Here is a 144,179-nt window from a genome sequence, read left to right on the forward strand (position 1 = left end):
TTTTCTGTTAGTCTTCACAAGGTTTTCACACACTGTTGCTGGTATTTTGGCCCATTCCTCCATGCAGATTTCCTCTAGAGCAGTGATGTTTTGGGGCTGTTGCTGGGCAACACAGACTTTCAAATCCCTCCAAAGATTTTCTATGGGGTTGAAATCTGGAGACTGGCTAGGCCACTCCAGGACCTTGAAATGCTTCTTACGAAGCCCCTCCTTCGTTGCCCGGGCGGTGTGTTTGGGATCATTGTCATGCTGAAAGACCCAGCCACGTTTCATCTTCAATGCCCTTGCTGATGGAAGGAGGTTTTCACTCAAAATCTCACGATACATGGCCCCATTCATTCTTTCCTTTACACGGATCAGTCATCCTGGTCCCTTTGCAGAAAAACAGCCCCAAAGGGAGATCTTTCCATCCCCATGCTTCACAGTAGGTATGGTGTTCTTTGGATGCAACTCAGCATTCTTTGTCCTCCAAACACGACAAGTTGAGTTTTTACCAAAAAGTTCCATTTAGGTTTCATCTGACCATATGACATTCTCCCAATCTTCTTCTGGATCATCCAAACGCTCTCTAGCAAACTTCAGATGGGCCTGGACATGTACTGGCTTAAGCAGGGGGACACGTCTGGCACTGCAGGATTTGAGTACCTGGCAGCGTAGTGTGTTACTGATGGTAGGCTTTGTTACTTTGGTCCCAGCTCTCTGCAGGTCATTCACTAGGTCCCCCCGTGTGGTTCTGGGATTTTTGCTCACCGTTCTTGTGATCATTTTCACCCCACGGGGTGCGATCTTGGGTGCGATCTTGGTCTTGTATGTCTTCCATTTCCTAATAATTGCTCCCACAGTTGATTTCTTCAAACCAAGCTGCTAACCTATTGCAGATTCAGTCTTCCCAGCCTGGTGCAGGTCTACAATTTTGTTTCTGGTGTCCTTTGACAGCTCTTTGGTCTTGGCCATAGTGGAGTTTGGAGTGTGACTGTTTGAGGTTGTGGACAGGTGTATTTTATACTGATAACAAGTTCAAACAGGTGCCATTAATACAGGCAACGCGTGGAGGACAGAGGAGCCTCTTAAAGAAGAAGTTACAGGTCTATATTGCTTGTTTGTAGGTGACCAAATACTTATTTTCCACCATAATTTGCAAATCAATTCATTAAAAATCCTACAATGTGATTTTCTGGATTATTTTTCTAATTTTGTCTGTCATAGTTGAAGTGTACCTATGATGAAAATTACAGGCATCTCTCATCTTTTTAAGTGGATCAACTTGCACAATTGTGGGCTGACTAAATACTTTTTTGCCCCACTGTATCTCTCCAGACTGAGGTTTTACCACGTGTTTTATACTGTTGACTAATAGATATTCTACCTTGTGGGTGGTTAAGTGCCTTGCTCAACGACAGGACATGGTACATGGGATTAGAGTGTCCCAGTGTTGATACCACATTACGCTGACTTCTTTATATGTACACAGAGACGCCGCTAATGATTGGTCATAGGAATAGGGTTAAACGTCACGGAGAAGTCATCTGTCAAAATGTGTATGAACCCCAGTATAGGCAACAGGATGCCATTTGGAATGCACACGTCTGCATTTATTATCATTATTACCAGTGATGTCACTACATAGTAGTATATCGTGTGTCAACGAATGTGTTTTTTCCTTTGTGAGAGAGAGAGAGAGAGAGAGAGAGAGAGATCCAATCTATTATTGTTCTTATAAATAGTATTATTTTAAGGAACATTTCACTGCAATAATGAAAATTATTAAAGTAATTATTCAAGAAAAATTAAAGTAAACTTAAAGTAAACTATAAGAGCAAGTCGTCATTATAAGAGACTGGAAATTGTATTTACATTTAATATTCGGCTTAGATTCAGAATTTGCTTTGTGGGGACCAACTAGCTGATAACATCTAAGATAGGTTTGCACAAAGGGGAGAGATTGATAGGGGACAGCTGAGCCTTCTATTGCAATAAAGGGCTCAGGTCGACAGTATTTTGGGCATTCAGCCAACAAGCTGTCCCAAATTAGGGTTTGGCTCAGGTGAAATTAGTGTCCTCTGTCTTGAACAAATCTTCAGCAAGACTTTTACTACAGACACCCACTCTTTCTGTCAGTCAACAGGAAGACTGAGCTTCATTAAAGATGCGTTACAAAGGTTTTGTATAACTTCAGACAGTAGTTTTGAAAGTAGGGCTCACGAGCCAAAACGGGTCCCCGAAAATTGTGCACAATTGTGTATAACGTCATCCAGTTTGTTTGATATGCTACCCATTTCAATTCATACAATATGTTACAATTTTATGGAAGTGCTTATGACCAATCAATCTCTTAAACTATGTATGAGTATAGTTCTCAGGTAATCTATTAGATACAGAGATATCATGGGGCACGTGTCCCCTCAGATTTGTTCTGTAAAAATGTTTTTTTTAATATATATGTTGTTTTTCTGAAACACTACTAGCCACCTAGAAATGTTATGAAGTTAGCTTTAGCTAGCCCAGATAGGTTCCCAATCTCCCAACTTCGTAAGTAGCTACCAAGAATCCATTTCAGTCTATCAATCAAGTTTGAGTAGCTAGCCTGTCTAACTATCTTAGCTGGCATGCCTGCTGGCAAGGTTGATAGACTTTACAAAGCAAGCATTAACTAAATGTACTGAATATGACTCATATTCCTTTCAATATTTTACCCAGATTTTTTGCAGAGATGCAGAGAAGCATATTTAGTTTCTTTGAAAAAAGAACCACCAGTCAGGAGGATAGAAACAGACTGCTTTGGGATGCATGACTCCCCTGATTAGATACACGTGTCTTATATTCTCCAGTCTTCACCTCTTCTGACGCCCGGATACTGCACACACAGTACACATCCACTATAACCCAGTGAGTGTCTTGACTGTGGATACTGCACACACAGTACACATCCACTATAACCCAGTGAGTGTCTTGACTGTGGATACTGCACACACAGTACACATCCACTATAACCCAGTGAGTGTCTTGACTGTGGATACTGCACTGTGGATACTGCACACACGGTACACATCCACTATAACCCAGTGAGTGTCTTGACTGTGGATACTGCACACACGGGACACATCCACTATAACCCAGTGAGTGTCTTGACTGTGGATACTGCACACACGGGACACATCCACTATAACCCAGTGAGTGTCTTGACTGTGGATACTGCACACACAGTACACATCCACTATAACCCAGTGAGTGTCTTGACTGTGGATACTGCACACACGGGACACATCCACTATAACCCAGTGAGGGTCTTGACTGTGGATACTGCACACACAGTACACATCCACTATAACCCAGTGAGTGTCTTGACTGTGGATACTGCACACACGGTACACATCCACTATAACCCAGTGAGTGTCTTGACTGTGGATACTGCACACACGGGACACATCCACTATAACCCAGTGAGTGTCTTGACTGTGGATACTGCACACACGGGACACATCCACTATAACCCAGTGAGTGTCTTGACTGTGGATACTGCACACACGGGACACATCCACTATAACCCAGTGAGGGTCTTGACTGTGGATACTGCACACACAGTACACATCCACTATAACCCAGTGAGTGTCTTGACTGTGGATACTGCACACACAGTACACATCCACTATAACCCAGTGAGTGTCTTGACTGTGGATACTGCACACACAGTACACATCCACTATAACCCAGTGAGTGTCTTGACTGTGGATACTGCACACACGGTACACATCCACTATAACCCAGTGAGGGTCTTGACTGTGGATACTGCACACACGGGACACATCCACTATAACCCAGTGAGGGTCTTGACTGTGGAATGATTGTGATGGAACATCAAGAGCGTTTGTGAAGAGATATGTCCAGGGGTCTGGTAATAGTGGAATGAAAGTGCATCCTTTCATCATCATCATTTCTTCACAGCAGCAGATATTGAATTTCACACATCTATCTTGAAGTTGAATATAAATGCTGATTTCCTGGAATTGCAGGGGGCATTCAAACCAAACAGGCTTCAATAAAATATTATTTTGTCATGGGCACCCTTGGAAATAATCAGTAAAGAAGCCCCCATTGCAGATAAATGGAGTTCTCCAGTGACAATATCACCATAGTACAAACAATGACATTAATTGTCAAGGAGACCCTTGGAAATACCTGGGAAAGTCCCAGGTGCAGAAAGATGCAGGGAGAATAACTGTACATGGAAAACAAATGAGGGCACAATGTTCAGAATGTTGTAGGTAGATATAGAAATGCATTAAACATACAGACGTTCTCAAGTGTCCATTTCACAAGAGAATACCAGTCTGTTTCTACTCTCTATAACTCCTCATCCTGCTAGAGTTTTATGACTTGCATGGATTCCAGTCTGTTTCTACTCTCTATAACTCATTATAGAATCGTCATGTTTGGTGTGACAATGAGTGACAAGGAGTTGGCAAGGTAGCATAAATGGATCTGAACCAGTCTGTCGTATGACTGTGATTCCATTCCTTTTTCCTCTGCAACATAGTAAATGTTAATCCCTGCTGAGTATGGCCCAGGTTTGCAGCGCCCTGTGCCAAAACGCTGCTCCAACTCCAGCTGTAATGCCCCGGCCGGGGGAGTAGTGGTTTAACACCAGATCACAGCCAGTAGCTCTGTGTCAATGACCCATGCAGCTGGATGGCACTATTGCTAAATCTGACATGGAAATAATTCCAGTTCTTTAGGGGGCATCCCTAGTTAATGGCTAGCATGTACCATTATGTAATTGTTGTTTACTCTGTCATTGTTAGGGCCAGGATTAGTTTACTACATAGGGAATACTGTACTATTTGGGATGCAACTCTTGTAGCTGTCTGGGGTTTGAAACCATTCGGTCACACCGGGGGGGCGGTGTGTGTGTGTGTGTGTGTGTGTGTGCGTGAGATGCACCAGGGCACCCCTAGCTTAACAGCACAGCAACACAGTCTTTTGAAATCTGATATTAGATTGAACCTTGGCCTTTCATCTTTATCAAGCTTAAAGAGACCATCTGCAGTTCAAACAATAACAAAGGGGGATTTGTTAGACAGCTGAAGGATGGGGTTGGTGGAAATGTAACCACTCTCTAATTCATAGACAGAGCTATGCAAGGACTGACCATCCATGAGATCCAAATGGTTTACAATTACATTGTTTACTAACATTGGAGTAAAAAAAACGTATATTTTTGGGTTCTGATGGGGTACGACAGGTGAACTAAGCTCATTAGGCATGCGACTGGATATCACACAGCAAATATAAATGTGTTGTGTAAGGCGTTTCTTTCCACAATAGAGGAAATATGTAAGGACAGGAAAGATGAACGGAGCCGTACTGAACTGATGCTCATCTGGCTGGTTTTATCCCTTCTTCATTGATATTGCATTATGACTGTACAATACTGCTGTTCGTGTGGCTGTTGGAGGTTACATGCTATTCCCTGTGGTGTAGAGTGTATGGTTAAACCATGAGGAGCATCAGAGGACCTCTGCTACTGGAGTGTAAAGTCCAGCCAAGCATATCTAAGGGAACTTTATAGAGACAGTCCTTTTTTAAAATCTTTATTTAACTGGGCAAGTCAGTTAAGAACAAATTCTTATTTACAATGATGGCCTACCCCGGCCAAACCCAGACGACGCTGGGACAATTGTGTGCCGCACTATATGCCGCACTATAGGACTCCCAATCATGGCCGGTTGTGATTCAGACTGGAATCGAACTAGGGTCTGTAGTGATGCCTCTAACACTGAGATGCAGTGCCTTAGACCGCTGCGCCACTCTGGAGCCCAATTCAAAGTCAATAAAGCTGCAAAAAAGATTTTTAAAAACAATTGGATTGGCGTACAAACACCTGCAATCCCATTTAGAGTAATTGTGGCTAGTTTGACAGCTAGATGAAAGTTTATTTTGTATTGTTTATAGTGTTACTATCCTCAGGTTGTCAAAGGGGCCATGAAGATGTGTCGGGCTTGGGGATGACATGTGATTGGGCTTGAGTCTCAAAAGTCCTCACTAGCTTCCTTGACATGACCACCACCTTTTCCACATAAGAGAAAAGGAAATAATATCCTATCCAGCCCTTTCATGTTTGAGTTCTAATAAGCCTCATATAAGAGCATTGAGACATGACAGCCACTGGGCACACACTGGTTGAATCAACGTTGTTTCCACGTCATTTCAATTACATTTTGTTGAACCAACGTGGGATAAACTTTGAATTGGCGTTGGGGCCAGTGGGAAGCTTTGCTAAGAGACACTCACATCGAGCTAAAGGTCAAGCCTAGAGCATTTCCTGTTAGAACTCACACAGAGACGGATTGATGTCACCTGTAATACCATAAACAATAGTAAGTTTGTGTCCAAAATGACATCCTATTCCCTATGTAGTGCACAACTTTTGACCAGGGCACATAGGATTCAGGTCAAAAGTAGTGCACTGTATAGGGAATGGGGTTCCATTTGGAATAGGATGCCATTTAGGAGGCACACTTATCTCTTCAATTAAATCAAACATCAAATCAATGCTTAATGTATGTTAATCTGTTTGCTTTGACCAATTCAATTTATAATTTTGTATTTCTATAAATATTGATAGAGCATTAACTGTGTTTGAGGAATAGAGCGGCAATCCAGACAAATAAACATAAACAGAATGAATTCATCCTTTTTAATATGGAAAGGCCATGCAGACTAACTTTCACATTACATAACTGGGAACCAGCAGAGCAGCAGCCTATAGCTAGGTTGGCATTAGTCCAGCGCAATGGCTTGCTTCGGATGACAGTGGGAGATCTCCGGGCGTACATGGCGGGGAGAATTGCACTGAAATCCCGGATAAGCTGCATTTCAGGGTCTGCAGTAGACTGGGAGCTGAGTGGGCGACGACAAAACCGCATTAAAAAAAGAGCCGCACCATCTGCTGCTGCTGCTGATGTTGCTGCTGCTCCACGCTGCGCCGCGGCTGGGACAAGAGGTGCCCCAGGGACTCCGGTGCCTCAAACCCCCCAGCACCTCTAACCCCCCTGCAGATCTGAGAGCCAGGTCCCATCATGGAGCCCAGGACTCCCCTGGGAGTGGCCCTTATCTCAACGTGAGAGGAAGGAAGAATCATAGAGAGAACAGGGGTTAACCGTTGCATAGGGAAACTTTCAACTTTGTCAGTTTGCAACAAGTGATACATAATTATTATGTTTTTCTTCTAAGTACAATTGCAGTTTATCTTAACTTTATTGCGCAATAAGTTTATCTCAAAGTTGGCTCCATATAGCCCTATAATATAGCCTATAAACTACTTTTGACTACTCACACCCTCAGCATCTCATCTCCACTCAAAACCTCATCAGAACAAGATTAGTAGCTGCAACATGGTCTCGGAACATTCGTATTATTCTGTATTTAAATCCAAGACACTGAGGGAAGGCTGGTCAGGGGAGCTATAGGAGGATGGGCTCATTGTAAAGGCTAGAATGGATGAATGGAACAGTATCAAACATATGGAAACCACATGTTTGACTCCATTCCATTAATTCCATTCCAGACATTTCAATGAGCCCGTCCTCCTATAGCTCCTTCCACCAGCCTCCATCATTTAGTATGATATGTTACCTTCCATATGGAATGTATTCATTTGTGGATGTTCATCTTTCATTTCGTATGATATGTTATGAATTTCAATTTGTGGCCAGCTGTCTAACGCTAATGTTAGCTAGGGTAGGGGTTTAGGTTAAGGGTTGGGTTAGCTAACATGCTAAGTAGCTAAAAGTAGTAAGCAGTTGAAAAGTTGCTAAAGTTGTCTGTGATGAGATTTGAACACTAGAACACCTGCTAGACATTCATGTTATACGCCTACCCATCCACCCTAACCAACCACCCTACTCATCCACCCTAACCAACCACCCTTCTTTCCTTTTGGCATAAGTAACCTTCTTTCTTATGTAGCCATACCAAATTTCATATACTCCACTTACAAGCATTTCGCTACTCCCGCAATAACATCTGCTAAACAAGTGTATATGACCAATACATTTGACTTGATAGCATACTAATTTGTCTATCCCGGAATTAGATTTACTATATTACATCTAGTCTATGAGACCAGGCTGGATTAGTCGTAGGACAATCTCTGCGCCTCCTCTGTGCTCTAGGCTACTTTGGTGTTATTTTGAGGTTACACTACATACTCATACATGGTTTCATCAAGCATGTTTAACATGCCAGTGGTGTAGACACGGTGCTCCATGCCTGCATGTGTGCTTGCTGCGAGTCTGCGTCTGCTACAATGACCAACAGTGTGGTTGCGACCGACTGCTGCGCGCATCGAAACAACTGTGCAGTTGCTAACCAATGACAATCGGAGGAAATATTTCGGAGTATAGATTCCCAAGCAGCCGTATTTATACACAACCTACACATCATCATCAAACCCTTTTGCAATGCCTGTCAGAACGCTTGGTTGTCCGTGAGCGAGAAGATGCGTTGGTATTCAAAGCCGTATACCTGTAGGACAAGTCATGGACTGAACGGGCTTTTGGACTCACTTGTGGAATTTTATGCTTGCCCGTGGCACGATGCCTTATCTGACTAAACCGCTGTTTTTACTCTTCTGTTTGGTCGTTACTGGGGAATGCCGTAGGCTTGGACACCGAGTACGGAGATGGACGGAAACCGTGGAGACGGCAAAGCATGGACCAGAGACCACAAAGCATGGCCCGTAAGTGGTACCCGAATATTGATCACCCAGGTGTGAGTTTTTGGTGCGCAATGGTTCAAGATCTGTTCCATGCCTGTCTGTCAACATGGTTCATTGCTATGATGTGTCTGGTCATCTGAGGGGTACACAATATTCTTCTTCATCAGAGGTTGAATTTCACAAAACTTGATATCACTCTTTCTTGATGCAGTAGATTGGAACATCATGATAAACGCTGATGATGATGAAGTAGAAAAATAAGATGTTGATGATCATTGCGACGAAGATGATGATTATAAACATAGTGATTGTGATGATCCACGCAGACAATCAAAATGCAGTGTTAATATAGCCTAATCATTCATTGTGCACTGCAGACAGAATTGGACATGGAAAAAATATTCAATAACTACAGTCATTATAAGGGATATATGAGAAAGATCTCTATCTGGTAGCAATTGAGCCTGAGGATGAGGTTAAAGAGTGACAGAAAGCAGTACAAATGCATCATGACCCAGACAGAAGGTGGTCGTTTCAAGTTTTACACTAGACAGCCAGGGTAGAACCTAACTTGTTGTTCCTACTCATCAATGACAGGTTAGCAGCTGGCTGCCAGTGCCTCCAGTACGATCAAAGCACGACCACGTCCCTCAGGCACGTTTTGTCTATCTGTCAAAGATGGGAGCGGGCTGCAGATAACATGTTACTGCTATCATCAGGGCCAGCTCCAGGCATAAAGGACATAAGCACTGGGAAGCTTGATAAGCTAGCTCACATTGCTAATGAAACGTTAGTTAGCTTGCTTAACATTGACATATGGTCAAACTAACTACATTCTCCATATTGACAAGTTCTAATTGTCTAAAAATGATTTGTAATCATCTTTTGGTTGAAAAGGTGAAAGGTCGGTAGTTAAACATCACAACTTAGCTACTCCAGGAACATCATTTTCTCGGAGTTTCCCATTTGGAGGGTCGTTCAAGTGCAATTTCCCACTGGGAACTATGAGCTTCCAATACCACATGAAATCAGTAATGGCCAAACGTGTAGAATAGCAGGACATTTGCTTTCAAATTCATTTGAAAAACTGAAATAAATTATCTCCACCCCAAAATGAGTTCCATGAAATATGTCATAAAATTGCCACATTTTCTCTCCACCACATGGAAAAATGTGTAGAATTGAAAAGCAACATTTCCCATTCAGCTTTGATTGTGCTTGATATTTACATTTTTTATTTAACCTTTATTTACGCAGTTCTATTGTAGTTCTATTGTTCCCATAGAGGCCAAGGTCTCTTTGGCAAGGGAGCCCTTTACAAGAATAGGCACATTTGTAACCAGTGCATTTAATGGAGTCAAAGGCTTCCCAAATAGCACCATATTCCCTATATAGTGCACTACTTTTGTGCACGACCAGAGCATTATGCTCATAAGTAGTACACTAGGGAAAAGGGTCCCATTTAGGACACAGACATTCAGATTCCTAATGGCTTTCGCAATAACGCTCATTTAGAATGTCCTTTGTGTAAATCATTCCACCAGTTATCAACTCATCATTCATTAATATGGTGTTGTCTTGTTTTGTCATCTCCCAGTTCCTTGACAAAGAAACCTCCAGATGTGACCAAGAATCGCAAGCTGAAGACAGAGCAGCTTCTGAAAGTAGATGATCATGATTTCACCATGAGGCCGGCATTTGGAGGTAGGGATCACTTACACGCGCACGCACACGCATACACACACACTGGCCGAAGAGACCAGATACGCTCTTATTGGAGGGTTTTGGGGGACCCCATTTGTATGTAAGATGTCATGTAAAACACAGCATGCAGGAACTGCTGAATGTGAAATGGTGATGCCACGTATGCCATTTCCATGGTGTTAGTTCACTTCACTTAGTTACTGATTTCAATGGTTTAGCTGTTAGTTCATTCAGATTACTGTCCAGCATGACAGGTGAATTACACACCTTCAGTAAAGGGAGAGAATGTACTCAATTCCTATCCTCCAATTACATAAAATAAAACTTTATTCATACAGCACATTTCAGACATGGAATGCAACAAAATTATCTTTGCAGGGGAAAAAAAGAGAAAAAAAGAAGAAATATTTACCACAAAACAAACATAAGAGGATAAAAAACTAAAGAATAACAATAACAACTGAACGATTAAAAAGCACACTAAGGCAAAGCTAAAATGGTGTTTCAAGATTTAAAAAAAACAATGATCCACCGTTTTGCCCCGCTCAGGATCTCTTGGAAGGCTACTCCAGAGGCTGGGGGTATAGTAACTAAAGGCTGCCTCTCCATGCCTCTTGGTCTGAGGCTTTGGGAGAGTTAAAAGGCCAGTGCCAGAGGACCTGATGGACCTACTGGGTACATAACTTAAAAGCATGTCTGACATGTATTGGGGTGCACAATCGTGGGTTGATTTAAAAACTAGATTGGTTAAATATATCCTAAACCAATTTAGAACTCTACCGGAGAGTACAACCCACCTCTCCAGTCTGTCAAGAAGGACATCATGGTCAACAGTGTCGAATGCATCACCTTAAATCCAAGAGTACAAGGACAGAGAAATGTTTGGCATCTGTGTTTGTCTTGCTTGACTGACACCCAGCCTATTGTTGGTTATTTATCTCTGAAATATGGTGCAAACTCATCACATTTAGATGTGGAGGAAAGTTCACATAGGTTTGTGGGGTTAGGATTTATCAGGCCATCAATGGTCAAGAAGACAATTGTCAAATTATTCAGATTATTAGTGATCAAGTTAGAAAAATGAGCCCGTCTGGTATTTCTAATCGCCTTGTATATAGTTTTATTTTAATTTTTACATTTTATTTCACCTTTATTTAACCAGGTAGGCTAGTTGAGAACAAGTTCTCATTTGCAACTGCGACCTGGACAAGATAAAGCATAGCAGTGTGAACAGACAACACAGAGTTACACATGGAGTAAACAATTAACAAGTCAATAACACAGTAGAAAAAAAGCGAGTCTATATACATTGTGTGCAAAAGGCATGAGGAGGTAGGCGAATAATTACAATTTTGCAGATTAACACTGGAGTGATAAATGATCAGATGGTCATGTACAGGTAGAGATATTGGTGTGCAAAAGAGCAGAAAAGTAAATAATTAAAAACAGTATGAGGATGAGGTAGGTAAAATTGGGTGGGCTATTTACCGATAGACTATGTACAGCTGCAGCGATCGGTTAGCTGCTCAGATAGCAGATGTTTGAAATTGGTGAGGGAGATAAAAGTCTCCAACTTCAGCGATTTTTGCAATTCGTTCCAGTCACAGGCAGCAGAGAACTGGAACGAAAGGCGGCCAAATGAGGTGTTGACTTTAGGGATGATCAGTGAGATACACCTGCTGGAGCGCGTGCTACGGGTGGGTGTTGCCATCGTGACAAGTGAACTGAGATAAGGCGGAGCTTTACCTAGCATGGACTTGTAGATGACCTGGAGCCAGTGGGTCTGGCGACGAATATGTAGCGAGGGCCAGCCGACTAGAGCATACAGGTCACAGTGGTGGGTGGTATAAGGTGCTTTAGTAACAAAACGCATGGCACTGTGATAAACTCCATCCAGTTTGCTGAGTAGAGTGTTGGAAGCAATTTTGTAGATGACATCGCCGAAGTCGAGGATCAGTAGGATAGTCAGTTTTACTAGGGTAAGTTTGGCGGCGTGAGTGAAGGAGGCTTTGTTGCGGAATAGAAAGCCGACTCTAGATTTGATTTTCGATTGGAGATGTTTGATATGAGTCTGGAAGGAGAGGTTACAGTCTAGCCAGACACCTCGGTACTTGTAGATGTCCACATATTCTAGGTCGGAACCATCCAGGTCGGTGATGCTAGTCGGGCATGCGGGTGCAGGCAGCGAACGGTTGAAAAGCATGCATTTGGTTTTACTAGGGTTTAAGAGCAGTTGGATGCCACGGAAGGAGTGTTGTATGGCATTGAAGCTCGTTTGGAGGTTAGATAGCACAGTGTCCAAGGACGGGCCGGAAGTATACAGAAGTCGGTATATAGTATAAAGTCGGTATATAGTTGAAGTCGGAAGTTTACATACACCTTAGCCAAGTACATTTAAACTCAGTTTTTCACAATTCCTGACATTTAATCCTAGTAAAAATTCCCTGTCTTAGGTCAGTTAGAATCACCACTTTATTTTAAGAATGTGAAATGTCAGAATAATAGTAGAGAGAATGATTTATTTCAGCTTTTATTTCTTTCATCACATTCCCAGTGGGTCAGAAGTTTACATACACTCAATTAGTATTTGGTAGCATTGCCATTAAATTGATTAACTTGGGTCAAACATTTCGGGTAGCCTTCCAGAAGCTTCCCACAATAAGTTGGGTGAATTTTGGTCCATTCGTCCTGACAGAGCTGGTGTAACTGAGTCAGGTTTGTAGGCCTCCTTGCTCGCACACACTTTTTCAGTTCTGCCCACAAATTTTCTATAGGATTGAGGTCAGGCCTTTATGATGGCCACTCCAATACCTTGACTTTGTTATCCTTAAGCCATTTTTCCACAACTTTGGAAGTATGCTTGGGGTAATTGTCCATTTGGAAGACCCATTTGTGACCAAGCTTAAACTTCCTGACTGAGATGTTGCTTCAATATATCCACGTAATTTCCCTTCTCATGAAGCCATCTATTTTGTGAACATGATGCTGCCACCCCTATGCTTCACGGTTGGGATGGTGTTTTTAAGCTTGCAAGCCTCCCCCTTTTGCCTCCAAACATAACAATGGTCATTCTGGCTAAACAGTTCTATTTTTGTCTCATCAGACCAGAGGACATTTCTCCCAAAAAGTATGATCTTTGTCTCCATGTGCAGTTGCAAACCATTGTCTGGCTTTTTAATGGCAGTTTTGGAGCTGTGGCTTCTTCCTTGCTGAGCATCCTTTCAGGTTATGTCGATATAGGACTTGTTTTACTGTGGATATAGATACTTTTGTACTTGTTTCCTCCAGCATCTTCACAAGGTCCATTGCTGTTGTTGATTTGCACTTTTCACACCAAAGTACGTTAATCTCTAGGAGACAGAACGCGTCTCCTTCCTGAGCGGTATGACGGCTGCGTAGTCCCATGGTGTTTATACTTGCGTACTATTGTTTGTACAGATGAACGTGGTACCTTCAGGCATTTGGAAACGCCCAAGTATGAACCAGACTTGTGGAGGTCTACAATTTTTTTCTGAGGTCTTGGCTGATTTATTTTGTTTTTCCCATGATGTCAAGCAAAGAGGCACTGAGCTTGAAGGTAGGCCTTGAAATACATCCACAGGTACACCTCCAATTGACTCAAATGATGTCAATTAGCCTATCAGAAGCTTCTAAAGTCATGACATAATTAAGCTGTTTAAAAGCACAGTCAACTTATTGTATGTAAACTTCTGACCCACTGGAATTGTGATACAGTGAATTATAAGTGAAATAATCTGTCTGTCAACAATTGTTGGAAAAATTACTTGTGTCATGCACACAGTAGATGTCCTAACCGAATTGCCAAAACTATAGTTTGTTAACAAGAAATTTGTGGAGTGTTGAAAAACAAGTTTTATTGACTCCAACTGTGTATTTAGTGTATTTAAACTTCCGACTTCAACTGTATATGCCAAGTTACTGACTCAGAATATCCTAATGGACCTGCAACTTCTCCTGCTTGTTAGAAAAGCAAAGCACAAAGTTAGGTCCTTACTGTCTGGAACCTATAAATACTTTGCCATAAATATAATTATACAGTAGTTGCGTAATCAATTAGATTTGCTGTCTTGGACCTGAGTTTTAAGCATAGATTTAGAGTAAGTAGAGCGGACATTCCCATTCAAGTCAATGATGCCATAACGGGTGCACTGATTCTATCCTATTCTACTCTATTTTAATTCTATGGTTTTAAGCCTCTTTTTCGGTTACCTCCGAATAATTACATTTCTGACATCCAGCTACCCCACTCTAAAGCATCTGAAAAGGAATTTTTCAAGCTGTCTACTAAGTTGGCACATACTGTAAACTTTAGCTTGTTATAGCCTACAAACTTGACTCCTCGTGTTCCTTGTGCAGTAGCGTGTTGAGAACAGTTCATGAGATGCTTCATGGATTTCCTGCTCAAACTGTAAGTGAATTTAGAGAGTATTTCTTAGTGCTTTGAGTCTTTGAAATCTAAGCAGTAGACTTGTATTATTGGATGTGTTCAGATGAGACTGTTGCTCAGGGCTAGTCTTTGTGTTGAAGCACATAAAAGTTTGCTTCGTTCGTCGCAGCCGAGAAATCTACCACCCCAAACTTTAGGATTGTTTTCTTTGTGACAAAGACAGCTTTTTTAACGATGTTTGGAGATGCTGCATTTGAAAACGAGAGAAAAGAGAGGACAGAAAGAAAGAGCATGCGCAAGTCTTCTTTTCTTTTGATGTTATCTTCTCAACTTGTTTCTTGTTTGGAGCCGATCTGATGAAAGTTTCTGTTTTGGGGGTGTAGAGGGGCTTGTCTCCTCTCCTCGACTGTGACAGGGATCATTACTGCAGGGGAACGAATGTGTGGCACATCGACCAGCAGGGGGTCACACACACACACACACACACACACACACACACACACACACACACACACACACACACACACACACACACACACACACACACACACACACACACACACACACACACACACACACACACACACACACACACACACACACACACACATACACGAGAATACATGGAAACTCACCCAGGCTCAAACAGTAACAGTATCCTCCTCTCCTCTCCTCTCCTCTCCTCTCCTCTCCTCTCCTCTCCTCTCCTCTCCTCTCCTCTCCTCTCCTCTCCTCTCCTCTCCTCTCCTCTCATCTCCTCTCATCTCCTCTCCTCTCCTCTCCTTGAAGAGAAACATGCCGGTGGAGTTACACAGGACTAGTACAGAGGATCTAGTGGTTTGTAACTTTCTGCATGCAAATGACCCAGTAAAGGAGATTTTCCCTGTACATGCTTGGCTTATTTTAGCCCCTCTCCTTGCATTTTAAAAGTCTGTGGGAAGTTTAAGGCTAATGTGTGCATGTCTTGGGACCCATACAGTTATTAGGCTTACATTATGAAACTGTTGCCCTCCTACCCTTAGACTGTATAGTCATATAGTTTGACATTTCAGGTGTTTCATCCGACAAAAGTGAAAGGTCTAATATAGTGCATTGGTAGGATGGATTCATTGCTATTAATCCTGGGTAAAATAGTGCATTAATGCATTAATCTTGCTTATCCATGAAAAGGGGAGTAGTCTGGTATCATGTGATGCATGGAGATGTAGAGAGAGAGAGAGAGACAGAGAGAGAGAGCACTGTGCACCATTCACATGATAATGGGTACTGGATGTTAAGTGAAGCCACAGTATGCATGCTTTTCAGAAATGTGCTGGTTTAGTGGAATTAAGGATTTATCTCAGTTAACAAGGTCAACAGTGAGGTTCACTCTACTTTTTAACCACCACAATAAATCACACAGTGGAGAGGAGAGGAGATGAGAGGAGAGGAAGGGAGAGAAGAGAAGAGGAAGGGAGATGAAGGGAGAGAAGAGAAGAGGAAGGGAGATGAGAGGAGAGGAAGGAAGATGAGAGGAGAGGAGAGAAAGAGAAGAGGAAGGGGAGAGAGAAGAGAAGAGAAGAGAGAGGAGAAGAGGAGAGGAGAGGAGAGGAGAGGAGAGGAGAGGGAGAGGAGAGGAGAGGAGAGGAGAGGAGATGAAGGGAGTGGAGAGGAAGGGAAAGGAAAAGAGAGAGAGTGAAGAGGAGAGGAAGGGAGAGGAGAGGAAGGAGATGAGAGGAGAGGAGAGGAAGAGATAGATGAGGAGAGGAAGGGAGATGAGAGGAGAGGAAGGAGATGAGAGGAGAGGAGAGGAAGAGAGAGATGAGGAGAGGAAGGGAGATGAGAGGAGAGGAGAAGAAGGAGATGAGAGGAGAGGAGAGGAAGAGAGAGATGAGGAGAGGAAGGGAGTGGAGAGGAAGGGAGAGGAGAGAAGAGCAGAGGCCAACACATTGTAAACACTTTTGCCACTGTGTACACAGAGACATTACTTCTCTATGGCTGGAATATGGCTATGCTCTGCTGTGACATTCATGAATCTGCCAACTCAGAAGTGTCATGAACAGCAGTGGTCGCTAACATAATCCTGAACCACCCAAGTGGCGTGCTCTCCCGTGTATGTGTGTACTGTTTTATGTGTGTGTGTATTTGTATTTTTGTGTCCGTCCGTCCGTCTGTTTGTCTGTGTGTTAGAGGTCGACCGGCATGGCCGATTAATTAGGGACGATTTCAAGTTTTCATAACAATCGGTAATCAGTATTTTAGACGCCGATTACATTGCATTCCACGAGGAAAATGTGTGGCAGGCTGACCACCTGTTACGCGAGTGCAGCAAGGAGCCAAGGAAAGTTGCTAACTAGCATTAAACTTATCTTATAAAAAACAATCAATATTATTATAATTAGAATTAATAATTACATTATAATTAAGTCTATGATTTTATATTTGATAGAGCAGTCTGACTGAGCGGTGTTAGGCAGCAGCAGGCTCGTAAACATTCATTCAAACGTCACTGTGTTTGCCAGCAGCTCTTAGCAATGTTTGAGTCACAGCGCTGTTTATGACTTCAACTCCTGAGATTCCTAAGACAACAACATATCATGGCAGCAACACATGATGGTAGCGACACAACATGACAATAACATGGTAGCAACACAACATGGCAGCAGCACAATATGGTAGCAGTACAAAACATGGTGCAAACATTGTTGGGCACAGACAACAGCACAAAGGGTAAGAAGTTAGAGACAACAATACATCACGCAAAGCAGCCACAACTGTCAGTAAGAGTGTCCATGATTGAGTCTTTGAAGGAAGAAATTGAGAAAGAACTGTCCAGTAAAATAGCTCTGCAGTGGCTGCTATAGCCTTAAGGTGTTCGCATGCTTCCCAGCTGAAATAGTTCAGAAGAGTTTGTGATTATGATTACATTTTGTGACATTTTTGTTCATTTTATACTTCGATAAGTTTTTTTTTGGGGGGGGGGGGGCTGTTCGGGCACACACATTTTTTTCTCAAGGCAAGCCAAAGTCAGTAGCTGAAGTCTGTAGCCGAAGTCTACGCCTCTTCATCGGTGATTGGTCAACAGTAGGGATTCTTTAAAATAGTCTTGGTTGTCATTCAACGAAAGATTACTTGTTTTCAGTATTTCATTGAGAAATACTGCACCAAACATTATTGTTATTATTAGTATTTATTTTTTATTAACCCATCCACCACCTGCTAAACCTCTTAGTTAGATAATATAATAATAATATAATAATAATAATAGATGTCAAATTGAGCGACTAAGATCTCCTTGAGTTATTTTAGATTCATTCAGACTATTCTGTCTATGGTGTCTCAAGATGGACAAACTGTACAACTGCCGCTTTTTTCGAATTCTTCAAGCAAATGTCTTTTAAGGAAGTATGCGAGCACCAGCCGAAGTGAAGCATGCTGACGCCTTAGCCTCGCATACCCATAGCATCTAGATTGGTATTGCCCGCTGTAGCTAGCTGCTAGCCTTAGTTTAGATTAGCCTAGCCTAGCCGGAAACATGGCTGGATTAGGGGCAGAAGGAAAAATGTGCAGTTTATCATCCCATTCTACACATTTTGTTATGAGGCTAAGATAACATTTTGCAGATTCAAAGCTAATTTCCTGCAATTCTGCACATTTTGCCATGTCTAGAATTGAGACTTACAGATGGCCCTCACCCCAAAAAATTATATATATATATATATTTAGGTCGGAGCCCCGGGGCACATGCACTTCGTGCCCATTCGTAAATCCAGCTCTTGCCGGAAATGCTAACGATCATGACCAGATTAAGATGGCAGGGGTTTCTCCTGCTGACTGCGTGGATTAGCACATGATGCACCAGGGACTTCTGCCGACAGCTGTTTACCATCCATAACTCTCTTTCCCAACAAACAGACGAAATGGGCTGCAAGCCGAGCTCAGTTTAAAGGACACAGTTAAAAGTACTGAGTAGTACTGAGATTTACAGTACAGACAGTAATGAGAAGTACTAAGATTTACAGTACGGACAGTACTGAGTTGTACTAAGACATACAGTACAGACAGTAATGAGTATAAGTATTACTGTAACATACATAACCCTAGTGGTGACATCGTCCTACTGAACAACATTGTTGGGGTGATAAATATATTTAAATTGAGACTTTTTCTGAATTCCAAATGGCATCTTATTTTCTACATAGTGCACTGCTTAGGAATAGAGTATCGTATGTGATGTAGCCTCAAGACATTACCAGTTTGCAAATGTTTTCTTTTTTTCAAGTGAGACCCCATGTCTGTATGCCTATTTCACCCAAACTTTGTTCCACAAAGCACTAAAAGATGGCAACATGAGGTCCTTGGACAGAAGTGCATGGGGTTTGCATCAGTGCATTTTTTATTTAGTCACTCCAGGAGGTCTTTTTACCCTCAGTTGATGTCCTTTAAAGACATTTTATGTGCAATATGCTGCCACGTTTCTGATGTGGAGTTGGAGTGTCAATATTATGAGTTTTTCATTAATTCATCGGCCTACTATTAAATCATTCATATCATCCTTTAATGCAAATTGACTCCAGACAACTTCTGTCTGTACACAATGTAGAGCCCTGGTGTAAACAGTGTAATACTCCTGATAAGAGTGTCTAGACTGCTGCACTATTACAGTCGCCACTTAGTTCAATGAGTTGAGATGTCACCAACACAGTAAATGTTTTTAACTTTCACTACCAAAGGAGTGCTTTTGCTATTTCAACTAAGGCTCCATACATACTTAAAGGGGAATGGTAACACTCTCCCTAAAATTACCCCTTTTTGCAATTATTATTTATAGTAAAATAATGCATAAAGATGAATCAAATAAATACATTTGACTATAGAGTTTTATTATAATGTAACTCTAAACAACAATGAAATGGAGTGTTCAAATCCTTTTGAACTTTTGACATTTTGAAATCCCACACATCCCAGTCAAGTCATGGTATCGATATTAGCATTATTTTTTACATACTGTAACTCTAAATCAACATGTTTGTTTTGAAATAGATATTCAATGTACCAGCCATCACCATGCTGTTAATGTATTTATCTCAAGTTGTAAAAAGAGAACATTGTATTGATGACAACTATGCAGAAACAGTCAGAAACTATTGATCTCCTGGGTCTCTTTTAGTCCAAATGTCAGAACTGGGACAAATTTAGGGCAAATCGAACCAAGGTCAGAGTGAAAGGATGCAGATTGGCTAACTGTGTGTGTGTGTGTGTGTGTGTGTGTGTGTGTGTGTGTGTGTGTGTGTGTGTGTGTGTGTGTGTGTGTGTGTGTGTGTGTGTGTGTGTGTGTTGTGTGTGTGTGTGTGTGTGTGTGTGTGTGTGTGTGTGTGTGTGTGTGTGTGTGTGTGTGTGTGTGTGTGTGTGTGTGTGTGTGTGTGTGTGTGTGTGTGTGTGTGTGTGTGTGTGTGGGGGGGGGGGATTATCTGATATCCATAAGCCTGATATACACACATGCACACACACACTGAGTTAAAAACCATAGGGAAATGAAAAGGTTTGCCCAGTGGGGAGTGGGGGGGTTTATTCCAACATTGTACCAGCATGTTTTACCCAACACAGTCATATGAATGTGTGTCTAACCCGATCACAGATTCCCCAGGAGAGATATGTACATACATTGTACCAGCATGGTTTACCCAACACAGAGTCATATGAATGTGGGTCTAACCCGATCACAGATTCCCCAGGAGAGATATGTACATACATTGTACCAGCATGGTTTACCCAACACAGAGTCATATGAATGTGTGTCTAACCCGATCACAGATTCCCCAGGAGAGATATGTACATACATTGTACCAGCATGGTTTACCCAACACAGAGTCATATGAATGTGTGTCTAACTCGACCACAGATTCCCCAGGAGAGATATGTACATACATTGTACCATCATGGTTTATCCAACACAGAGTCATATGAATGTGGGTCTAACCCGATCACAGATTCCCCAGGAGAGATATGTACATACATTGTACCAGCATGGTTTACCCAACACAGAGTCATATGAAAGTGGGTCTAACCCGATCACAGATTCCCCAGGAGAGATATGTACATACATGTAAACAAATAACCAACAGGTTGTAGGATGTGTTGCTGCGTAATATACAGTACTATCTATGGCAGAGTGAAACAACCATGCAACTCCAGTTCTAGATCTTTCCTCTGGCTATAGTTATGTGTCCACATGATGTTAATAGATGTCATTTAGAGTGAGGATGTAGCACTTAGGTTAGTTACAGTATTGTCTGTGCTAGTTATCCCAATTAACGAAAGCCTTTATTTCACCCAGTGATGCAAACACAAATAGGAAGTTGCATCATGTACATCATATCACATGTAGTGGCAAAGCTGGTTTGTTCTATAATTGCTTCCACAGACAAGCTAATAACCATGCATCTTATTAGGGGAAAGAGAGGCACTTCTCCTTAATTCCCAAATGGCACCCTATTCCCTAAATAGTACACTACTTTTGACCAGAGTCCTATGAGCCCTGGTCAAAAGTAGTGCACTATAAAGGGAATAGGGTGCCATTTGGGATGGTCTTTCTCAGCCCATATACTCTGATAGATGAAGAAGACGGATTCAGAAGCAAAACACTTGGAATACGTTCCTCATTAAGAACTTGGAATACGTTCCTCATTAAGTGATTTTGAACCACATAAAATCTAAAAGCAGCTGGCAGGCAAATCCACATTTACAACCTCTTCTCGAAATGTCAGCTATAATTTGTATTTTCTGTAATGATGTCTTCGCTGCAGTGAATCTGTCTCCATACATCAGTAGATGCTATTCTATCCAGATAATATTTAGGGCTTGTACCCCTCTGCCTCTCACAGACAGTGTATGTTTAGATCCCAAATGTCAACCTATTCCAATGGCTGTGGTCAAAACACTATAAAGGGAATATGGTGCTATTTCAGATGCAGACAGTGATAATTCCTTTATCATTTTAGTAATCCCAAAGTGTCATAAAGACCCCTCCTCTGCTGCTGTCTCAATGGCTTTGGAAGGCACTGACTCTAATCTGGCATTTATCGTCTCCTCTAATCTCATCAGATTACAGACTGTATTGATACATAAAGTGTATGACATAGAGGTATGCAGGACAGTATTTGCTGCTGCGTGACAGTATGTGTTATACATACTGCACCAGACTGGCAATGTGAAGTGGTCTGATTAATATTATACTCATTTTCAGGAGGTCGTAGGTTGTCTGAAACGTACCGTGTTGCATCGGGTCAGAGAAGTGAGTCCAGATGTCATTCACTGTGTGCTGTAACCTATGTTCTTCATCCTGGGCTCGTATTTCTAAAGCTTCTCAGAGTAGGAGTGCTGATCTAGGATTAGCACCCCCCAGTCCATTCATTTTTTAAAATATATATGTATAAAAAACAAAACTGATCCTAGATCACCACTCCTACTCTGAGACGCTTGTGCCGAGTTTCCATCTGAGATTTTACCCCATTGTTCTACCCAAAAGGCTCAGACTTTTCTGCTTCCATCTATGCGGGCCAGCACCCCATGTCTCACTGGGCCACGGCTCCAACGGACCTGCTCTGATTTAGAGCCACTGATACTTTTCAGATTGTATTTACATAACAATGGCTAACTGTGAACTTGAACCCTTACTTACAAAGCATTCTGCTTGCCACAAGTCTTTAGTGTCACACTCCTGATAGAAACACCATAATACTAGAGCTCACATTATCATTCAACACTGGCGACAAGCTGGTGTGGGGTAAGTCTTAGGTGGAAGTGCAACATTGATGAATATTGAATATGGCCCTGTGGGTCTCGTATGGTCCTCCTTTGAATTACACAGATTTAAAATGTACTTACTGGTGGCCCCTGTGGGCGTAACAGGGATACTGCAAGTCCAGTTATTACATGGAAAGGCAGAGAAGACAGAGGCTTTTCCAGAACTTGGCCTAGTTTTTGTTGTCAGAGTGCAGTTGCGTAATGTGGGCTTGATTCTTTGCTCCTCTGCCCCCGAACTGCTGAATTGGTTCTAAACCCTATCGTTTCCGCTCCCTTTAAGTCTACAGTACTTGACTTGAGTCAGGTTTTGACGAGTGAGTCATTGCCGAGCAACAATTTCGCTGTAAAGTTCAAAGCTGAATCATTGACTTATTTGCCTGTAAGGAAATACGGTACAGAAGCTGTAACTAGGTGTCGCAGTCTATGAGGCACCTGATACTTTAAATACGGTACAGAAGCTGTAACTAGGTGTCGCAGTCTATGAGCCACCTGATACTTTAAATACGGTACAGAAGCTGTAACTAGGTGTCGCAGTCTATGAGCCACCTGATACTTTAAATACGGTACAGAAGCTGTAACTAGGTGTCGCAGTCTATGAGCCACCTGATACTTTAAATACGGTACAGAAGCTGTAACTAGGTGTCGCAGTCTATGAGCCACCTGATACTTTAAATACGGTACAGAAGCTGTAACTAGGTGTCGCAGTCTATGAGCCACCTGATACTTTAAATACGGTACAGAAGCTGTAACTAGGTGTCACAGTCTATGAGCCACCTGATACTTTAAATACGGTACAGAAGCTGTAACTAGGTGTCACCGTCTATGAGCCACCTGATACTGGCATACTTTAGTTTGTTTAAAGCAAAATGAACACAGACGCTACCTCACTCCAAAACCAAGGTGCATGAATTGAGGAGCTAACTGAAGAGAAGAGGAAATATAGCAACTTGGAGAACAATGGAAGTGGATCAAAATGCTTGTTCATTGTTAAAACCAACACTTTTTGTCCCATAGTCTTCATACGTGTTTCTGTATGTTGTATATTAATATGCTGTAGTTTGTTCAAATCATTTTTTCTCTGGTTTCTTTCTTTTTGTTTCCCAGGCCCTGCTATCCCAGTCGGGGTGGACGTACAGGTGGAGAGCCTGGATAGCATCTCAGAAGTAGACATGGTAGGTTGAAGCTACCCAATTTCAGCTTCAACTCCGCATTGTGGAAATTATGTGAGAGTAAAATCACCACATCATTAACATTTAAGTCATTATTTCCTGTATCCAAATTGACACGGTTTGTTTGAGTCTTTTTGTGCTAGCTAAATCCCTTGAGATCTAACAGACTGTAACATATTGATAGTCGTTATTGACCATGCAGATGGGCATCATAATGATGGGTACTCCCAACTGTTGCTATTATTATATAATGAGAGTGGGCTGAAAGAGGGGGTGAGAGGAAGAGGAGTAGGAGGGGTAGTAGGAGGGGGTGGTTGTGTGGAGGAAGAGGTGTAAGTGGAGGAGGAGAAGGCGTAATGGGTGGAGGAGTAAGAGGAGGCAGAGGAGGAGGAGGCGTAAGTGGAGTGGGAGGGGTAGTAGGAGTGGGTAGAGGTGGGGAGGAGGAGGCAGAGGAGGAGGCGTAAGTGGAGGAGAAGGAGGAGGAGGCGTAGTAGGAGGGGGTGGAGGAGTGGAGGAGGGGACCAGAGGAGGAGGCGTAAGTGGAGGAGAAGACGTAAGGGGAGGGGGAGTAGGAGGAAGGGTAGGAGGAGGCGTAAGTGGAGGAGGAGGAGATGGGGTAGTAGGAGGGGAGGAGGAGGAGGCGTAAGTGGAGGAGGAGGAGGCATAAGGGGAGGAGGAGGAGGAAGAGGCAGAGGAGGAGGAGGCATAAGTGGAGGAGGAGGAGGAGGAGAAGGAGGAGGTTTCAGTTTCTTTGTAGTAGAGCTCAACCCCAGAGGTGTGAGAGGTTGCAGAGAAATCAAAGACACTGATCTGAACTTATCTGCTCTGTCCGTTGACTTTCAGCCTACACTTAATTTCAGCCCCAACAGGATTTGAACCCAAAGTTCTGTAAGCTCTGACAGCTGGGTTTAAGACTTGCATTTATATAATATAGTACTTTTTGCAAAGTCATAGCTTTATTTTCTGGGTATAATTCACTCATTGGATAACTCAACCCCAAATGTCCTCAGCAGCATAGTTACTATGCTTGAGTATGATGATTCACTGGACATAGTTACTATCCTAGAGTATGATGATTCACTGGACATAGTTACTATCCTAGAGTATGATGATTCACTGTACATACTTACTATCCGAGATTATGATGATTCACTGAGTGTAGTTACTATCCTAGAGTATGATGATTCACTGTACATATTTACTATCCTAGAGTATGATGATTCACTGGACATAGTTACTATCCTAGAGTATGATGATTCACTGTACATACTTACTATCCGAGATTATGATGATTCACTGAGTGTAGTTACTATCCTAGAGTATGATGATTCACTGTACATATTTACTATCCTAGAGTATGATGATTCACTGAGTGTAGTTACTCTCCTAGAGTATGATGATTCACTGTACATAGTTACTATCCTAGAGTATGATGATTCACTGGACATAGTTACTATCCTAGAGTATGATGATTCACTGTACATAGTTACTATCCGAGATTATGATGATTCACTGAGTGTAGTTACTATCCTAGAGTATGATGATTCACTGTACATATTTACTATCCTAGAGTATGATGATTCACTGAGTGTAGTTACTCTCCTAGAGTATGATGATTCACTGTACATAGTTACTATCCTAGAGTATGATGATTCACTGGGCATAGTTACTATCCTAGAGTATGATGATTCACTGGGCATAGTTACTATCCTAGAGTATGATGATTCACTGGGTGTAGTTACTATCCTAGAGTATGATGATTCACTGAGTGTAGTTACTATCCTAGAGTATGATGATTTCACTGGACATAGTTACTATCCTAGAGTATGATGATTCACTGTACATAGTTACTATCCTAGAGTATGATGATTCACTGGGCATAGTTACTATCCTAGAGTATGATGATTCACTGGGTATAGTTACTGTCCTGTTTCCATTTTCCGGTCATCCACTTGTTAGTTAGACATTAAACCCTTCCCTTCCTCTCCTCTCCTCCAATAGGACTTCACCATGACCCTGTACCTGAGACACTATTGGAAGGACGAGCGTCTGTCCTTCACCAGCTCCACCAATAAGAGCATGACATTTGACGGGCGTCTGGTCAAGAAGATCTGGGTGCCCGATGTGTTCTTCGTCCACTCCAAGAGATCCTTCATCCATGACACCACCACAGTCAACATCATGCTCAGGGTCTTTCCCGATGGACACGTTCTGTACAGCCTGAGGTGGAGCGGGGGTGCTTTGGGGACTAGGGTTGCAAAATTCCAGTCACTTTTCCAAAATTCCCTTGTTTTCAAGAAATCCTGGTTGGAAGATTCCCCGAATCAGAGGTAGCAGGAAATCCAGAATCCTCCAACCAGGATGTCTGGAAAATTTAGGCATTTTTGCAACCTTACTGGGGACATTGTGCAGGTCATTCTTTGTCATGCAGGGTTGGGATCCATTCAGATTTCAATTAACTTTCTAAATTGACTGGTGCTCTAGTGCTGGGCTGAAACAAAAACCTACACACGCTGCTCCAAAGTGATTGACTGCTCATATTGTCAATACTTGGAATGATGTACTTAGCTGTTGACTTAAGAATTTTAAATGTATTCAGTTTGGAATATTAATAGTATCCTAACTTTTTATACTAAACATAACATGCTTCTGTGCAGGATGTAGGTATGTTGACGCCTAGACAAGAAGATACATTTGCATTTTGCTCCTGTTGTTAGTTAAAATTAGAAATGTGCTTCTGGCTGGTGATGTTTTTTTATTACATTTTTTTATCTGTTTTTGAAAACTAGGCCAAAATGTGAAGGTACTAAGTTGTTGTTTCATGCCACATAGTTTGGTATTTTATGCTGCTCAAAGTCTTTCACCAGACAATATATGCACAAATGGTGTTTTAATGGCTTGAGAACATGCTCATTGTTATTCATGACAGTGGCCTTGTTTGTTCACATCGTCTACTACATACAGTTATAGTCAGTGTTGGAAGTTTTGAATTGGTGTGTGTGGAACAGTAAGGACAACTTAATGGACCAAATGTATTTGGTGTTGTGAACATGTGATTCAGTGTAGCGAGACCGCACTCCAAAAAAAGACATTTTCCAAGTTCTTTGATGCTATTTATTTATTTCAGAAGGCAAAAAGAACCTATAATATCTACAAGAACGTAATGTTATGTGTTGTAAAGGCTCGTGGAGGAATCGTAAAGTTGTCGATGTCACATCATGGATCTGTGTTGTCCTTACTGTACAGGGTGACAGTGACAGCAGCCTGTAACATGGACTTCAGCCGTTTCCCTTTGGACACCCAGTCCTGCTCCCTGGAGCTAGAGAGCTGTGAGTAGGCTCACTTTCAGAGTTTCACTGAGAATCTTCATTGACCTTTAGAAAATATGTCAGGGCATACTATTTAGTATTTTTTTGTCTACAGTATACACAAACAGAACAGTATTATTGAGAATATCTAAATGTTTTTAAGCTTTGAATAATTAGATGAGTAGACAGGCAAAGAGTACAGACCCACAGATGTCAATTTCATTGATTCAACCAGTGGGGGATGTCAAAAAGACAGGGATTGAACTCAGGACCATTGGTTTATACAGTACATGTGCGTTTCCTGCTGGGGTTGTTACCACTGGCCCACACAGGTACCACTTTTATCTCTAACGTTGGTTGTGCCCCCCAGATGCTTATACAGATGAGGACCTGATGCTGTACTGGAAGAGTGGGGATGAGTCCTTGAGTACGGATGACCGTATCTCCTTGTCTCAGTTCCTCATCCAGAAGTTCCACACCACATCTCGGCTGGCCTTCTACAGCAGTACTGGTAATAATCACCATAGCCATGTGAGAATCACACATTCCCAGAAAAAAATCTGGTAACTTTGCAAAAATTCTCTGGTTTTCCAGAAATCCTTGGTTGGAATAAGCAGAAAACCTGGAATCCTTCAACCAAAATTTCTGAAAAACCTGGGAATTTTTTGAAAGTTACCAGCATTTTTCAACCCTACCAGTGATATTATTATTGATCCATACCTACACATTGTGTTCCTCCTCATGTACAGGCTGGTACAACCGTCTGTACATCAACTTCACCCTGCGGAGACACATCTTCTTCTTCCTGCTTCAGACCTACTTCCCGGCTACCCTCATGGTTATGCTGTCTTGGGTATCCTTCTGGATCGACCGCAGGGCCGTCCCAGCTCGTGTCTCCCTGGGTAAGATGCTAGCGCTACTATGGAAGATCAATATTCAGAAGTGGTACAGTTAATGCTGTTTCTAGTGCTGCTTTATCCCCTCATTGCCAGATGTCAGGCTTTCTGTCGTTTTTCAGTTATTACAGTGTATTTCAGAGGTTGGAACAATAAAGCCATCTCTGTCAGACCTTTTTAAAGTGCTGGCGGATGATGAAAGTAAACATATTTAAAGATAGTTTGATTCTCCGACAGGGTCTGACTGTCTTCTTGGAAAAGAATACAGAAGAGAGCAGTCTTGAACTCTTGTTATTTCCTTCTCCTGTTCCCTGCAGGTATCACTACAGTGCTCACCATGTCCACCATCATCACTGGAGTCAACGCCTCTATGCCCAGAGTATCCTACATCAAAGCAGTGGACATCTACCTGTGGGTCAGCTTCGTGTTTGTCTTCCTGTCTGTCCTGGAGTACGCTGCTGTCAACTACCTGTCCACTGCACAGGACCGCAGGGAACGCAAGATGAGAGACGAGATGAGGGAAAGGGCCAGGTCACAGGTAATATAATGCTACCACAGTACTGTGTGTCTAAAACCTTTTTCCAAGACAAAATCGCAATATCTCTTGAGAATACAGTTTGCTCTTCATTTCATGCAGTTTGGTTGGATTAACAGACACTTCTGATGCGTTATACTTCCTTGTCTCTTCTATGGCCAAATCTAACGTATGCCAACACATTCATTTTTGGTCAAATCTCTCATTGACATGAATTCAAAAGTTCAAATTACAGGCTTGCATCTCAAGTTAGTTTAGTTCCATTTTCCCTGGCACAACCTCTGTCGTTCTCACCTTCTCTCCTGACCTGCAGTCGCTACCCTGCACCTGTGGCATGTCCCAGACCAGGACCATGCTATTAGACGGGACCTACAGCGAGGCGGACACTAACAGCCTGGCCGGCTACACCTCAGGAACTATGGGGCCCGAGGAGGACATGGATATGCCCCGCGACATGATGACTGAGAAGCAGCCTCCTGGAGAACACACAGTGGTCCACCTGTCTGCTAGCAGCGAGTCAACGACAACCAAGAAGAAAGGCATCAGGGCCCTCAATATTATCCAGAATACACACACCATCGATAAGTACTCCAGGATGTTATTCCCTGGCTCCTATATCCTATTCAACATAATCTACTGGTGTTCATACTGTTTAGGAGCGTAGGGTCTACTGTATAGGAGCGTAGGATCTACTGTTTAGGAGCGTAGGATCTACTGTTTAGGAGCGTAGGGTCTAATGTTTAGGAGCGTAGGATCTACTGTTTAGGAGTGTAGGATCTACTGTTTAGGAGCGTAGGATCTACTGTTTAGGAGCGTAGGATCTACTGTTTAGGAGTGTAGGGTCTAATGTTTAGGAGCGTAGGATCTACTGTTTAGGAGTGTAGGATCTACTGTTTAGGAGCGTAGGATCTACTGTTTAGGAGCGTAGGATCTACTGTTTAGGAGCGTAGGGTCTAATGTTTAGGAGCGTAGGGTCTAATGTTTAGGAGCGTAGGATCTACTGTTTAGGAGCGTAGGATCTACTGTTTAGGAGCGTAGGATCTACTGTTTAGGAGCGTAGGGTCTACTGTTTAGGAGCGTAGGATCTACTGTTTAGGAGCGTAGGATCTACTGTTTAGGAGCGTAGGATCTACTGTTTAGGAGCGTAGGGTCTAATGTTTAGGAGCGTAGGGTCTAATGTTTAGGAGCGTAGGATCTACTGTTTAGGAGCGTAGGGTCTACTGTATAGGAGCGTAGGATCTACTGTTTAGGAGCGTAGGGTCTACTGTTTAGGAGCATAAGATCTACTGTTTAGGAGCATAGGGTCTACTGTATAGGAGGAGCGTAGGGTCTAATGTTTAGGAGCGTAGGGTCTAATGTTTAGGAGCGTAGGGTCTACTGTTTAGGAGCGTAGGGTCTAATGTTTAGGAGCGTAGGGTCTACTGTATAGGAGCGTAGGATCTACTGTTTAGGAGCATAAGATCTACTGTTTAGGAGCATAGGGTCTACTGTTTAGGAGCGTAGGGTCTACTGTTTAGGAGCGTAGGATCTACTGTTTAGGAGCGTAGGGTCTAATGTTTAGGAGCGTAGGGTCTACTGTTTAGGAGCATAAGATCTACTGTTTAGGAGCATAGGGTCTACTGTTTAGGAGCGTAGGGTCTACTGTTTAGGAGCGTAGGATCTACTGTTTAGGAGCGTAGGATCTAATGTTTAGGAGCGTAGGGTCTACTGTTTAGGAGCGTAGGATCTACTGTTTAGGAGCATAAGATCTACTGTTTAGGAGCGTAGGATCTACTGTTTAGGAGCATAGGATCTACTGTTTAGGAGCGTAGGGTCTAATGTTTAGGAGCGTAGGGTCTACTGTATAGGAGCGTAGGATCTACTGTTTAGGAGCGTAGGATCTACTGTTTAGGAGCATAGGATCTACTGTTTAGGAGCGTAGGGTCTAATGTTTAGGAGCGTAGGGTCTACTGTATAGGAGCGTAGGATCTACTGTTTAGGAGCGTAGGATCTACTGTTTAGGAGCGTAGGGTCTACTGTTTAGGAGCGTAGGATCTACTGTTTAGGAGCATAAGATCTACTGTTTAGGAGCGTAGGATCTACTGTTTAGGAGCATAGGATCTACTGTTTAGGAGCGTAGGATCTACTGTTTAGGAGCGTAGGGTCTACTCTATAGGAGCGTAGGGTCTACTGTTTAGGAGCGTAGGATCTACTGTTTAGGAGTGTAGGATCTACTGTTTAGGAGCGTAGGGTCTAATGTTTAGGAGCGTAGGGTCTACTCTATAGGAGCGTAGGATCTACTGTTTAGGAGCGTAGGATCTACTGTTTAGGAGCGTAGGGTCTAATGTTTAGGAGCGTAGGGTCTACTGTTTAGGAGCGTAGGGTCTAATGTTTAGGAGCGTAGGATCTACTGTTTAGGAGCATAGGATCTACTGTATAGGAGCGTAGGATCTACTGTTTAGGAGCATAGGATCTACTGTTTAGGAGCGTAGGATCTACTGTTTAGGAGCGTAGGATCTACTGTTTAGGAGCGTAGGGTCTAATGTTTAGGCGCAGTATTGGCCCTGGTCAATTGTAGTGCACTATCTAGGAAATAGGGTGCCATTTGGGATGCATACTATGTTCATCAAATGAATGTGTTTAACACACTCATCAAGGACAAGAGAGGCTGCAGTTGGTGTTTACGTGGACATTTGGTACTAATGGCTAATATTTAGGATATGGACTTTTGACTGTGGCACTGGCCTATATGAGACTGATCTATACTGAAAAAATATATAAATGAAACATGCAACAATTTCAATAATTTTACTGAGTTACAGAAATCAACCAATTGAAATTAATTTCTTATATCCTAATCTATGGATTTCACATGACTGGGCAGGGGCACAGCCATGGGTGGGCCTGGGAGGGCATAGGCACACCCCCTGGGGAGCCAGGCCCAGCCAATCAGAAGGAGTTTTTCTCCACAAAAGGGCTTTATTTCAGATAGAAATATTCCTCAGTCCCATCAGCTGCCTGGGTGGCTGGTCTCAGATGAAGAAGTTGGATGTGGAGGTCTTGGGCTGGCGTGGTTACACGTGGTCTGCGTTTGTGAGGCCAGTTGGACGTACTGCCAAATTCTCTAAAACGATGGTGGAGGCGGCTTATGGTAGAGAAATGAACATTAATTTCTCTGGCAACAGCTCTGGACATTCTTGCAGTCAGCATGACAATTGAACGGTCCCTCAAAACTTGAGACATCTGTGGTATTGTGTTGTGTGACACAACTTCACATTTTAGAGTGGCCTTTTATTGTCCCCAGCACAAGGTGCACCTATGTAAGTGTCATGCTGTTTAATCAACTTCTTGTTTTGCCTGTCAGGTGGATGAATTATCTTGGCAAAGGATAAATGCTCACAAACAGGGATGATATTTGTGCATATGGAATATTTCTGGGATATTTTATTTCAGCTCATGAAACATGGGACCAACACTTTACATGTTGCATTTATATTTTTGTTCAGTGTATATGGGTCTGTGCTTACTATGTATATTAAGGTAAGTGTGACTCACGAAGGATGAAAGAGGTGGCGAGCATCTGAGAGACAGAGACTGAGTTCTATGTGGATATTTGGCACAGATGACGAGAGAGAGAGAGAGAGAGATGTTCTTCATCATCCCACTCTAGCTTTTGTGAATTCCTCTTAATGTATTCCACAGCGTGATTGATTGCTCTGCAAGTACGTATCAGAGGTTGTTTAAAAATGATTTTGTCCACAGAAGTCTTTTGTACAAATGTACAGTATGTCTACAATGTTGTTGACTTTGCATTCAGGTCTATTTGACCAAGTACCAGTTCAGCCTGGTGGTGGAGTATAATAGTTGTGTGTCAAATGTAGTGAACGGCAGTAAATAGAGAACATGATGCCATTAGGGACACACACGATGACTGTACAGTAAATTGCTCTGGATTAGAGCGTCTGCAACATACAGTACCAGTCAAAAGTTTGGACACACCTACTCATTCAAGGGTTTTTCTTTATGTTTACTATTTTCTATGTTGTAGAAAAATAGTGAAGACATCAAAACTATGAAATAACACATATGGAATCATGTAGTAATCAAAAAAGTGTTAAACACATCAAAATATATTTCAGATTTTAGACTCTTCAAAGTAGCCACCCTTTGCCTTGATGACAGCTTAGCATTGTCTCAACCAGCTTCATGAGGTAGTCACCTGGAATGCTTTTCCAACAGACTTGAAGGAGTTCTCACATACTGTATGCTGAGCACTTGTTGGCTGCCTTCACTCGGCGGTCCAACTCATCCCAAACCATCTCAATTGGGTTAAGGTCGGGTGATTGTGGAGGCCAAGTCATCTGATGCAGCATTACATCACTCTCCTTCTTGGTCAAATAGCCCTTACTATCATGACTCAGAATATGACCCAGATGCAGACACAGGAGGCAGATAGTACAGTTCTCAGATGATTTATTGTAAACATGGGGCAGGCAAAGGGCAGGTCGAGGACAGGCAGGGGTTTGTGATCAGGTCTGAGTCAGGCAGGTACATGACGGCAGGCAGGCTCGGGGTCAGGGCAGGCAGAGATTTGTAATTAGATCAGAGTCAGGCAGGTACAGGATGGCAGGCAGGCTCGGGGTTGGGTCAGGCAGAGGTTCGTAATTAGATCAGAGTCAGGCAGGTACAGGATGGCAGGCAGGCTCGGGGTCAGGTCAGGCAGAATAGTCAGAACCGGGAAAACTAGGAAACAGGAGACATAGGGCTGTGAGATATAGGTTTAATTCTGGACATGTGAAAAGTGGGATGTATACTGAGGGTACGGGGCAAAGGAAGATGAACAGCAGAGGGGCTAAGGATCTTGGAGATGGGGAAGGGCTGATCAAATAGCGGGGACAGTTTGCGGGACAGGTGGTGGGATTAGTGGAGACGAGGCAGCGAAGAGTCGTCTCCAGGTCCTGATTGGCTCTGTCCGACTGGCCGTTGGACTGGGTATGAAAACCAGAGGACAGGCTGGCCGATGACCCAATAAGGGTGCAGAACGCCTTCCAGAACTGGCTGAGAACTGGGGACCGCAATCTGAGATCATGTCGACAGGCAGTCCATGGTTCCGGAAGACGTGCTGCACCATGAGCTGGGCCGTCTCCTTAGCTGAGGGCAACTTTGGAAGGAGAATAAAATGGAAAACCGGTCCACCACCGTAAGGATGGTGGTGTTGCCATCAGACGGCGGGAGGCCCGTGACCAAGGACATATGGGACCAGGTGCAGTAAAGGACAGGAAGTGGTTGAAGGATGCCAGCCGGAGCTTGCCGCAGAGTCTCGTTCTAGGCACACACACTACAGGCGGCAATGAATGCAGAGACATCAGGAACAATGGTGGGCCACCAAAACCGTTGTCGGTCCTTGGTCCGACGGGAGCCAGGATGACAGGTGAGTCTCAAGGAATGTACCCATTCCAGAACAGGATCACGGACAGAGTCCGGGACAAACATCCGGTTAGCTGGGAACACTGTGCCTTGCGGACCAGACTCTCGATTCCCCAGAAAATAGCAGCCGCTAGACAGGAAGCAGAGAGAATGATCTCGGGGTCCGAGGGTGTAGTAAAAGGGCCTGTACAGACGTGGTAGGAAATAGTGAAATGGAAGCGAGTGAATTACAGGGCCCAAGTCGCCTGCCTGGAGTTGAGACAATTGGCGGTGCTGAGATATTCCAGGTTCTTATGGTCCGTCCACATAAAAAATGGTTGTTCTGCCCCTTCTAACCAGTTCCTCCACTCCTCCAACGCCATCTTGACAGCAAGAAATTCTCGATTTCCTACGTCGTAGTTCCTCTCGGCTGGATTAAGGCGATGGGAAAGGAAGGTGCAGGGATGCCGCTTCTGATCCTCGGCAGAATGTTGGGAGAGGACAGCCCCCACTCAAATGACCGAGGTGTCGACCTCCACCACAAACTGACGGGACGGGTCCGGATGGATTAAGATGGCGGCTGTAGGGGATCACTGCTTGAGGTCAGAGAATGCCCGGTCAGCTGCTGGAGACCATATGAACGGCACCTTGGGAGAGATTAGTGCAGAGAGGGGGGAAGTAAGGGTGCTGTAACCCCAGATGAAACGACGATAGTAATTGGCAAACCCCAGGAAAGGCTGCAGTTGCACTCTGGGTGTGGGTTGAGGCCAAACCACCACCGCTCTCAACTAGTCAGGTTCCACCTGAACACTCCCTGCAGCGATTCCTAGGAGCGAGATGGTGGTGCGATGGAACTCACACTTCTCCGACCTTCATGGACAGCTGCTTCTCCAGGAGACGCTAGAGGACCTGTCGGACATGGAGGATGTGCTCTTGAGCTGACCGGAAATAGATGAGGAGGTCGTACAGGGGGAAAAAAACACAAATCGGTTCAACATGTCTCGGAGCACGTAATTGACCAGGGCCTGGAACACTGCGGAAACGTTGGTCAGTCCGAAAGGCATCACCAGGTTCTCGTAGTGCCCACTAGCCGTGTTAAAAGCAGTTTTCCACTAATTCCCTTCCCGTATCCAAATCAGATCAAATCAAATTGTATTAGCCACATGCGCCGTATACAACAGGTGTAGTAGACCTTACAGTGAAATGCTTACTTACGAGCCCCTAACCAACGATGCAGTAAAACAAATATCAATAAGAATAAGAAATAAAGTAACAAGTAATTAAAGAGCAGCAGTAAAATAACAATAGTGAGACTATATACAGGGAGGTACCGGTACAGAGGCAATGTGCGGGGGCACCGGAGTGTCAAGGTATTTGAGGTAATATGTACATGTAGGTAGAGTTATTAAAGTGACTATGCATAGATGATGCACATGGCAAGCGGTGTAAAAGGGGGGGCAATGCAAATAGTCTGGGTAGCCATTTGACTAGATATTCAGGAGTCTTATGGCTTGGGGGTAGAAGCTGTTTAGAAGCCTCTTGGACCTAGACTTGGCTTGCCGTGTGGTAACAGAGAGAACAGTCTATGACTAGGGTGGCTGGAGTCTTTGACCATTTTTAGGGCCTTCCTCTGACACCGTCTGGTATAGAGGTCCTGAATGGCAGGAAGCTTGGCCCCAGTGATGTACTGGGCCATACGCACTGCCCTCTGTAGTGCCTTGCAGTCTGAGGCCGAGCAGTTGCCATACCAGGCAATGATGCAACTAGGCAGGATGCGCTCGATGGTGCAGCTGTAGAACCTTTGAGGATCCATGCCAAATCTTTTCAGTCTCCTGAGGAGGAATAGGTTTTGTCGTGCCCTCTTCACTATTGTCTTGGTGTGCTTGGACCATGTTAGTTTGTTGGTGATGTGGACACCAAGGAACTTGAGGCTCTCAACCTGCTCCACTACAGCCCCGTTGATGCGAATGGGGGCGTGCTCGGTCCTCTTTTTCCTGTAGTTCACAATCACCTCCTTTGTCTTGATCACATTAAGGTAGAGGTTGTTATCCTGGCACCACACGGTCAGGTCTCTGACCTCCTCCCTATAGGCTGTCTTGTTATTGTCGGTGATCAGGCCTACCACTGTTGTGTCATCGGCAAACTTAATGACAATGTTGGAGTCGTGTCTGGCCGTTCAGTCATGAGTGAACAGGGAGTACTGGAGGGGACTGAGCACGCACCCCTGGGGCCCCTGTGCTGAGGATCAGCATGGCGGATGTGTTGTTACCTACCCTTACCACCTGGGGGCGGCACGTCAGGAAGTCTAGGAACCAGTTGCAGAGGGACGTGTTTAGTTTCAGGATCCTTAGAGGGAGGTGTTTAGTTCCAGGGTCCTTAGCTTAGTGATGAACTTCGAGGGCACTATGGTGTTGAACGCTGAGCTGTAGTCAATGAATAGCATTCTCACATAGGTGTTCCTTTTGTCCAGGTGGGAAAGAACATCTGTGGATCTGTTAGGGTGGTATGCAAATTGGAGTCTAGGGTTTCTGGCATAATGGTGTTGATGTGAGCCATGACCAGCCTTTCAAAAGCACTTCATGGCTACAGACTAGAGTGCTACGGGTCAATAGTCATTTAGGCAGGTTACCTTTGCTTTCTTGGGCACAGGGACTATGGTGGTCTGCTTAAAACATGTTGGTATGCTTTCCGAAGGCCCAACTTGGAGAAGATGTTTACTCCTTGGAGAGGCTCGAAAGCTGAGGAGATGAGTGGTAGCAGTTAATGGTTTTTAACCGCAATGTCATTGAGACCCCGGTAGTCGATACACGGATGCAGGGTCTTGTCCTTCTTCTCCACAAAGAAGAACCCTGCGCCACCGGGGGAGGAAGAGGGACGCATAAACCCAGCAGTGAGAGAGTCCTCAATATACCTTTCCGTTGCGTTGGTCTCCGGTCCCGACAGGGAATAAAGTCGCCCCCGAGGAGGTGTAGTAGGTCGGTAGAAGGTCGATGGCGCAGTCATATGGCCGATGCGGAAGAGGAGAGGTGGCATGGGCCTTGCTGAAAACCTCTTGGAGGTCCTGGTATTCCGCAGGAATGGTGGAGAGGTTCAGGACTTCTCCCAAGCCACAGGAAGACTTCCCGGGGCAGGCAGCGCCGACTCCAGGCAATGTGCATGGCAAAACGGGCTCAAACCACGATAGAACCAGTCGATCAGAGGAGTGTGCCTCTGGAGCCAGAAGAATCCCAAAAACACGGGTGCATGAGGGGATTCAATGGGCAGGAACTGCACACTTTTACTGTGATTTTCCGACACTCTCTGGTTAATGGGAAATGTAATGTGGGTGACTCTGCCAATAGAGTGCCCTTCCAATGCCATGTCTTCCATGTCCATGGGAATGGAGAGGGTTCGTGTGGGGATTCCCAGCTCCAACACAAGGGTAGCGTCTAAAAAGCTCTCGTCGACCCCAAGAGTCAATGAAAACGCGGTTAGATTTGGACTGGTCACCCCACAACAGGGAAGCATGGAGAGATGTACGAGCAATGGAGGATGGGAAACACACGGTACGGCTCACCAGCGTACTCGTACCTACTTGATGAGCGTGGGTTTTTAATGGGCAGGTAGCTAAGAAATGTCCCGTAGCTCCACAATATAGACAGCTCTGGGTGTTAAGTCTGTGTATGCACTCAGCCGGAGACAATTTAGCCCAGCCCAGTTGCATGGGCTCCGAAGGAGGCTAGTCGGCAGCCCTCTGTGATTCACGAGAGAACTCGGGTGACATCGGGTTCACTCGGACATGTAGACTTCGGTGGTCTCCGGGATTCGAGGGCGGGCAAGAGTGACTGGGCACAGATTCCCTCTTCCTCCTACGTTCTCGTAGCCGCCCATCGATCCAGATCGTCAAGGCTATGAGGGAAACAACATCAGAAAAAGGAAGACAGGAAAGCATGCTGGTAAGACCTGACAAGACAAACTGGCAACAGACAAACAGAGAACACAGGTATAAATACACAGGATAATGGGGTGATGGGCGACACCAGAAGGGGGGTGGAGACAAGCACAAAGACCGGTGAAACAGATCAGAGTGTGACACTTACACAGCCTGGAGGTGTGATTTGGGTCATTGTCCTGTTCAAAAACAAATTATAGTGCCACTAAGCGCAAACCAGATGAGATGGCGTATCGATGCAGAATGCTGTGGTAGCCATGCTGGTTAAGTGTTTCTTGAATTCAACAGTGTCACCAGCAGAGCACCCCCAAACCTCCTCCTTTATGCTTTATGGTGGGAACTACACATTTACATTTACATTTAAGTCATTTAGCAGACGCTCTTATCAAGAGCGACTTACAAATTGGTGCATTCACCTTATGACATCCAGTGGAACAGCCACTTTACAATAGTGCATCTAAATCTTTTAAGGGGGGTGAGAAGGATTACTTTATCCTATCCTAGGTATTCCTTAAAGAGGTGGGGTTTCAGGTGTCTCCGGAAGGTGGTGATTGACTCCGCTGTCCTGGCGTCGTGAGGGAGTGTGTTCCACCATTGGGGAGCCAGAGCAGCGAACAGTTTTGACTGGGCTGAGCGGGAACTGTACTTCCTCAGTGGTAGGGAGGCGAGCAAGCCAGAGGTGGATGAACGCAGCGCCCTTGTTTGGGTGTAGGGCCTGATCAGAGCCTGGAGGTACTGAGGTGCCGTTCCCCTCACAGCTCCGTAGGCAAGCACCATGGTCTTGTAGCGGATGCGAGCTTCAACTGGAAGCCAGTGGAGAGAGCGGAGGAGCGGGGTGACGTGAGAGAACTTGGGAAGGTTGAACACCAGACGGGCTGCGGCGTTCTGGATGAGTTGTAGGGGTTTAATGGCACAGGCAGGGAGCCCAGCCAACAGCGAGTTGCAGTAATCCAGACGGGAGATGACAAATGCCTGGATTAGGACCTGCGCCGCTTCCTGTGTGAGGCAGGGTCGTACTCTGCGGATGTTGTAGAGCATGAACCTACAGGAACGGGCCACCGCCTTGATGTTGATGCCTTGATGTACACATGCGGACATCAGCAATTCACCTACTCTGCGTCTCACAAAGACACGGTGGTTGGTACCAAAAATCTCAAATGGTTTAAGCAGTCTCCTATGAACTGTTGATGTTGAGATGTGTCACTTGAACTCTGTGAAGCATTCATTTGGGCTGCAATCTGATGTGCAGTTAATTCTAATGAACATATCCTATACAGCAGAGGTAACTCTGGGTCTTCCTTTCCTGTGGTGGTCCTCACGAGAGCCAGTTTCATCATAGCGTTGGATGTTTTTTGCGACTGCACTTGAAGAAACTTTCAAAGTTCTTGGAATTTTCCGTATTGACTGACCTTCATGTCTTAAAGTAATGATGGACTGTCGTTTCTCTTTGCTTATTTGAGCTGTTCTTGCCATAATATGGACTTGGTCTTTTTCCAAATAGAGCTATCTTCTGTATACCACCCCTACCTTGTCACAATACAACTGATTGGCTCAAACGCATTAAGAAGGAAAGAATTTCCACAAATTAACTTTAACAAGGCACACATGTTAATGTTATGCATTCCAGGTGACTACCTCATTAAGCTGGTTGAGAGAAGGTCAAGAGTGTGCAAAGCTGCCATCAAGGCAAAGGATGGCTACTTTGAAGAATCTCAAATATAAAATATATTTTGATTTGTTCAACACTTTTTTGGTTACTAAATTGTTCCATATGTGTTACTCTACTATATAGAAAATAGTAAAAATAATGAAAAACCCTTGAATGTTTAGGTGTGTCTAAACTTTTGACTGGTACTGTATGTATGTGAAATGTATGTAATATAATATATAATAATGGTTTGTGGTTCAGGTAATGTCTTTCTCAGAGGTGCTAAAACAGCTGTGTACTTCTTAAAGCACAACAACGTAGAGCATTTCAAACGGGAAACATCTTCAGTTATAAGCTCATGCGTAACCTAATGTATTAAGTAAAGCTGAGAAATCATGTATAGATATGCATTTTCTTTTTTCTGATACATCACATAATATAATATGGTCACATTGTATGGATTACATGCCATTGTACAAAATAATGTAGGCCTACAATGTATATACATCTAAAAACAAATGTTATTTTGTGCCACTGTGGCACTTCATGAAGGTTAGTGGAATGAAGGTGTGGAATTTCAAAACTTCTGAGGTGTCCTATGCCATCAGCCTTCATACCTTAACAAGCTACTGTAGAGCAACAACAGCACATGGCTTGAGATAAGATGTCCCAGGGCCCATGTGCTCTGATAAAAAGTAGTGCACTATGTAGGGAATAGGATGCCATTTGGGATAGAAGCATTGATATCTTCTTAAATGTACAGTATTGTTAATTGACCACTTGAGTCTTTATTAGTCAGGTGAATAACTGGAATTCAACTACTTTCAGTAAACTGTAGTTTTGTGTCAAACTGTGGACAGAAAGTTACTTTAAATAGATGCAGCTGCAGGTTATTTCGTCACCAGACAACAGTTTACAGAACACGTTTTGTGAAGCCATACACTACTTTTGCCATTCCATTTTGAATAGAGGAGTCGATAAAGGAATACATTTTCCTGCATTACTCCATGTGGATATTGTGATGATGAGAATAAAATAATGTATTGTATAATTTGGTTGTAATAAAATATTGATTACACCTGTTTCATGCTAAATGTTGCTGTTTGAAATTATTTTCAAATGACAATTGTGTAAGCAATAATTCCAACTGTTCAGAGACTATACACCGATTCATCACACGATTTACAGTAGGCCACACGCACACACACACTGGTCGCAGTCGCGTTCCCCTATGACGCAAAAACCAATGGTTGCATGCTACGTTGTTGACTTTCAGATTGCTATAACATATGGTTAGCTGATACGTAAAATACCTCTCCAGGCTTTGTCAAATCTGGCAGGCGTCAACAACGTCTGGGCAGAGGAACGCGCCCAGTATGTCTACTCTCCAGGGCACGCCTTTCAGTTTGAATTGTTGACGTAGGACGCTCACGCCCCACGATTATCAGTTGCGGATTTGCTGCTCTCGGGCTAAATCTGTTCGGCCAGCCAATGCAGCTATACTAGAGGCCTCTGCCTGTACTTCCTGCGTATGCTATAAGTTTACAGTACATATCAGCCCATTTGTGTTCTGGCACGCTAGTTGCAACTTTCACCAGATGCACAGGTATCGGTAAGTCGGTTCTTCATTTCATATCGACTATTATTTCGATAGGGCAGTTTGTGTTATGGATATTTGTACAGAAAAGAGCATGACAAATGATGGACTCCATCGTTACAAGATAACTTTGTCCGACTACAGTAGGCCTAGCCTAGGAATAGTATGTATATCCCTATAGGTTATATCCCAATATCAAACGTTTTCATTTCAAACCTCTTTGGTTATAGCTATAAAGGTTTACAAACGTCCCGAAATAGATTTCTGCTTCAGTCGTTATTCTACTATTTCCATAAAAGTTCTTTGGACTTCTTCGGTCCAATGCAGCTCGTCTCAGTCAACACATATTTATAACGCCGTCTGAGATTGATACAATGGAGCCTTGAAGAAGTCGTGTCGCGAGTTTATTTACGTTTACGAAGCACGAGCTGTCAGACAGTAGATGTCGCGAGGAGGGGAGGGGCGCAGCCTACTTGTAAACTCTCAAAATACACTTTTTATGTTTGTCTATTAGACTTGATTATTCTTGGTTTTGGGACATCGGTAAGTTTAGTTCATCCATTAAAATATCGCATTAATTACTATTGTATGGTTTTGTTCATGTTATTCTGCATTCATATAGAATATTAGAAGATTCGCTGTAGACAGGAACTTGGGGCTTATTATGGGGAATTTTGTGGTGGGGGAAAATGAGTCATGCAGGAAAATTCCTCAATCTGCCCGATTTTGTGTCTTCCCTGCGGTGCCCTTCAAACCGCCCTTCTTTCATTCCTATCATTCCTAACAATGTATTGTCATGACTGGGCCTGCAATGCATTCTATTCTATTATTTTATCATATATCCTTACCTTGGGAGAGTAGTAGAAACATTGAAAGCACTGTCTTTTTCAATCATACAGACAATCATGTCAAATACATTGATAACACCTCATTACACGACAACGTCATTGTTGGGTGGGGTAGGTAGATTTTAAGTTCACATTCCACAGTATGCTAATTGGTCATAGGTATGCTTTAATGCACCACCCTCATTCCTTCATAGCCGGATGCAACAGTGCAGCACTGACCGAAGTATGTTGATTACACCCTTCAATGATTCATTTTGTGGTGTGTTCTTTGATCAGACCAGGTGTGTTATGTAGGCTGTGTGAGCGATCCTCCCAAGTATAGTAATGCTATGTCTTCTCTGAAGAAACCGTGGAGCCGAGAAGTAGGCCTAGATCTAGCTAGTGATGTTGTGTAGTTTTACTCAAGTATCTACAGCACCAGTCAAAAGTTTGGACACACCTAACTCATTCAAGGGTTTTTCTTTATTTGTACTATTTTCCACGTTGTAGAAAAGTAATGAAGACATAAAAACAATGAAATAACACATATACAATCATGTAGTAACCAAAAAAGTGTTAAACAAATCAAAATATATTTTATATTGGAGATTCTTCAAAGTAGCCACCCTTTGCATTGATGACAGCTTTGCACACTCTTGGCATTGTCTCAACCAGCTTCATGAGGTCGTCACCTGGAATACATTTCAGTTAACAGATGTTCCTTGTTAAGAGTTAATTTGTGGAATTTATTTAATTTTTAATGAGCCAATCAGTTGTGTTGTGACATGGTAGGGGTGGTATACAGAAGACAGCCCTATTTGGTTAATGACCAAGTCTGTCATTTCTCTTTGCTAATTTGAGCTGTTCTTGCCATAATATGGACTTGGTATTTTATCAAATAGAGCTATCTTCTGTCTGTATACCACCCCTACCTTGTCACAGCACAACTGAGTGGCTCAAATGTGTTAAGAGGGAATGAAATTCCACAAATTAACTTTTAACAAGGCACACCTGTTAATTGTTATGCCTTCTTGGTGACTACCTCATGAAGCTGGTTGAGAGAATGCCAAGACTGTGCAAAGCTGTCATCAAGGCGAAGGGTGGCTACTTTGAAGAATCTCAAATATAAAATATATTTTGATTTAACACTTTATTGGTTACTACATGATTCCATATGTGTTATTTCATAGTTTTGATGTCTTCAACTATTATTTTACAATGTAGAAGTAGTAAAAATAAAGAAAGACCCTTGAATGAGTAGGTGTGTCCAAACTTTTGACTGATACTCTGCTGCCTGTGACTGGAACGAATTGCAAAAATCGCTGAAGTTGGAGACTTTTATCTCCCTCACCAACTTCAAACATCAGCTATCTGAGCAGCTAACCGATCGCTGCAGCTGTACATAGTCTATTGGTAAATAGCCCACCCATTTTCACCTACCTCATCCCTACAGTTTTTATTTATTTACTTTTCTGCTCTTTTGCACACCAATATCTCCACCTGTACATGATCATCTGATCATGTATCACTCCAGTGTTAATCTGCAATATTGTAATTATTTGCCTACCTCCTCATGCCTTTTGCACACATTGTATATAGACTCCCCTTTTTTTCTACTGTGTTATTGACTTGTTAATTGTTTACTCCATGTGTAACTCTGTGTTGTCTGTTCACACTGCTATGCTTTATCTTGGCCAGGTCGCAGTTGCAAATGAGAACTTGTTCTCAACTAGCCTACCTGGTTAAATAAAGGTGAAATAAAAAATAAATAAAATACCTATTCTGAACATCCATAATTTACAGCTGTGAGCCAGTTGGTTGCAACATGAGGAAAAAAAGACATGCAGCAGTATCACTTCTATACTTCTGTGTTGTTGGTGGTAGTCTATCTCCAGTTGATCATCTGACAAAAGCTTTCTGTTTCTAATGGACTCTACACACACACACACACACACACACACACACACACACACACACTTACTTTTGAATACATATATTCTCTCTACTTCACCACAGGCAGAATTTGAGAGTGGTTATTTCTTTAGCCCCATTATTCAGCTTTTTACCAAAACACGTGGCGGGGTGGCTGTTGTTTTTCAAATGCCTGTTTAAATGTCTCTCCTCTCCTCCACAGGCTGGTGTGTCCAGATGACTCATCAGGAGCAGCAGGAGATCCTGTTTAGGGAGAGCCTGGAGGCAGCTATGTCCTGGATGAAGGCCGTCCAGGAGCGGCTCCGGCTCAACGACAACACCCAGGGCCCCCGGGCTGCCCTGGAGGCCAGACTCAGAGAGACAGAGGTGAGACCCAACCTTAAACAACTACTGACACAACCAACCACTGACACAACCAACCACTGACACAACCAACCACTGACACAACCAACCACTGACACAACCAACCACTGACACAACCAACCACTGACACAACCAACCACTGACACAACCAACCACTGACACAACCAACCACTGACACAACCAACCACTGACACTACTAACTACTGACACAACCAACCACTGACACAACCAACCACTGACACAACCAACCACTGACACAACCAACCACTGACACAACCAACCACTGACACAACCAACCACTACACAACCAACCAACACCAACCACTGACACAACCAACCACTGACACAACCAACCACTGACACAACCAACCACTGACACTACTAACTACTGACACAACCAACCACTGACACAACCAACCACTGACACAACCAACCACTGACACAACCAACCACTGACAACCACTGACACAACCAACCACTGACACAACCAACCACTGACACAACCAACCACTGACACAACCAACCACTGACACAACCAACCACTGACACAACCAACCACTGACACTACCAACCACTGACACTACCAACCACTGACACTACCAACCACTGACACAACCAACCACTGACACAACCAACCACTGACACAACCAACCACTGACACAACCAACCACTGACACAACCAACCACCAACCACTGATACAACCAACCACTGACACAACCAACCACTGACACAACCAACCACTGACACAACCAACCACTGACCAACAACCAACCAACCACTGACACCAACCAACCACTGACACTACCAACCACTGACACTACCAACCACTGACACTACCAACCACTGACACAACCAACCACTACCAACCACTGACACTACCAACCACTGACACAACCAACCACTGACACAACCAACCACTGACACAACCACCACTGACACAACCAACCACTGACACAAACTAACCACACAACCAACCACTGACACAACACTACCAACCACTGACACAACCAACCACTGACACTACCAACCACTGACACTACCAACCACTGACACAACCAACCACTGACACAACCAGCACACTGACACTACCAACCAACCACTGACACAACCAACCACTGACACAACCAACCACTGACACAACCAACCACTGACACAACCAACACTACCAACCACTGACACTACCAACCACTGACACAACCAACCACTGACACAACCAACCACTGATACAACCAACCACTGACACAACCAACCACTGACACAACCAACCACTACCAACCACTGACACTACCAACCACTACCAACCACTGACACTACCAACCACTGACACAACCAACCACTACCAACCACTGATACAACCAACCACTGACACTACTAACCACTACCAACCACTGACACAACCAACCACACTGACACAACCAACCACTGACACAACCAACCACTGACACAACCAACCACTGACACAACCAACCACTGACACAACCAACCACTGACACAACCAACCACTGACACTACCAACCACTGACACAACCAACCACTGACACAACCAACCACTGACACAACCAACCACTGACACTACTAACTACTCCTGACACTACTAACTACTCCTGACACTACTAACTACTCCTGACACTACTAACTACTCCTGACACTATTAACTACTCCTGACACTATTAACTACTCCTGACACTACTAACTACTACTGACACTACTAACTACTCCTGACACTACTAACTACTACTGACACAGGCTCAGAGAGACAGAGTTGGGTCTCACCCTGTTTCTCTGAGCCTGTCAGTACTTAGTTAAGGTTGGGTCTCACTGTCTCTCTAAGCCTGTCAGTAGTTAGTTAGAGTTGGGTCTCACCCTGTCTCTCTGAGCCTGTGTCAGTAGTTAGTTAGGGTTGGGTCTCACTGTCTCTCTGAGCCTGTCAGTAGTTAGTTAGGGTTGGGTCTCACTGTCTCTCTGAGCCTGTGTCAGTAGTTCTTTAGGGTTGGGTCTCACCCTGTCTCTCTGAGCCTGTGTCAGTAGTTAGTTAGGGTTGGGTCTCACTGTCTCTCTGAGCCTGTCAGTAGTTCTTTAGGGTTGGGTCTCACTGTCTCTCTGAGCTTGTCAGTAGTTAGTTAGGGTTGGGTCTCACTGTCTCTCTGAGCCTGTCAGTAGTTAGTTAGGGTTGGGTCTCACTGTCTCTCTGAGCCTGTGTCAGTAGTAAGTTAGGGTTGGGTCTCACCCTGTCTCTCTGAGCCTGTGTCAGTACTTAGTTAGGGTTGGGTCTCACTGTCTCTCTGAGCCTGTGTCAGTAGTTATTTAGGGTTGGGTCTCACTGTCTCTCTGAGCCTGTCAGTAATTATTTAGGGTTGAGTCTCACTGTCTCTCTGAGCCTGTGTCAGTAGTTATTTAGGGTTGGGTCTCAGTGTCTCTCTGAGCCTGTGTCAGTAGTTAGTTAGGGTTGGGTCTCACCCTGTCTCTCTGAGCCTGTGTCAGTAGTTATTTAGGGTTGGGTCTCACTGTCTCTCTGAGCCTGTGTCAGTAGTTATTTAGGGTTGGGTCTCACTGTCTCTCTGAGCCTGTCAGTAGTTCTTTAGGGTTGGGTCTCACTGTCTCTCTGAGCCTGTGTCAGTAGTTATTTAGGGTTGGGTCTCACTGTCTCTCTGAGCCTGTCAGTAGTTAGTTAGGGTTGGGTCTCACTGTCTCTCTGAGCCTGTCAGTAGTTAGTTAGGGTTGGGTCTCACTGTCTCTCTGAGCCTTAGTCAGTACTTAGTTAGGGTTGGGTCTCACCCTGTCTCTCTGAGCCTGTCAGTAGTTCTTTAGGGTTGGGTCTCACTGTCTCTCTGAGCCTGTGTCAGTAGTTAGTTAGGGTTGGGTCTCACTGTCTCTCTGAGCCTTAGTCAGTACTTAGTTAGGGTTGGGTCTCACCCTGTCTCTCTGAGCCTGTCAGTAGTTCTTTAGGGTTGGGTCTCACTGTCTCTCTGAGCCTGAGTCAGTAGTTATTTAGGGTTGGGTCTCACTGTCTCTCTGAGCCTGTGTCAGTAGTTATTTAGGGTTGGGTCTCACTGTCTCTCTGAGCCTGTCAGTAATTAGTTAGGGTTGGGTCTCACTGTCTCTCTGAGCCTGTCAGTAGTAAGTTAGGGTTGGGTCTCACTGTCTCTCTGAGCCTTAGTCAGTACTTAGTTAGGGTTGGGTCTCACCCTGTCTCTCTGAGCCTGTCAGTAGTTCTTTAGGGTTGGGTCTCACTGTCTCTCTGAGCCTGTGTCAGTAGTTATTTAGGGTTGGGTCTCACTGTCTCTCTGAGCCTGTCAGTAGTTAGTTAGGGTTGGGTCTCACTGTCTCTCTGAGCCTGTGTCAGTAGTTAGTTAGGGTTGGGTCTCACTGTCTCTCTGAGCCTGTGTCAGTAGTTATTTAGGGTTGGGTCTCACTGTCTCTCTGAGCCTGTGTCAGTAGTTATTTAGGGTTGGGTCTCACTGTCTCTCTGAGCCTGTCAGTAATTAGTTAGGGTTGGGTCTCACTGTCTCTCTGAGCCTGTCAGTAGTCTTTAGGGTTGGGTCTCACTGTCTCTCTGAGCCTGTCAGTAGTTCTTTAGGGTTGGGTCTCACTGTCTCTCTGAGCCTGTGTCAGTAGTTCTTTAGGGTTGGGTCTCACTGTCTCTCTGAGCCTGTGTCAGTAGTTATTTAGGGTTGGGTCTCACCCTGTCTCTCTGAGCCTGTCAGTAGTTCTTTAGGGTTGGGTCTCACTGTCTCTCTGAGCCTGTGTCAGTAGTTCTTTAGGGTTGGGTCTCACTGTCTCTCTGAGCCTGTGTCAGTAGTTATTTAGGGTTGGGTCTCACTGTCTCTCTGAGCCTGTCAGTAGTTAGTTAGGGTTGGGTCTCACTGTCTCTCTGAGCCTGTCAGTAGTTAGTTAGGGTTGGGTCTCACTGTCTCTCTGAGCCTGTCAGTAGTTCTTTAGGGTTGGGTCTCACTGTCTCTCTGAGCCTGTCAGTAGTTAGTTAGGGTTGGGTCTCACTGTCTCTCTGAGCCTGTCAGTAATTAGTTAGGGTTGGGTCTCACTGTCTCTCTGAGCCTATCAGTAGTTAGTTAGGGTTGGGTCTCACTGTCTCTCTGAGCCCGTGTCAGTAGTTAGTTAGGGTTGGGTCTCACCCTGTCTCTCTGAGCCTGTGTCAGTAGTTATTTAGGGTTGGGTCTCACTGTCTCTCTGAGCCTGTGTCAGTAGTTATTTAGGGTTGGGTCTCACTGTCTCTCTGAGCCTGTGTCAGTAGTTATTTAGGGTTGGGTCTCACTGTCTCTCTGAGCCTGTGTCAGTAGTTAGTTAGGGTTGGGTCTCACTGTCTCTCTGAGCCTGTCAGTAGTTCTTTAGGGTTGGGTCTCACTGTCTCTCTGAGCCTGTCAGTAGTTAGTTAGGGTTGGGTCTCACCCTGTCTCTCTGAGCCTGTCAGTAGTTATTTAGGGTTGGGTCTCACTGTCTCTCTGAGCCTGTGTCAGTAGTTAGTTAGGGTTGGGTCTCACTGTCTCTCTGAGCCTGTGTCAGTACTTAGTTAGGGTTGGGTCTCACCATGTCTCTCTGAGCCTGTGTCAGTAGTTATTTAGGGTTGAGTCTCACTGTCTCTCTGAGCCTGTGTCAGTACTTATTTGGGGTTTGGGACTCACCCTGTCTCTCTGAGCCTGTGTCAGTAGTTATTTAGGGTTGGGTCTCACTGTTTCTCTGAGCCTGTCAGTAATTAGTTAGGGTTGGGTCTCACTGTCTCTCTGAGCCTGTCAGTAGTTCTTTAGGGTTGGGTCTCACTGTCTCTCTGAGCCTGTCAGTAGTTCTTTAGGGTTGGGTCTCACTGTCTCTCTGAGCCTATCAGTAGTTTTTTATTTTTTATCTCACCTTTATTTAACCAGGTAGGCTAGTTGAGAACAAGTTCTCATTTGTCTCTCTGAGCCTGGTCAAGATAAAGTTAGCAGTGTGAACAGACAACAGAGTTACACATGGAGTAAACAATTCTCAAGTCAATAACACAGTAGAAAAAAATGGGCAATCTATATACAATGTGTGCAAAAGGCATGAGGAGGTAGGGAATAATACTGTCTTCAGATTAACACTGAGTGATAAATGATCAGATGGGCATGTCTCTCTAGCCAGGTAGAGATATTGGTTGGATATTGGTGTGCAAAAGAGCAGAAAAGTAATTTAAATAAAAACAGTATAAAAACAGTCTCTCTGAGGTAGGTGAAAAGGGTGAGCTATTTACCTATAGACTATGTACAGCTGCAGGGTTGGGTTAGCTGCTCTCTAGCCTGATGTTTGTAGTTGGTGAGGGGAGATAAAAGTCTCTCAGCCTGTCAGTAGTTATTTTTGCAATTGCTCCAGTCACAGGCAGCAGAGTACTGGAACGAAAGCCGGCCAAATGAGGTGTCTGGCTTTGAGGATGTTCAGGGTGAGGTCTCACCTGTCTCTCTGAGCCTGTGCGTGCTACGGATGGGTCTTGCCATCGTGACCAGTGAACTGAGATAAGGCGGAGCTTTACCTAGCATGGACTTGTAAATGATTTAGGTTGGGCCAGTGGGTCTGGCACGAATATGTAGGTGGGGCCAGCCGTCTCTAGAGCCTGTGTCAGTAGTTATTTAGTGGTGGGTCTCACTGCTTTAGTGACAAAACGGATGGCACTGTGATAGACTGCATCCAGTTTGCTGAGCACTGTCTCTCTGAGCCATTTTGTAGATGACATCGCTCTGAAGTCGAGGATTAGTTAGGGTTGGGTCTCACTGTTTCTAGCCTCAGGGTAGTTAGCTTGGGCAGCTCTGAGTGTCAGTACTTAGTTAGGGTTGGGTCTAGAAAGCTCTCTGAGCCTTTGATTTTTGATTGGAGATGTTTCTCTGAGTCTGGAAGGAGAGTTTGCAGTCTAGCCAGACACCTAGGTACTTATAGATGTCCACATATTCAAGGTTGGAACCATCCAGGGTGGTGATGCTAGTCGGGCATGCGGGTGCAGGCAGCTCTCTGAGTTGAAAAGCATGCATTTGGTTTTACTCTGAGCCGTTTAAGAGCAGTCTGAGGCCACGGAAGGAGTGCTGTATGGCATTGAAGCCTGTGTCGTTTGGAGGTTTGGTAGCACAGTGTCTCTCTGAGCCTGGGTCAGTAGTTAGTTAGGTTGGTCTCACTGTCTCTGTGTCAGTAGAGGTGGATCCTGCCCTCTGCAGCAAGAGCAACATCATTGGGTTGGGTATCACAGAGAAAAGAGCCGGCCCAGAGTTCTTTAGGGTTGGGTCTCCTGTGGCACTCTGAGCCTAGTCAGAGTTATTTAGGGTTGGGACAGCATGTCTCCTCTGATTTGACACACTGAACTCTGTCTGCAAAGTAATTTGAACCAGGCAAGGCAGTCATCTGAAAAAACCGAGGCTGTTGAGTCTGCCTGTGTAAGAATTTGGTGATTGACAGAGTCGAAAGCCTCTGGCGTCAGTAATTAGTTAGGTCGATGAAGACGGCTGCACAGTACTGTCAGTAGTTTTTATCGATGGCGGTTATGATATAATTTAGTAGCCTGAGTGTGGCTGAGGTGCACCCTCTGAGCCGGTCAGGTTAAACCAGATTGCACAGCAGGAGAAGGTGGGTCTCACTGTCTCTCTGAGCCTGGTCAGTGACCTGTTTGTTGACTTGGCTTTCAAGACCTTAGATAGGCAGGGCAGGTCTCACTGGATATAGGCCTATCAGCAGTTTGGGTCCAGGGTGTCTCCTCCTTTGAAGGGGGGATGTCTCTCTGAGCCTGTTCAATCCTTGGGGATCTCAGCCTGATATGAAAGAGAGGTTGAACAGGCTGGCCTGATAGGGGTTGCGACAATGGCGGCAGATAGTTTCAGAAATAGGGTTGGGTCCAGATTGTCAAGCCCAGCTGATTTGTACGGGTCCAGGTTTTGCAGCTCTTTCAGAACATCTGCTATCTGGATTTGGGTAAAGGAGAACCTGAGAGGCTTGGGTGAGGAACTACGGGGGGGCGGAGCTGTTGGCCGAGGTTGGAGTAGCCAGGCGGAAGGCATGGCCAGCCGTTGAGAAGTGCTTATTGAAGTTTTCGATAATCATGGATTAGTTCGGTGGAGACCGTGTTCCTAGCCTCAGTGCAGTGGGCAGCTGGGAGGAGGTGCTCTTGCCTCCATGGACTTCACAGTGTCCCAGAACTTTTTGGAGTTGGAGCTACAGGATGCAAACTTTTGCCTGAAGAAGCTGGCCTTAGCTTTCCTGAGCCTGTGTCAGTAGTTAGTTGGTTCCTGACTTGAGCCTGAACAGTTGCATATCACGGGGCTATTCGATGCTATTGCAGTCCGCCACAGGATGTTTTTGTGCTGGTCGAGGGCAGTCAGGTCTGGGTGAACCAAGGGCTGTATCTGTTCTCTGGTTCTGCAGTTTTTTGAACGGAGCATGCTTATCCAAAATGGTGAGGAAGTTACTTTTAAAGAATGACCAGGCATCCTCAACTGACGGGATGAGGTCACTGTCTCTCTGTCCTTCCAGGATACACGGGCTCAGGTCGATTAGAAAGGCCTGCTCTGAGCCTGTCAGTGTTTTAGGGAGCGTTTGACAGTGATGAGGGGTGGTCGTTTGTCTCTCTGAGCCTGTGGCAGTAGATACAGGGTTGAGGCAGTGACTGTCTCTCTGAGATCCTGGTCAGTGAAGACAGCGGAGGTATATTTGGAGGGCCAGTTGGTCAGGATGACGTCTATGAGGGTGCCCTTGTTTACAGAGTTAGGGTTGTATTTGGTGGGTTCCTTGATGATTTGCGTGAGATTGAGGGCATCTCTCTAGCCTTCAGATTGTAGGACTGCCACTGTCTCTGAGCATATCCCAGTTTAGGTGGGTCTAACAGGACAAACTCTGAAGCTCAGATGGGGGGTCTCAATGTCACAAATGGTGTCCAGGGCACAGCTGGGAGCTGACTCTGGGGTCGGTAGCAGGCGGCAACAGTGAGAGACTTGTTTCTGGAGAGAGTAATTTTCAAAATTAGTAGTTCAAACTGTTTGGGTATGGACCTGGAAAGTATGACATTACTTTGCAGGCTATCTCTGCAGTAGACTGCGACTCCGTCCCTTTGGCAGTTCTATCTTGACGGAAGATGTTATAGTTGGGTTGGAAATCTCTGAGCCTGTCATTTTTGGTGGCCTTCCTGAGCCTGATTCAGACACGGCAAGGACATCAGGGTTAGTCAGAGTGTGCTAAAGCTCTGAGCCTAAAACAAACTTAGGAGGAGGCTTCTGATGTCTGACATGCATAAAACCAAGACTTTTTCGATCACAGAAGTCAACAAATGAGGGTACCTGGGGACATGCAGGGCCTGGGTTTACCTCCACATCACCCGTTTCTCTGAACAGAGAAGGAGTAGTATGAGGGTGCGGCTAAAGGCTATCAAAACTGGTCGCCTAGAGCCTGGGGGCAGAGGATAAGAGGAGCAGGTTTCTGGGCATGGTAGAATATATTCAGGGCATAATGCGTCTCTCTGAGACAGGGTTATGGTGGGGTGCGGGTCTCACGGAGGTAAGCCCAGGCACTGGGTGATGATGAGAGAGGTTGTATCTCTGGACATGCTGGTTGTAGTTAGTTGGGTGAGGTCACCGCATGTCTGAGGGGTGGGACAAAGGAGGTAACAGGGGTATGCAGAGTGGATCTAGGGGCTCCATTGTGAACTAAAACAATGATAACTAACCTGAACAACAGTATACAAGGCATATTGACATTTGGGAGAGACATACAGCTGAGGCATACAGTAATCACAGGTGTTGAATTGGGAAAGCTAGCTAAAAACAGTAGGCGAGGCTAATCAGCTAGCACAACAAACAGCAGGTAAAATGGCGTTGACTAGGCAACTGGGTCGACAGATAAAACAAACAAGCAGAATGGAGTGTCAGTGATTAGTTGGGGTTGGGTCTCACCCTGTCTCTCTGAGCCTTTGTCAGTAGTTATTTAGGGTTGGGTCTCACTGTCTCTCTGAGCCTGTGTCAGTAGTTATTTAGGGTTAGGTCTCACTGTCTCTCTGAGCCTGTGTCAGTAGTTAGTTAGGGTTGGGTCTCACCCTGTGTCTCTGAGCCTGTCAGTAATTAGTTAGGGTTGGGTCTCACTGTCTCTCTGAGCCTGTCAGTAGTTCTTTAGGGTTGGTGATTTCAATGGTGCTTTCTCCATTTTGTTTGTTTTATACTGTTCAGGTCAACTTCAACCAAAACAAATTTCCTGCATTTCCATCAATTTCTGCATTTCCTCCACTCATTTGATAACATTTTCACTCTCAGTAGTTCTTTAGGGTTGGGTCTCATTTTTAACCAAATGTTGCAATTGTGATTTAGTCTCTCGAGCCTTGAGTGAACTTGGAAATAGCATATTCATTCTATTTATAGGGTTAGAATATAAATATTCTCTGAGCACTTTGAATTAGTTAGGGTGGTTTTTGACATAACAATGAATGAAATTGCCAGGGAGGGTTATTGTGACAAGGTAGGAACTGTCTCTCTGATGGTCAGTAGTTTTAGGTTGGGTCTCACTGTCTCTCTTTGTCAGCTACATTAAATATTTCTTCATGTAGCCAAGTTATTTATGCTTTGCCTATTCCTCGTCTTTGACAGGTTGAGACCAAACATTCAAATTCCGTTATAAAAGTTAGGGTTGGGTCTCACAGTCTTCTGAGCCATGCTGAGCACTTGTTAGGCTTTTTTCCTTCACTCTGCTGTTCAACTCATCCTGAGCCTATCTCAAGTTGTGTTGGGTTGGGTCAATTCTCTGAGGCCAGGTCATCTGATGCAGCACTCCATGGGTCTCCTGTTCTCTAGCCTGTCACAGCCTGGGTTGGGTCTCAGGTCAATGTCCAGTTGAAAAAGAAATTATAGTCTCACTGCTCAAACCAGATGGGATGGCATATCACTGCAGAATGATTGGGTCTCACTGTCTGGTCTTAGTATTTTGTGTTTTCTTTCTTTATTTGGTCAGGCCAGGGTGTGACATGGGTTTATTTTGTGGTGTGTTTTTGTATTGAGGTTTTAGTAGGTATTGGGATTGTGGCTGATTTAGGGTTGTCTAAGAATGTCTATGGTTGCCTGAGGCGGTTCTTAATCAGAGGCAGGTGATTAGGGTTGTCTCTGATTGGGAACCATATTTAGGGCAGCCATATTCTTTGAGTGTTTCGTGGGTGATTGTTCCTGTCTCTGTGTTAGTTGTCACCAGCCTGGCTGTATAGGTTTTCACATTCCGTTTGTTGTTTTTGTATTGTTAGTATTTTTTTTCGTCATTAAAGATGTATCGAACTATCCACGCTGCATTTTGGTCCACTCTCCTCTCAACGGAAGAAAACCGTAAGTTAGGGTTGGGTCACCCACCTCAGCCAGGACCAAGCGGGTTGGTCTGACAGGCTCTCTGAGCCAGGAGCTACGGTTTGGAGTATACTGACTTGGGAGGAAATAGACAGGTGGGTCTCGACCCAGAGAGTGCCGGAGCCCGCCTGGGATTCGCTGGAGCAGTGCTCTGAAGCAGGTTATCGGAGAATGGAGTTGGCGAAGCAAGCATGGCGGCGCGGACGGAAGACCGAGAGTCAGCCCCAAAAATGTATTGGGGGGCTCAGGGAGAGTGTGGCAGAGTCAGGGTTCAAACCTCAGCCAACTCTCCCTGTTTATCGTGAGGGCAGGGTCTCACAGGACTTCTGGCCGTGGGAGGAGATATTTAGGGAAAAGGACCCTGGACACAGCCTGAGAATATCGCCGTCTCCCAAAGAAGAACTGGAGGTGGGAAAACGGAGAGGCGCTGGTATGAAGAGGCAGCACGGCGACGCGGATGGAAGCTGAGAGTCAGCCCCAAAAATGTATTTGGGGGCTCACAGGGAGTCTGGCTACGCCAGGTAGGAGACCTGCGCTAACTTCCTGTGCTTAGGGGGGCTAAAGAGACCGGGCAGGCACCGTGTTATGCTCTGGAAGCACAGTGTCTCCAGGGTTGGGTGCATAGCCTCTCTGAGCCTGCGGTACATACCAGGTCTCACTGTCTCTGGCCGGGCTAGAGTGGGCATCTGAGCCAGAGTTAAGGTTGGGCAGGCTCTGTGCTCAAGAGCTCCAGTGCGCCTGCACGGTCCGGTCTATCCAGTGCCACCTCCACACACCAGTCCTCCGGTGGCAGCTCCCCACACCAGGCTTCCTGTGCGTGTCCTCGAGTCCAGTGTCAGTACCAGTGCCAGTCTCACCACGCACCAGGCCTCAGTGCGCCTTGCCTGTTAGCGCTGCCGGAGTCTCCTGAGCCTGTTCAGCGCAGCCAGAGCTGCCAGTCTGCATGGAGCAGCCAGAGCCTGCCAGTCTGCATGGAGCAGCCAGAGCTGCCAGTCTGCATGGAGCTCCAGTCTGCATGGAGCTGCCAGTCTGCATGGTCTCAGTCTCTCTGAGCTGCCAGTAGTTGTTATGGATCAGCCAGGGCTGTCTGTCTGCATGGGAGCAGCTAGAGCCGCCAGTAGTTAGCCAGGATCCACCAGTCTCTCTGAGCCAGGATCCGCCAGTCAGCCAGGATCTTCCAGAACCACCAGCTAGCCAGGATCTGCCAGAGCCAACTACCTGCCTGAGCTTCCTCTCAGTACTGGGCTTTCTCAGTGCTGGGCTTCCTCTCAGGGCTGAGCTTCCCATCTGTAACGCGTCCTAAGACTTGGTTCAACCAAAACAAATTTCCTGCATTTCCATCAATTTCTGCATTTCCTCCACTCATTTGATAACATTTTCACTCTGCCACGTAGCACAATATGGGCAATTTTTAACCAAATGTTGCAATTGTGATTTAGATCGAAACACTTGAGTGAACTTGGAAATAGCATATTCATTCTAATTCTATAGTTAGAATATACATATTAGTGAGCACTTTGAATTCAGTGGTTTTTGACATAACAATGAATGAAATTGCCAGGGAGGAGTTATTGTGACAAGGTAGGAACCAATCTGATGGTCAGTGTTTCCTAGGGAACCCTATTATCTTTGGCTACATTAAATATTTCTTCATGTAGCCAACACATTCACGCTTTGCCTATTCCTCTTTGACAGACAGAGACCAAACATTCAAATTCCGTTATAAAAGGTAGGAATGCCTTTCCAACAGTCTTGAAGGAGTTCCCACATGCTGAGCACTTGTTGACTGCTTTTCCTTCACTCTGCTGTTCAACTCATCCCAAACCATCTCAATTGGGTTGAGGTCGGGTAATTGTGGAGGCCAGGTCATCTGATGCAGCACTCCATCACTCTCCTTGTTCAAATAGCCCTTACACAGCCTGGAGGTGTGTTTCAGGTCAATGTCCAGTTGAAAAAGAAATGATAGTCCCACTAAGCGCAAACCAGATGGGATGGCATATCACTGCAGAATGATGTGGTAGTGTCACGCCTTGGTCTTAGTATTTTGTGTTTTCTTTCTTTATTTGGTCAGGCCAGGGTGTGACATGGGTTTATTTTGTGGTGTGTTTTTGTATTGGGGTTTTAGTAGGTATTGGGATTGTGGCTGAGTAGGGTTGTCTAAGAATGTCTATGGTTGCCTGAGGCGGTTCTTAATCAGAGGCAGGTGATTATCGTTGTCTCTGATTGGGAACCATATTTAGGCAGCCATATTCTTTGAGTATTTCGTGGGTGATTGTTCCTGTCTCTGTGTTTGTAGTCACCAGATAGGCTGTATAGGTTTTCACATTCCGTTTGTTGTTTTTGTATTGTTCGTATTTTTTTTTGTCATTAAAGATGTATCGAACTAACCACGCTGCATTTTGGTCCGACTCTCCTTCAATGGAAGAAAACCGTAACAGAGTCACCCACCACACCAGGACCAAGCGGCGTGGTGACAGGCAGCGGCAGCAGGAGCTACGAAGTTTGGAGTATACGACTTGGGAGGAAATAGACAGGTGGGCGGTCGACCCAGAGAGAGTGCCGGAGCCCGCCTGGGATTCGCTGGAGCAGTGCGAAGCAGGTTATCCGAGAATGGAGTTGGCGAAGCAAGCATGGCGGCGCGGACGGAAGACCGAGAGTCAGCCCCAAAAATTTATTGGGGGCTCAGGGAGAGTGTGGCAGAGTCAGGGTTCAAACCTGAGCCAACTCCCCCTGTTTATCGTGAGGAGCAGCGATCACAGGACTTCTGGACGTGGGAGGAGATATTGGACGGAAAAGGACCCTGGACACAGCCTGGAGAATATCGCCGCCCCAAAGAAGAACTGGAGGTGGGAAAAACTGAGAGGCGCTGGTATGAAGAGGCAGCACGGCGACGCGGATGGAAGCCCGAGAGTCAGCCCCAAAAATGTATTTGGGGGGCTCACAGGGAGTATGGCTACGCCAGGTAGGAGACCTGCGCTAACTTCCTGTGCTTACCGGGGGGCTACAGAGACCGGGCAGGCACCGTGTTATGCTATGGAACGCACAGTGTCTCCAGTGCGGGTGCATAGCCCGGTGCGGTACATACCAGCTCTTCGTATTGGCCGGGCTAGAGTGGGCATCGAGCCAGATAAGGTTGGGCAGGCTCGGTGCTCAAGAGCTCCAGTGCGCCTGCACGGTCCGGTCTATCCAGTGCCACCTCCACACACCAGTCCTCCGGTGGCAGCTCCCCACACCAGGCTTCCTGTGCGTGTCCTCGGTCCAGTACGACCAGTGCCAGCACCACGCACCAGGCCTTCAGTGCGCCTCGCCTGTCTAGCGCTGCCGGAGTCTCCTGCCTGTTCAGCGCAGCCAGAGCTGCCAGTCTGCATGGAGCAGCCAGAGCTGCCAGTCTGCATGGAGCAGCCAGAGCTGCCAGTCTGCATGGAGCTGCCAGTCTGCATGGAGCTGCCAGAGCTGCCAGTCTGCATGGATCAGCCAGGGATGTCTGTCTGCATGGAGCAGCTAGAGCCGCCAGTAAGCCAGGATCCACCAGTCGGCCAGGATCCGCCAGTCAGCCAGGATCTTCCAGAACCACCAGCTAGCCAGGATCTGCCAGAGCCAACTACCTGCCTGAGCTTCTCTCAGTACTGGGCTTCCTCTCACCTGAGCTTCCCATCTGTAACGCGTCCTAAGACTTGGTTGGAGTCCGAGCCGGAGCCGCCACCGTGGACAGACGCCCACCCGGACCCTCCCCTATGGGTTTAGGTGTGCGGCCGGGAGTCCGCACCTTGGGGGGGGGGGGTTCTGTCATGCCTTGGTCTTAGTATTTTGTGTTTTCTTTATTTATTTGGTCAGGCCAGGGTGTGACATGGGTTTATTTTGTGTTGTGTTTTTGTATTGGGGTTTTAGTAGGTATTGGGATTGTGGCTGAGTAGGGTTGTCTAGGAAAGTCTATGGTTGCCTGAGGCGGTTCTTAATCAGAGGCAGGTGATTATCTGATTGGGAACCATATTTAGGCAGCCATATTCTTTGAGTGTTTCGTGGGTGATTGTTCCTGTCTCTGTGTTTGTAGTCACCAGATAGGCTGTATAGGTTTTCACATTCCGTTTGTTGTTTTTGTATTGTTCGTATTTTTTTCGTCATTAAAGATGTATCGAACTATCCACGCTGCATTTTGGTCCGACTCTCCTTCAACGGAAGAAAACCGTAACAGGTAGCCACGCTGGTTAAGTGTGCCTTGAATTATAAATAAATCACCCAACAGTGTCACCAGCAAAGCACCATTACGCCTCCTCCTCCATGCTTCACGGTGGGAATCACACATGCGGAGATCATCCGTTCACCTTCTCTGCATCTCACAAAGACACAGCGGTTGGAACCAAAAATCTCAAACTTATCAGACTAAAGAACAGATTTCCACCAGTCTAATGTTCATTGCTCGTCTTTCTTGGCCCAAGCAAGTCTCTTCTTATTATTGTTGTCCTTTAGTAGTGGTTTCTTTGCAACAATTCGACCATGAAGGCCTGATTCACAGTCTATTCTGAACAGTTGATGTTGAGATGTGTCTGTTACTTGAACTCTGTAAAGGGAAAGGGGGATACCTAGCATTTATTTGGGCTGCAATTTCTGAGGCTGGTAACTCTAATTAACTTATCCTCTGCAGCAGAGGTAACTCTGGGTCTTCCTTTCCTGTGGCGGTCCTCATTAGAGACAGTTTTATCGTAGCGCTTGATGGTTTTTGTGACTGCACTTGAAGAATGACTGAACTTCATGTCTTAAGTAATGATGGACTTTCGTTTCTCTTTGATTTTTTGAGCTGTTCTTGCCATAATACAGACTTGGTCTTTTACCAAATAGGGCTCTCTTCTGTATACCAGCCCTACCATGTCACAACACAACTGATTGGCTCAAACGCATTAAGGAAAGAAATTCCACAAATGAACTTTTAACAAGGCACACCTGTTAATTGAAATGCCTTCTTGGTGACTACCTCATGAAGCTGGTTGAGAGAATGCCAAAAGTGTACAAAGCTGTCATCAAGGCAAAGGGTGGCTACTTTGAAGAATCTCAAATATAGAATATATTTTAATTTGTTTGATGTCTTCACCGAGGATCAAATACCTGTTTCCCACTATTGAGCCAGCCTGAACCATACTGTCAGGCTCGGATACATCTTTTCACATTGTCCTTTCCAGCATGGCTGTGGTTATGGCTGTCCTCAACTGGCCACTCAACTTGAAACCCTGTAATACAGTAGAACCTTGGTATGGGAATCCAGAGCCGGCCACTACATTAGTCTAATTCCAACTCTCATTTTTCGTTTTGTTGCTCCCACCATCCTCTCAGGTTTGTTTCCCTCGAGGGAAGCTTCTATATGCTTGATCACATTATTGTCCGTCATCACAAAATTCATGATCTCATCAAGCCTCTCTTGTGTGTTATTGGTGGTCAGAAAATCCACCAGTCGGAGCACGAGGGTCATTTGAAGTTTGACAAGGTGCTTGTGGCTGCAGAGGTCTTACTGCAGAACGGTAACCAGGAGACGAGGAACATCACCCATGCCAGACTCAAAGAACTCAAAGCATTATGGGAGGAGACCTGCACCTACATCATCCACTGCCACAGGTATGCTAACTCATGACTCCTCCATAAACTCCATGACCCCTATGACCTTCCATGACTTCTGAGAGCTGAAAATGGCAGGTTAATTACTATAATGTTTCTTTAAAAAGAAACCACAATTAGTATTAAGCATCCTTTCTCTTTTAGAAAGAGAGTGGTCCGTATGTAAACACCAGGATAGGTTAGCAACACATGGATAATGTAGGCATGAGTGAATATATTCCTTCCAGTAGTTTACACATATTTGTATAATTACATAGTCACAGCAGAAGCCCTTGTTTTAAAAAATATATTTTTAACCCATATAGCTAAACATATCAGTTTCGGAGGTCTATTGTTTCTCACCTTGAATATGCCTTCATAAATGCTTACATTTTTCATAATGAAATAATTATTGATAATAGTAAAAAAAATAAAGTTTATAAATGCTTGTTCATGATTCTAAAGTCTTACCTACCATTCTATCTCCTCTTTCCTCAGCCGTATAGAGTGGGTGTGGCTGCACTGGAGTGAGTATCTGAAGGCCTATGAGGAGTTTGAGATGTGGCTGGTCAGCGTGTGTCGCAGTCTGGAGCCGGAGGTGGAGCTGCAGCTGGGGGTGAAGGAGAAATTGTGGCAGGTGAGGAAACACACCAGGTGTTGGGTGTCAACAATAGTGACGTTGAGCCAGGGGAAGAGAGGTTATACTACTGGTACCATTTCAGTAGCCTAGCTTGATCTGTGTTCATAGGCTGTTAGATTCCTACTTCTTGTAGGAAGCCATCTTTGAGTTCATAGTTGAAAACCCTAGCCACATCAATTGAACCAACTAATGCTGCCTATTAAACCTATAGAAGAGCTCGCTTGCTGATTGATGCACCAAGTTCCAGCTGGAAATGGTATCCAATGGTTCTTCAATTACGGTGACATTTTGGAAATAATGAACTTCATTTTTCTACATTTCCATTTATTTAATTGTATTTGGGTACATCTTCCTATTCTAAATCAACTGATATGGTAGCTTAATTACTTTAAATCATTTGTACCGTTTAAGATAACATTGTGCCACCAGTAAGAGTAGAAAATAGAGACATTTTTGGTAAATGAGGATTTTCTTAAATGGAGGCAAGAAAGGCTCAAATCTAAGGTCATCAATCCTTTAATTTACTAAAGTGATTTGATTAATCATTTTGCTCACAATATTATTTCCCTTCATTTAAATTGACTAACACCAAGTGACAATTTGGATTTCGACACACCAAATGATCAACGGAATCCTCAAATGTGTGACATATTAAAAGGGTGTAATTAGTGAATAATTTTCTTTAATATAGACCCCTACCTCGATAACAGTTTGTCACTGGAGAGAATTCTCAAGGTCCTTGTATATCTTTGTAATGAGTCATTTTCAAGGTGGTAACACCAATGACATACAACTGAGGGACAGACGTTATACTAGTAAAAAAAAAATGTATTATCCTATTGTGTTTGTATTGCTCTATACCTGATCTATACAGTAGATGAAATGCCTTTGTTTACTTTATTGCACTAAAAATAATAGATACACTATATATTCAAAAGTATATGGACACCCCTTCAAATCAGTGGATTTGGCTCTTTCAGCCACACCCATTGCTGACAGGTGAATAAAATCGAGCACAACGCCATGCAACCTCCATAGACAAACATTAGCATTAGAATGGCCTTACAAAGAGCTCAGTGGTTCGGGCTGGGCCCCTTAGTTACAGTGAAGTGAAATCTTACCATTACAGCATACATTCTAGATGATTCTGTGCTTCCAACTTTGTGGCAACGGTTTGGGGGAAGACCCTTTCCTGTTTCAGCATGACAATGCCCCCATGCACAAAACTTGGTCCATACAGAAATAGTTTGTCGAGATCGGTGTGGAAGAACTTGACTGGCCTGCCCTGACCTCAACCCCACCAAACACCATTGGGATGAATTGGTATGCCAACTGTGAGCCAGGATTCAACATCAGTGCCCAACCTCACTAATGCTCTTGTGGCTGAATGGAAGCAAGTCCCTGCAGCAATGTTCCAATATTTAGTGGAAAGCCTTCCCAGAAGAGTGGAGGCTGTTATAGCAGCAAAGGGGGGACCAACTTCATATTAATACCCATGATTTTGGAATGAGATGTTCACCAAGCAGGAGTCCACATACTTTTGGTCATGTAGTGTATCTTTAAATCCCCAAAACATGTCACTCTGACTCTACACATAACTACTGGGACAAGCCAATGTGCTTACCAAGCCCTTTAAATAAAGGTGAAATAAAATAAATAATGCAACCGCTGTGTCAGATTTCAAAAAAACTTTACGGAAAAAGCACACCATGCTATAATCTGAGTACGGTGCTCAGAGACCAAAACAACCCAAACAGATATCCGCCATGTTGTGTCGTCAACAGAAGTCAGAAATAGCATTATAAATATTCACTTACCTTTGATGATCTTCATCAGAATGCACTCCCAGGAATCCCAGTTCCACAATAAATGTTTGTTTTGTTCGATAATGTCCATAATTTATGTCCAAATACCTCCTTTTTGTTTGCGCGTTTAGCTCAGTAATCCAAATTCATGACGCGCGATCGCTAGGAGCAGACAAAGTCAAAAAGTTCCGTTACAGTCCGTAGAAACATGTCAAATGATGTATAGAATCAATCTTTAGGATGTTTTTAACATAAATCTTCAATAATGTTCCAACCGGAGAATTCCTTTTTCTGCAGAAATGCAATGGAACTCAAGCTAACTCTCAAGTGAACGCGCGTGTCCAGCTCGTGGCTCTCTGGCAGACCTCTGACTCATTCCCCTGTCATTCGCCCCTCCTTCACAGTAGAAGCATCAAACAAGGTTCTAAAGACTGTTGACATCTAGTGGAAACCTTGGGAAGTGTAATTTGACCCCATAGACACTCTGTATTCGATAGGCCAAGAGTTGAAAAACTACAAACCTCAGATTTCCCACTTCCTGGTTGGATTTTTTCTCAGGTTTTTGCCTGCCATATGAGTTCTGTTATACTCACAGACATCATTCAAACAGTTTTAGAAACTACAGAGCGTTTTTCTATCCAAATCTACTAATAATATGCATATATTAGCAACTGGGCCTGAGTAGCAGACAGTTTACTCTGGGCACCTTATTCATCTAAGCTACTCAATACTGCCCCCAGCCCAAAGACGTTAAATAATGCATAAACAACTTTTTGCAGTAGAAAGGACTTGTTTTATTATTGATAAACAATTCAAAAGCCACCCAAATGTAATGTAATGTAATCTAACGTGTGTGGTGTGTTTGTGTGTGTGTGTTCCAGGTAGACAACCAGCGCGTCCTGCTGTGTGACGTCCAGAACCAGGCACTGTTGCTGGAGAGGCTGGTGGACGAGGCTGCAGCGCTGAACAACCGCATCCAGGATCCCAGTGTGGACCAGGAAGCACAGGAGAGACTCCAGCTGGTCTATAACAGCATACGGGACAAGGCTGATGTGCGTGTGTGTGTGTGTGTGTGTGTGCGTGTGTAGTATAAGGGAGGCTTTCTGTTGACTCTCATTCAAAGTCTTTCCACCTATCCCCTCGATTTCTCTGCACAAAACCCAGGCTAGCATTCCTGTATAGACCTTAGGGATATAATGTGTACACCACGATTACTGTCAGGGTAGGCTATATAGCAAACATAATGTAATGATTGAAACCATGTTGCCGTTTCAATCGCAGACAGACAGGCTGACGGTTGCAGAGTACAGTAACTTCTACGTTACTGTACTCTGCACTTTACGTTACTGTACTCTGCACTCTACATTACTGTACTCTGCACTCTACATTACTGTACTCTGCACTATACGTTCCTGTACTCTGCACTCTACGTTACTGTACTCTGCACTCTATATTACTGTACACTGCACTCTACATTACTATACTCTGCACTCTACGTTACTGTACTCTGCACTCTACGTTACTGTACTCTGCACTATACGTTACTGTACTCTGCGCTCTACGTTACTGTACTCTGCACTCTACGTTACTGTACTCTGCACTCTACGTTACTGTACTCTGCACTCTACGTTACTGTACTCTGCACTCTATATTACTGTACTCTGCACTCTATGTTACTGTACACTGCACTCTACGTTACTGTACACTGCACTCTACGTTACTGTACTCTGCACTCTACGTTACTGTACTCTGCACTCTACATTACTGTACTCTGCACTCTACGTTACTGTACTCTGCACTCTACGTTACTGTACTCTGCACTTTACGTTACTGTACTCTGCACTCTACGTTACTGTACTCTGCACTCTACGTTACTGTACTCTGCACTCTACGTTACTGTACTCTGCACTCTACGTTACTGTACTCTGCACTCTACGTTACTGTACTCTGCACTCTACGTTACTGTACTCTGCACTCTACATTACTGTACTCTCTACATTACTGTACTCTGCACATTACTGTACTCTGCACTCTACATTACTGTATTCTGCACTCTACGTTACTGTACTCTGCACTCTACGTTACTGTACTCTGCACTGTACTCTTTACGTTACTGTACTCTGCACTCTACGTTACTGTACTATGCACTCTACATTACTGTACTCTGCACTCTACGTTACTGTACTCTGCACTCTACGTTACTGTACACTGCACTCTACGTTACTGTACTCTGCACTCTACGTTACTGTACTCTGCACTCTACGTTACTGTACTCTGCACTCTATGTTACTGTACTCTGCACTCTACGTTACTGTACTCTGCACTCTACATTACTGCACTCTACATTACTGTACTCTGCACTCTACGTTACTGTACACTGCACTCTACGTTACTGTACACTGCACTCTACGTTACTGTACTCTGCACTCTATGTTACTGTACTCTGCACTCTACGTTACTGTACTCTGCACTCTACGTTACTGTACTCTGCACTCTACGTTACTGTACTCTGCACTCTACGTTACTGCACTCTACATCACTGTACTCTGCACTCTACATTACTGTACTCTGCACTCTACATTACTGTACTCTGCACTCTACATTACTGTACTCTACGTTACTGTACTATGCATTACTGCACTCTACGTTACTGCATTCTACATTACTTTACTCTGCACTCTACATTACTGTACTCTGCACTCTACATTACTGTACTCTACGTTACTGTACTATGCATTACTGCACTCTACGTTACTGCACTCTACGTTACTGCACTCTACGTTACTGCACTCTACGTTACTGCACTCTACGTTACTGCACTATGCGTTACTGCACTATGCGTTACTGCACTATGCGTTACTGCACTCTACGTTACTGCACTCTACGTTACTGCACTCTACATTGCTGTACTCTGCACTCTACATTCACATCTCTGAATGTTGTTTGTAAATACTCTTCAAATTGTGCTAAGCTTTCTCTTGTTGTATAGTTCCTTTGTTCTCTTCTTCACACTATCAAGACAATGGCATTGCTGTTTCTATCTGCGTCTCATTACCCTTTGAAACATCTGACAGGATGGAGCCAGACCATAGTCCTAACCTCTGTCTGTCTGTCTGTCTTTCTTTTCAAATGGTCTTTCGGTTCAAATCTGGGATTTGAAAAGCAACAATCTATGGCTATATCACACATTTTTAAGTGAAAAAATATATGTACCAATTCCAGATTTTCATGTCAACAGGAGAGGCTGTCGGTGCTGCAGAAGATGGCTGAAGAGCACCAGATGTACCAGAGAGACGTCCTGAAGTTCCAGGCCTGGCTGGTGTCCAAGACTAAGGAGCTCAACACCCTCACTGAGACAGAGGACACAGCCGAGAACAAACTCCGAGCCCTACAGGTGAGAGAAGTACACCCTAGTCACATGACTTCTGGGAGGGACAGGTGAGAGAAGTACACCCTATTCACATGACTTGCATTTTAAATGAGGTTTGATTTGACTTGATTTGATTCTGCTGGGTGGGACACATACCATGCTAAGAACATTTCCTTGTAATTTCCTTAGTTTTGTGTCATGGATTTGAAAGAATATGATAAAGTTTCAGCAGGGTAGAGAATCAGGACACAGCCAAACCCTCTCTCCTCTGTCAGACCCTGGATGACAACGTGGCCAGTGAGGAGAGGACGCTGCAGCACATTGAGGTCATGGCGGAGGCAGTGCGGGCCAACACGTCCCCCGGGGGGGCAGATGTGGTGGTGGAGGAAGCAGAGGAGCTGCGTCTGGACTGGCAGAGGCTGAGACAGAGCCTGTGTGAGGCCGGAGAGAGCCTGAAGAGCAGCCTGGAGTCTCAGAGCCAGTACCAGAGCCGCTGCCAGCGTCTAGGGGAGGACATCGGGCAGCTCCGGGGCCTGCTCCACAGACTGACCAGAGACCTGGAGACAGCCAGGGAGGGAGACAGGACCGGAGATCTGGAAACAGCCAGGGAGGGAGACAGGACCGGAGATCTGGAAACAGCCAGGGAGGGAGACTGGACCGGAGATCTGGAGACAGCCAGGGAGGGAGACAGGATTGAGGAACAGATGGTTGGGCAGTGGAGGAAATACATGGTGGGTTTGGGCTCACTCTCTCTATTACTTCCTGTATAATCTCTCTCTCTCTCTCTCTCTGACAGTTCTCTATGCTACTTTCACTACTCAACCCTATGGTTTAGAGCTTTAGTTACGAGCTACAACAAGGGTCTGACACTGCATGGGTGGTTGCTCTAACTATTACCTGGCAGGAATTGCCCTCTGACTGAATGCCTGGGAGAGGTGTGGTGGAAATGAGAGAGAGAGAAGATAATGATTGTGGGCTGGTATTGTAACCTTACAGTAAAAACATACATGTTGTGGGAAGGTGTGGTAGGGCAGGTTCCAACAGTCTATGTGTATCAATAGTTTAAAGTAGCTTCTTTTTGTTATCTATTGTACTTCATCCTCACTGATTTGAATAATCGTGACAGATGAAAGGAAGTGCCTCCATGGGCTTTCAGTACATTGTACTAAATCCTCACTGATTTGAATAATTGGGACAGATGAAAGGAAGTGCCTCCATGGGCTTTCAATACATTGTACTTCATCCTCACTGATTTGAATAATTGGTACAGATGAAAGGAAGTGCCTCCATGGGCTTTCAATACATATGTCCTGTTTGTTCAGTAGGTTAGTGTTTTTCATCATGAATCTTGTTCTGGAGGCAGCTCTGCAGTGTTCACTAGCTGGCACAGCCACAGTGTCATAAAATATGATTTTAAACCTAACCTTAACCCTAACCTTAACCAAACTGATAAACCTTCAATTAAGACCAAAAAGCAAACATTTTTGTTCATACATGTTTTACCTTATAGACCATTTTTACTTTGCAGCTGGCCTATCTAAGGGGAAATTGCTCGGTTCTGCCTCCAACTCATGACAATAAACGTCAACCTGCGTCTGTTCAGATCAGTGAAGATGGCGTCTAGGCAGCGGGTCTAGGAAGCGAGGCTAGGAAGCCACTGTAGAATATTTCAGACTGAGAAACCAAAGCTGGCAGATGAGGCAAGCAGTTCTTAACCACTCTTTTAATCCTCAACAAACAAAAGCATTCTTGACAATTCACCTTAGTGGAATTAAAGCAGCAGGCACCAAGAGGCCTCTGAGGCTGTAATCAGTTAACTCTGGCAAAGAAGGAAATTAATTGGGCGTGCCCCAAGGGTCAGTACTGGGGCCCCTCCTCTTCAGCCTGTACGTTAATGATCTGCCTTCTGTCTGTACTGGGTCTGAAGTTCAAATGTATGCAGATGATACAGTGATATATGTGCATGTAAAGAGCAAACAACAAGCTGCACAAGAACCCACTACTGTAATGGTTCAGGTTACAAAGTGGCTCAGTGACTCATGTTTGCATCTCAATGTGAAAAAAACAGTCTGCATGTTGTTCACAAAAAGGACAACTGATGCTACTGAGCCAGATGTCTGTGTTTAACTGATGCTACTGAGCCAGATGTCTGTGTATAACTGATGCTACTGAGCCAGATGTCTGTGTTTAACTGATGCTACTGAGACAGATGTCTGTGTTTAACTGATGCTACTGAGACAGATGTCTGTGTTTAACTGATGCTACTGAGACAGATGTCTGTGTTTAACTGATGCTACTGAGACAGATGTCTGTGTTTAACTGATGCTACTGAGACAGATGTCTGTGTTTAACTGATGCTACTGAGCCAGATGTCTGTGTTTAACTGATGCTACTTAGCCAGATGTCTGTGTTTAACTGATGCTACTGAGCCAGATGTCTGTGTGTCAGGAGAGAAGCTCCAGGTGGTATTCCATGTTAAGTACCTTGGCATCATACTTGATTCCAACCTCTTTTTTTTTTTAAGCAGTTGAAAAGGGGAACTGAAATAACCAAATTCAACCTAGCTAATTTCCGATTCATATGAAATTGCTTGACTACAGAGGTAGCATGAGTTCCTGAGTTTGGAACATCTTGTGCAATACACTGACGCATGTCTTGTATTCAAGGAGAATCACCTTTTGTCAATCTGCTTTCTCTGTGAGAACTTCCCATGTCTGGAATACACTGACATCAGACACACACAGCTGCACCACCTATCACACCTTCACAAAAAACATTAAGACATGGCTATAGGCCAATCAGACTTGTAAACATAATCCCTAGCTGTGTTTTGCTGCTTTCCATGTTGTGGGGTGTGTAAACACTTTGTTATGTATTGTATTTATGTGTTGCTTTTATTGATTTTGTTTAGTTGCTGTGCTATTGCTCTGTCTGCTTGCTACATATTGCTTGTCCTATGTTTTCACTGCTCATTGTTTGTCTGTATTGTTAATGTAATGGTTTTTAATAACCTGCCCCGAGACTGTGGTTGAAAATTAGCCATCTGGCTAAAACTGGCACTTTTACTGGAACGTTGATTAATGTGCACTGTCCCTGTAAAAAAATAAATGAACTCAAACTCAAGTTGGTGTTCATGCCAATTTGGTTGTTGATGTTGGTGTCAAATCAAATCAAATGTTATTTGTCACATACACATGGTTGGCAGATGTTAATGCAAGTGTAGCGAAATGCTTGTGCTTCTAGTTCCGACAATGCAGTATTAACCAACAAGTAATCTTAACTAACAATTCCAAAACTACTGTCTTATACACAGTGTAAGGGGATAAAGAATATGTACATCAGGATATATGAATGAGTGATGGTACAGAGCAGCATAGGCAAGATACAGTAGATGGTGTCGAGTACAGTATATACATATGAGATGGGTATGTAAACAAAGTGGCTAGTGATACATGTATTACATAAGGATGCAGTCGATGATATAGAGTACAGTATATACGTATGCATATGAGATGAATAATGTAGGGTAAGTAACATTATATAAGGTGTCATTGTTTAAAGTGGCTAGTGATATATTTACATCATTTCCCATCAATTCCCATTATTAAAGTGGCTGGAGTTGAGTCAGTGTCAGTGTGTTGGCAGCAGCCACTCAATGTTAGTAGTGGCTGTTTAACAGTCTGATGGCCTTGAGATAGAAGCTGTTTTTCAGTCTCTCGGTCCCAGCTTTGATGCACCTGTACTGACCTCGCCTTCTGGATGATAGCGGGGTGAACAGGCAGTGGCTCGGGTGGTTGTTGTCCTTGATGATCTTTATGGCCTTCCTGTAACATCGGGTGGTGTAGGTGTCCTGGAGGGCAGGTAGTTTGCCCCCGGTGATGCGTTGTGCAGACCTCACTACCCTCTGGAGAGCCTTACGGTTGAGGGCGGAGCAGTTGCCGTACCAGGCGGTGATACAGCCCGCCAGGATGCTCTCGATTGTGCATCTGTAGAAGTTTGTGAGTGCTTTTGGTGACAAGCCAAATTTCTCCAGCCTCCTGAGGTTGAAGAGGCGCTGCTGCGCCTTCTTCATGATGCTGTCTGTGTGAGTGGACCAATTCAGTTTGTCTGTGATGTGTATGCCGAGGAACTTAAAACTTGCTACCCTCTCCACTACTGTTCCATCGATGTGGATAGGGAGGTGTTCCCTCTGCTGTTTCCTGAAGTCCACAATCATCTCCTTAGTTTTGTTGATGTTGAGTGTGAGGTTATTTTCCTGACACCACACTCCAAGGGCCCTCACCTCCTCCCTGTAGGCCGTCTCGTCGTTGTTGGTAATCAAGCCTACCACTGTTGTGTCGTCCGCAAACTTGATGATTGAGTTGGAGGCGTGCGTGGCCACGCAGTCGTGGGTGAACAGGGAGTACAGGAGAGGGCTCAGAACGCACCCTTGTGGGGCCCCAGTGCAAGACATCCTGGTCCGTGACGGGGCTGGATTTCTTCCTGTAGTCCGTGATTGACTGTAGACCCTGCCACATGCCTCTTGTGTCTGAGCCGTTGAATTGAGATTCTACTTTGTCTCTGTACTGACGCTTTACTTGTTTGATAGCCTTGCGGAGGGAATAGCTGCACTGTTTGTATTCGGTCATGTTACCAGACACCTTGCCCTGATTAAAAGCAGTGGTTTGCGCTTTCAGTTTCACGCGAATGCTGCCATTAATCCACGGTTTCTGGTTAGGGAATGTTTTAATCGTTGCTATGGGAACGACCTCTTCAACGCACGTTCTAATGAACTCGCACACCGAATCAGCGTATTCGTCAATATTGTTAACTGACGCAATACGAAACATATCCCAGTCCACGTGATGGAAGCAGTCTTGGAGTGTGGAGTCAGCTTGGTCGGACCAGCGTTGGACAGACCTCAGCGTGGGAGCCTCTTGTTTTAGTTTCTGTCTGTAGGCAGGGATCAACAAAATGGAGTCGTTGTCAGCTTTTCCAAAAGGGGGGCAGGGCAGGGCCTTATATGCGTCGCGGAAGTTAGAGTAACAATGATCCAAGGTTTTTCCACCCCTGGTTGCGCAATCGATATGCTGATAAAATTTAGGGAGTCTTGTTTTCAGATTAGCCTTGTTAAAATCCCCAGCAACAATGAATGCAGCCTCCGGATAAATGGTTTCCAGTTTGCAAAGAGTTAAATAAAGTTTGTTCAGAGCTATCGATGTGTCTGCTTGGGGGGGATATATACGGCTGTGATTATAATCGAAGAGAATTCTCTTGGTAGGTAATGCGGTCTACATTTGATTGTGAGGAATTCTAAATCAGGTGAACAGAAGGATTTGAGTTCCTGTATGTTTCTTACATCACACCATGTCTCGTTAGCCATAAGGCATACGCCCCCGCCCCTCTTCTTACCAGAAAGATGTCTGTTTCTGTCGGTGCGATGCGTGGAGAAACCTGTTGGCTGCACCGCATCGGATAGCGTCTCTCCAGTGAGCCATGTTTCCGTGAAGCAAAGAACGTTACAGTCTCTGATGTCCCTCTGGAATGCTACCCATGCTTGGATTTCAATAACCTTGTTGTCAAGAGACTGGACATTGGCAAGAAGAATGCTAGGGAGTGGTGCACGGTGTGCCCGTCTCCGGAGTCTGACCAGGAGACCGCCTCGTTTCCCTCTTTTTCGGAGTCGTTTTTTGGGGTTGCAGCATGGGATCCATTCCGCTGTCCTGTTTGAAAGGCAGAACACAGGATCCGCGTCGCGAAAAACATATTCTTGGTCGTACTGATGGTGAGTTGACGCTGATCTTATATTCTGTAGGTCTTCTCGACTGTATGTAATGAAACCTAAGATGACCTGGGGTACTAATGTAAGAAATAACACGTAAAAAAACAAAAAACTGCATAGTTTCCTAGGAACGCGAAGCGAGGCGGCCATCTCTGTCGGCGCCGGAAGTAAGAGTTGTGTGTGTGACTGTTTGGGTGTAGAGAATGAGCTGCCAGGTGGTCTAGCCTCGTTTCTGTATATTTCCCAAATGGTTTCCTATCCCCTTTGTAATGCTTTTGACCAGGGCTCAAAAAGGTAATATGCACTGTGATGTGTATTTTTCCTTATTTCTCTCTGTTGGTATTCCTCCGCTCAGAACATCCGGAATACTTTATTGGCAGAGGAATCCCAGGTGGAGCGCCTCAAGGCCCAGCTTAAAGAACTCTTCCGCTTTTCCCAAGATTCCCAGCATCTCTCTGACGACGTCCTGGCTGTGGTGAAGGAACAGCAGAGGTGAGTTGACATGTAGGATGTGTCCCAAATGCAACCCTATCCCCTATTTAGTACACTACTTTTGACTAGTGAAGGGGGGGAATCGATACTTTGACTCCAAGTATCGATTTGTAAATAAAAAATGCATATTTTTTGCTAGGTAGTGTTAGCTAGCGCTGGTCATCCTATATCTTGTTCTCCTAGTATCGTGATAATAGCGTATCGTGAGGTCCCTGGCAATTCCCAGCCTTAATTTTGACCAGAGCCTTATCGGCCCTGGTAATAGGTAGTGAACTACGCCTCCCGAGTGGCGCAGTGGTCTAAGGCACTGCACTGCACTCCTAGCTGTGCCACTAGAAATTCAGGGTTCGAGTCCAGGCTTTATCGCAGCTGACTGCGACCGGGATACCCATGGGGTGGCCCAGCGTTGTCCGGGTTAGGGGTGGGTTTGGCCAGTAGGGATGTTCTTGTCCCATCGCTCTCTGGCAACTCCTGTGGCGGGCCAGGCGCAATGCACGCCAACACGATTGCCAGGTGTTTCCTCCGATACATTGGTGCGGCTGGCAGTCACCAGGTGTTCCGGGTTAGCGGGTATTGTGTCAAGAAGCAGTGCAGCTTGGCTTTGTTGTGTTTCGAGCACGCATGGCTCTTGACCTTCGCCTCTCCCAAGTCTGTACGGGAGTTGCAGCAATGGGACAAGTCTAACTACCAATTGGATGCCACGAAGCTGGGGTGAAAAAGGACAAATTATATATATATATATTTTTTTTTTTAAGGGTAGGGAACTATAACGGGAATGCATCATTATCCATACTCTAAGATACTTCATATTAACTAATGTGAGAGAGTTGGAGAGGTGGCATCTGCCACATTTGCTCTCACTCTCTCATGTTCAGTGATTTCTATTCAGTGAAGGAGAAGGAACAAGGAGAGGAAGATGCTTTTTCAGACTATTGACATTCACCTTCAGAGGGATGGTTCAGCAGAATTGTATAAGCCAACTGTCTATTCTTCCATAGGATATCAGGTTCCATGCCTTTTCATGCTCTAACTTGTCGTAACTAATGTGACGGTTAGGAATCCTAACACCTCTTTGTGGTCTAATAAAGGGCATAACATGTGGAGATCATCCGTTCACCTACTCTGCGTCTCACAAAGACACGGCAGTTGGAACCAAAACGCTCAAATTTGGACTCATCAGACAAATTTCCACCGGTCTAAGGTCTATTGCTTGTGTTTCTTGGCCCAAGCAAGTCTCTTCTTCTTATTGGTGTCCTTTAAATCAAATCAATGTTTATTTGTCATGTGAAATGCTGACTTACAGGTTCTAACCAATAGTGCAAAAAAAGGTATTAGATGAACAACAGGTAAGATTAAAGATAAAAACAACAGTAAAAAGACAGGCTATATACAGTAGCGAGGCTATAAAGGTAGCGAGGCTACATACAGACACCGGTTAGTCAGGCTGATTGAGGTAGAATGTAGGTGTAGATATGTAGATGTAGATATGGTTAAAGTGACTATGCATGTATGATGAACAGAGAGTAGCAGTAGCGTAAAAGAGGTGTTGGCGGATGGTGGGTGGGACACAATACAGATAGCCCGGTTAGCCAATGTGCGGGAGCACTGGTTGGTCGGCCCAATTTAGGTAGTATGTACATGAATGTATAGTTAAAGTGACTATGCATATATGATAAACAGAGAGTAGCAGCAGCAGCATAAAAAGAGGGGTTGGGGGAAGGCACACAATGCAAATAGTCCGGGTAGCCATTTGATTACCTGTTCGGCAGTCTTATGGCTTGGGGGTAAAAACTGTTTTTGTCCTAGACTTGGCATTCCAGTACTGCTTGCCATGCGGCAGTAGAGAGAACAGTCTAAGACTGGGGTGGCTGGGGTCTTTGACAATTTTTAGGGCCTTTCTCTGACACCGCCTGGTATAGAGGTCCTGAATGGCAGGAAGCCAGTGATGTACTGGGCCGTACGCACTACCCTCTGTAGTGCCTTGCAGTCAGAGGCCAAGCAATTGCCATACCAGGCAGGGATGCTACCAATTCTCTCGATGTTGCAACTGTAGAACCTTTTAAGGATCTCAGGACCCATGCCAAATATTTTTAGTTTCCTGAGGGGAATAGGCTTTGTCGTGCCCTCTTCACGACTGTCTTGGTGTGTTTGGACCATTCTTGTTTGTTGTTGATGTTGACACCAAGGAACTTGAAGCTCTCAACCTGCTCCACTACAGCCCCGTCGATGAGAAAGGGGGCGTGCTCGGTCCTCCTTTTCCTGTAGTCCACCAAAAAATGCAGAACTAAGAACAGATACAGCCCTTGGTTCACTCCAGACCTGACTGCCCTCGACCAGCACAAAAACATCCTGTGGCGGACTGCAATAGCATCGAACAGTCCCCGCGATATGCAACTGTTCAGGGAAGTCAGGAACCAATACACGCAGTCAGTCATTAAAGCTAAGGCCAGCTTCTTCAGGCAGAAGTTTGCATCCTGTAGCTCCAACTCCAAAAGTTCTGGGACACTGTGAAGTCCATGGAGAACAAGAGCACCTCCTCCCAGCTGCCCACTGCACTGAGGCTAGGGAACACGGTCACCACTGACAAATCCATGATTTTCGAAAACTTCAACAAGCATTTCTCAACGGCTGGCCATGCCTTCCGCCTGGCCACTCCTACCTCGGCCAACAGCTCCGGCCCCCGCAGCTCCTCGCCCAAGCCTCTCCAGGTTCTCCTTTACCCAAATCCAGATAACAGATGTTCTGAAAGAGCTGCAAAACCTGGACCCGTATAAATCAGCTGGGCTTGACAATCTGGACCCTCTATTTCTGAAACTATCCGCCGCCATTGTCGCAACCCCTATTACCAGCCTGTTCAACCTCTCTTTCATATCGTCTGAGATCCCCAAGGATTGAAAGCTGCTGCAGTCATCCCCTCTTCAAAGGGGGAGACACCCTGGACCCAAACTGTTACAGACCTATATCCATTCTGCCCTGCCTATCTAAGGTCTTCGAAAGCCAAGTCAACAAACAGGTCACTGACCATCTCGAATCCCACCGTACCTTCTCCGCTATGCAATCTGGTTTCCGAGCCGGTCACGGGTGCACCTCAGCCACACTCAAGGTACTAAACGACATCATAACCGCCATCGATAAAAGACAGTACTGTGCAGCAGTCTTCATCGACCTTGCCAAGGATTTCGACTCTGTCAATCACCAGATTCTTATCGGCAGACTCAGTAGCCTCGGTTTTTCGGATGACTGCCTTGCCTGGTTCACCAATTACTTTGCAGACAGAGTTCAGTGTGTCAAATCGGAGGGCATGCTGTCCGGTCCTCTGGCAGACTCTTTTCTCTGTATATATCAAAGATGTTGGTCTTGCTGCGGGCGATTCCCTGATCCACCTCTACGCAGACGACACCATTCTATATACTTTATCATTGGACACTGTGCTATCTAACCTCCAAACGAGCTTCAATGCCATACAACACTCCTTCCGTGGCCTCCAACTGCTCTTAAACGCTAGTAAAACCAAATGCATGCTTTTCAACCGATCGCTGCCTGCACCCGCATGCCCGACTAGCATCACCACACTGGATGGTTCCGACCTTGAATATGTGGACACCTATAAGTACCTAGGTGTCTGGCTAGACTGCAAACTCTCCTTCCAGACCCATATCAAACATCTCCAATCGAAAATCAAATCAAGAGTCGGCTTTCTATTCCGCAACAAAGCCTCCTTCACTCACGCTGCCAAGCTTACCCTATTAAAACTGACTATCCTACCGATCCTCGACTTTGGCGATGTCATCTACAAAATCGCTTCCAACACTCTACTCAGCAAACTGGATGCAGTTTATCACAGTGCCATCCGTTTTGTCACTAAAGCACCTTATACTACCCACCACTGCGACTTGTATGCTCTAGTCGGCTGGCCCTCGCTACATATTCGTCGCCAGACCCACTGGCTCCAGGTCATCTACAAGTCCATGCTAGGTAAAGCTCCGCCTTATCTCAGTTCACTGGTCACGATGGCAACACCCATCCGTAGCACGCACTCCAGCAGGTGTATCTCACTGATCATCCCTAAAGCCAACATCTCATTCGTCCGCCTTTTGTTCCAGTACTCTGCTGCCTGTGACTGGAACGAATTGCAAAATCGCTGAAGTTGGAGACTTTATCTCCCTCACCAACTTCAAACATCAGCTATCTGAGCAGCTAACCGATCGCTGCAGCTGTACATAATCTATTGGTAAATAGCCCACCCATTTTCACCTACCTCATCCCCACAGTTTTTATTTATTTACTTTCCTGCTCTTTTGCACACCAATATCTCCACCTGTACATGATCATCTGATCATTTATCACTCCAGTGTTAATCTGCAATATTGTAATTATTCCCCTACCTCCTCATGCCTTTTGCACACATTGTATATAGACTCCCCCTTTTTTCTACTGTGTTATTGACTTGTTAATTGTTTACTCCATGTGTAACTCTGTGTTGTCTGTTCACACTGCTATGCTTTATCTTGGCCAGGTCGCAGTTGCAAATGAGAACTTGTTCTCAACTAGCCTACCTGGTTAAATAAAGGTGAAATAAATAAAAAAAAATCTCCTTAGTCTTGGTTACGTTGAGGGATAGGTTGTTATTCTGGCACCACCCAGCCAGGTCTCTGACTTCCTCCTTATAGGCTGTCTCGTCGTTGTCGGTGATCAGGCCTACCACTGTTGTGTCGTCTGCAAACTTAATGATGGTGTTGGAGTCATGCCTGCCATGCAGTCGTGGGTGAACGGGGAGTACAGGAGGTGACTGAGAACACATCCCTGGGGAGCTCCAGTGTTGAGGATCAGCGTGGCAGATGTGTTGCTACCTACCCTCACAACCTGGGTGCGGCCTGTCAGGCAGTCCAGGATCCAGTTGCAGAGGGAGGTGTTTAGTCCCAGGATCCTTAGCTTAGTGATGAACTTTGAGGGTACGATGGTGTTGAACGCTGAGCTGTCGTCAATGAATAGCATTCTCACATAAGTGTTCCTTTTGTCCAGGTGGGAAAGGGCAGTGTGGAGTGCAATAGAGATTGTATTATCTGGGAATCTGTTTGGGCGGTATGGAAATTGGAGTGGGTCTAGGGTTTCTGGGATAATGGTGTTGATGTGAGCCATTACCAGCCTTTGAAAGCACCAACCTAGGAGCACCGCCTCTGGGTTATTGGTGGTGGTAAATAAACAGCCATGAAAGTATAGCTGAGAACTCTAGGCAAGTAGTGTGGCCTGCAATTTATCACAATATACTCTACTTCAGGCGAGCAAAATCTAGAGACTTCCTTAGATTTTGTGCACCAGCTGTTGTTTACAAATATGCACAGACCCCCCTCGTCTTACAAGGAGTGTGCTGTTCTATCTTGCCGGTGTAGCATGTATCTCGCTAGCTGAATATCCATGTCGTCATTCAGCCACGATTCCGTGAAACATAAGATATTACAGTTTTTGATGTCTCGTTGGTAGGATAGTCGTGATCGTACCTCGTCTAGTTTATTGTCCAATGAATGCACATTGGCGAGTAGTATTGACGGTAACGGCAGCTTTCACACTCGCCTTTTCTGGGTCTTGACCAGGCATCCGGTTCTTTGTCTTCTGTACCTGTGTCGCTTCCTCTTGCAAATAACGGTGATCGCGGCCCTGCCAGGTGTTTGGAGAATGTTTTGTGCAAAACAAATCGTAGTTTAATCCGAGGTAAGTGATCGCTGTCCTGATGTCCAGAAGCTCTTTGTCTAATCCGAGGTGAGTGATCGCTGTCCTGATGTCCAGAAGCTCTTTGTCTAATCCGAGGTGAGTGATCGCTGTCCTGATATCCAGAAGCTCTTTGTCTAATCCGAGGTGAGTGATCGCTGTCCTGATATTCAGAAGCTCTTTGTCTAATCCGAGGTGAATGATCGCTGTCCTGATGTCCAGAAGCTCTTTGTCTAATCCGAGGTGAGTGATCGCTGTCCTGATATCCAGAAGCTCTTTGTCTAAACCGAGGTAAGTGATTGCTGTCCTGATATCCAGAAGCTCTTTGTCTAATCCGAGGTGAGTGATCGCTGTCCTGATATCCAGAAGCTCTTTGTCTAAACCGAGGTGAGTGATCCCTGTCCTGATGTCCAGAAGCTCTTTGTCTAATCCGAGGTAAGTGATCGCTGTCCTGATGTCCAGAAGCTCTTTGTCTAATCCGAGGTGAGTGATCGCTGTCCTGATGTCCAGAAGCTCTTTGTCTAATCCGAGGTGAGTGATCGCTGTCCTGATATCCAGAAGCTCTTTGTCTAATCCGAGGTAAGTGATCGCTGTCCTGATGTCCAGAAGCTCTTTGTCTAATCCGAGGTGAGTGATCGCTGTCCTGATGTCCAGATGCTCTTTGTCTAATCCGAGGTGAGTGATCGTTGTCCTGATGTCCAGAAGCTCTTTGTCTAATCCGAGGTGAGTGATCGCTGTCCTGATGTCCAGAAGCTCTTTGTCTAATCCGAGGTGAGTGATCGCTGTCCTGATATCCAGAAGCTCTTTGTCTAATCCGAGGTGAGTGATCACTGTCCTGATATCCAGAAGCTCTTTGTCTAATCCGAGGTGAGTGATCGCTGTCCTGATGTCCAGAAGCTCTTTGTCTAATCCGAGGTGAGTGATCGCTGTCCTGATATCCAGAAGCTCTTTGTCTAAACCGAGGTAAGTGATTGCTGTCCTGATATCCAGAAGCTCTTTGTCTAATCCGAGGTGAGTGATCGCTGTCCTGATATCCAGAAGCTCTTTGTCTAATCCGAGGTGAGTGATCGCTGTCCTGATATCCAAAAGCTTTTTTTGCTGTAAGATACGGTTGCAGAAACATTATGTACAAAGTAAGTTACAAATAACGTTAAAAAAAAACCACATAATCCACAATTTGTTGGGTGCCCATAAAACTGCTGACATTTCTTACGGTGCCATTTTTAGTAGTGGCTTCTTTGCAGCAATTCAACCATGAAGGCCTGATTCACACAGTCTCCTCTGAACAGTTGATGTTGAGATGTGTCTGTTACTTGAACTCTGAAGCATTTATTTTTGCTGCATTTTCTGAGGCTGGTAACTCTAATGAATGTATCCTCTGCAGTAGAGGTAACTCTGGGTCTTCCTTTCCTGTGGCGGTCCTCATGAGAGCCAGTTTCATCATAGAGCTTGATATTTTTTGAGACTGCACAAATTTTCCAGATTTACTGACCTTCATGTCTTAAAGTAATGATGGACTGGCGTTTCTCTTTGCTTATTTGAGCTGTTCTTGCCATAATATGGACTATCCCCTACCTTGTCACAACACAACTGATTGACTCAAACTCATTAAGAAGGAAAGAAATTCCACAAATTAACTTTTAACTTCTTGCGTCGAGCCATCCCGGATCCGGTATCATGACTACAGCCTCAAGCTCATTACCATAACGCAACGTTAACTATTCATGAAAATCGCAAATGAAATGAAATTAATCTATTTGCTCTCAAGCTTAGCCTTTTGTTAACAACACTGTCATCTCAGAATTTCAAAATATGCTTCTCAACCATTGAAAAACAAGCATTTGTGTAACAGTATTGATGGCTAACGTACCATTTAGCGTTAGCATTCAGCATGCAACATTTTCCACAAAAACCAGAAAAGCATTCAAATAAAATCATTTACCTTTGAAGAACTTCAGATGTTTTCAATGAGGAGACTCTCAGATAGCAAATGTTCAGTTTTTCCTGAAAGATTATTTGTTTAGGACAAATCGCTCCGTTTTCTGCATCACGTTTAGCTACGAAAAAAAAAAAAACCTGTATCCAGGATTGTGTAAATCTATCTGCAAGCTCATTAGCATAACACAATGTTAACTATTCATGAAAATCGCAAATGAAATGTAATTAATCTATTTGCTCTCAAGCTTAGCCTTTTGTTAACAACACTGTCATCTCAGATTTTCAAAATATGCTTCTCAACCATTGCAAAACAAGCATTTGTGTAACAGTATTGATGGCTAACGTACCATTTAGCGTTAGCATTCAGCATGCAACATTTTCCACAAAAAACAGAAAAGAATTCAAATAAAATAATTTACCTTTGAAGAACTTCAGATGTTTTCAAAGAGGAGACTTTGTTAGATAGCAAATTTTCCGTTTTTACAAAAAATATTATTTGTGTCGACTAATCGCTCCGTTTTGTTCATCACATTTGGGGAGAGAGAAAAAAAATATATATATATTAAGTCATTAAAACTTTTTTCCAAATTAACTCCATAATATCGACAGAAACATGGCAAACCGATGTTTCGAATCAATCCTCAAGGTGTTTTTCACATATCTATCGACGATAAAATTCATCGTGGCATTTTACTTTCTCTTCTGAAGAAATGGAACGCGCATGGACCTACAGATTACGCACACAGGACACCGGGCGGGACACCAGGTAAATGTAGTCTCTTATGGTCAATCTTCCAATGATATGCCTCCAAACGCGTCACAATGCTGCAGACACCTCGGGGAATAGACAGAAACCGCAGGCTCATTCCTGGCGCATTCACAGCCATATAAGGAGACATTGGAACACAGCGCCTTCAGAATCTGGGGCATTTCCTGTATGGAACTTCATCTTGGTTTCGCCTGTTGCATTAGTTCTGGGGCACTCACAGGTAATATCTTTGCAGTTTTGGAGACGTCAGAGTTTTGTCTTTCCAAGGCTGTCAATTCCATGCATAGTCGAGCATCTTTTCGTGACAAAATATTGCGCTTAAAACGGGCACGTCTTTTTATCCAATAATGACATAGCGCCCCCATAGGTTGAACAGGTTAACAAGGCACACCTGTTATTTGAAATGCATTCCAGGTGACTACCTCATGAAGCTGGTTGAGAGAATGCCAATAGTTTGCAAAGCTGTCGTCAAGGCAAAGGGTGGCTACTTTGAAGAATCTCAAATATAAAATATGTTTAGATTTGTTTACCAATTTTTTGGGTACTACATGATTCCATGTTATGTCATAGTTTTGATATGTTCTCTATTATTAGAAAATAGTAAAATAAAGAAAGAGTCTTGAATGAGTAGGTGTGTCCAAACTTTTGACTGGTACTGTACATTCCTCATACATGTAACCATTAACTTCTGGTGTAGCAAGTATTTAAAAGTACAACCCAACACCGTATACAGGGGTATTTTTGAAATACGGATGGGATGATTTTCAATACCCTAATGCTCAGGGAGTGTGTGCTACACCACTGCTTATAAGTTAATCATGTAAGATATAAATTATATCCAGCTCGGGTCCAGCTATGAATCTGGAGTGGCTAGCTCCTGGATCAAGATCCTTGCTGCCTAAATTAGTTTTGTGCGTAAAAACAAAATTGTTTGTATATAGCTTCTTTCTTTTTGTAGCGCCCCTTGTGTTCACTGCCTGTAATACCGTATACCACGGTATGAAAATCTGCTTACCCCCCAACACTAGTACATATTTCTTTAATTCATGTAAAGTTACTTACCTAAAAAAAATATGTACAAGCTGAGTTTTTCCTCTGACTCAGTGTGAAAGACAATATTTAAAAACAATCTCTTCAGCAATCTTGGTCTTTGCATGAAAAGCACCATATCTAACCGGTCTTATGCTCATTTCCTTTGTCCTCGTGCAGTGTGAAGTGTCGTACTATGAAGCTATGTGTGGAGTCAGAGTTTGGGCTGAGACAAGTGCTGCAGGACCCTCTGCATGGATTCTCTCAGTGGAGTCAGGTTGTCTCTCAAGTGTTGGAGTCTTCTGCTGAAGTGTCTGAGTTCTCACACGTCGCCATGCTGGTGCAGAACATCCAGGTAGGAACAGCACACTGCAGACTGCTATAGATTTTAATCAACTATTATTCCACCAGGCTTAAAACTGGAATTCTTAATGGTGAAACTGCCATGTCCGTTTCGGATATTACAACAACAAACTGTTGAACAGCAGAAGATGTACAGCAGTAATGTTTTACACACTGCTGGATGCACCTTTCATCCACAAAGTAAAAACAATAACAGAGGTGCATGGACAGACAGTGGCCCGCAGGACATAAACAAACAACAACATCATTTTAATACAGTAAAGTAAAATGCATAGAGACAAAGTTTAACTCATATTTACATTAAGAGTCACTCCCGTCAATCAAACCGCTAAACCAGGATTGTGTTCATAAGGGGGGACATTAATGTCTGAATCTCAGTAGTAACTGTGGCGCTTAAGGCCTGGAGATGATAATGAAAAGAGAAAATCAGATCTTCAGTATTCATGATACCTTAATTATGCCAGCTAGGGAAATGTAATCAGCCCTACATACAGTACTGGAACTGGACAGAGATTGGCTTAGAATGCGTCCCAAATAGCACCGTATTCTCTATTTGGTGCACTATTTTTGACCAGGGTGCAGTTTGGGACACATGTCGTGGAAATTCATTACTGAGAGAGACTTGGTAATTTCTTCAAACAATCATCTTTATTTAATATCGATGAATTATTGCAATAATGAAACTGACAACCCAACAGTCTTGACTGTCAGACTGAGAGTCTGTATCATACAGAGAATACCGGGTCATTATATACAAAACCTAAAACTGCTTCAACCATGGCTGCCCCCCCCCTCCCTCCCCGTGCAGATTGAGCACCATAACCCAACCTGGGTTCATCCTGTCCTTCTACTCCTCCATGCTAATTTCCCAGATGTTTCCCAGATGCAAGAATGAGAACCAACAATGGAATGTTTGTTCTATTCCTCCAGGCTATCTCTATCTCGGGGACACACACACATCTCATCTATAGAATGCCCAGTTAGACCAGAGACATATGTCTCACATGCACCACTATTGATAGACTGGAATGTGTCTGTTTTTTTATTTTTTATCACCAAGACATAATCAATTGTCAGCTTCAAGCTATCTCTAGTAAAACCCATGTCCTCGACACCCAGACTAGCTGCAGGAAGCTAGAGGGACACCATAAAACTCAGCATTAGCAGGCCAGTCTTACTCTAAGTTAAATATATAATAGTTTACTATTAATATCCACCAAATCAGGTAAGTATGTCATTTTTTCTTTCACACGCGTCCTAGCCTTCTCCATCAGAAAATGCCTTCCTCCTAATATAAACTCTCCTCCAGATATGGGAGTAATGACAGCAGAGGTCAGGGAGCTCAATCAATCCCTGATCTGTGAAAAAGAAGATAGATCACACATTTCTTCATATCTACTAGAGGCACATATTTCTACTACACATAGCTTTCATCTATGGTTTGTTCCCTCTTAAATCGTTATATTTCTTTGTATCTCCCCCTTTTTTCTCTCCTTCCCCTTTCAATATCCCCTCTTTTACTGTCTTCCATCTACACACTTACACTTTTCTTGATTTATCTCCTGCATATATATATATATATATTTTTTTTTCCCCCTCACTGTCTTTCCCTATTTCGCTCATTCCCCCTACAGAGGTTGCTGAAGCACAGTCTGCAGCTGCAGGAGCGTTTGCGTTTGATGCTGTTGAAGAGAGATCTGCTGTGTTCAGTGTTCGGCTCAGACAGTGCAGAGAGTCTAATGACAGCGCTCAAAGACACTGTGAGGAAAAGGGAGTTACTGCACAACCAGCTGCTGCAGAGGAAAGCAAGACTGCAGGTGTGTGGTGTGGTGTGTGTGTGTTTGTCATAGACCAATTCTGATAGCTTTTAGCCGTACCCTTATCCTACTCCTCCTCTGTTCCTCTGGTGATGTAGAGGTGAATCCAGGCCCTCTCTTTTGATGACTTCTGTAACCGTAATAGCCTTGGTTAACATTAGAAGCCTCTTCCCTAAGTTTGCCTAAGTTTGCTTTATTCACTGCTTTAGCACACTCTGCCAACCCGGATGTTCTAGCTGTGTCTGAATCCTGGCTTAGGAAGACCACCAAAAATTCTGAAATGTTCGTCCCTAACTACCACATTTTCAGACCAGATAGAACGGCCAAAGGGGGCGGTGTTGCAATCTACTGCAGAGATAGCCTGCAGAGTTCTGTCCTACTATCCAGGTCTGTACCCAAACAATTTGAACTTCTACTTTTGAAAATCCACCTCTCTCACCGTTGCCGCCTGCTATAGACCACCTTCTGCCCCCAACTGTGCTCTGGACACCATATGTGAACTAATTGCCCCCCATCTATCTTCAGAGCTCGTGCTGCTAGGCGACCTAAACTGGAACATGCTTTTAACACCCCAGCCATCCTACAATCTAAGCTTGATGCCCTCAATCTCACACAAATTATCAATGAACCTACCAGGTACCACCCCAAAGCCGTAAACACGGGCACCCTCATAGATATCATCCTAACCAACTTGCCCTCTAAATACACCTCTGCTGTTTTCAACCAAGATCTCAGCGATCACTGCCTCATTGCCTGCATCCGTAATGGGTCAGCGGTCAAACGACCTCCACTCATCACTGTCAAACGCTTCCTGAAACACTTCAGCGAGCAGGCCTTTCTTTTTTCAGTTTAAAGTTTTATTAAGTTTTCTTGTTTTTCAATCAACCAACAAAACACATTCCACATTCACAGATGTGACAGGCTTTAAAAAAAGAAAAAGTCAAAAAATAATAATACATTTGAAAAAATTAAAATACAATTAAAATGAATGATAAAGTCAAATAAAAGTATTTATTTTTCTTAATCTATATATTTTCCTTGGTACATATATATATATACATACATACACACACACACACACACACACACACACACACACACACACACACACACACACACACACACACACACACACACACACACACACACACACACACACACACACACACACACACACACACACACACATACGCACACGTACTCAAAAACTAAATTAAAATAAAAACACAAAAAAAACACAACACTTGCAGCAGCACTATCAAGGTTCTTATCAGCTATTTCAAGCCTTCGCTGAGACGAAGAGCCAATAATTCGTTTTTAGGTTTTACAGTACCTTACACAACATGTATCTGCACATTTCCCTAGTCACCCCGTTCACTCTGTCCAGTTTGAAATATAGTTGAATAGTGGAGTCCAGAGTCTATCAAACTTGGGCTGACTCTTGTGGAGGTCATAAGTGAGCTTTTCAAGAGGAAGAAAGTCAACAATCTGGTCAATCCACATTTTAAATGTAGGGGGGGTATTAGAGGCCCACAATAGAAGAATACATTTCTTAGCAAAGTATGTAATAGTCATGAGCAAATTTTCTCTGTCAGGATCAAGAACAAAGTCCTGCTGGGCATTAAGAAGATAGATACACGGGGTCATATCAAACTGTACCTCTAGTATTTTCTGTGCAGCAGTATGTACAGATTGCCAGAATCTGGCAATCTCCCTACAGCTCCAAAATACATGCATATAGGTTCCACTTTCAGAGGTACATCTTTTACAGTTGGGAGACATATCTGTTTTCATTCTATGGAGTCTCAAAGGAGTATAATAAAATTTGTACAACAATTTGTCATTAGAATCTTTCATTTTTACACTGGTAGAGGAGCAGTATACCCTGTCGCAAACCTCCGCCCATAACTCATCACTGATAGTCAGACCAAGGTCCTTTTCCCAGATTATTTTCAAAGGAGTAAAGGAGGAGCTTCCTTTCTCAGAAAGGAGTCTATAGATGTAAGATATTTTGCCTTTAATGGATTGTGCTGTGACAAGAAGGGTTTCAACTTCATTCGAGTTCTAAACCTCCTCTTGGAGGTAAATGAGGAAATTACATGTCTAATTTGAATAGATTTTAAAAAATGGGATCTTGGCACATCGACTTCACTGCAGAGCTATTGAAAGGATTTCAGTGTAGTGGTTTTCTGATGAAATAGGTCTGAAAAGGTCCTGATTCCTAGAGTATGCCAAAGATTAAAGTTGGCATCCCTCAGGGCTTTTGGCAAGTCTGGGTTGCCTACTATAGGCGAATGAGAACATATTTGGGAGGAAATGCCCAGGTATTTCTTACAGTCCCTTCACGCTAGTAGGGTGCTGTAAATCGCAAAGGTTTTGGCTATGTTGCCCACTTCACTAAAGTTATTAATGAATATAATTGAGCTTAAGGGCAATGCACCACAGGATTGGGCTTCTATCTGAATCCACGTTGACTCTTGTCTGTTTGTGATCCATGTTAGCATGTTGCGGATTTGGGCAGACCAGTAGTACAATTGAAGGGAGGGAAGGGCAAGACCACCTTTAGATTCCGGTTTTGATAAAGTGGAAAACTTGATCCTGGGTTTTTTATTGCCCCATATAAATTTGGTGATGCTTTGGTTAGTTGTTTTGAAGAAGGAAACTGGGAGATAGCATGGGAGCATCTGAAATAAGTAGTTCAGTCTAGGGAGGACGTTCATACGGATTACATTAATTCTTCCTACTAAGCTAATTGGGAGGGAGATTCAGGTTTGGAGATCGTTCTTGATTCGATCCAGAAGTGGAAGATCATTTTCCTTAAAAAGGCTATTCAGATCTGGTATTGAAACCCCTGTGTCTTCCATTGGAAAGGACAAAGTGTCTTCATAGAGCTGGTGAGTGTAATATTGAGAGGGCAGACAGTGGATTTGTTAAAATTGATCTTATAACCTGAAAACTTGCCATACTGAGCAATTGTGTCTAAAATGAGAGGGAGGGATTTCTCAGGGTTGGATATGTAGAGCAAGACATCATCCGCGTAAAGCGAAATCTTGTGCTGCAGGCCACCTGCAGAAACACCCATAATACTTGGATTGCTCCTTATCAGCTCTGCCAGAGGCTTCGCCCCCAACAAGTAGAGCAGCGGGGGACAGCGAGCACCCTTGTCTTGTGCCCCGTTCCAGAGGGAATCTGTCAGAGTTCAGTCCATTAGTAGTCACCATGGCATTTGGATGAGAGTATAGTGATTTGATCCATTTAATAAAATTTGGGCCCATATTGAACTTTTCTAAGACTGAAAACAGAAAGCTCCACTCCATCCTGTCAAACGCCTTCTCAGCATCCAGTGAAGCCAGCAGGACAGGGGTCTTTTGTGCGTTTACTTGATCAATAATATCAAAAAGACGGCGAATGTTATCAGAAGAGTATCTCTCTAATAAATCCAGTTTGATCCGCTTTTATTATTTTGGGAAGAAGAGTGTTTAGTCTTTTGGCGAGCAATTTGGTAATTATTTTATAGTCGAAATCCAGCAAGCTTATGGGCCAGAAGGACGAGCAGGATAGGGGGTCCTTGTCCTTTTTTAGCAACACTGTAATGCGAGCTGTGTGCATTGAGTCTGGGAGAACTCCGTTTTTGCAAAAATCCTCCAGCATTGGCATGAAGATAGGGCTGAGCTGGGGCCAAAAAGCTTTGTAGAACTCTCTGGGGAATCCATCTGGGCCTGGGGACTTATTAGGTGGCATGGAGGTAATTGCCTCCAGGATCTCCTCAGGAGTGAAGGGGGAGTTGAGATCTTCCTGGTCGGTCTCTGATATTTTAGGTAGCGAGATTCCCTCTAGGAAAGAGTGGAGTTCTGCCTCTGTGTGTTTTCTCTCAGAGGTATATAGTTTGCAGTAAAAATCATGAAAAGTTAAATTTATCTTTTTTGGGTCATATGTGACCTCGTCCTCTGCTGTTCGGATAGCCATGATTGTACGCTCTGACTGCTCCTTTTTTAATTGGTAAGCAAGCAATCTACTGGGCCTATTGCTATACTCATGGTATTTCTGTTTAGTAAAGAAAACCTTTTTTTTATCTCCCGAGTGTAGTCCAAATTCAGTTTGGCTTTGGCTGCTTTAAGATGACTCCAGGAGGTGCTGTCTAGGGATTGTTTATGTATTTTTTCACAGCATTCCAGCTCGCTGTCAAGATCTAGCCTGTGTGCTTCCATTGCTTTTTTCTTAGAGGAAGCATGTGCAATTAGATGACCTCTTAGTGTGGCTTTAGCAGCGTCCCACATTGTGGCCGGAGAAACAGGAGAATCTTTATTGTCTTGTGTGTAGTTGTCTATCCATGTAGTTACCAATGTATGGAACTCGTTATTTGATAGCATGGAGGTGTTGAATTTCCAGCTCTTTGACCTCGGGATGTTTTTGTAGAGGTCAAAGCGGAGGTGGACAAAGGCGTGATCTGAAAGTGCTATGGGTCCGATTGTACAAGTAGCTGAATTTATAAAACTCTTTGGGATAAAAATGTAATCTATACGGGAGTAGGTGTTATGGACATTAGAGTAGTATGTATAGTCCATAGATGAGCTATTATTCTCTCTCCAGATATCTATCAGTCCCATCTCTTTAGTAAGAGAGTTCAACATCTTTGCAGATCTAGGATTTGTGGTGGGGACTTGAGATGATTTTTTAAGGGTACAATTAAAATCTCCGGCCACCACACCAAAGGAGACACAATGCTCATTGAACAGGGTTATCATTTTTGACATGAAGGCAGGAGTATCTGTGTTAGGGGCGTATATGTTTAATATAGTAATTGGTTGACCATATAGTGACCCAGTTATCAAAATAAATCTCCCCTCCGGATCAGATATGTTTTTGTCTATTATGAATGGAACATTTTTATGGATAAGTATGGCTGTGCCTCTACTGTTTGATTTGAAAGATGAGAAATACACCTGTCCCACCCAAGCTCTGCGGAGTTTGGCATGTTCAGCATCACAGAGGTGTGTCTCTTGTAATAGCGCAATGTCTGCTTTTTCCTTTTTAGAGCACATAGTATCTTTTTTCGTTTTATTGCATGCCCTAGACCATGGCAGTTCCATGTCAATAGATTTAAGGTACTAGTCATCATCGAGCAGTAATCAAACTTTAGTGCAAGTCATCTCTGGGTAAAAGTGGATAGTAATTACAGCTGCGTTCACATAAAAGGAAAATAAATGGTGTACATAAAATAATAATCTCTGAACACCCCAGCCGAGTTCCCAAACAACTCGACACATCCCGTTGGATCTATTACCCCCCCGCTCAGTCTCAATTCTGTGTTCCGAATAAAACAAAAACCGGGAATAGTTAGCAACGCACAACATCTCCCTCTCCCCACCAAAGAAATGCCTCATCCTCTCCACCCCGCATTGAGTAAATAACACAGTTGCCCTCGTCCAGACCACATTAAAAGAGGGGAGAAAAATAAAATCAATAGCCCAGCCTACATATACCTCCCCCAAGGGTCATAGGGAACCCCAGGTAATTATAGCAACAACAAAAAAAACAGGGAAATGAAAGTAGGCTGAAACATTAGTAGGCCTAGGTTAGGCTATACAGCCCATCCCTCTCAGTTAAAGGAAAATAAATATAAATTGGACGGCTATAATGACATTTAGGGGGTGGGTCTCTGGATATCGGCTATATGTCGTCTTACCTCCTTTAGTAATGGCATTAATCGCATTTAGTCATTGGTCTGTTTCTCATTGGCCAGGATTGTCTTTCAAAAAACGTTTTGCCTCTTCGGGAGTTTTGAAGTGTCGCAAGGCTCCTTGGTGAAGAATCCTGAGCTCGTTTGGGTATTTGAATCCCCTGAAGATGCCTCGGTCAATGGAGTATTTCTTCGCTTCGTCAAATTCTCGGCACTTTCGGCGTATTCCAGCTGACAGGTCCTGGTGTAAAGCGAGTTTGGCGTTTCCCACTGTGATGGTGTTGTTTTTTGCCGCCTGTAGGACTCGTTCCTTGTCGGTGAATCTCAGGAAACGTATGGTGATTGGGCGCGGTGGTTGTCTGGCTGCTGGTGGGGGCCTCAGTGCTCGGTGAGCTCTCTCGAGTTCTATGGGCCTGTCGGTGGGCAGGTGGAGCCACTCGGGAAGTTTGTCTTGCCGGTAGCGGATCAGTGGCATGTTTCCCTCTTCTTTTTCGCCCAGATTGAATAGAAAACAATTATTCCTTCGCCCCCTGTTTTCCAGGTCCTCTGTTTTCTCTTCCAGATGCTCGATTTTCTTTTTAGCATATGCAATTGTTTCCATGGCATCTGTCAATAAGTTTTCCATGGATAGGATTTGCCCCTCTGCCTCGTCCAGGCGCCCCGCGTTTATGGTTATCTTGTTGTTGATGTCAAGCAAAGCGTTTTCCAGGATTGTCGCCGCGCCCCCTATCGCACTGAGCTGAGAGTTAATGGCATCTAATTTGGTGTTTAGTTCTGTACGTTGGGATCTCAACTCAGAGAGGATGTCTTCGACAGAGTGCGAGGTTGGCATTCGTTGTGCCTCGTGGGGGAGCGGGTTCTCTTGCTCCTGGCTAATGGCGCTAGTTTTTTCTGAAGCTAGCTTCTTCTTGGAGGCTTTTTCCGTCGCTAATACTCGAGTCCGGGTAAAAATGTCTCCTGTAGTGTCGCCTTTTATAGCCGCCATGACTTTTTCTTACAAAAGCTAAATGAGTGTGAACTTGGAGTGGAGGTAAGATTAGGAATTGGAAACTACTTGTGCGGAGCTTTTAGTTCATGCGGCCATCTCGTTCAAGGGTCACGTGATCCCCGAGCAGGCCTTTCTAATCGACCTGGCCAGGGTATCCTGGAAGGATATTGATCTCATCCCGTCAGTAGAGGATGCCTGGTTATTTTTTTTAAATGCCTTCTTCACCATCTTAACTAAGCATGCCCCATTCAAGAAATTTAGAACCAGGAACAGATATAGCCCATGGTTCTCTCCAGACCTGACTGCCCTTAACCAACACAAAAACATCCTGTGGCGTTCTGCATTCGCATTCAACAGCCCCCGTGATATGCAACTTTTCAATACCAATACACACTGGCAGTTAGAAAAGCCAAGGCGAGCTTCTTCAAGCAGAAATGTACTTCCTGCAAAACAAACTCAAAAAAGTTCTGGGACACTGTAAAGTCCATGGAGAATAAGAACACCTCCTCCCAGACACCCCGGTCAACAGCACTGCACCCCCCCACAGCAACTTGCCCAAGCCTTCCCCATTTCTCCTTCTCCCAAATCCAGTCAGCTGATGTTCTGAAAGTGCCGCAAAATCTGGACCCCTTCATATCAGTCGGGCTTTACAATCTGGACCCTTTCTTTCTAAAACTATCTGCCAAAATTGTTGCCACCCCTATTACTAGCCTGTTCAACCTCTCTTTCGTGTTGTCTGAGATTCCCAAAGATTGGAAAGCAGCTGCGGTCATCCTCCTCTTCAAAGGGGGGGGACACTCTTGACCCAAACTGCTACAGACCTATATCTACCCTACCCTGCCTTTCTAAGTTCTTCGAAAGCCAAGTCCCCCCTTATCTCAGCTTGCTGGTTACCATAGCAGCACCCAACTGTAGCACGCGCTCCAGCAGGTATATCTCTCTGGTCACCTACAAAACCAATTCTTCCTTTGGCCGCCTCTCCTTCCAGTTCTCTGCTGCCAATGACTGGAACGAACTACAAAAATCTCTGAAACTGGAAACACTTATCCCCTTCACTAGCTTTAAGCACCAGCTGTCAGAGCAGCTCACAGATTACTGCACCTGTACATTAGAGGTTGACCGATTAATCGGAATGGCCGATTAATTAGGGCCGTTTTCATAACAATCGGAAATCGGTATTTTTGGGCGCCTATTTGCCAATTTAGAAATAAATAAAAACTAAATACATTTTGTTTAGTTTTTTTTACCTTTATTTAACTTGGCAAGTCAGTTAAGAACACATTCTTATTTTCAATGACGGCCTAGGAACGGTGGGTTAACTGCCTTGTTCAGGGGCAGAAAGACAGATTTTCACCTTGTCAGCTCGGGGGATCCATCTTGCAACCTTACAGTTAACTAGTCCAACGCAATAACGACCTGCCTCTCTCTCGTTGCACTCCACGAGGAGACTGCCTGTTCCGCGAATGCAGTAAGCCAAGGTAAGTTGCTAGCTAGCGTTAAACTTATCTTATAAAAAACAATCAATCATAATCACTAGTTAACTACACATGGTTGATGATATTACTAGATATTATCTAGCGTGTCCTGCATTGCATATAATCTTACTGAGCATACAAGCATCTGACTGAGCGGTGGTAGGCAGAAGCAGGCGTGTAAACATTCATTCAAACAGCACTTTCGTGCGTCAAGCATTGCGCTGTTTATGACTTCAAGCCTATCAACTCCCGAGATGATGCTGGTGTAACCGAAGTGAAATGGCTAGCTAGTTAGCGCGCGCTAATAGCGTTTCAAACGTCACTCGCTCTGAGCCTTTTAGTAGTTGTTCCCCTTGCTCTGAATGGATAACGCTGCTTCGATGGTGGCTGTTGTCGTTGTGTTGCTGCTTCGAGCCCAGAGAGGAGCGAGGAGAGGGACGGAAGCTATACTGTTACACTGGCAATACTAAAGTGCCTATAAGAACATCCAATAGTCAAAGGTTAATGAAATACAAATGGTATAGAGGGAAATATTCCTATAATAACTACAACCTAAAATGTCTTACCTGGGAATATTGAAGACTCATGTTAAAAGGAACCACCAGCTTTCATATGTTCTCATGTTCTGAGCAAGGAACTGAAATGTTAGCTTTCTTACATAGCACATATTGCACTTTTAATTTCTTCTCCAACACTTTGTTTTTGCATTATTTAAACCAAATTGAACATGTTTCATTATTTACTTGAGGCTAAATTGATTTTATTGATGTATTATATTAAGTTAAAATAAGTGTTCATTCAGTATTGTTGTAATTGTCATTATAAAAAAGTAAAAAATTAAACGGACGATTAATCGGTATCGGCTTTTTTGGTCCTCCAATAATTGGTATCGGTATCGGCGTTGAAAAATCATAATCGGTCGACCTCTACTGTACTTAGCCCATCTATAATTTATCCCAAACAACTACCTCTTTCCCTACTGTATTTATTTATTTATTTATTTTGCTCCTTTGCACCCCATTATTTCTATCTCTACATTGCACATTCTTCCACTGCAAATCAACCATTCCAGTGTTTTACTTGCTGTATTGTATTTACTTCGCCACCATGGCCTTTTTTGCCTTTACCTCCCTTATCTCACCTCATTTGCTCACGTTGTATATAGACTTGTTTATACTGTATATTGACTGTATGTTTGTTTTACTCTGTGTTGTTGTATGTGTCGAACTGCTTTGCTTTATCTTGGGCAGGTCACAATTGTAAATGAGAACTTGTTCTCAACTTGCCGACCTGGTTAAATAAAGGTGAAATAAATAAATAAATAGGGCTCTGGTTGAATGTAGTGCATTATTGGGGTGACATTTTACATGCAACCCCTAATTTCTGATATGTCCTTTCTTTTAGGGTTTGATCTCAAGGACAAAGGACTTTGGGGACGCCTGCAAGTCAATCAGGAACAAGCTGACCCTGCTGAGAGAGAGACTGATCTCATCAGACAGCCTCCAGCCAGACATACTGGCCAAGAAGAGCCAGTCAGACCAGCAACGGGTGGGTCACTCACTGCCATGGAGATCCTATGATGAAGTTCATTGTTTCATACAATATATTACCACATATGATCAGGTTCTAGAATGAACATTTTCCTGACCAAGATGGCTGTTTTGTTACCATCATCCATTCTAGTGTTCTATTTAATTCTGTACTCACGGTAATCTACACCTGTGTCTCTCAAACTGGTTTCCTCTAGCCAGTTCCAGTGTGTACTAGGAGAAGCATATACATATATAAGCAAAGCATTTATAAAGCATTGATCATTTGTTTTACTATTAATAAGCTACTGCTTGTGTCCTCTCTCTCAGGTGATCAAGAAGGACTTGGAGGACTGTGAGGCCCACATCACAGCTCTGGAGACTCTGGTGTCGTCTAGCTCTGCTAACAGGACACAGTTTGAGAGGCTTTACGGGGACTGGAGAATCCTTTACAAGTCCGTCAGGGTAAGAAGGGCTCTGAGAGAGACGGCAACTCCATTCTTCACAGGTTCTGAAAAAGGTTAACAAAGACCCTTTTCATGCTACTGAGCCAAGCTGGGCTTTTTAAAAATGTTTTTTTCCTTTATTTAACTAGGCAAGTAAGTTAAGAACAAAGTCCTATTTTCAATGACAGCCTAGGAACAGTGGATTAACTGCCTTGTTCAGGGGCAGAGTGACAGATTTGTACCTTGTCAGCTCGGGGTTTTGATCTTGCAACCTTTCGGTTACTAGTCCAGCGCTCTAACCACTAGGCTACGCTGCTGCCAGGCATTCTGGGGTTACGCCTCATTATAGTTTCTGGAAACGTGCTGGGAAGGACAATGTGAAAAGAAGATATCCCAGTCAACAGTACTGTTAGGGTTGGCACTATAGTGTTAATCAGGCACATGTATTTGTGCATTCATGTTTGGATGTGTCTCTCTCTGTGTCAGGTAAAGGTGAAGGAGAGTGAGGAGAGCATCGGGGGGCATGAGAGTTTCCACGTGAGCCTGCTAAACGTGGAGAAGTGGTTGATGATTATGAGGCAGAAGCTGGAGTCCTACCGCAGTTCTACTGGGGAGTGGAGCTTGGACAACAGACAGCAAGAGGCCGAGGTACAGACTTTCCACATTTATCTGTTATGTTCTTGTATCGTATGGTATGTTATGTCTAGGTTAGTATGTTGATGGGACAACAGACAGCACAAGACTGAGGTACTGGTCTGTTATCTTAAAGGGCAACGCCACCACTTTTCAACTTCATTTTCAGTATCTCCAGCACAATACCAATGTCAACATATGTGAAAACGGCAAATTGTTATGTTTTGTATAATTGTTTTAATTTTTTTATTTTTAACTAGGCAAGTCAGTTAAGAACAAATTCTTATTTACAATGATGGCTTACCAGAAGGCAATAAGCCTCCTGCGGGGGGGCTGGGATTCAAATGTATATACATTTAATACAAATATAGGACCAAACACACATCACGACAAGAGAGACAACACAACACTACATAAAGAGAGACCTAGACAACAACACAGCATGGTAGCAACACATGACAACACAGCATGGTAGCAACACATGACAGCACAGCATGGTAGCAACACAAAACAGGATACAAACATTGTTGGGCACAGAGAACAGCACAAAGGGCAAGAAAGTAGAGACAACAATACATTACGCAAAGCAGCCACAACTGTCAGTTAGTGTCCATGATTGAGTCTTTGAATGAAGAGATGAAGATAAAACTGTCCGGTTTGAGTGTTTGTTGCAGTTCGTTCCAGTTGCTAGCTGCAGCGTACTGAATAGACGAGCGAGCCAAGCATTGGGCTCCCGAGTGGCGCAGCGGTCTAAGGCACCGCATCTCAGTGGTTGTGGTGTCACTACAGACACCTTGGTTCAAATCCAGGCTGTATCACAACCGGCTGTGATTGGGACTCCATAGAGTAGTGCACAATTGCCCCAGCGTCGTCTGGGTGTGGCTGTTGTAGGCCGTCCATTGTAAATAAGAATTTGTTCTTAACTAACTTGCCTAGTAAAATAAAGATTAAATAAAAAGATGAGAATGCTTTGAAGACCTATAAAGATAAAAAGTTCTACCCGATGACATCATCAAAAGTGAAAACATTTTAACAGTGATTTTCAAACACTACGAGATTCGCGGTGACGTGGGGAGCAAGAAATACCCCTCTGGCTAGAAACTTGTTATATGTTTTGAAAATGCACTGTTTTTTTTACTGTTAATCCTTCCCTGTGATGTCAGAGAAGCTTTTAAAATATATATTTTTAACCACAGATCATAGAAACTGGCTGTTTTCACATGTAGACACTGGTTTGGTGCAACGGACACTGATCAATATGTTGCTGTTTTCATATGTTTTCATAAGTCTATGTGGCCGTAGCCTAAGTCCCGTCCTGTCCTGTTATTCTTCCTCCGACCCTGTAGAGGGCACTAGGTGAGTTCCCAGAGAAGGAACTGCAGCTGCACCAGACAGAGGTTCAGGGACAGGGGGTGCTGGAGAGGACCTCTGAGGAGGGCCGGGTACACATCCTCAGGGACATGAAGCACCTGAGGGAGTCCTGGATGGCCCTCCATGACCTCAGCCTCAACCTCTTCAGGTACACCACACTAATTCAGGCTGGATGCAAAACTCATAGAATTAGATATAGAACACAAGAAGGGTTATTTATTCCTGACCAAGATGACTGCCATTATCACATTCTATAGCTATGCAGGTCTATGACATCTGCCACTGAATGATAGGGTCTCTAAGGGAGAAGTAATCTAGCACCACTACTACTAATAATACTATTACTCCTACTACTACTCATACTACTAGTCCTACTACTCCTACTAGTCCTACTACTACTACTACTACTCCTCCTACTACTCCTACTAGTCCTACTACTATAACTACTACTACTCCTACTACTACAAAACTACTACTACTACTACTATTACTACTACTACTCATACTACTAGTCCTACTACTAGTCCTACTACTCCTACTACTACTACTATTACTCCTACTAGTCCTACTAGTCCTACTAGTCCTACTACTCCTACTACTCCTACTCCTACTACTACTACTACTACTACTACTACTACTACTCCTACTACTACTATTACTCCTACTACTACTACTACTCATACTACTAGTCCTACTAGTCCTACAACTACTACTACTACTACTCCTCCTACTACTCCTACTAGTCCTACTACTATAACTACTACTAGTCCTACTACTCCTACTACTACTACTACTCCTACTACTACTCCTACTACTACTCCTACTACTCATACTACTAGTCCTACTACTACTACTACTACTACTACTACTACTACTCGTGTTACTAGTCCTACTACTATTACTACTACTACTACTACTACTACTAGTCCTACTACTACTATTACTACTACTACTAGTCCTACTACTACTACTACTACTATTACTACTACTATTACTACTACTACTAGTCCTACTACTAGTCCTACTACTACTAATACTACTACTACTACTACTAGTCCTACTACTACTAATACTAATACTAATATGACTACTAGTCCTACTACTATTACTACTACTACTACTACTACTAGTCCTACTACTACTACTACTACTAGTCCTACTACTACTACTACTACTATTACTACTACTAGTCCGACTACTACTACTACTACCAGTCCGACTACTACTAATACTACTAGTCCTACTACTACTAGTCCTACTACTACTACTACTAGTTATACTACTAGTCCTACTACTACTAGTCCTACTACTAGTCATACTATTACTACTACTAGTCCTACTCCTACTACTACTACTACATCTGTAGTTTAGTGGATTTCAGATGAGGTCCTCGACAACCTCTAATGGCTTGTGCACATTTATCTCCAAAACCCTTCTACATAAAAGTAATTATATTGTAACGGCGTTCTTCGTTTGTAGAATGAGAGTCGGACCGAAATGCAGCGTTGTGGTTACTCATGACTTTAATAGAAAAAGTGACACATGAAATAACTATACAAAATACAAAACAACAAACGGAACGTGAAACCTATTACAGCCTATCTGGTGAAACTACACAGAGATAGGAACAATCACCCACAAAATACACAGCGAAACCAGGCTACCTAAATACGGTTCCCAATCAGAGACAACGAAAATCACCTGACTCTGATTGAGAACCGCCTCAGGCAGCCAAGCCTATGCAACACCCCTACTCAGCCGTAATCCCAATAATTACAAAAACCCCAATACGAACCACAACATATAAACCCATGTCACACCCTGGCCTGACCAAACATATAACGAAAACACAAAATACAATGATCAAGGCGTGACATATATTACATATGCTGTCCCTGCATCTGGGTAAAAAGTATTTAATGCGGCCAATTGCACATTCTTAAGAGATGCCTTCAGTACTGACTGTCTGTTGTTCCGATCTCCAGGCTGCTGAATGGGCACAGCTCTGAGGACCCTGACTTAGACACCCAGAGGGAGAGGGTGAGAGGCCAGGCTGGGGAGAGGCCAGGCCCAGGCAGTGAGCTCTTTCCTGGGGAGGGAGGAGACATGATTAAGGGTAGTGGCTCCAGCAGCAGTAGAGAGGGTGCTCCAGAGAGATCCCCAGGAGAGGGCCATGGGGTCTGGCTCTCTCAGAGCTCTGGGGTAGGGGCTGGGAGAGGGGGAAGAACAGGGTTAGGAGGAAGGTTGGAGCGAGGGGAAGGAGGGGAGAGTTTTGGAGCAGAAGAGGGTATTTGGGTCGACGGAGCGTTTGAGGGCAGTATGGAGGTTATGGATCTCTCTGAACATAGGGAGAGACAGGGCAGGGATCGACAGACTCTTGGTCAACAACTGAGTCCTATGACGTTAACCTTGGCAGGCAGTCAGAGACGGGGACAGGGTGGTGGGAGTGGGGACAGGGAGAGGGAAAGGGAGAAGAAGAGGGGTGGCGGTGAGCACAGCCTAGGTGTAGAGGGGGTGGACTCCTCCATCGTTTGGAGAGGGGGGTACGGTCAGAGGGGAGAGGAGGGAACCACAGGGATGACATCAGGCCACACAGGGGGCAGAAGCACCCATGGTGGAGGAGGATTGGTGGTGGTGGACTCTGGCTCCAGGGTTAGTGGGGTGGTGGGGGACTCTGGCTCCAGGGTTAGTGGGGTGGTGGGGGACTCTGGCTCCAGGGTTAGTGGGGTGGTGGGGGACTCTGGCTCCAGGGTTAGTGGGGTGGTGGTGGACTCTGGCTCCAGGGTTAGTGGGGTGGCGGGGGACTCTGGCTCCAGGGTTAGGGGGGTGGTGGGGGACTCTGGCTCCAGGGTTAGTGGGGTGGTGGTGGACTCTGGCTCCAGGGTTAGCGGGGTGGTGGTGGACTCTGGCTCCAGGGTTAGTGGGGTGGTGGTGGACTCTGGCTCCAGGGTTAGTGGGGTGGTGGTGGACTCTGGCTCCAGGGTTAGTGGGGTGGCGGGGGACTCTGGCTCCAGGGTTAGTGGGGTGGCGGTGGACTCTGGCTCCAGGGTTAGTGGGGTGGTGGTGGACTCTGGCTCCAGGGTTAGTGGGGTGGTGGGGGACTCTGGCTCCAGGGTTAGTGGGGTGGTGGTGGACTCTGGCTCCAAGGTTAGTGGGGTGGTGGGGGGACTCTGGCTCCAGGGTTAGCGGGGTGGTGGGGACTCTGGCTCCAGGGTTAGCGGGGGTGGGGGACTCTGGCTCCAGGGTTAGAGGGGTGGTGGTGGACTCTGGCTCCAGGGTTAGCGGGGTGGTGGTGGACTCTGGCTCCAGGGTTAGTGGGGTGGCGGGGGACTCTGGCTCCAGGGTTAGTGGGGTGGTGGTGGACTCTGGCTCCAGGGTTAGTGGGGTGGGGGTGGACTCTGGCTCCAGGGTTAGTGGGGTGGCGGGGGACTCTGGCTCCAGGGTTAGTGGGGTGGCGGTGGACTCTGGCTCCAGGGTTAGTGGGGTGGTGGTGGACTCTGGCTCCAGGGTTAGTGGGGTGGTGGGGGACTCTGGCTCCAGGGTTAGTGGGGTGGTGGTGGACTCTGGCTCCAAGGTTAGTGGGGTGGTGGGGGACTCTGGCTCCAGGGTTAGCGGGGTGGTGGGGGACTCTGGCTCCAGGGTTAGCGGGGTAGTGGGGGACTCTGGCTCCAGGGTTAGAGGGGTGGTGGTGGACTCTGGCTCCAGGGTTAGCGGGGTGGTGGTGGACTCTGGCTCCAGGGTTAGTGGGGTGGTGGGGGACTCTGGCTCCAGGGTTAGTGGGGTGGTGTGGGACTCTGGCTCCAGGGTTAGCGGGGTGGTGGGGGACTCTGGCTCCAGGGTTAGCGGGGTGGTGGGGGACTCTGGCTCTAGGGTTAGCGGGGTAGTGGGGGACTCTGGCTCCAGGGTTAGAGGGGTGATGGTTGACTCTGGCTCCAGGGTTAGCGGGGTGGTGGGGGACTCTGGCTCCAGGGTTAGCGGGGTAGTGGGGGACTCTGGCTCCAGGGTTAGTGGGGTGGTGGTAGTAGATGTGTCTGAGTCCAGCAGTAGTGGGCAGACAGAGGAGTGGGTGGATGGGCAGAGGTCCAGAGGAATGGCTGAATCCCTGGCCATGGAGGTAGATGTGGGGTTGGGGTCAGGCTCTGGGTTAGAGCATAGCAGCAGAGGCAACTACGACAAGGGAACAGGTGGAATGAGAGACCACAGTGAAGGGGGACATCTGCGACACAGAGGCTTTTTCCCGCCTATCAAGACCAGGATGGAGGATTCAGTCATGGATGGTCTCACTCTGTCATTCCAGCAAGGCTCTGCTAGAAAACCCTCTGGAAGGCTACAGGGCTCAAGTCACCACACCACGGTCTGGTTTCTCCACCCATTCTTTTACCTCCAATCATAATAATCACATTTTCTAGTTCATAAAGAAAGATATAAACTTCAAGTTGACATGCTATAATTGACGTGTCTCTCAATACACTGTAACCCATATTCAACTGCCGTTATAAACTGAAATATTAAGAAAGTTAGCTAGCTGATTTTTTTTTGTTACATATATTTCCTACAGTAAGTTGATGTTGTTGCTGATCATGTCGTTGTTGGGGTCCTTCAGGCAGATGTTGGGGCAACCCTGAGTGCAGGGGACTATGAGGACAGGAGGAGGGAGTTTGAGGCCTGGCTACAGAAGGAGAACGATACACTCTCAGGGATTCTGAGCACAGAGGGACTGCTGAGCACCAAAGAACTCAAGATCAGGCAGAAAACACTCATGGTTGGTGCTGATTTTTCTTCTCAGAAATATACACTATTGCATTTCCAGTATTCCATTTGTGTTTATATTTACACAAATATGATAAGTTACTCTAGGTCTGTGTCCGTCTTATGGTTAGTAATGTGCATGCTACATGATAACTTCATAAAACGTGTATTTCATCTGGAGGACATTATGTTCAGAGTGCACCAAACAAAACCCTAGGATGGTATAAAATACCTTACAGCGAAGCCCTGACAAATTCACAACCCTTCTGGCCTTCCGGGTGAAGACTAAAATAACTTTTGGCAGCTGAATTGCAGCCAGTTACATCACAACCACAAGCTGCCTGACAGTCAGACAGGTTACATCACAATCACAAGCTGCCTGACAGTCAGACAGGTTACATCACAATCACAAGCTGCCTGACAGTCAGACAGGTTACATCACAATCACAAGCTGCCTGACAGTCAGACAGGTTACATCACAACCACAAGCTGCCTGACAGTCAGACAGGTTACATCACAACCACAAGCTGCCTGACAGTCAGACAGGTTACATCACAATCACAAGCTGCCTGACAGTCAGACAGGTTACATCACAACCACAAGCTGCCTGACAGTCAGACAGGTTACATCACAATCACAAGCTGCCTGACAGTCAGACAGGTTACATCACAACCACAAGCTGCCTGACAGTCAGACAGGTTACATCACAACCACAAGCTGCCTGACAGTCAGACAGGTTACATCACAATCACAAGCTGCCTGACAGTCAGACAGGTTACATCCCAACCACAAGCTGCCTGACAGTCAGACAGGTTACATCACAACCACAAGCTGCCTGACAGTCAGACAGGTTACATCACAATCACAAGCTGCCTGACAGTCAGACAGGTTACATCCCAACCACAAGCTGCCTGACAGTCAGACAGGTTACATCACAACCACAAGCTGCCTGACAGTCAGACAGGTTACATCACAACCACAAGCTGCCTGACAGTCAGACAGGTTACATCACAACCACAAGCTACCTGACAGTCAGACAGGTTACATCACAACCACAAGCTGCCTGACAGTCAGACAGGTTACATCACAACCACAAGCTGCCTGACAGTCAGACAGGTTACATCACAACCACAAGCTGCCTGACAGTCAGACAGGTTACATCACAATCACAAGCTGCCTGACAGTCAGACAGGTTACATCACAACCACAAGCTGCCTGACAGTCAGACAGGTTACATCCCAACCACAAGCTGCCTGACAGTCAGACAGGTTACATCACAACCACAAGCTGCCTGACAGTCAGACAGGTTACATCACAACCACAAGCTGCCTGACAGTCAGACAGGTTACATCCCAACCACAAGCTGCCTGACAGTCAGACAGGTTACATCACAACCACAAGCTGCCTGACAGTCAGACAGGTTACATCACAATCACAAGCTGCCTGACAGTCAGACAGGTTACATCACAACCACAAGCTGCCTGACAGTCAGACAGGTTACATCACAACCACAAGCTGCCTGACAGTCAGACAGGTTACATCACAATCACAAGCTGCCTGACAGTCAGACAGGTTACATCACAACCACAAGCTGCCTGACAGTCAGACAGGTTACATCACAACCACAAGCTACCTGACAGTCAGACAGGTTACATCACAATCACAAGCTGCCTGACAGTCAGACAGGTTACATCACAATCACAAGCTGCCTGACAGTCAGACAGGTTACATCACAACCACAAGCTGCCTGACAGTCAGACAGGTTACATCACAATCACAAGCTGCCTGACAGTCAGACAGGTTACATCCCAACCACAAGCTGCCTGACAGTCAGACAGGTTACATCCCAACCACAAGCTGCCTGACAGTCAGACAGGTTACATCACAATCACAAGCTGCCTGACAGTCAGACAGGTTACATCACAATCACAAGCTGCCTGACAGTCAGACAGGTTACATCACAACCACAAGCTGCCTGACAGTCAGACAGGTTACATCACAATCACAAGCTGCCTGACAGTCAGACAGGTTACATCCCAACCACAAGCTGCCTGACAGTCAGACAGGTTACATCACAACCACAAGCTGCCTGACAGTCAGACAGGTTACATCCCAACCACAAGCTGCCTGACAGTCAGACAGGTTACATCCCAACCACAAGCTGCCTGACAGTCAGACAGGTTACATCACAATCACAAGCTGCCTGACAGTCAGACAGGTTACATCACAATCACAAGCTGCCTAACAGTCAGACAGGTTACATCCCAACCACAAGCTGCCTAACAGTCAGACAGGTTACATCCCAACCACAAGCTGCCTGACAGTCAGACAGGTTACATCACAATCACAAGCTGCCTGACAGTCAAGACATGGCACCCTATTCTCTATTTATGGCACTACTTTTGATATAGGGCTGTGGTCAAATATAGTGCACTATAAAGGGAATATGGTGTCATTTGGGACACTAGCAGGCCATGTTAGTGGTTAGGATGTATCTGTCAGTATGGGAACACAGAAAACGCTTCAAATTCAGTCAGCAGACAGTGGACATTGATTCAAGGCAGACGGGGGATTGGAGATGTTTGATTGGGGATACACTGTGTGTGTTTCAATAGATATGAAGGATTATTGCTTCAGGATTTACTGCGGCCTGAATTCTCCTGTGCAAAGATCCTCTGTAGACATTACTCACTGACACATTGCTTATTGTTATTACATGATGCAGCAATTCCCCTGCTTATCCCTCAGCCACATGCAACAGTTCTCAGTCCCCCTGTTGTTCACTCCCCTTCTCTCTTCCCCCTCTCTCTCTGCCTCTTTCTTTCTGTCCCTCCCTCTCTGTCTCTCCCTCCCCTTCTCTCTTCCCCCTCTCTCTCTGCCTCTCTCTTTCTGTCCCTCCCTCTCTGTCTCTCCCTCCCCTTCTCTCTTCCCCCTCTCTCTCTGCCTCTCTCTTTCTGTCCCTCCCTCTCTGTCTCTCACTCCCCTTCTCTCTTCCCACTCTCTCTCTGCCTCTTTCTTTCTGTCCCTCCCTCTCTGTCTCTCCCTCCCCTTCTCTCTTCCCCCTCTCTCTCTGCCTCTCTCTTTCTGTCCCTCCCTCTCTGTCTCTCCCTCCCCTTCTCTCTTCCCCCTCTCTCTCTGCCTCTTTCTTTCTGTCCCTCCCTCTCTGTCTCCCCCTCTCTCTTCCCCCTCTCTCTGCCTCTTTCTTTCTGTCCCTCCCTCTCTGCCTCTCTCTTTCTGTCCCTCCCTCTCTGTCTCCCCCCTCTCTGTCTCCCCCTCTCTCTTCCCCCTCTCTCTCTGCCTCTCTCTTTCTGTCCCTCCCTCTCTGCCTCTTTCTTTCTGTCCCTCCCTCTCTGCCTCTCTCTTTCTGTCCCTCCCTCTCTGCCTCTCTCTTTCTGTCCCTCCCTCTCTGCCTCTCTCTTTCTGTCCCTCCCTCTCTGTCTCCCCCCTTCTCTCTTCCCCCTCTCTCTCTGCCTCTCTCTTTCTGTCCCTCCCTCTCTGTCTCTCCCCCTCTCTCTCTGCCTCTCTCTTTCTGTCCCTCCCTCTCTGTCTCCCCCACTCTCTCTTCCCCCTCTCTCTCTGCCTCTCTCTTTCTGTCCCTCCCTCTCTGCCTCTTTCTTTCTGTCCCTCCCTCTCTGCCTCTCTCTTTCTGTCCCTCCCTCTCTGTCTCCCCCCTCTCTCTTCCCCCTCTCTCTCTGCCTCTGTCTTTCTGTCCCTCCCTCTCTGCCTCTTTCTTTCTGTCCCTCCCTCTCTGCCTCTCTCTTTCTGTCCCTCCCTCTCTGTCTCCCCCCTCTCTCTTCCCCCTCTCTCTCTGCCTCTCTCTTTCTGTCCCTCTCTCTCTGCCTCTTTCTTTCTGTCCCTCCCTCTCTGCCTCTTTCTTTTTGTCCCTCCCTCTCTGCCTCTCTCTTTCTGTCCCTCCCTCTCTGCCTCTCTCTTTCTGTCCCTCCCTCTCTGCCTCTCTCTTTCTGTCCCTCCCTCTCTGTCTCCCCCTTCTCTCTTCCCCCTCTCTCTCTGCCTCTCTCTTTCTGTCCCTCCCTCTCTGTTCCCCCCCTCTCTTCCCCCTCTCTCTCTGCCTCTCTATTTCTGTCCCTCCCTCTCTGTCTCCCCCTCTCTTCCCCCTCTCTCTCTGCCTCTCTCTTTCTGTCCCTCCCTCTCTGTCTCCCCCCTCTCTCTCCCCCCCTCTCTCTGCCTCTCTCTTTCTGTCCCTCCCTCTCTGTCCCCCCCCTCTCTCTTCCCCCTCTCTCTCTTCCTCTCTCTTTCTGTCCCTCCTCTGTCTCTCCCCCTCTCTCTCTCTTCCCCCTCTCTCTTCACCCTCTCTCTCTTCCTGTCCCTCCCTCTCTCTCCCCCTCACTCTGTCTCCCCCCTCTCTCTTCCTGTCTCCCCCCTCTCTGTCTCCCCCCTCTCTGTCTCCCCCCTCTCTCTTCCTCTCTCTTTCTGTCCCTCCCTCTCTGTCTCCCCCCCTCTCTATCTCCCCCTCTCTCTCTTCCTGTCTCTTTCTGTCCCTCCCTCTCTGTCTCTCCCCCTCTCTCTCTTCCTGTCTCTCCCCCTCTCTCTCTTCCTCTCTCTTCCTGTCTCTCCCCCTCTCTCTTCCTCTCTCTTTCTGTCCCTCCCTCTCTGTCTCTCCCCCTCTCTTTCTTCCCCTCTCTCTTCCTCTCTCTTTGTCCTTTCCTCTCTCTCTCTCTCCCTCTCTCTCTTTCTTCCCCCTCTCTCTCCCTCTCTCTTTCTTCCCCTCTCTCTCTCTCTCTCTCTCTCTCTCTCTCTCTCTCTCTCTCCCCCTCTCTCTTTATTCCCCCTCCCTCTCTTCCTCTCTTGTTCTATCCCTCCCTCTGTCTATTCCCCCTCTCTCTCTTCCTCTCTCGTTCTATCCCTCCCTCTGTCTCTCCCCCTCTCTCTCTAACCCTCTCTCGTTCTATCCCTCCATCTCTCTCCCCCTCTCTCTTTCTTCCCCCTCTCTCTCTTCCTCTCTTGTTCTTTCCCTCCCTCTGTCTATTCCCCCTCTCTCTCTTCCTTTCTCGTTCTATCCCTCCCTCGGTCTCTTCCCCCTCTCTCTTTCTTCTTCCTCTCTCACCCCTCCCTCTCCTCACTCCCACAGACCTTACGGTCCAGTGTAGACTGGGGTCAGGAGCAGTTCCAGCTACTACTGATGGCTTGGGCGGTAGCCGGGGCCAGGGCTGACCGTGGGGCTGAGGATGTGGGCATGGAGGAGATACGTTATCGCTGGATGCTCTACAAGTCCAAACTGGAGGATGTAGGAGACCTCAAGGCCCTGTTGAATGTCAAGGTAAACAATACTGTGCAAATATTGTATTGTGCCTCTAAAATGGCGCCCTATTCCCTTTTTATAGTGCCCTATTTTTGACTAGGACCTATTCATAGGTTGCACCTCTGTCAGTCGGTCATGTCATTGTTATGAACATTCTCTAGCTGCCTCTACCAGTGGTGTGATAGAGGTGCTCTGAAGTCATGATAAGCCCAGTCATTCTGGACGGAGGCTAACGACTGCCTGGAAATGTGATTATGTTGCTAAAGTAGTCAAATGTTTAGTAGGAAACAACTTTGCCAGCATTATCATGTCGTCAAATTTACCTTAGACAAATGGAATTGTTGTCATTAGCTAGCAACGTTTTGCAAAAAATAGCCAGCAATGCTAACGGTAGCTAGCTAAAAGCCAGTGTCCTACCCTCAATCGTAGTTAACGTTATACTGCATCTAAAGTCAATCTGGGGACATCAAAATGATGAGGTTTTCCTACTAATTATTTCCCTTTGAAGGGCATTGTATTTACAAGCCACTGTCATGCACTTTTGATGAAATCTTCATCAGCACTCATTGATTATGTCTTGTGTAGAATGCTCAGATAAGCATCAGTCCAGAACGAACGTTCAAAACAATATTGTGACGAAACAACCCATTTTTAGCTCTGGACAAAAGTAGTGCAATATTTCGGGAATAGGATGCTGTGTAAAATGTACATCCAGCAGAGGGCGTTAAAGAGTATCCTATAATAAAGAGATGATACATTGGTCTACCACAGGGATGGGCAACTTTGATGTTTTGGGGGCCACAAAACAACGACATTTATCATGAGGGTTGGTTCTACATACCCACATCCATACCCCCCGTCTTGCATTATAGTGGCATTGAAGAGGGGGGGAAACACATTTTAAAGTTTGTTTCCTGCAATTCTACACATTTTGCCATAGGGTGGAGGCAAATGTTTGCAATTTTTAATATGAGAACTGATGATCAATGGGCCCCACTCCGGTTTGTAAGTCAACCATTCCTACTACAGATAGCTGGCCGCCAGACTAACTTAACAATCTAAATGGTTTTGGCTGACATGGACTAATTGAGTGACTGCTGATACACAACCAAATTTAGAAACTGCACTTTGTGTATTCTATTATTCTACCCCTCCCCCCCAATTCCCCTCCCTGGTCTTCCAGAAGGTACACTGCTATCATCAATGTTGGGTAATGGTCTGGCTGCACTGTTCTGTGTAAAGCACATGCAGTATATTGACCTGTATGTTTTCTTGATTTCTTTCCAGCAGGGTGCCGGTGCTGCTGGCCGAGAGGAACACACCAGGACAGCTAAGGTGCAGTTAACAATCGCTCTCAATGATCTTGTCTTGGTCAAACATTCCTCTAATATTCAGTGTAGTTTAAACTGGAAAGAACTTGTGGCCTGGGCTGATCCAGTGGTCTCAGCTGCAGCCTGAGGAATGCAAATATCAGTCAGTATCTGGATAATATGTGTGAAATGCTTGATAATATAAGTGATATCAACAGAGAAGTATATTTTCTGGGTGATTTAAATATCGACTGGCTGTCGTCAAGCTGTCCACTCAGGAAAAAACTTCAAACTGTAACCAGTGCCTGTAACCTGGAACAGGTTGTCAGTCAACCTACTAGGGTAGTTACCAACAGCACAGGAATGAAATCATCAACATGTATTGATCATATTTTCACTAACGCTTCAGATATTTGCTTTAAATCAGTATCCAAATCCATATGATGAGGTGAACAACATATAATAGCCATATCTAGGAAAACCAAAGTTCCAAAGGCCTAATATAGTGTATAAGAGGTCATCCAATACGGTTTGTAGTGATTCTTATGTTGATGATGCAACATTAACAAATCATGTGACTAAACTAAATAAAAATAAACTACACTATGAAACAAAGATCAATTAAATAATGAATGATAGTAAAAAGCTTTGGGGCACCTTAAATTACATTTTGGGTTTCAGGTTTGGGGAGATTAAACTCTCTAATTGTTTATATTTTAAAATGTTGCCAGGAAATGCAGCTCTGTCTTGGGTTCTGCTGTTGTGCAGTAGTTGCACAGCCTTTCCTCTACAGGGAGCCAGGTTCTGCTGTGGTACAGTGGTTGCACAGCCTTTCCTCTACAGGGTTCTCCAGGTTCTCCTGTGTCTACCCTTCTCATGGAAAGGCTGTGCTCACTGAGCCTGTACTTTGTAAAAGTTTTTCTAAGGTATTGCTCAGTAACCATGGTCAAATAGTTAGCCATGGTGTACTGTCGATTTAGGGGCAGGTTGCACTGCATTGTGCTTTGTGCTTGTGTTTCCCAATAAGGAATGTAATTTTGACTGTGTTGTAATTTGTTTTATTCTGATTGATTGGATGTTCTGGTCCTGAGGCTTCAGTGTGTTAGTAGAACAGGTTTGTGAACTCAGCTCCAGGACCAGCTGGATGAGGGGACTCTTTTCGTTGCTCAGCTCTTGGTATTGCAGGGCTTGGTAATGGTATGAGAGGGTCACTGTATTTTAGATGTTTCCCAAACGTAATTGCTCTATTTTTAGTTTGTATTATTAGTGGATATTGACATAATTCTGCCCTGCGTGTATTGTTTGTAGGTTTCCTCTGGACATGTAGGAGAATCTTACAGAACTCTGCATGCAGTGTTTCAATGGGGTGTTTGTCCCATTGGGTGAAATCTTGTTTTGCAAGTGGACCCACCACCTCGCTGCCATAAAGTGCAATTGGTTCAATTACATATTCAATTAGTTTTAGCCACATTTTAATATTTAAGTATTTGAATTTGAATTGGTCTTTTATTGGCATAGAATGCCCTGCCGGCTTTTTCTCTCAGTCCATTTCCTGCTTTATTAAGGTGTCCAGTTGAGCTTATTTTTAAACCTAAGTAATTGTAGTATGTACAGTACTCTATATATTTTCTACCAATTGAGAACTTTGGTCTAATTCCCTGAGATCTGGATCTTCTCTGGAAAATCATTATTTTAGTATTTTTGGGGTTTACTGCCAGGGCCCAGGTCTGGCAGTACTGCTGTAGCAGGTCCAGGCTCTGCTGTAGGCCATGTGCTGTGGGTGACAGCATGTATAGGTCATCTGTGAAAATCAGGCATTTAACCTCTGAATTGTGGAGACTAACACCAGGGGCTGAGGATTGTTCTAGAATTGTGGCCAATTCATTGACGTAAATATTGAAGGGTGCAGGGCTCAGATTGCAACCCTGGCGAAGGCCCCGCCTCTGGTTAAAGAATTCTGTTATTTTCTTGCCAAGCATACATGTTGGTATTATTTTGGTGGACATGTCTATTAGGGTGTAAATGTGACCGGTCATGTGATGTTTTTGTATACATCCAATTAGGATTTTACTCAAGACATTGTGCTTATTAAGGAAGGTTAGAACTCTTACATTTATAATACTACAGAAAACCTTCCCCGGGTTACTGTTCACACAAATGCCTCTGGAATTGTTAGGGTCAAATTAGTATTTTTTCTTAAAGATTGGGGGGGTTATGAGTCCTTGATTCCAGATGTCAGGGAAATAACCTACACTCAGGATCAAATTAAACAGTTTTAATATAATAATAATAATTCTTTCCAATGTGTCAAGTAATTATAATTTTGTTTTCTTATGATTTGGTTGGGTCTAATTATGCAGCTGCCCTGGAGCTCTGTAGGGTGTGTTTGTGTGCTCTCTCTCTGTCTCTGTCTCTGTCTCTGTCTCTCTCTCTGTCTCTCTCTCTCTCTCTCTCTCTCTCTCTCTCTCTCTCTCTCTCTCTCTCTCTCTCTCTCTCTCTCTCTCTCTCTCTCTCTCTCTCTCTGTCTCTGTCTCTGTCTCTGTCTCTCTCTCTCTCTCTGTCTCTGTCTCTCTCTCTCTCTCTGTCTCTCTCTCTCTCTCTCTCTCTCTCTCTCTCTCTCTCTCTCTCTCTCTGTCTCTGTCTCTCTCTCTCTCTCTCTCTCTCTGTCTCTCTCTCTCTCTCTCTCTCTCTCTCTCTCTCTCTCTCTCTCTCTCTCTCTCTCTGTCTCTCTCTCTCTCTCTCTCTCTCTCTCTCTCTCTCTCTCTCTCTCTCTCTCTCTCTCTCTCTGTCTCTCTCTCTCTGTCTCTCTCTCTCTCTCTCTGTCTCTCTCTCTGTCTCTCTCTCTCTCTGTCTCTCTCTCTCTCTGTCTCTCTCTCTCTCTGTCTCTCTCTCTCTCTGTCTCTCTCTCTCTCTGTCTCTCTCTCTCTCTGTCTCTCTCTCTGTCTCTTGCTCTGTCTCTTGCTCTGTCTCTCTCTCTCTCTCTGTCTCTCTCACTCTGTCTCTCTGTCTCTATCAGTGATCTGTGAACACAGCAGGTGCATGGCTGGCTACAAATAAGGAGGATAGCTAACTAAGTTTACCCCCAGGTTGTTGATAAGGTAAAAATAACAGCAGACATAGATGAAAGAAACTGGTGTGTCACTCACACAAAGTCTTGGCTGTTGATGGAGCTGTCTTGTTAAGATAGTGAGCATGAGTGAGTGGGTGAGGATTTTCTCGCTTCACTTGGAAGAACACTCAGTGTGTGTGTGTGTGTGTGTGTGTGTGTGTGTGTGTGTGTGTGTGTGTGTGTGTGTCTGTGTGTCTGTGTCTGTGTCTGTGTCTGTGTCTGTGTCTGTGTCTGTGTCTGTGCGTGTGTGTGCATGTTCACAATCCTGATTATATTGAGGGGGCTGTGAGCCTTTTCTATGTTTACCTAGCTAGCTAACACTGACCCTACTGTGTGACTCTACTGTGTGACTCTACTGTGTGCCCCTACTCTGTGACTCTACTGTGTGCCCCTACTCTGTGACTCTACTGTGTGACTCTACTGTGTGACCCAACTGTGTGACTCTACTGTGTGACTCTACTGTGTGACCCTACTGTGTGACCCTACTTACTGACCCTACTGTGTGACCCTACTGTGTGACCCTACTGTGTGACTCTACTGTGTGACCCTACTGTGTGACCCTACTGTGTGACCCTACTGTGTGACCCTACTGTGTGACCCTACTGTGTGACCCTACTGTGTGACCCTACTGCGTGAACCTACTGTGTGACCCTACTGTGTGACCCTACTGTGTGACCCTACTGTGTGACCCTCTGTGTGACCCTACTGTGTGACTCTACTGTGTGACCCTACTGTGTGACCCTACTGTGTGACCCTACTGTGTGACCCTACTGTGTGACCCTACTGTGTGACCCTCTGTGTGACCCTACTGTGTGACCCTACTGTGTGACCCTCTGTGTGACCCTACTGTGTGACTCTACTGTGTGACCCTCTGTGTGACCCTACTGTGTGACCCTACTGTGTGACCCTACTGTGTGACCCTACTGTGTGACCCTACTGTGTGACCCTACTGTGTGACCCTCTGTGTGACCCTACTGTGTGACCCTACTGTGTGACCCTCTGTGTGACCCTACTGTGTGGCTCTACTGTGTGACCCTACTGTGTGACCCTGTGTGACCCTCTGTGTGACCCTACTGTGTGACCCTACTGTGTGACTCTACTGTGTGACCCTACTGTGTGACCCTACTGTGTGACCCTACTGTGTGACCCTACTGTGTGACCCTACTGTGTGACCCTACTGTGTGACCCTACTGTGTGACCCTACTGTGTGACCCTACTGTGTGACTCTACTGTGTGACCCTACTGTGTGACCCTACTGTGTGACCCTCTGTGTGACCCTACTGTGTGACCCTACTGTGTGACCCTGTGTGACCCTACTGTGTGACCCTACTGTGTGACCCTCTGTGTGACCCTACTGTGTGACCCTACTGTGTGACCCTACTGTGTGACCCTACTGTGTGACTCTACTGTGTGACCTCTACTGTGTGACCCTACTGTGTGACCCTCTGTGTGACCCTCTGTGTGACCCTACTGTGTGACTCTACTGTGTGACTCTACTGTGTGACCCTACTGTGTGACCCTACTGTGTGACCCTACTGTGTGACCCTACTGTGTGACCCTACTGTGTGACCCTACTGTGTGACCCTACTGTGTGACCCTACTGTGTGACCCTACTGTGTGACTCTACTGTGTGACCCTACTGTGTGACCCTACTGTGTGACCCTACTGTGTGACCCTACTGTGTGACCCTACTGTGTGACCCTACTGTGTGACCCTACTGTGTGACCCTACTGTGTGACCCTACTGTGTGACCCTACTGTGTGACCCTACTGTGTGACTCTACTGTGTGACTCTACTGTGTGACCCTACTGTGTGACCCTACTGTGTGACCCTCTGTGTGACCCTACTGTGTGACCCTATTCTGTGACCCTCTGTGTGACCCTACTGTGTGACCCTACTGTGTGACCCTACTGTGTGACTCTACTGTGTGACTCTACTGTGTGACCCTCTGTGTGACCCTACTGTGTGACCCTACTGTGTGACCCTACTGTGTGACCCTACTGTGTGACCCTACTGTGTGACCCTACTGTGTGACCCTACTGTGTGACCCTACTGTGTGACCCTACTGTGTGACCCTACTGTGTGACCCTACTGTGTGACCCTACTGTGTGGCTCTACTGTGTGACCCTACTGTGTGACCCTACTGTGTGACCCTCTGTGTGACCCTACTGTGTGACCCTACTGTGTGACCCTCTGTGTGACCCTACTGTGTGACCCTACTGTGTGACCCTACTGTGTGACCCTACTGTGTGACTCTACTGTGTGACCCTACTGTGTGACCCTACTGTGTGACCCTACTGTGTGACCCTACTGTGTGACCCTACTGTGTGACCCTACTGTGTGACCCTCTGTGTGACCCTACTGTGTGACCCTACTGTGTGACTCTACTGTGTGACTCTACTGTGTGACTCTACTGTGTGACCCTACTGTGTGACCCTCTGTGTGACCCTACTGTGTGACCCTATTCTGTGACCCTCTGTGTGACCCTACTGTGTGACCCTACTCTGTGACTCTACTGTGTGCCCCTACTCTGTGACTCTACTGTGTGACTCTACTGTGTGACCCAACTGTGTGACCCTACTGTGTGACCCTACTGTGTGACCCTACTGTGTGACCCTACTGTGTGACCCTCTGTGTGACCCTACTGTGTGACCCTCTGTGTGACCCTACTGTGTGGCTCTACTGTGTGACCCTACTGTGTGACCCTACTGTGTGACCCTACTGTGTGACCCTCTGTGTGACCCTACTGTGTGACCCTCTGTGTGACCCTACTGTGTGACCCTACTGTGTGACCCTACTGTGTGACCCTACTGTGTGACCCTACTGTGTGACCCTACTGTGTGACCCTACTGTGTGACCCTACTGTGTGACCCTACTGTGTGACCCTACTGTGTGACCCTACTGTGTGACCCTACTGTGTGACCCTACTGTGTGACCCTCTGTGTGACCCTACTGTGTGACCCTCTGTGTGACCCTACTGTGTGGCTCTACTGTGTGACCCTCTGTGTGACCCTACTGTGTGACCCTACTGTGTGACCCTCTGTGTGACCCTACTGTGTGACCCTCTGTGTGACCCTACTGTGTGACCCTACTGTGTGACCCTACTGTGTGACCCTACTGTGTGACCCTACTGTGTGACCCTACTGTGTGACCCTACTGTGTGACCCTACTGTGTGACCCTACTGTGTGACCCTACTGTGTGACCCTACTGTGTGACCCTACTGTGTGACCCTACTGTGTGACCCTACTGTGTGACCCTACTGTGTGACCCCTGTGTGACTGTGTGACCCTACTGTGTGACCCTACTGTGTGACCCTACTGTGTGACCCTACTGTGTGACCCTACTGTGTGACCCTCTGTGTGACCCTACTGTGTGGCTCTACTGTGTGACCCTCTGTGTGACCCTACTGTGTGACCCTACTGTGTGACCCTCTGTGTGACCCTACTGTGTGACCCTCTGTGTGACCCTACTGTGTGACCCTACTGTGACCCTGTGTGACCCTACTGTGTGACCCTACTGTGTGACCCTACTGTGTGACCCTACTGTGTGACCCTACTGTGTGACCCTCTGTGTGACCCTACTGTGTGACCCTACTGTGTGACCCTACTGTGTGACCCTACTGTGTGACCCTACTGTGTGACCCTACTGTGTGACCCTACTGTGTGACCCTACTGTGTGACCCTACTGTGTGACCCTACTGTGTGACCCTACTGTGTGACCCTACTGTGTGACCCTACTGTGTGACCCTACTGTGTGACCCTACTGTGTGACCCTACTGTGTGACCCTACTGTGTGACCCTACTGTGTGACCCTCTGTGTGACCCTACTGTGTGGCTCTACTGTGTGACCCTACTGTGTGACCCTACTGTGTGACCCTACTGTGTGACCCTACTGTGTGACCCTACTGTGTGACCCTACTGTGTGACCCTACTGTGTGACCCTGCTGTGTGACCCTACTGTGTGACCCTCTGTGTGACCCTACTGTGTGACCCTCTGTGTGACCCTACTGTGTGACCCTACTGTGTGACCCTACTGTGTGACCCTACTGTGTGACCCTACTGTGTGACCCTACTGTGTGACCCTCTGTGTGACCCTACTGTGTGGCTGACCCTACTGTGTGACCCTCTGTGTGACCCTACTGACCCTGTGACCCTACTGTGTGACCCTACTGTGTGACCCTACTGTGTGACCCTACTGTGTGACCCTACTGTGTGACCCTACTGTGTGACCCTACTGTGTGACCCTACTGTGTGACCCTACTGTGTGACCCTACTGTGTGACCCTACTGTGTGACCCTACTGTGTGACCCTACTGTGTGACCCTACTGTGTGACCCTACTGTGTGACCCTACTGTGTGACCCTACTGTGTGACCCTACTGTGTGACCCTCTGTGTGACCCTACTGTGTGACCCTACTGTGTGACCCTACTGTGTGACCCTACTGTGTGACCCTTCTGTGTGACCCTCTGTGTGACCCTACTGTGTGGCTCTACTGTGTGACCCTACTGTGTGACCCTACTGTGTGACCCTCTGTGTGACCCTACTGTGTGACCCTACTGTGTGACCCTACTGTGTGACCCTACTGTGTGACCCTACTGTGTGACCCTACTGTGTGCTCTACTGTGTGACCCTACTCTGACTGTGTGACCCTACTGTGTGACCCTACTGTGTGACCCTCTGTGTGACCCTACTGTGTGACCCTACTGTGTGGCTCTACTGTGTGACCCTACTGTGTGGCTCTACTGTGTGACCCTACTGTGTGACCCTACTGTGTGACCCTCTGTGTGACCCTACTGTGTGACCCTCTGTGTGACCCTACTGTGTGACCCTACTGTGTGACTCTACTGTGTGACCCTACTGTGTGACCCTACTGTGTGACCCTCTGTGTGACCCTACTGTGTGACCCTACTGTGTGACCCTACTGTGTGACCCTACTGTGTGACCCTCCTGTGTGACCCTACTGTGTGACCCTCTGTGTGACCCTACTGTGTGACCCTACTGTGTCTACTGTGTGACCCTACTGTGTGACCCTCTGTGTGACCCTACTGTGTGACCCTACTGTGTGACCCTACTGTGTGACCCTACTGTGTGACCCTACTGTGTGACCCTACTGTGTGACCCTCTGTGTGACCCTACTGTGTGACCCTACTGTGTGACCCTACTGTGTGACCCTACTGTGTGACCCTACTGTGTGACCCTCTGTGTGACCCTACTGTGTGGCTCTACTGTGTGACCCTACTGTGTGACCCTACTGTGTGACCCTCTGTGTGACCCTACTGTGTGACCCTACTGTGTGACCCTACTGTGTGACCCTACTGTGTGACCCTACTGTGTGACCCTACTGTGTGACCCTCTGTGTGACCCTACTGTGTGACCCTACTGTGTGACCCTACTGTGTGGCTCTACTGTGTGACCCTACTGTGTGACCCTACTGTGTGACCCTCTGTGTGACCCTACTGTGTGACCCTACTGTGTGACCCCCTACTGTGTGACCCTACTGTGTGACCCTACTGTGTGACCCTACTGTGTGACCCTACTGTGTGACCCTACTGTGTGACCCTACTGTGTGACCCTCTGTGACCCTGACCCTACTGTGTGACCCTACTGTGTGGCTCTACTGTGTGACCCTACTGTGTGACCCTACTGTGTGACCCTACTGTGTGACTCTACTGTGTGACTCTACTGTGTGACCCTACTGTGTGACCCTACTGTGTGGCTCTCTGACTGTGTGACCCTACTGTGTGACCCTACTGTGTGACCCTGACTGTGTGACCCTACTGTGTGACCCTACTGTGTGACCCTACTGTGTGACCCTACTGTGTGACCCTACTGTGTGACCCTACTGTGTGACCCTACTGTGTGACCCTACTGTGTGACCCTCTGTGTGACCCTACTGTGTGTGTGGCTCTACTGTGTGACCCTACTGCGTGACCCTACTGTGTGACCCTACTGTGTGACTCTACTGTGTGACTCTACTGTGTGACCCTACTGTGTGACCCTACTGTGTGACTCTACTGTGTGACCCTACTGTGTGACCCTACTGTGTGACCCTACTGTGTGACTCTACTGTGTGACTCTACTGTGTGACCCTACTGTGTGACCCTACTGTGTGGCTCTACTGTGTGGCCCTACTGTGTGACCCTACTGTGTGACCCTACTGTGTGACCCTACTGTGTGACCCTACTGTGTGACCCTACTGTGTGACCCTACTGTGTGACCCTACTGTGTGACTCTACTGTGTGAGCCTACTGTGTGACCCTACTGTGTGGCCCTACTGTGTGACCCTCTGTGTGACCCTACTGTGTGACTCTACTGTGTGACCCTACTGTGTGACCCTACTTACTGACCCTACTGTGTGACCCTACTGTGTGACCCTACTGTGTGACCCTACTGTGTGACCCTACTGTGTGACCCTACTGTGTGACCCTACTGTGTGACTCTGACTGTGTGACCCTACTGTGTGACCCTACTGTGTGACCCTACTGTGTGACCCTGACTGTGTGACCCTACTGTGTGACCCTACTGTGTGACCCTCTGTGTGACCCTACTGTGTGGCTCTACTGTGTGACCCTCTGTGTGACCCTACTGTGTGACCCTACTGTGTGACTCTACTGTGTGACTCTACTGTGTGACCCTACTGTGTGACCCTACTGTGTGGCTCTACTGTGTGACCCTACTGTGTGGCTCTACTGTGTGACCCTACTGTGTGACCCTACTGTGTGACCCTACTGTGTGACCCTCTGTGTGACCCTACTGTGTGACTCTACTGTGTGACCCTACTGTGGGCCCCTCCTTGCTGACCCTACTGTGTGACCCTACTGTGTGACCCTACTGTGTGGCTCTACTGTGTGACCCTACTGTGTGACCCTACTGTGTGGCTCTGACTGTGTGACTCTACTGTGTGACTCTACTGTGTGACCCTACTGTGTGACCCTACTGTGTGACCCTACTGTGTGACCCTACTGTGTGACCCTCTGTGTGACCCTACTGTGTGACCCTACTGTGTGACCCTCTGTGTGACCCTACTGTGTGACCCTACTGTGTGACCCTACTGTGTGGCTCTACTGTGTGACCCTACTGTGTGACCCTACTGTGTGACCCTACTGTGTGACCCTACTGTGTGACCCTACTGTGTGACCCTACTGTGTGACCCTACTGTGTGACCCTACTGTGTGACCCTACTGTGTGACCCTACTGTGTGACCCTACTGTGTGACCCTACTGTGTGACCCTACTGTGTGACCCTACTTACTGACCCTACTGTGTGACCCTACTGTGTGACCCTACTGTGTGACCCTACTGTGTGACCCTACTGTGTGACCCTCTGTGTGACCCTATTCTGTGACCCTCTGTGTGACCCTCTGTGTGACCCTCTGTGTGACCCTACTGTGTGACCCTCTGTGTGACCCTCTGTGTGACCCTACTGTGTGGCTCTACTGTGTGACCCGTGTTGACGTGACACAGTATACACTCCCTTAAAAGGGACTATCACTTTGATCCCATGAATGGTCTGTCTTTGCTCTGTCTATGACTTTTCTTTTCTCAAGCCCAGCTGTTTACTCCCCAAAAATTGATGGGTTGAATTACGTGAATTAAAATATGTTTGTTTGTACAAACTAGTGTTGTTTGGGACTGTGTTTGTGTATTTGACTAGGTGCATGTGTATGTGTGTGTGTTCCATGTGTATATATATATACAGTGTGTGTGTGTGTGTGTGTGTGTGTGTAACGTCTCTATATTGACTCCCTGCAGGAGAAGACTCCAGGCCTGCTGTACCGTGTGTGTCGGGTGGCCCTGCCCCTCTGGCTCCTGCTGTTGGCTCTGCTCCTCTTTGCCTTCTTCCTGCCCTGGATGGACGAAGCCTCCAGCTGCTCTCTGTCCAACAACTTCGCCCGCTCCTTCAACATCATGCTCCGTTACCACGGACCTCCACCCACATAGGAAAGGAGATATAGGATTATGAAGACCATTGCTCTTCACCCTCAATCCATTCTGTGCGTGTGTGTCAGTTTGGGTCAGTGAGTGTGTGTCAGTGTGTGAATACGTTTCTGCTGTAGGTGTCAGTGTGTGGGTGGGTGACCTCAGCTGTTCTCACACAGTCAGACCAATTCAGCTCCTCTATCACACAGGCTGGCAGCACTTCACAGAGAACAGCACTCCACACTCCTATTCACACTACTACAGTAGCTAATGGCCACCAAACACTTAGCATAATGTTGGAGTAGTGAGCGGAGGTGATGTGGGATAAGGAGGTGGATTTTTATTGCCTTTATTTAAGGGGTGAAATGATGCTTACATGGTCTTAGATAACTTAGATAACTAACCGAGTGTGATCTGTCATATACCAAAAATACCTATCATGGTTTGCTGCCATTTTAAAGAATGGTGTGGATAACACTTTTTTAAACTGCCTTTAACCCTAATAAATAACATGATGCTTTTTTAAACTGCCTTTAACCCTGATAAATAACATGATGCTTTTTTAAACTGCCTTTAACCCTGATAAATAACATGATGCTTTTTTAAACTGCCTTTAACCCTGATAAATAACATTATGCTTTTTTAAACTGCCTTTAACCCTGATAAATAACATGATGCCTTTTCTTCTTGGATGAGTGTAAGATGTTTTTAGAGCTCTATTTTGAACCTGTACATGATGCCTGTTGCACAGATGACCTTTATCAATTGTAGCACTGAGTTAATGACAGTCTAGCGCTTCAAAGATCAGGAATAGTTGACATTCTAGATGCAGGATGTTCTCATGTCCACCGAAACACAATATCTGTTCTATCATGAATCAACTCAAATCTAACACATACCGATGACGATTAAGCAAGTCAGTCAGTAATGGTATACAGGATGTCCCACTTCTGACTGTCCAAATATACATCCTACTTGTACTGTACTGTACTTTACTTTACTGTACTGTACTGTAGGCATGTTTCAACCATATGCTTCCCTTTCTCAAGGTTCTATGCTATATTTGAACACTTTCGTAATGATCCCTTGGCACAGTTAAACCGTTTGGTGAATATAGCAATTATAAAGCCTTGTACTATGGCCCCTGACTTTTTCTTGGACCACAGACAGAGTGTTCTAGATGCCAAATTTACTTTGGTTTTTATACGTAATGTTCAGCAGGGCCCAGATTATAAGATGGAAATAGCCGCTGTTATGGGAGAGGGGCCTTTTTTGAGCAGATTCTTAAAATGATGCAATGAACCTCTCAACCTTGACTTTTCCCCCTCGTTCTCTGTTGCTCGCTCACGCTCTCTTTTTTAAATCCCCTCTTTCTCCCCCTCTGTTTTTATCTCCCCTCTTTCTCCCCCGCTATTTCTTCCTCTCTCTCTCTCTTTCTACCATCTCCCTCCTCCTCCTCCCCTCTTTCTCCCCCTCTATTTCTTCCTCTCTCTCTCTTTCTACCATCTCCCTCCTCCTCCCCTCTTTCTCCCCCTCTATTTCTTCCTCTCTCTCTCTTTCTACCATCTCCCTCCTCCTCCTCCCCTCTTTCTCCCCCTCTATTTCTTCTTCTCTCTCTCTTTCTACCATCTCCCTCCTCCTCCCCTCTTTCTCCCCCTCTATTTCTTCTTCTCTCTCTCTTTCTACCATCTCCCTCCTCCTCCTCCCCTCTTTCTCCCCCTCTTTCTTCCTCTCTCTCTCTTTCTACCATCTCCCTCCTCCTCCTCCCCTCTTTCTCCCCCTCTATTTCTTCTTCTCTCTCTCTTTCTACCATCTCCCTCCTCCTCCTCCCCTCTTTCTCCCCCTCTCTCTCTCTTTCTACCATCTCCCTCCTCCTCCTCCCCTCTTTCTCCCCCTCTCTCTCTTTCTACCATCTCCCTCCTCCTCCTCCCCTCTTTCTCCCCCTCTCTCTCTTTCTACCATCTCCCTCCTCCTCCTCCCCTCTTTCTCCCCCTCTATTTCTTCCTCTCCCTCTCTTTCTACCGTCTCCCTCCTCCTCCTCCCCCCTTCTCCCCCTCTATTTCTTCCTCTCTCTCTCTTTCTACCATCTCCCTCCTCCTCCTCCCCTCTTTCTCCCCTCTATTTCTTCCTCTCTCTCTCTTTCTACCATCTCCCTCCTCCTCCTCCCCTCTTTCTCCCCCTCTCTCTCTTTCTACCATCTCCCTCCTCCTCCTCCCCTCTTTCTCACCCTCAATTTCTTCCTCTCTCTTTCTACCGTCTCCCTCCTCCTCCCCTCTTTCTCCCCCTCTATTTCTTCCTCTCGCTTTCTTTCTACCATCTCCCTAATCCTCCCTCTCCCCCCTCCCTCTCTCCTCCCTCTCTCTCCTCCCTCTCTCTCCTCCTCCCCCCTCCCTCTCCTCCCTCCCTCTCTCTCCTCCTCCCCCCTCCCTCTCTCTCCTCCTCCCCCCTCCCTCTCTCTCCTCCCTCTCTCTCCTCCTCCCCCCTCCCTCTCCCTCCTCCCCCTCCCTCTCCCCCTCCCTCTCCCCCTCCCTCTCTCTCTCCTCCTCCCCCTCCCCCTCTCTCTCCTCCCCTCTCTCTCCTCCTCCCCCTCCCTCTCTCTCCTCCCTCTCTCTCTCCTCCTCCCCCTCTCTCTCCTCCCTCTCTCCTCCTCCCCCCTCCCTCTCTCTCCTCCCCTCTCTCTCCCTCCCTCTCTCTCCCCCCTCTCTCTCTCCTCCTCCCCCTCCCTCCCTCTCTCTCCTCCCTCTCTCTCTCCTCCTCCCTCCCTCTCTCTCCTCCCTCTCTCTCCTCCTCCCCCTCCCTCTCTCTCTCCTCCTCCCCCTCCCTCTCCCCCTCCCTCTCTCTCCTCCTCCCCCTCCCTCTCCCCCTCCCTCTCTCTCCTCCCCTCTCTCTCTCCTCCTCCCCCCTCCCTCTCTCTCCTCCCTCTCTCTCTCCTCCTCCCCCCTCCCTCTCTCCTCCCTCTCTCTCTCCTCCTCCCCCCTCCTTCTCTCTGCTCACTCCCACTGATCTTGTGGTCCAGTGTGGACTTCTGTCATTCATTCACTTTTCTATTTGTCCCTGTACGTGTGTTTTACTGACCTAAGGTTTGCTAGGGAAATGGAGACCAAATCCAGTTATTCTATTAGTCTTTTATCACACACGTCTTTACGAGGTTATAACCCACAAATAGCTTGCCTATGTTTTAAATTTGATTACATTTGAACAGTTAGCTTTTGTTGGGAGTGGGGGACAGCGTGTGTTAGTTCGACTGAAGCCTGTCTCGTCTCAGAATGTTGAAGTATAATCTGTGTCTGTTCTCTGTCTGGGAAGGTCTCAGAGGGCTGTCTTCGTCTGTCATCGTGAACGTTAAATGACTGAACAACTTTATTCTTAAGGAAGAATAGAAGGAAAGTGCATGCCGGCCCTACTTGTACAAAACTGCTTTGAATGCATACATAGTATTACAGTTGAGTGTGTGCTGGATTTGAACTGAATATTTATACCAGTCTACTGTTATCTATAAACAACTTATGCAATGCGCTTCTTCAATATATTTATCCAACATATCTAGCTCTTAGGAGGCTTTTAAATGAATGTTAAACTTAAATACAATATATAGCACAAAATATCACCATACTTATACCACAGGGTAATATGCTGCATTCTTTTGAGTAGCAATGGCAACAGTGGGCCTTCCTGCCAACTCTGCTTCTTGCACTGCTACATTGAGTAAGAATCAGATACACCCTTTTACAATGGACACGGGTTGAAATGCCTAACCAGCCATGAACTGTATGTCTGTAGTCATACATGTGGACTTTCACTTGAACCTAAAGAAGTGCTCCTCTTGAAAGGAACTGGGAATCAAGGATAGGAGAAGGATAGTGGTGGGGGATGAAGGTCACAGTTAGCCCGGTTGCTAGTCTTTATAGCTACACTCCTTGACACAGAGTAGCCTTCAAGGAGTGGAATGTTAGCTAAGCAGACCCTGGCATCAGGCTAGGTCGGAATATTATAATGTACCGTAGCAGATTTAGGGTTACGGTCATTTACAAAATTCCCAGGTTCTCCAAAAATCCTTGGAGGATTCTGGATTTCTTGCTTATTCCTTGCGGATTTCGGCAATCTACCAACTGGGATTTCTGGGAATATTTGGAAAGTTACTAGAATTTTGCAACCCCTAATTAGATTCCTCTGCAGTGCGTTATGGGCAGGAGTAGCTTTACTAAGTGCTCTGCTAAATGTATTCAAAATGGAATTAGCTTAGATTGGAAAAGTGTGTTATGCAAATTAGTATGTGCTTTATTTAAATGAAAGGCTTTTAAACACACATGTCGGCAGGAATGAAGATTCAAAGCTTTTGTAAAACATTAAAATATTATACTCTATTTTGTTACTATATTTTGAAATGAACAAAATAATTAATGTTTCAACACAGAGCTTTTATTTAACCAATATTTTTGTATTGTACTCAAACTGGAAATAAATATGCAATGTGTATACCTGACAGAAGTGTATGAAGTGTCAATCATTGTTGAACCTATAGCCTCCTGACAGTGTCAATCATTGTTGAACCTATAGCCTCCTGACAGTGTCAATCATTGTTGAACCTATAGCCTCCTGGCAGTGTCAATCATTGTTGAACCTATAGCCTCCTGACGGTGTCAATCATTGTTGAACCTGTAGCCTCCTGACAGTGTCAATCATTGTTGAACCTATAGCCTCCTGACAGTGTCAATCATTGTTGAACCTATAGCCTCCTGGCAGTGTCAATCATTGTTGAACCTATAGCCTCCTGGCAGTGTCAATCATTGTTGAACCTATAGCCTCCTGACAGTGTCAATCATTGTTGAACCTATAGCCTCCTGGCAGTGTCAATCATTGTTGAACCTATAGCCTCCTGACAGTGTCAATCATTGTTGAACCTATAGCCTCCTGGCAGTGTCAATCATTGTTGAACCTATAGCCTCCTGACAGTGTCAATCATTGTTGAACCTATAGCCTCCTGGCAGTGTCAATCATTGTTGAACCTATAGCCTCCTGACAGTGTCAATCATTGTTGAACCTATAGCCTCCTGGCAGTGTCAATCATTGTTGAACCTATAGCCTCCTGGCAGTGTCAATCATTGTTGAACCTATAGCCTCCTGGCAGTGTCAATCATTGTTGAACCTATAGCCTCCTGACAGTGTCAATCATTGTTGAACCTATAGCCTCCTGGCAGTGTCAATCATTGTTGAACCTATAGCCTCCTGACAGTGTCAATCATTGTTGAACCTATAGCCTCCTGGCAGTGTCAATCATTGTTGAACCTATAGCCTCCTGACAGTGTCAATCATTGTTGAACCTATAGCCTCCTGACAGTGTCAATCATTGTTGAACCTATAGCCTCCTGGCAGTGTCAATCATTGTTGAACCTATAGCCTCCTGACAGTGTCAATCATTGTTGAACCTATAGCCTCCTGGCAGTGTCAATCATTGTTGAACCTATAGCCTCCTGGCAGTGTCAATCATTGTTGAACCTATAGCCTCCTGACAGTGTCAATCATTGTTGAACCTATAGCCTCCTGGCAGTGTCAATCATTGTTGAACCTATAGCCTCCTGACAGTGTCAATCATTGTTGAACCTATAGCCTCCTGGCAGTGTCAATCATTGTTGAACCTATAGCCTCCTGGCAGTGTCAATCATTGTTGAACCTATAGCCTCCTGGCAGTGTCAATCATTGTTGAACCTATAGCCTCCTGACAGTGTCAATCATTGTTGAACCTATAGCCTCCTGGCAGTGTCAATCATTGTTGAACCTATAGCCTCCTGGCAGTGTCAATCATTGTTGAACCTATAGCCTCCTGGCAGTGTCAATCATTGTTGAACCTATAGCCTCCTGACAGTGTCAATCATTGTTGAACCTATAGCCTCCTGGCAGTGTCAATCATTGTTGAACCTATAGCCTCCTGACAGTGTCAATCATTGTTGAACCTATAGCCTCCTGGCAGTGTCAATCATTGTTGAACCTATAGCCTCCTGGCAGTGTCAATCATTGTTGAACCTATAGCCTCCTGGCAGTGTCAATCATTGTTGAACCTATAGCCTCCTGACAGTGTCAATCATTGTTGAACCTATAGCCTCCTGGCAGTGTCAATCATTGTTGAACCTATAGCCTACTGATCAAAAATATAAACGCAACATGCAACAATTTCAAATATTTTACAGTTCATGTAAGGAAATCAGTCAATTTAAATAAATTCATTAGTCAGTAATCCATGGATTTCACATGACTGAGCAGGAGCGCAGCCATTGGTGGGCCTGGGAGGGCACAGACCCACTGGGGATCCAGACCCAGTCAATCAGAATGAGGTTTTCCCCCACAAAAGGGCTTTATTACAGACAGAAATACTCCTCACTAACAGGGATGTAAATACATTTGTGCACAAAATTTGAGAGAAATATGCTTTTTGTGCATATGCAACATTTCTGAGATCTTTTATTTCAGGTTCTGAAACATGAGACCACCACTTTACATGCTGCGTTTATATTTTTGTTCAGTACAGAATCACTCATGATGATTGCAGTCAAACTGCAGTGGTCTGAGGGGCTACGTCCGTTCTAGTGATACTATTTCTATTGTTACTAACTGGTTTAACATGAGGAGTAAAATGCCAGAGTTACCAGGTGTTAAGTGTAGCAGCCTGTTCTGTGCAGACTGGCAGGAGTTGTCTGGGCTAAAGGTTAGCTGATGACCTCTAGCAGTGGCTAGCTGACTACTAGCTAGTAGCTAGTTAGCTGGCGAGCCCCTGTTGGGGGTTTCGGTTCAAAAGTAAAGAAAATAGCAGATCCATACCACATTGGGTGAGGCGGATTGCTGGAAAGTATGTTGAAGTTGAGGTTAAGAAAATATTTAAAAAATATATAAAAATATATATACATGGGGCACGACAAGACGAAGACAAAGACGTCTGACTGCTACGCCATCTTGGATGACTGCTTCACCACCTAGTTTCCTGTGATACTGAAGGGGGTTAGGTCTGAACGTGTCTGACAGGCTGGACCACTGTGAACACACCAGTCACACTGACACCCAAAACCTGACACACACCAGTCACACTGACACCTAAAACCTGATACACACCAGTCACACTGACACCTAAAACCTGACACACACCAGTCACACTGACACCTAAAACCTGATACACACCAGTCACACTGACACCTAAAACCTGACACACACCAGTCACACTGACACCTAAAACTTGATACACACCAGTCACACTGACACCTAAAACCTGACACACACCAGTCACACTGACACCTAAAACTTGATACACACCAGTCACACTGACACCCAAAACCTGACACACACCAGTCACACTGACACCTAAAACCTGATACACACCAGTCACACTGACACCTAAAACCTGATACACACCAGTCACACTGACACCTAAAACCTGACACACACCAGTCACACTGACACCCAAAACCCGACACACACCAGTCACACTGACACCTAAAACCTGATACACACCAGTCACACTGACACCTAAAACCTGACACACACCAGTCACACTGACACCTAAAACCTGACACACACCAGTCACACTGACACCTAAAACCTGATACACACCAGTCACACTGACACCTAAAACCTGACACACACCAGTCACACTGACACCTAAAACCTGACACACACCAGTCACACTGACACCTAAAACCTGACACACACCAGTCACACTGACACCTAAAACCTGATACACACCAGTCACACTGACACCCAAAACCTGATACACACCAGTCACACTGACACCCAAAACCTGACACACACCAGTCACACTGACACCTAAAACCTGACACACACCAGTCACACTGACACCCAAAACCTGACACACACCAGTCACACTGACACCTAAAACCTGACACCTAAAACCTGACAACACAGCCTCACAGTCAAATATGGAGCATTAGCTCCTGCTCTCTCTATATTTCTCTCTCTTGCGCTCTTTCTTTTGCTCTCTCTCTCTATATATATATATATATATTTCTCTCTCTCTCTCTCTCTCTCTCTCTCTCTCTCTCTCTCTCTCTCTCTCTCTCTCTCTCTCTCTCTCTCTCTCTCTCTCTCTCTCTCTCTCTCTCCAGATCTCTCTCTCATAGCTTTCTCCAGATCTCTCTGACATTATTTCTCTATCTTACTTCATCGTTGACAGTATGATATTGTTAGATTTGACACTAACAAGAGAACCATTTCCTCACTAAAGCCAGTGTTATGATATTCAGGCCTACAGTACCGTGCTTATTTGTCTATTTTACGATACTGAGGTACCGTACACTCCGCAGGAACTCTAGTATGACGTTCTCAGTAGATTCATTTGGCTGTGAATTAGGCCACCAGCGAAAGCAAGAGCAGCTCGTCTCATCTGAGGAATGCATATGGCTGCCTGCCAAAACATCTGATTTGTTAGAGATGAGCTCCAAAATATACACACACACGCAAACAAACCCTCCTGGCAGACAAACAATATTTACGTCTGGGGCTCAACCTGTGCATGACAAGCACTCAGGTGAAACACTCAGGTGTGGGTGTGTTTGAGGACTCTGCCCTACCTGGCAAATGCTGATAGTGACAGTGGCACACTTTGCTCTGTGCGGTAGCCCTTGTTTGGCCTAATTCATTCAACTGGAAGTCTCTCTTGGTGTAGTTGGCCAGTTGGTGTAGTTCTCTTCTCCTCTCTCTGTTCTAGGTGTGCAGTGCACCACCAACCCATTCACTACATATGCAAATACCAAACAACAAGCAATTTGGAGCTCAAATCTCTGTGTGCCTGTGAATGTGCTTGTACTCGTGGGATTTTGAATGTATTTCCCTCCTACCCACGTACACAACAGTTACAACAAACTCTTACATAATACTATACATCTCTAGTGTGTGTGTGTGTGTGTGTGTGTGTGTGTGTGTGTGTGTGTGTGTGTGTGTGTGTGTGTGTGTGTGTGTGTGTGTGTGTGTGTGTGTGTGTGTGTGTCTACCCATCCACCTACTCTCTGCAGACTGCATCCTCGCTCACACACAACCCTGCTTTTCTCAGCTCCACCACTGAGACGCAATCTGGTCTGGAAATAAATCTCTAGTAGAAATACTTCTTACTCGCCTTCCTGTATGAGATGTAACCCTTAGAGAATATGGAAACCAGGGGAGGACGGCTCATAATGGAATGGAGTGAATGGAATTGCGTCAACCACATGGAAACCACGTGTCTGATGTGTTCGATATTATTCCATTTATTCCATTCCAGCCATTACTTTTTGCCCATCCTCGGGGGCGTCTGAGTGGCACAGCGGTCGAAGGCACTGCATCTCAGTGCTTGAAGTAACACTACAGACACCCTGGTTCAAATCCAGGCTGTTTCACAACCGGCTATGATTCGGATTCCCAAAGGGTGGCGCAATTGGCCCAGCGTCGTCTGGGTTTGGCTGGGGTAGGTAGTCATTGTAAATAAGAATTTGTTCCTATTTAACTGACTTGTCTAGTTAAATAAAGGTTAAATATTTAACAAATACAAATACCGACACCGTTACTGTTAAAACGCATGACTGCGTCCGATTGTGATTCAATGAAACGACATCACTAAACACATATTTCATTGCATCTTTTCTCTGTGATCTTGGTCAGTGGCTTCTGTATGTCTCCGCTATGTGCTGTTGTAAATACCAGGATGAAAAGAACAAAAGAAGGACAGAGAGTATGTAATCAAATGCTTCATCAAACTCCGTCTAATCAAATGCTCAGCGGTTGACAGTCGCCCCACTATCTGCGTCCCAAATGGAACTCTATCCCCCATTTAGGTCTCTGTTCAAAAGTAGTGCACTATGTAGGGAATAGTGTACCATTTGAGAATCATGGGGCTGGACAAATGACCGGAGATAGTTAGCTAGCTACATGCCTGCCTGCTTGCCTGCCAGCCAGCCGGAACAGTAGGCTGTTGATTTTATTACAGTAACCAGATTCAGACAATTCTCATTAGACTGCAGAGTGAACAGAAGAGAGAGTGTATATTCAGGGAGCGAAGGGGAGATGCAGCACCAATGTAAACAGTCTCTTATCACATTACTGGAGCTGGAAAACTTCTGTCTGTCTGACAGGTGGGAAGAAAGGAATTCTAGGCAGGGGATCGTTGGTTTTTAGGGAGAGGCTATGATGGAGATCAATAAAGAGAGAGAGATGACTTTATTATCCCCTAGAGGACATGTTGGTGTGACAGAGCTCTTGTCCTGGTTAGGGTCAGAGAAGACCGACATAGTGGCTAAAAACGATCAAGGACCGACATGCACAGTATGTCTATATTTATATGACTGTGTGTCTAAGACAAACCTTTGACAATCCAGGAAAGAGACAGTCATAGGCTGTCATAACACATCTTAACGTCAGTAGTCCTTGCACAGTCAGTCAGGGCTCTCTCTCAGCTTAAAGGTGATCCACTCCAGTAACAGCAGTATAGTCCCCTGATCACTTAGCCTGCTGCAAGCACCTCTCAGTTACCCTCTCTGCCCTGTCTCTGCACCTGGCTCTTTTCTCCTGCTACTGCTGTCTGCTGACCGGACCACCACCATTTTGTACTTTGATTGGCTGACTGACACCTCACCACCCACACGGGCTCGTCTCTGCTCCTCACAACAGCAGAGACATCCATTCTGTCCCTTGTAAATATTGAATCCTTCACTGCGTTGTCATGGCAGCTGCTGCGTTGCTGTCACAAGGTGTCCCTTGGGGATAACCTCGTCAATCTAGACATGATGACCCTGTATAGCTATGCTAGTCTAGGTTTGGAAATTGGAATTACCTCTCTCTTCTCCTCTTCTCTCTCGCTCTCTCTCTCTTCTTGTCTCTTCTCCTCTTCTCTCTCGCTCGCTCTCCCTCTCTCTCTCTCTCTCTCTCTCTCGTTCTTTTCTTCTTACCAGGTTGAGCAGGTTAATGCTAACACTGATTCCTTATCTAAATTTGTATTTTTGGGGGGTGAAATACTGTATGTGCACATCATAAGAGGCTGCTGAGGGGAGGACAGCTCATAATAATGGCTGGAATGGAGCGAATGGAAAGGCATCAAACATATGGAAACCATGGAAACCATGTGTTTGATGTGTTCGATATCATTCCGTTATTTTGTTCCAGACATGACTATGAGCCCGTCCTCCCCATTTAAGGTGCCTGTGGTGGATATTGCATCATTGAATATGCACAAATCCTGAATTGTAAAATGTTGAGACCTCTCTATCTTTGGGCTACAGTCATTTGGAAAACAAACCTCAGTTTGAAGGTGATAGACCAGGGCTGTGTCCTGTCTCTGACCCGCAGGTTGTCTGTCAGGGTGTGTGTGTGTGTGTGTGTGTGTGTGTGTGTGTGTGTGTGTGTGTGTGTGTGTGTGTGTGTGTGTGTGTGTGTGTGTGTGTGTGTGTGTGTGTGTGTGTGTGTGTGTGTGTGTGTATATATATATATATATATATATATATATATATATATACACACACACACACAGAGGCTTGTCATGGAATGTGACCTGGCATCAATCTGTCCCAATAGATTTACAGCTCTTTCTCCGATTGTATTGTTTTCACAACACTGTCACCGCCCGGCGGCCATTTTAAGAGGGGAAATCTAGAATGGAAGGCCGGTGGGGCTGGGATACAGTCCTATGACGTAGGCTTTGGAATCATACTATTACAGAGAGTGGCGGCCATAACCATCAGGAACATGTTTTACTCCTTTTATACAGTCATCTCAGTTCAGCAGTGATGATGTAACTGATCCTTATCTATTTACATTCCAAAGGAACATGTAACTAATGTTTTTTCTGACAGTTTAGGGACAGAATGGATGTCTCTGTTGTTGTGAGGAGAAGAGACGAGTCAGTGTGGTTGGAGTTATTTGTATTGGGCCGTGACGATGGTCTCAGGGGGAGTTACATTGATTGGTAGGAAAGATTTCAGGAGAGCTAGATAATACAGGTGGTTGTAAAATGCTGTCACCGAAATGTGACTATTATACAGACTATTATACTGTAGGTTATGGTATGTGGTTACAGTTAGTTAAAGTTAGATACAGTTATTTACAGTTAGATACAGTTAGATACAGTTAGTTAAAGTTAGATACAGTTAGTTAAAGTTAGATACAGTTAGATACAGTTAGATACAGTTAGATACAGTTAGATACAGTTAGATACAGTTAGTTACAGTTAGATACAGTTAGATACAGTTAGATAAAGTTAGATACAGTTAGTTACAGTTAGATACAGTTAGTTAAAGTTAGATACAGTTAGTTAATGTTAGATACAGTTAGTTACAGTTAGATACAGTTAGATACAGTTAGCTACAGTTAGATACAGTTAGATACAGTTAGATACAGTTAGTTACAGTTAGATACAGTTAGATACAGTTAGATACAGTTAGTTACAGTTAGATACAGTTAGATACAGTTAGATACAGTTAGTTACAGTTAGATACAGTTAGATACAGTTAGTTACAGTTAGATACAGTTAGATACAGTTAGATACAGTTAGATACAGTTAGATACAGTTAGATACAGTTAGATACAGTTAGTTACAGTTAGATACAGTTAGATACAGTTAGTTACAGTTAGATACAGTTAGATACAGTTAGTTACAGTTAGATACAGTTAGATAAAGTTAGATACAGTTAGATACAGTTAGATACAGTTAGTTACAGTTAGATACAGTTAGATACAGTTAGTTACAGTTAGATACAGTTAGATACAGTTAGATAAAGTTAGATACAGTTAGTTACAGTTAGATACAGTTAGATACAGTTAGTTACAGTTAGATACAGTTAGTTAAAGTTAGATAGTCTTTTTTTGTGTTTCATGATCAATACAGTGCTTATTTTAGTGCTATAATGCACCATTTGTGTCCCCAACTTGATGGCACATCTGTATATTCCTAATCCACACACATCTGTATATTCCTAATCCGCACACATCTGTTGATTACTAATCCAGACAGATCATCAGTTAATGTCACGCATATCATGCTTCTGTGTGCTCATCAGGCATTACCAGTTCTGTTAAATGCAACTTCCAATCTCTTGCTGACTGTAGAACTATACACAGGGGAAATACATCTCGGGTAGTGGTTCCCAACCCTTTTAGGTTAGTGTACCACCAAATGATTTTTGCTCTGCCCGAGTACCCCTGAAGTACATCCCTCATGTGCATTTTACCTATGGTCTCATGAGTCTTCTCAAGTACCACCTATGGATTGACCAAGTACCCCAGGTTCCTAGTACCTGGTACCTAGTAATGGTCTAGAGAACTAAGTCTCTATGGTGGATGAAATTGTGTCAAAATAACAAAGCAGGGTGGAAGTGGTAGAGGATGGTTTAACACCTGACACCTCCATTCATAATGTATTGGTATCATGTATTTTACCCCAGCTGCTGTAATATATTAGAGACTGTGTGTGTCAGCTGGACTGATCCTTAAGACTGTATGTAGACCAGGATAGCATCTGTGTACTGACACACACGGTGTGGTTTACGCATGTACAGTGTGTGTTATTTTAAAAGGCTGCTCTCCCTCTGACCTCCAAGCTCCATATCCAGCCAATCAGGCCGACAGATGGACGAAGAGATGGACGCTGAGCTCTGGTAGTGAGTGGAGGGGTGGGGCAAGGGGTGTGTGTGAGGATGGGTGGGAGGAGTTTTTTTATTTGTTTCCGTTTGGGAGCTTGTCACAAGTGACACTGACTCTTCCTGAACTAGAGACTGCCATTCTATCTGATATTTATATTATCAGCATGTGTAACTATTCTCGTCCTCCTCTTCTGAGGAGGAGTAGTAAGAAGGATCGTGGTAAGTGTCCATATTGTATTTATTATATGAACACTAAACAAAAACAACGAGAACGAAACGAAACAGTCCTGAACGGTGAAATACAAAACACAGAACAGAAAATAATCATCCACGAAACACAGGTGGGAAAATGCTACCTAAGTATGATTCTCAATCAGAGACAACTAACGACACCTGCCTCTGATTGAGAACCATACCAGGCCAAACACAAAATACAACATAGAAAAACAAACATAGACTGCTCACCCCAACTCATGCCCTGACCATACTAGGTGGGCATCTGGGTGGGCGACTGTCCGCGGTGGCGGCTCTGGCGCGGGACGTGGACCCCACTTCACCATAGTTTTTCTCTGCCACTTTATCCGCCTCCATGGCCTCTTAAAAACGGCGACCCTCGCCGCCGACCTCGGACTGGGGACCCTAGCCCCGGGTCCCGAATGGATGGGAGATTCCGGCAGCACCGGACGGACGGGAGACTCCAGCAGCTCCGGAGTGAAGGGCAATTCTGGCAGCGCCGGCGTGACGGACGGCTCTGGCAGCTCCTGGCTGACTGACGGCTCTGGCAGCTCCTGGCTGACTGACGGCTCTGGCAGCTCCTGACTGGCGGGTGGCTCTGGCAGCTCCTGACTGACCGGCGGCTCTGGCAGCTCCTGACTGACAGGAGACAGCGGGAGCACCTGTAGGAAGGAGACGGAGAGACAGCCTGCAGAGTTCTGTCTTACTATCCAGGTCTGTGCCCAAACAATTTGAGCTTCTACTTTTAAAAATCCACCTTTCCAGAAAAGTGAGAGGGCCTGGGGAATGGGAGTGGAGCAAGGCACTGCAGGGCCTGGATTAACCTCTACATCGCCAGAGGAACAGAGGAGGAGTAGGATAAGGGTATGGCTAAGGGCTATAAGAACTGGTCGTCTAGTACGGTCAGAACAGAGAGTAAAAGGAGCAGGTTTCTGGGCACGATAGAATAGATTTAATGCATAATGTACAGACAAAGGTATGGTAGGATGTGAATACAGTTAAGGTAAACCTAGGCATGACGATGAGAGAGGTATTGTCTCTGGAGACATCAATTAAACCAGGTGAGGTCAATGCATGTGTGGGAGGTGGGACAAGAGGGTTAGCTGAGGCATATTGAGCAGGGCTGGAGGCTCTACAGTAAAATAAGACAATTTGAGCTTCTACTTTTAAAAATCCACCTTTCCAGAAACAAGTCTCCCACCGTTGCCACTTGCTATCGACCACCTTCTGACCCCGGCTGTGCGCTGGACACCATATGTGAATTGATTGCCCCACATCTATCTTCAGAGCTTGTGCTGTTAGGTGACCTAAACTGGGACATCCTACAACCTAAGCTTGATGCCCTCAATCTCACACAAATTATCAATGAACCTACCAGGTACAACCCCAAATCCGTAAACACAGGCGTCCTCATCGATATCATCCTAATCAACCGGTCCTCCAAATACACCTCTGCTGTCTTCAACCAGTATCTCAGCGATCACTGCCTCATTGCTTGCGTACGTAATGGTCAGCGATCAAACGACCATCCCTCATCACTGTCAAACGCTCCTTAAAACACTTCAGCGAGCAGGCCTTTCTAATCAACCTGGCCCAGGTATCCTGGAAGGATATTGACCTAATTCCGTCAGTAGAAAATGCCTGGTTATTCTTTAAAAGTGCTTTCCTCACAATCTTAAATGAGCATGCCCCATTCAAAAAATGTAGAACCAGGAACTGATTTGGCCCTTTGTTCACTCCAGACCTGACTGCCCTTGACCAGCACAAAAACATCCTGTGGCGTACGGCATTAGCACCCCGCGATATGCAACTTTTCAGGGACGTTAGGAACCAATATACAGGCAGTTAGGAGAGCAAAGGCTAGCTTTTTCAAACAGAAATTTGCATCCTGCAGCACAAACTCCAAAATGTTCTGGGACACTGTAAAGTCCATGGAGAATAAGAGCACCTCCTCCCAGCTGCCCACTGCACTGAGGCTAGGAAACACTGTCGGCACACACTGGCTCCAGGTCATCTATAAGTCTTTTCTAGGTAAAGCCCAGCCTTATCTCAGCTCACTGGTCACCATAGCAGCACCCACCCGTTGCACGCGCTCCAGCAGGTATATTTCACTGGTCAACCCAAAGCCAATTCCTCCTTTGGCCACCTTTCCTTCCAGTTCTCTGCTGCCAATGGCTGGAACGATTTGCAAAAATCACTGAACCTGGAGACTGTCATGCCCTGACCTTAGAGATGTTTATGTATCTTTTTTGGGGTTTTGGTCAGGGTGTGATTTGGGTGGGCATTCTATGTTCTATTTTCAATGTTTTCTATTTCTTTGTTTTGGCCGGGTATGATTCTCAATCAGGGACAGCTGTCTATCGTTGTCTCTGATTGGGAACCATACTTCGGTAGCCCTTTTCCCTCCTTTCTGTGTTCGAAGTTAACTTTGTTTGTGGCACTTAGCCCTTAAGCTTCACAATTGTTTTTGTATGGTTTATTGTTTTTGTCGGCGTCATCCTAATAAAAAGGAATATGTACGCTCACAATGCTTTGGTCCTCTTCATTCGACGTCCGTGACAGAGACCCATATCTCCCTCCCTAACTTTAAGCACCAGCTGTCAGAGCAGCTCACAGATCACTGCACCTGTACATAGCCCATCTGTTAATAGCCCATTCAACTACCTAATCCCCATACTGTTATTTATTTATTTGCTCCTTTGCACCCCAGTATCTCTACATGTACAGTCATCTTCTGCACATCTATCACTCCAGTGTTTAATTGCTATATTGTAATTATTTCACCACTATGGCCTATTTATTGCCTTTACCTCCCTTACTCATTTGCACACACTGTATATAGACTGTTTTTCTCTATTGTGTTATTGACTGTATGTTTTTATTCCATGTGTAACTCTGTGTTTGTGTCACACTGCTTTGCTTTATCTTGGCCAGGTCGCAGTTGTAAATGAGAACTTGTTCTCAACTAGCCTACCTGGTTAAATAAAGGTGAAATAAATTTTAAAAAGTCACAGCACTGTCCCAGATGGCACCCTATTCCCTATATAGAGCTGTGAGGAGTAACAGCGTAACCTACTTTGCTAGCTACCATGACAAAGACCAAAGCCAGTGGGAGTACCTTTGAGGACAGTGGTGTCTCTCTATCACACATGAAGGATATTTTAAACAAACAAAATTAGTTTCACAAGCAGTTGTTACAACAAAAAGAAAATAGCTTAAAGTGTTTTGTCCAAATACTGGTGGAGTCAACTAATAAAATAATGGACGACCTGACCAGAGTGGTACAGGACCTGAACAGTTTTCAGTTCTCCCAGGGTCAGCTCGATGAGTTGAAACCAGAGAACGGCAAGTTGACAGCAATCTGTAAGTCATTGAGACATCAGTTCTGTGTGTGAATCCATGATAACAATGATGGATAAATCAGATACATTTTATTTTATTTAACCTTTATTTAACCAGGAAGGGATCATTGAGATTAAAATCTCTTTTTCAAGAGCGCCCTGGCCAACATTACAAAAAAAATACAGACAGACAACATGAAAAACTACAAGTAATCTAGTAAAAACCATTAAATTCACAAGAGTATAACAAAATTAATTAAAAACATCAAATTAAAAACATTGACAGGTCATGGAATCAGCCTCAAAATCCTTCATCAGTGATTTAAAAACACCAATCGGGACAAGTTCTTCCAGTTTAAAAGTATTTTGTAAGGTGTTCCAAGACGATGGTGCACAGTACATAAAAGCCCTTTTACCAAATTCAGTTCGGACATTTGGAACAGTTAGCGGGATATAGTCAAGCGAACGAAGAGAGTACCCACCACATTCTGAACAATAAAAATGCACAAATAAAAAGGTAATAAACCCAAAATGGCTTTGTAATAAAACTATACCAGTGACTGGGCCTACGAGTGACTATAGAAGATACAAAGTGCAGTGGTGCGTAAGGGTTTTGCAGTTTAAAATAAATCTCAAAGTGCCATGGTAAAGAGTGTCAATTGATCTCAAACACTGAGTGGAAGCATTCATATATAAAATATCCCCATAGTCTAGTAAAGGCATAAATGTAGCTGATACTAGCCTCCTTCTGGCTTCAAAAGAAAAACAGACCTTATTCCTAAAATAAAATCCCAATTTCAGCTTCAATTTTTTTGTAAGTTGTTGAATATGCAATTTAAAAGAGAGGCCGTCATCAATTAAAATTCCAAGATATTTATATGAGGTTACAACCTCAATCTCCTTGCCCTGACAGGTAGTAATAGGTGAAAGGTTCAGAGGTCTATTTCTTGCATTAGAAAACACCATTAGTTTAGTTTTCTCAGTATTGAGGATAAGCTTCAATTGACACAAAGTATGTTGAACAGTATAAAAAGCAGTTTGCATGTTTTGGAAAGCTTTTGTAAGAGATGAGGCACAACAGTAAATAACAGTACCATCAGAATAAAAATGAAGTTGTGCATTTTGGACATTTTTGTCTAAATAATTTATATAAATAGTGAATAAGAGAGGACCAAGTACAGAGCCTTGGGGCACACCATTCAAGACAGACAATTTAACAGACATAAGCCCATCAAATTGAGTGCACTGAGTTATATCAGACAGATAGTTAGCAAACCATTCAACTGCATGCTCCGAAAGACCTACACTCGACAACCTCTGCCTTAGTATAGCATGATCAACTGTATCAAGAGCCTTAGAGAGATCAATAAAAAGTGAGACACAGTGCTGTTTTTTGTCAATGGCTTCAGTGATATCATTGAAAACTTTCATGGCTGCTGTAATTGTGCTATGCTTCTTCCTGAAGCCCGATTGGTACATTGATAAAAGAGAGTTAGTAAATAAAAACTCTTTTAGCTGTTCGCTTACAAGGGGTTCAAGTATTTTCACCAGGGGTGACAGCTTTGAGATTGGCCTATAATTATTTAAAAGAGTTGGATCTCCCCCTTTAAAAGTGGTAGGACAAATGCTGATTTCCAGATCTTTGGAATTTCCTTACATTCCAGGGTTAGATTGAACAGAGATGTAAGTGGTTCAGCTGCCAGGTTTAAAAAGCAGGGATCCAAAAGATCAGGACCTGCAGGTTTTCTCTGATCTAAGGATTTCAAGGGACAATCAAGTGACAATTAAGTGACACTGACAACATGGTCGTGGACGGAATTACAGAATCTCCACATGAGACCTGGACGGAGTCTGAGGACAAAGTAAGGGAAATTATCTCTGAGAAATTGAAGATGGACCACAGGAAGATTGAAGTCGAGTGCGCCCACAGGACTGGAAAACCCACCACATGCCTGTTGACAGGCCCAGGCCGACAGTGGTCAAGTTCCTGAGGTTCAAGGACAAGATAGCTGTTCTGGAAAAAGCCAAGAACTTGAGAGGAAAGATTATCTTCTTCAATAAGGACTATCCTGAAGCTGTGCGCCAGAAGAGGAAAGAACTGATCTCACCCATGAAAGCTGGCAGAATGCGTGGGGACTTGGCTTACATCTGCTATGACAGGTTCATTGTCCACCCACCCTCCCAGAAGCCTGGGGGAGATGAGAGAGCCAAGCTTATGGGTTCATAGCTTCAACCCAGCAGAACACACTTACACACACACACCAATTGATTAAAAAAAGATATTGCCTTGTCTGCTCTTTTCGCTATTATGTCTATCTCTGATTAGTTACCCAGGAAAGGGCTGAAAATAGCCCATATTAATATATGTAGCCTTAGAAATAAGGGTCATGAAATCAATAACTTGCTAACATCAGACAACATTCTTATATTAGCCATTTCTGAGACTCACTTAGATAATTAATTTGATGATACAGCAGTAACAATACAAGGATATAACATCTACAGAAGAGTATGTAAATGCTTATGGGTGAGGTGTTGCTGTATATATTCAGACCCATATCTCTGTAATGCTTTAGAAAAGATCTTATGTCACATGCTATTGAAGTGTTGTGGTTGCAGGTTCACTTGGCACATCTAAAGCCTTTCCTTTTGGGGTGTTGCTATAGGTCACCAAGTGCTAACAGTCAGTATCTAAATAATATGTGTGGAATGCTTCATAGTGTATGTGATGTAAACAGAGAGGTCTACTTTCTTGGGGACCTGAATATTGACTGGTTTTCATCAAGCTGTCTGTAACCAGTGCGTGTAATCTGGTTCAGGTTATTAATCAATCTACCAGGGTGTTTACAAACACTACAGGAGCAAGATCATCCACTTGTATCGATCACATTTTTACTAATACTATAGAACTCTGTTCTAATGCTGTATTTGTACCCATTGGAGTACAATGATCACAATACAGTGATCACAATACAGTAATCACAATACAGTGGCTATATCCAGGAAAGCCAAAGTTCCAACAGCTGGGACTAAAATAGTGTATAAGAGATTATACAAAATATGCTGTGACTCTTATGTGGATGATGTTAACAAAAATATTTGTTTGTCTGATGTGATTAATGAGGAGCATCCAGACAGTGCACTTGATGAATTTATGAAATTGCTTCTTCCAATTATTGATAAACATGCACCTGTTAAGAAACGGACTGTTAGAACTGTTAAGGCTCCATGGATTGAAGAGGAATTTAAAAACTGTATGGTTGAAAGAGATGGGGCAAAAGGAGTGGTGAATAAGTCTGGCTGCACATTTGACTGGCTGGCTTACTGCAAATTGAGAAATGATTTGACTAAACTCAACAAAAAGAAAAACTGTATTATGAAGGCAAGATCAATGATATATTATTATATATTAAAATAAAGAATGATGGAAAATAAACTTTGGAGAATTTGGAAATGATGGACAGAAAGACAAATTCAACTCCATCTTTTATTGAATCAGTGTAACGGCGTTCTTCGTTTGTAGAAAGAGAGTCGGACCGAAATGCAGCGTGGTGGTTACTCATGACTTTAATGAAAAAAGTGACACATGAAATAACTAACAAATACAAAAACAACAAACGGAACGTGAAACCTAATTACAGCCTATCTGGTGAAACGACACAGAGTCGGAACAATCACCCACAAAATACACAGTGAAACCCAGGCTACCTAAATACAGTTCCCAATCAGAGACAACGAGAATCACCTGACTCTGATTGAGAACCGCCTCAGGCAGCCAAGCCTATACAACACCCCTACTCAACCGAAATCCCAAATACTACAAACCCCAATACGAAAATACAATATATAAACCCATGTCACACCCTGGCCTGACCAAATATATAACGAAAACACAAAATACAATGACCAAGGCGTGACAATCAGATGGCTTATTCATCACAAAACCATTTGATGTTGCCAATTATTTTAATGATTACTTCATTGACAAAGTGGGAAATCTTAGGCAGGAAATGCCAACAACGAACAGTGAGCCCTCGTATTCATGCATAAAAAAACTAATAATGAAAGAAAACCAATGCAAGTTTGAATTTTGTCAAATCAGTGTAGGAGAGGTGGAAAGATGACTGTTATCGATCAATAATGACAAACCTCCTGGCATTGACAACTTAGATCGAAAGCTACTGTGAATGGTAGCTGACTCTATAGCCACTCCTATCTGTCATATATTTAATCTGAGCATAGAGGACAGACTTTGTCCTCAGACCTGGAGGGAAGCCAAAGTCATTCCGCTACCCAAAAGTGGTAAAGTGGCCTTTACTGGTTCTAACATCAGACCTATCATCTTGCTGCCAGCTCTTACCAAACTGTTGGGAAAAATGGTGTTTGACCAAATACAATGCTATTTCTCTGTTTACAAATTAACAATAGACTTTCAGCATGCTTATAGAGAAGGGCACTCAACATGTACTGCACTGACACAAATGACTGATGATTGGTTGAAAGAAATGGATACTAAGAAGATTGTGGGAGCTGTACTGTTTCGATTTCAGTGTAGCCTTTGATATTATTGACCATAACCCGTTGTTGAAAAAACTTCTGTGTTATGGCTTTTCAACCTCTGCCATATCATGGATTCAGAGCTATCTATCTTATAGAACTCAAAGTGTTTTCTTTAATGGAAGCTTCTCTAATGTCAAACATGTAAAGTGTGGTGTACCGCAGGGCAGCTCTCTATGCCCTCTATTTTCTATTTTTACCAATGACCTGCCACTGGCATTAAACAAAACATGTGTGTCCATATGTGCTGATGAGTCAACCAAATACGCATCAGCAACCACAGCTAATGAAGTCACTGAAACCTTTAACAAAGAGTTGCAGTCTGATTTCGAATGGGTGGTCAGTAGTAAACTTGTCCTGACCATCTCTAAAACTAAGAGCATTGTATTCGGTACAAATCATTGCCTAAGTTCTAGACCTCAGCTGAATCTGGTAATGAATGTTGTGGCTGTTGAACAAGTATCCGTAATAAAGAGATGGCTCTGCTTTTTTGACACCATACAAGCAAGTTCTGCAGGCCCTAGTTTGATCTAATCTTGATTATTGTCCAGTTGTGTGGTCAGGTGCTGCAAGGAAAGACCTAGTTAAGCTGCAGCTGGCCCTGAACAGAGTGGCAAGTCATGCTTTTCATTGTAATCAGAGGGCTGACATAAATACTATGCCAGTCTCTCTTGGCTAAGAGTTGACTTCTTCTTTTTATAAGAAACATTAATGTGTTGAAAATCCCAAATTGTTTGCATAGTCAACTTACACACAGCTCTGACACAGACCCTTACCCCAGCTGTTCATGTCTATTAACGTTCTGTATTATGTCATGTTTCATGTTTTGTGTGGACCCCAGGAAGAGTAACTGCTGCTTTTGCAATAGCTAGTGGGGATGATAATAAAATACCAAATACATATAGTGCACTACTTTTGAGGGTCCTGGTCAAAAGAAGCACACTATATAGGGTAGCATTTGGGTACGAAGACACTAACACAGTTTAATTATAGACGAGCTGCCACCACTTCTCATCTGTGTCCAGAAACATCAAACCCTTGTTGATAGATAGATGGACTAATTTAGCTTTGGCTCCTGAGTGGCACTGAGGTCTAAGGCACTGCATCTCAGTGCTAGAGACGTCACCACAGACCCTGATTCGATTCCAGGCAGTATAAACAACCGGTCATGATTGGGAGTCCCATAGGGCAGCCCACAATTGGCCCAGCATCATCCGGGTTTGGATTTGGCCAGGGTAGGCAGTCATTGTAAATAAGAATTTGTTGTTAACTGACTAACTGACTTTATTGAGGGAAGATGGATTTGCTATGACTGTGATATGTGGTTGTCTCACCTAGCTATCTTAAGATCAATGCACTAATTGTAAGCCGTTCTGGATAAGAGCGTCTGCTAAGTTTCTTTCAGTACTCAGCCCACCAGCCCCTTTCTCAGCCAGCACAACAAGGATCACACAGCTCTCCATGGCAACACTATGATTATTCAGACCAAACATTATCCACATACACCTGCGCGTGGGACAAGCTAAGATACAATAAGTCATCTTGAAGGTGTCACAGCTCCAACTATGTAAAAATATTCTTAACCCACGCAATATATTAGAAGAAAATGAACCAGTGCCATGGCATTCTTTGAAAATATTGCATCAGGTAAATCAGACTGATGAAATAAAGCTAATAACCAAATTGCCAAAGCGGGAGACCCTCAAGCATCAGGGAGACCCTCAAGCATCAGGGAGACCCTCAAGCATCAGGGAGACCCTCAAGCATCAAGGAGACCCTCAAGCATCAGGGAGACCCTCAAGCATCAGGGAGACCCTCAAGCATCAGGGAGACCCTCAAGCATCAGGGAGACCCTCAAGCATCAGGGAGACCCTCAAGCATCAGGGAGACCCTCAAGCATCAGGGAGACCCTCAAGCATCCCTCAAGCATCAGGGAGACCTTCAAGCATCAGCAGAGATAGCCTCAAGCATCAGGGAGCCCCTCAAGCATCAAGGAGCCCCTCAAGCATCCCTCAAGCATCAGGGAGACCCTTAAGCATCAAGGAGACCCTCAAGCATCAAGGAGCCCCTCAAGCATGGAGCGTCCCTTAAGCATCAAGGAGACCCTCAAGCATCAGGGAGACCCTCAAATATCAGGGAGACCCTGGAACAACAAGGAGACCCTCAGGCATCAGGAGACCCTCGACTAACAGGGAGACCCTCAAGCATCAGGGAGACCCTCAGGAGCATCAATCAGGGAGACCCTCAAGCTCAGGGAGCGTCATCAGGAGCATCAGCGAGACCCTCAAGCGTCAGGGAGAACCTCAAGAATCAGGGAGACCCTCAATCATCAGGGAGACTCTGGACTCTGGACCGTCAAGGAGACCCTTAAGCATCAGGGAGACCCTAGACCAACAGGGAGAACCTCAAGCATCAGTTCATGATGAGAAGGGCATTTAAACCCAAACACCTGTGTGAATCAGGGAGACCCTCAATCATGATTACAATCAGGAGACACTAGCATGAGTAGACCAACAGGGAGACAATTTCATGATGAGAAGGGCATTTAAACCCAAACACCTGTGTGTAATGATTACAATCATACACTAGCATGGTGACAATTTCTCTCACCCTCCTCTCTCTGTCTCTCTCACTCTCTCTCTCTCCTTCTGACAGTTTGAATAGGATCTAAGGCTCCAGAAATGAGTTCCACTGAGCAGTAGAATGCCTGACATTCCGTTTCCTGCAGTCAAAGTACCTAGTGGCCTCATGGGTGGAATGATATTAATATTTTCCATAATTCATTAATTAATATTAATAATTAAAAACTGCAGAAAATCTGGTGTTTCTATGTCAAACGGTTTTATTATATGTCAGTCTTCTGTCATGTATATAAAGTCTAATTCTGGATGGAAACTCCAAATTGAATACATTTTAATTCTATATCTGGCATGGTGCAGGTGTCTTCTTTTTTTTAATGTCCATAACCATGTGTCTGAGGTGTATACTTTTGTTTCAAAGTAGATTTGTTTAAGACTACCAAGAATCACTCTGTGTGACCCTGATTTAGCCCACTGCAGTAAAAGGCTAACACCAATTACAAGACTGATCACGGTCAGAGTGTTAAACAGTCAGGGTTGCAGGTGTGATTGCAGGGTATTGTGAAAATGATAGGCTCCGAGCTCCAACATGCAGTACTAAATTAAATGAAACAATGAAAATGGTAATAAACAACAATATCATAACAACTGTAGCAGTGATGAATGACTAAATGTCCATTGGCGTAATGCAACAACAGAGAAGGCTTTGTACCCACAGGGTGGATCGAACTGCAGCATGATACGTTGACACAAGTTCAGGCCACAGAACATAAACACTGGCTCAGTGCTTTTAACCCAGTTTCACTTTAAAACTCATTTAACAGCAGAGTGCTTATTCTGCTATGTTTTGCTGCAAAATGTTGTGAAAATTCTCCACATAATATAAGATATTAATCATGCACTGCATGTTTTCTTATCAACACGAATCCCAAACTGACGGTCCTAATCATTTGTTTTGAATGTTCTAGTAGAGTAAACATCCAGATGGTGCAACCAAAATGTTATGTTCAATTTAAAGGGATTATGTACTGGATTATGAAGCCCTGTAGAGCACTATGTATGTGGATCCAAAGTGATGGAGTTGATTTAGGGTTGAATAAAGTACTTATTAATTGTCTTTCTCCAAAACGTTCATCTCTGTGTTGTGTTATATAACAGCTGCCTCTGCATGGTACTCAGAGTGGGCTGGGGAGCAACGACCCATCGCTTTATACAGATTACTATACTGCTCTGCAGAGCAAACCCTGAGAGAGAGAGGCTCTCTTAACTACAGCTCTGAGAAAAACAAAAATGCTCTCTCTTTCTCTTCTTTGTAAAGAGAGAGAGAGAGAGAGAGAGAGAGAGAGAGAGAGAGAGAGAGAGAGAGAGAGAGAGAGAGAGAGAGAGAGAGAGAGACTATAGGGTTCTCTGAAGATGTGACAGATGCTTCATTCTACCAGACATTCTATACTACACTTGAGGTCTGGGTTGCTATGTGTTTCTGTGCTTTTGACTTTGTTGCCCTATTTGTCTTGCGTACTTTCCTTTGCACTGTCTGTCTTCTGAACTCTTCTCTATGTATCTGTCTGCTTACTTGTCTGTCCTCTTTGTGTGCCTCCTTC

General features: G+C 45.0%; 3 protein-coding genes and 1 long non-coding RNA gene across 4 annotated transcripts; 3 read left to right on the forward strand and 1 right to left on the reverse strand.

The window, feature by feature from the left end:
• The first annotated feature begins 8,224 nt into the window (after positions 1-8,224).
• Positions 8,225-32,638, forward strand: LOC118376933 (gamma-aminobutyric acid receptor subunit rho-2-like). Its single transcript, XM_035763743.2, has 9 exons — positions 8,225-8,737; positions 10,314-10,420; positions 23,718-23,785; positions 25,784-26,007; positions 27,029-27,111; positions 27,461-27,601; positions 27,840-27,992; positions 28,304-28,524; positions 28,835-32,638. Exons 1-9 carry the CDS (start codon positions 8,577-8,579, stop codon positions 29,183-29,185), a joined length of 1,509 nt encoding a protein of 502 aa, XP_035619636.1. The 5' UTR covers positions 8,225-8,576; the 3' UTR covers positions 29,186-32,638.
• Positions 32,639-40,933: 8,295 nt separating this feature from the next.
• Positions 40,934-120,123, forward strand: LOC118378258 (nesprin-3-like). Its single transcript, XM_052495867.1, has 20 exons — positions 40,934-41,097; positions 44,044-44,207; positions 59,953-60,125; positions 60,603-60,741; positions 63,431-63,601; positions 65,788-65,943; positions 66,195-66,650; positions 72,036-72,172; positions 81,795-81,969; positions 83,612-83,794; positions 93,342-93,485; positions 93,797-93,931; positions 94,399-94,560; positions 95,892-96,064; positions 97,902-99,097; positions 99,129-100,270; positions 100,520-100,678; positions 105,755-105,943; positions 107,213-107,260; positions 118,096-120,123. Exons 2-20 carry the CDS (start codon positions 44,058-44,060, stop codon positions 118,282-118,284), a joined length of 5,277 nt encoding a protein of 1,758 aa, XP_052351827.1. The 5' UTR covers positions 40,934-41,097; positions 44,044-44,057; the 3' UTR covers positions 118,285-120,123.
• LOC127915886 (sericin-1-like) lies at positions 55,220-58,133 on the reverse strand. Its single transcript, XM_052496644.1, has 2 exons — positions 57,718-58,133; positions 55,220-55,287 (listed from the first exon to the last, which is right to left on the reverse strand). The coding sequence occupies exons 1-2, from the start codon at positions 57,986-57,988 to the stop codon at positions 55,274-55,276; spliced, it is 285 nt and encodes a 94-aa protein (XP_052352604.1). The 5' UTR covers positions 57,989-58,133; the 3' UTR covers positions 55,220-55,273.
• Positions 100,705-103,833, forward strand: LOC127915887 (uncharacterized). The gene is made up of 3 exons (XR_008092756.1): positions 100,705-101,439; positions 101,934-102,085; positions 102,846-103,833. It is a non-coding gene; the product is annotated as an uncharacterized LOC127915887 (long non-coding RNA).
• Positions 120,124-144,179: the final 24,056 nt, after the last annotated feature.

This window comes from Oncorhynchus keta, chromosome 35 (genome assembly GCF_023373465.1).
Source record: "Oncorhynchus keta strain PuntledgeMale-10-30-2019 chromosome 35, Oket_V2, whole genome shotgun sequence".
NCBI classification, from domain to species: domain Eukaryota; kingdom Metazoa; phylum Chordata; class Actinopteri; order Salmoniformes; family Salmonidae; genus Oncorhynchus; species Oncorhynchus keta.

Coding starts and splice junctions, on each gene's coding strand:
- LOC118376933 (XM_035763743.2), top strand. CDS start 8,577: ATGCTTGCCCGTGGCACGATGCCTTATCTGACTAAACCGCTGTTTTTA. Junction 26,008..27,028: donor CACGTTCTGTACAGCCTGAG/GTGGAGCGGGGG, acceptor CTTACTGTACAG/GGTGACAGTGACAGCAGCCT. Junction 28,525..28,834: donor GGGAAAGGGCCAGGTCACAG/GTAATATAATGC, acceptor CCTGACCTGCAG/TCGCTACCCTGCACCTGTGG.
- LOC118378258 (XM_052495867.1), top strand. CDS start 44,058: ATGACTCATCAGGAGCAGCAGGAGATCCTGTTTAGGGAGAGCCTGGAG. Junction 63,602..65,787: donor GCATACGGGACAAGGCTGAT/GTGCGTGTGTGT, acceptor TCATGTCAACAG/GAGAGGCTGTCGGTGCTGCA. Junction 105,944..107,212: donor AGGCCCTGTTGAATGTCAAG/GTAAACAATACT, acceptor ATTTCTTTCCAG/CAGGGTGCCGGTGCTGCTGG.
- LOC127915886 (XM_052496644.1), bottom strand. CDS start 57,988: ATGCAGACTGGCAGCTCTGGCAGCTCCATGCAGACTGGCAGCTCCATG.